Source organism: Phyllobates terribilis, unplaced genomic scaffold, assembly GCF_046119375.1.
Source record: "Phyllobates terribilis strain yellow unplaced genomic scaffold, ASM4611937v1 Scaffold_7__3_contigs__length_470593459, whole genome shotgun sequence".
Lineage (NCBI taxonomy): Eukaryota > Metazoa > Chordata > Amphibia > Anura > Dendrobatidae > Phyllobates > Phyllobates terribilis.
In genome coordinates, this window is record NW_027362767.1 from 262,240,702 (window position 1) to 262,362,597 (window position 121,896).

At 43.6% G+C, this 121,896-nt stretch overlaps 5 protein-coding genes across 15 annotated transcripts; 3 read left to right on the forward strand and 2 right to left on the reverse strand.

Annotated features, from left to right (window-relative positions):
• Positions 1–30,043: 30,043 nt before the first annotated feature.
• CUNH9orf43 (chromosome unknown C9orf43 homolog) lies at positions 30,044–53,586 on the reverse strand. Of its 5 annotated transcripts, none has more exons than XM_073640536.1 (13): positions 53,496–53,586; positions 52,254–52,420; positions 52,046–52,175; positions 51,299–51,398; positions 50,987–51,087; positions 50,778–50,865; positions 39,358–39,464; positions 39,038–39,245; positions 38,818–38,938; positions 34,018–34,152; positions 31,852–31,961; positions 31,560–31,674; positions 30,044–30,931 (listed from the first exon to the last, which is right to left on the reverse strand). In XM_073640536.1, exons 2-13 carry the CDS (start codon positions 52,390–52,392, stop codon positions 30,768–30,770), a joined length of 1,518 nt encoding a protein of 505 aa, XP_073496637.1. In that variant the 5' UTR covers positions 52,393–52,420; positions 53,496–53,586; the 3' UTR covers positions 30,044–30,767. The 5 variants fall into 5 exon arrangements, with proteins under 5 accessions (XP_073496637.1, XP_073496638.1, XP_073496639.1 ...); XM_073640537.1 differs by having other exon boundaries at positions 39,038–39,233; positions 53,416–53,503; XM_073640538.1 differs by having other exon boundaries at positions 31,581–31,674; positions 53,416–53,503.
• A 26-nt stretch (positions 53,587–53,612) lies between these two features.
• On the forward strand, positions 53,613–61,713 carry POLE3 (DNA polymerase epsilon 3, accessory subunit). 2 transcript variants are annotated; one of them, XM_073640541.1, is made up of 5 exons: positions 53,613–53,804; positions 55,698–55,778; positions 55,906–55,991; positions 57,220–57,338; positions 61,349–61,713. In XM_073640541.1, the coding sequence occupies exons 2-5, from the start codon at positions 55,713–55,715 to the stop codon at positions 61,516–61,518; spliced, it is 441 nt and encodes a 146-aa protein (XP_073496642.1). In that variant the 5' UTR covers positions 53,613–53,804; positions 55,698–55,712; the 3' UTR covers positions 61,519–61,713. The 2 variants fall into 2 exon arrangements, with proteins under 2 accessions (XP_073496642.1, XP_073496641.1); XM_073640540.1 differs by having other exon boundaries at positions 53,614–53,773.
• A 1,525-nt stretch (positions 61,714–63,238) lies between these two features.
• On the forward strand, positions 63,239–80,256 carry ALAD (aminolevulinate dehydratase). 6 transcript variants are annotated; one of them, XM_073640542.1, is made up of 12 exons: positions 63,239–63,359; positions 65,924–66,041; positions 66,117–66,167; positions 75,747–75,843; positions 76,086–76,221; positions 76,459–76,542; positions 76,625–76,713; positions 76,988–77,043; positions 77,603–77,690; positions 78,194–78,280; positions 78,824–78,953; positions 79,340–80,256. In XM_073640542.1, the coding sequence occupies exons 2-12, from the start codon at positions 65,929–65,931 to the stop codon at positions 79,399–79,401; spliced, it is 993 nt and encodes a 330-aa protein (XP_073496643.1). In that variant the 5' UTR covers positions 63,239–63,359; positions 65,924–65,928; the 3' UTR covers positions 79,402–80,256. The 6 variants fall into 6 exon arrangements, with proteins under 6 accessions (XP_073496643.1, XP_073496644.1, XP_073496645.1 ...); XM_073640543.1 differs by having other exon boundaries at positions 63,254–63,394; XM_073640544.1 differs by having other exon boundaries at positions 63,298–63,424.
• A 1,466-nt stretch (positions 80,257–81,722) lies between these two features.
• On the forward strand, positions 81,723–88,011 carry HDHD3 (haloacid dehalogenase like hydrolase domain containing 3). The gene is made up of 2 exons (XM_073637834.1): positions 81,723–82,454; positions 86,930–88,011. The coding sequence occupies exon 2, from the start codon at positions 86,945–86,947 to the stop codon at positions 87,653–87,655; it is 711 nt and encodes a 236-aa protein (XP_073493935.1). The 5' UTR covers positions 81,723–82,454; positions 86,930–86,944; the 3' UTR covers positions 87,656–88,011.
• Positions 88,012–90,524: 2,513 nt separating this feature from the next.
• On the reverse strand, positions 90,525–120,981 carry BSPRY (B-box and SPRY domain containing). The gene is made up of 6 exons (XM_073640548.1): positions 120,472–120,981; positions 116,714–116,812; positions 100,234–100,464; positions 100,001–100,026; positions 97,784–97,908; positions 90,525–92,313 (listed from the first exon to the last, which is right to left on the reverse strand). Exons 1-6 carry the CDS (start codon positions 120,862–120,864, stop codon positions 91,790–91,792), a joined length of 1,398 nt encoding a protein of 465 aa, XP_073496649.1. The 5' UTR covers positions 120,865–120,981; the 3' UTR covers positions 90,525–91,789.
• Positions 120,982–121,896: the final 915 nt, after the last annotated feature.

The window sequence follows — 121,896 nt, forward strand, 5'->3', positions numbered from 1 at the left end:
GATAGGACTGCATATACCTATGTGATAGGACTGCATGTACCTATGTGATAGGACTGCATATACCTATGTGATAGGACCGCATATAGCTATGTGATAGGACTGCATATACCTATGTGATAGGACTGCATATACCTATGTGATAGGACTGCATATAGCTATGTGATAGGACTGCATATACCTATGTGATAGGACTGCATATAGCTATGTGATAGGAGTGCATATACCTATGTGATAGGACTGCATATAGCTATGTGATAGGACTGCATATACCTATGTGATAGGACTGCATATACCTATGTGATAGGAGTGCATATACCTATGTGATAGGAGTGCATATACCTATGTGATAGGACTGCATATACCTATGTGATAGGACTGCATATACCTATGTGATAGGACCGCATATAGCTATGTGATAGGACCGCATATAGCTATGTGATAGGACCGCATGTACCTATGTGATAGGACTGCATATAGCTATGTGATAGGACTGCATATACCTATGTGATAGGACTGCATATACCTATGTGATAGGACTGCATATACCTATGTGATAGGACTGCATATACCTATGTGATAGGACTGCATATAGCTATGTGATAGGACTGCATATACCTATGTGATAGGACTGCATATAGCTATGTGATAGGACTGCATATACCTATGTGATAGGACTGCATATACCTATGTGATAGGACTGCATATACCTATGTGATAGGACTGCATGTACCTATGTGATAGGACTGCATGTACCTATGTGATAGGACTGCATATACGTATGTGATAGGACTGCATATACCTATGTGATAGGACTGCATATACCTATGTGATAGGAGTGCATATACCTATGTGATAGGACTGCATATACCTATGTGATAGGACTGTATATAGCTATGTGATAGGACTGCATATAGCTATGTGATAGGACTGCATATAGCTATGTGATAGGACTGCATATACATATGTGATAGGACTGCATATAGCTATGTGATAGGACTGCATATACCTATGTGATAGGACTGCATATACATATGTGATAGGACTGCATATAGCTATGTGATAGGACTGCATATACCTATGTGATAGGACTGCATATACATATGTGATAGGACTGCATATACCTATGTGATAGGACTGCATATACCTATGTGATAGGACTGCATATACATATGTGATAGGACTGCATATAGCTATGTGATAGGACTGCATATACCTATGTGATAGGACTGCATATACATATGTGATAGGACTGCATATAGCTATGTGATAGGACTGCATATACCTATGTGATAGGACTGCATATACCTATGTGATAGGACTGCATATACCTATGTGATAGGACTGCATATACCTATGTGATAGGACTGCATATACCTATGTGATAGGACTGCATATAGCTATGTGATAGGACTGCATATGCCTATGTGATAGGACTGCATATAGCTATGTGATAGGACTGCATGTACCTATGTGATAGGACTGCATATACCTATGTGATAGGACTGCATATACCTATGTGATAGGACTGCATATACCTATGTGATAGGACTGCATATACCTATGTGATAGGACTGCATATAGCTATGTGATAGGACTGCATATACCTATGTGATAGGACTGCATATACCTATGTGATAGGACTGCATATAGCTATGTGATAGGACTGCATATACCTATGTGATAGGACTGCATATAGCTATGTGATAGGACTGCATATACCTATGTGATAGGACTGCATATACCTATGTGATAGGACTGCATATACCTATGTGATAGGACTGCATATACCTATGTGATAGGACTGCATATACCTATGTGATAGGACTGCATATACCTATGTGATAGGACTGCATATACCTATGTGATAGGACTGCATATAGCTATGTGATAGGACTGCATATGCCTATGTGATAGGACTGCATATAGCTATTTAATAGGACTGCATATACCTATGTGATAGGACTGCATATACCTATGTGATAGGACTGCATATACCTATGTGATAGGACTGCATATACCTATGTGATAGGACTGCATATAGCTATGTGATAGGACTGCATATACCTATGTGATAGGACTGCATATAGCTATGTGATAGGACTGCATATAGCTATGTGATAGGAGTGCATATAGCTATGTGATAGGACTGCATGTACCTATGTGATAGGAGTGCATATACCTATGTGATAGGACCGCATATAGCTATGTGATAGGACTGCATATAGCTATGTGATAGGACTGCATATAGCTATGTGATAGGAGTGCATATAGCTATGTGATAGGACTGCATGTACCTATGTGATAGGAGTGCATATACCTATGTGATAGGACCGCATATAGCTATGTGATAGGACCGCATATAGCTATGTGATAGGAGTGCATATAGCTATGTGATAGGACTGCATGTACCTATGTGATAGGACTGCATATACCTATGTGATAGGACTGCATATACCTATGTGATAGGACTGCATATAGCTATGTGATAGGACTGCATATAGCTATGTGATAGGAGTGCATATAGCTATGTGATAGGACTGCATATACCTACGTGATAGGAGTGCATATACCTATGTGATAGGACTGCATATACCTATGTGATAGGACTGCATATACCTATGTGATAGGACTGCATATACCTATGTGATAGGACCGCATATAGCTATGTGATAGGACCGCATATAGCTATGTGATAGGACCGCATATAGCTATGTGATAGGACCGCATATAGCTATGTGATAGGACTGCATATACCTATGTGATAGGACTGCATATAGCTATGTGATAGGACCGCATATAGCTATGTGATAGGACCGCATATAGCTATGTGATAGGACCGCATATACCTATGTGATAGGACTGCATATACCTATGTGATAGGACTGCATATACCTATGTGATAGGACTGCATATACCTATGTGATAGGACTGCATATAGCTATGTGATAGGACCGCATATACCTATGTGATAGGACTGCATATACCTATGTGATAGGACTGCATATACCTATGTGATAGGACTGCATATACCTATGTGATAGGACCGCATATAGCTATGTGATAGGACCGCATGTACCTATGTGATAGGACTGCATATACCTATGTGATAGGACTGCATATACCTATGTGATAGGACTGCATATACCTATGTGATAGGACCGCATATAGCTATGTGATAGGACCGCATGTACCTATGTGATAGGACTCCATATACCTATGTGATAGGAGTGCATATAGCTATGTGATAGGACTGCATGTACCTATGTGATAGGACTGCATGTACCTATGTGATAGGACTGCATATACCTATGTGATAGGAGTGCATATACCTATGTGATAGGACCGCATATAGCTATGTGATAGGACTGCATGTACCTATGTGATAGGACTGCATATACCTATGTGATAGGACTGCATATACCTATGTGATAGGACTGCATATAGCTATGTGATAGGACTGCATATAGCTATGTGATAGGACTGCATATACCTATGTGATAGGACTGCATATACCTATGTGATAGGACCGCATATAGCTATGTGATAGGACTGCATGTACCTATGTGATAGGACTGCATATACCTATGTGATAGGAGTGCATATACCTATGTGATAGGACCGCATATAGCTATGTGATAGGACTGCATGTACCTATGTGATAGGACTGCATATACCTATGTGATAGGACTGCATGTACCTATGTGATAGGACGGCATGTACCTATGTGATAGGACTGCATATACCTATGTGATAGGACCGCATATAGCTATGTGATAGGACCGCATATAGCTATGTGATAGGACCGCATGTACCTATGTGATAGGACTGCATATAGCTATGTGATAGGACTGCATATACCTATGTGATAGGACTGCATATACCTATGTGATAGGACTGCATATACCTATGTGATAGGACTGCATATACCTATGTGATAGGACTGCATATAGCTATGTGATAGGACTGCATATACCTATGTGATAGGACTGCATATAGCTATGTGATAGGACTGCATATACCTATGTGATAGGACTGCATATACCTATGTGATAGGACTGCATATACCTATGTGATAGGACTGCATGTACCTATGTGATAGGACGGCATGTACCTATGTGATAGGACTGCATATACCTATGTGATAGGACCGCATATAGCTATGTGATAGGACCGCATATAGCTATGTGATAGGACCGCATGTACCTATGTGATAGGACTGCATATAGCTATGTGATAGGACTGCATATACCTATGTGATAGGACTGCATATACCTATGTGATAGGACTGCATATACCTATGTGATAGGACTGCATATACCTATGTGATAGGACTGCATATAGCTATGTGATAGGACTGCATATACCTATGTGATAGGACTGCATATAGCTATGTGATAGGACTGCATATACCTATGTGATAGGACTGCATATACCTATGTGATAGGACTGCATATACCTATGTGATAGGACTGCATATACGTATGTGATAGGACTGCATATACCTATGTGATAGGACTGCATATACCTATGTGATAGGACTGCATATAGCTATGTGATAGGACTGCATATAGCTATGTGATAGGACTGCATATACCTATGTGATAGGACTGCATATACATATGTGATAGGACTGCATATAGCTATGTGATAGGACTGCATATACCTATGTGATAGGACTGCATATACATATGTGATAGGACTGCATATACCTATGTGAAAGGACTGCATATACCTATGTGATAGGACTGCATATAGCTATGTGATAGGACTGCATATACCTATGTGATAGGACTGCATATACCTATGTGATAGGACTGCATATAGCTATGTGATAGGACTGCATATGCCTATGTGATAGGACTGCATATACCTATGTGATAGGACTGCATATAGCTATGTGATAGGACTGCATATACCTATGTGATAGGACTGCATATAGCTATGTGATAGGACTGCATATAGCTATGTGATAGGAGTGCATATAGCTATGTGATAGGACTGCATGTACCTATGTGATAGGAGTGCATATACCTATGTGATAGGAGTGCATATACCTATGTGATAGGAGTGCATATACCTATGTGATAGGACTGCATATACCTATGTGATAGGACTGCATATACCTATGTGATAGGACCGCATATAGCTATGTGATAGGACCGCATATAGCTATGTGATAGGACCGCATATAGCTATGTGATAGGACTGCATATAGCTATGTGATAGGACCGCATATAGCTATGTGATAGGACCGCATATACCTATGTGATAGGACTGCATATACCTATGTGATAGGACTGCATATACCTATGTGATAGGACTGCATATACCTATGTGATAGGACTGCATATAGCTATGTGATAGGACTGCATATAGCTATGTGATAGGACTGCATATACCTATGTGATAGGACTGCATATAGCTATGTGATAGGACCGCATATAGCTATGTGATAGGACTGCATATAGCTATGTGATAGGACCGCATGTACCTATGTGATAGGACTGCATATACCTATGTGATAGGAGTGCATATACCTATGTGATAGGACTGCATGTACCTATGTGATAGGACTGCATATAGCTATGTGATAGGACTGCATGTACCTATGTGATAGGACTGCATATACCTATGTGATAGGAGTGCATATACCTATGTGATAGGACTGCATGTACCTATGTGATAGGACTGCATATACCTATGTGATAGGAGTGCATATACCTATGTGATAGGACCGCATATAGCTATGTGATAGGACCGCATATAGCTATGTGATAGGACCGCATGTACCTATGTGATAGGACTGCATATAGCTATGTGATAGGACTGCATATACCTATGTGATAGGACTGCATATAGCTATGTGATAGGACTGCATATACCTATGTGATAGGACTGCATATAGCTATGTGATAGGACTGCATATACCTATGTGATAGGACTGCATATACCTATGTGATAGGACTGCATATACCTATGTGATAGGACTGCATGTACCTATGTGATAGGACTGCATGTACCTATGTGATAGGACTGCATATACGTATGTGATAGGACTGCATATACCTATGTGATAGGACTGCATATACCTATGTGATAGGACTGCATATAGCTATGTGATAGGACTGCATATACCTATGTGATAGGACTGCATATACCTATGTGATAGGACTGCATATAGCTATGTGATAGGACTGCATATGCCTATGTGATAGGACTGCATATACCTATGTGATAGGACTGCATATAGCTATGTGATAGGACTGCATATACCTATGTGATAGGACTGCATATAGCTATGTGATAGGACTGCATATACCTATGTGATAGGACTGCATATAGCTATGTGATAGGACTGCATATACCTATGTGATAGGACTGCACATACCTATGTGATAGGACAGCATATAGCTATGTGATAGGACTGCATATGCCTATGTGATAGGACTGCACATACCTATGTGATAGGACAGCATATAGCTATGTGATAGGACTGCATATAGCTATGTGATAGGACTGCATATACCTGTGATAGGACTGCATATACCTATGTGATAGGACTGCATATACCTATGTGATAGGACTGCATATACCTATGTGATAGGACTGCATATACCTATGTGATAGGACTGCATATAGCTATGTGATAGGACTGCATATACCTATGTGATAGGACTGCATATAGCTATGTGATAGGACTGCATATAGCTATGTGATAGGACTGCATATGCCTATGTGATAGGACTGCATATACCTATGTGATAGGACTGCATATACCTATGTGATAGGACTGCATATAGCTATGTGATAGGACTGCACATACCTATGTGATAGGACAGCATATAGCTATGTGATAGGACTGCATATACCTATGTGATAGGACTGCATATACCTATGTGATAGGACTGCATATACCTATGTGATAGGACTGCATATAGCTATGTGATAGGACTGCATATGCCTATGTGATAGGACTGCATATACCTATGTGATAGGACTGCATATACCTATGTGATAGGACTGCATATAGCTACGTGATAGGACTGCATATAGCTATGTGATAGGACTGCATATACCTATGTGATAGGACTGCATATACCTATGTGATAGGACTGCATATAGCTACGTGATAGGACTGCATATAGCTATGTGATAGGACTGCATATACCTATGTGATAGGACTGCATATACCTATGTGATAGGACTGCATATAGCTATGTGATAGGACTGCATATAGCTATGTGATAGGACTGCATATACCTATGTGATAGGACTGCATATAGCTATGTGATAGGACTGCATATGCCTATGTGATAGGACTGCACATACCTATGTGATAGGACAGCATATAGCTATGTGATAGGACTGCATATACCTATGTGATAGGACTGCATATACCTATGTGATAGGACTGCATATACCTATGTGATAGGACTGCATATAGCTATGTGATAGGACTGCATATAGCTATGTGATAGGACTGCATATACATATGTGATAGGACTGCATATACCTATGTGATAGGACTGCATATACCTATGTGATAGGACTGCATATAGCTATGTGATAGGACTGCATATACCTATGTGATAGGACTGCATATACCTATGTGATAGGACTGCATATAGCTATGTGATAGGACTGCATATGCCTATGTGATAGGACTGCATATACCTATGTGATAGGACTGCATATAGCTATGTGATAGGACTGCATATAGCTATGTGATAGGACTGCATATAGCTATTTAATAGGACTGCATATACCTATGTGATAGGACTGCATATACCTATGTGATAGGACTGCATATACCTATGTGATAGGACTGCATATACCTATGTGATAGGACTGCATATAGCTATGTGATAGGACTGCATATACCTATGTGATAGGAGTGCATATACCTATGTGATAGGACTGCATATAGCTATGTGATAGGACTGCATATACCTATGTGATAGGACTGCATATACCTATGTGATAGGACTGCATATACCTATGTGATAGGACTGCATATAGCTATGTGATAGGACTGCATATAGCTATGTGATAGGACTGCATATACCTATGTGATAGGACTGCATATAGCTATGTGATAGGACTGCATGTACCTATGTGATAGGAGTGCATATACCTATGTGATAGGAGTGCATATACCTATGTGATAGGAGTGCATATACCTATGTGATAGGACTGCATATACCTATGTGATAGGACTGCATATAGCTATGTGATAGGACTGCATATAGCTATGTGATAGGACTGCATATGCCTATGTGATAGGACTGCATATACCTATGTGATAGGACTGCATATAGCTATGTGATAGGACTGCATATAGCTATGTGATAGGACTGCATATACCTATGTGATAGGACTGCATATACCTATGTGATAGGACTGCATATACCTATGTGATAGGACTGCATATAGCTATGTGATAGGACTGCATATAGCTATGTGATAGGACTGCATATACCTATGTGATAGGACTGCATATACCTATGTGATAGGACTGCATATAGCTATGTGATAGGACTGCATATAGCTATGTGATAGGACTGCATATGCCTATGTGATAGGACTGCATATACCTATGTGATAGGACTGCATATGCCTATGTGATAGGACTGCATATACCTATGTGATAGGACTGCATATAGCTATGTGATAGGACTGCATGTACCTATGTGATAGGACTGCATATAGCTATGTGATAGGACTGCATATAGCTATTTAATAGGACTGCATATACCTATGTGATAGGACTGCATATACCTATGTGATAGGACTGCATATAGCTATGTGATAGGACTGCATATACCTATGTGATAGGAGTGCATATACCTATGTGATAGGAGTGCATATACCTATGTGATAGGACTGCATATACCTATGTGATAGGACTGCATATACATATGTGATAGGACTGCATATACCTATGTGATAGGACTGCATATACCTATGTGATAGGACTGCATATAGCTATGTGATAGGACTGCATATACCTATGTGATAGGACTGCATATACCTATGTGATAGGACTGCATATAGCTATGTGATAGGACTGCATATGCCTATGTGATAGGACTGCATATACCTATGTGATAGGACTGCATATAGCTATGTGATAGGACTGCATGTACCTATGTGATAGGACTGCATATAGCTATGTGATAGGACTGCATATAGCTATTTAATAGGACTGCATATACCTATGTGATAGGACTGCATATACCTATGTGATAGGACTGCATATACCTATGTGATAGGACTGCATATACCTATGTGATAGGACTGCATATAGCTATGTGATAGGACTGCATATACTTATGTGATAGGAGTGCATATACCTATGTGATAGGACTGCATATAGCTATGTGATAGGACTGCATATACCTATGTGATAGGACTGCATATAGCTATGTGATAGGACTGCATATAGCTATGTGATAGGAGTGCATATAGCTATGTGATAGGACTGCATGTACCTATGTGATAGGAGTGCATATACCTATGTGATAGGAGTGCATATACCTATGTGATAGGAGTGCATATACCTATGTGATAGGACTGCATATACCTATGTGATAGGACTGCATATACCTATGTGATAGGACTGCATATACCTATGTGATAGGACCGCATATAGCTATGTGATAGGACCGCATATAGCTATGTGATAGGACCGCATATAGCTATGTGATAGGACCGCATATAGCTATGTGATAGGACTGCATATACCTATGTGATAGGACTGCATATAGCTATGTGATAGGACCGCATATAGCTATGTGATAGGACCGCATATACCTATGTGATAGGACTGCATATACCTATGTGATAGGACTGCATATAGCTATGTGATAGGACTGCATATAGCTATGTGATAGGACTGCATATACCTATGTGATAGGACTGCATATAGCTATGTGATAGGACCGCATATAGCTATGTGATAGGACTGCATATAGCTATGTGATAGGACCGCATGTACCTATGTGATAGGACTGCATATACCTATGTGATAGGAGTGCATATACCTATGTGATAGGACCGCATGTACCTATGTGATAGGACTGCATATACCTATGTGATAGGAGTGCATATACCTATGTGATAGGACCGCATATAGCTATGTGATAGGACCGCATATAGCTATGTGATAGGACCGCATGTACCTATGTGATAGGACTGCATATAGCTATGTGATAGGACTGCATATACCTATGTGATAGGACTGCATATAGCTATGTGATAGGACTGCATATACCTATGTGATAGGACTGCATATAGCTATGTGATAGGACTGCATATACCTATGTGATAGGACTGCATATACCTATGTGATAGGACTGCATATACCTATGTGATAGGACTGCATGTACCTATGTGATAGGACTGCATGTACCTATGTGATAGGACTGCATATACGTATGTGATAGGACTGCATATACCTATGTGATAGGACTGCATATACCTATGTGATAGGACTGCATATAGCTATGTGATAGGACTGCATATACCTATGTGATAGGACTGCATATACCTATGTGATAGGACTGCATATAGCTATGTGATAGGACTGCATATGCCTATGTGATAGGACTGCATATACCTATGTGATAGGACTGCATATAGCTATGTGATAGGACTGCATATACCTATGTGATAGGACTGCATATAGCTATGTGATAGGACTGCATATAGCTATGTGATAGGACTGCATATACCTATGTGATAGGACTGCATATACCTATGTGATAGGACTGCATATAGCTATGTGATAGGACTGCATATACCTATGTGATAGGACTGCATATAGCTATGTGATAGGACTGCATATAGCTATGTGATAGGACTGCATATAGCTATGTGATAGGACTGCATATACCTATGTGATAGGACTGCATATAGCTATGTGATAGGACCGCATATAGCTATGTGATAGGACCGCATATAGCTATGTGATAGGACCGCATGTACCTATGTGATAGGACTGCATATACCTATGTGATAGGAGTGCATATACCTATGTGATAGGACTGCATGTACCTATGTGATAGGACTGCATATACCTATGTGATAGGAGTGCATATACCTATGTGATAGGACCGCATATAGCTATGTGATAGGACCGCATATAGCTATGTGATAGGACCGCATGTACCTATGTGATAGGACTGCATATAGCTATGTGATAGGACTGCATATACCTATGTGATAGGACTGCATATAGCTATGTGATAGGACTGCATATACCTATGTGATAGGACTGCATATAGCTATGTGATAGGACTGCATATACCTATGTGATAGGACTGCATATACCTATGTGATAGGACTGCATATACCTATGTGATAGGACTGCATGTACCTATGTGATAGGACTGCATGTACCTATGTGATAGGACTGCATATACGTATGTGATAGGACTGCATATACCTATGTGATAGGACTGCATATACCTATGTGATAGGACTGCATATAGCTATGTGATAGGACTGCATATACCTATGTGATAGGACTGCATATACCTATGTGATAGGACTGCATATAGCTATGTGATAGGACTGCATATGCCTATGTGATAGGACTGCATATACCTATGTGATAGGACTGCATATAGCTATGTGATAGGACTGCATATACCTATGTGATAGGACTGCATATAGCTATGTGATAGGACTGCATATAGCTATGTGATAGGACTGCATATACCTATGTGATAGGAGTGCATATACCTATGTGATAGGACTGCATATAGCTATGTGATAGGACTGCATATACCTATGTGATAGGACTGCATGTACCTATGTGATAGGAGTGCATATACCTATGTGATAGGACTGCATATAGCTATGTGATAGGACTGCATATACCTATGTGATAGGACTGCATATACCTATGTGATAGGACTGCATATACCTATGTGATAGGAATGCATATAGCTATGTGATAGGACTGCATATAGCTATGTGATAGGACTGCATATAGCTATGTGATAGGACTGCATATGCCTATGTGATAGGACTGCATATACCTATGTGATAGGACTGCATATGCCTATGTGATAGGACTGCATATACCTATGTGATAGGACTGCATATACCTATGTGATAGGACTGCATATACCTATGTGATAGGACTGCATATACCTATGTGATAGGACTGCATATAGCTATGTGATAGGACTGCATATGCCTATGTGATAGGACTGCATATACCTATGTGATAGGACTGCATATACCTATGTGATAGGACTGCATATACCTATGTGATAGGACTGCATATACCTATGTGATAGGACTGCATATACCTATGTGATAGGACTGCATATACCTATGTGATAGGCATATGCAGTCCTATGTGATAGGACTGCACATACCTATGTGATAGGACTGCATATACCTATGTGATAGGACTGCATATACCTATGTGATAGGACTGCATATACCTATGTGATAGGACTGCATATAGCTATGTGATAGTACTGCATATAGCTATGTGATAGTACTGCATATAGCTATGTGATAGGACTGCATATAGCTATGTGATAGGACTGCATATACCTATGTGATAGGACTGCATATAGCTATGTGATAGTACTGCATATACCTATGTGATAGGACTGCATATAGCTATGTGATAGGACTGCATATAGCTATGTGATAGGACTGCATATACCTATGTGATAGGACTGCATATACCTATGTGATAGGACTACATATAGCTATGTGATAGGACTGCATATACCTATGTGATAGGACTGCATATCGCTATGTGATAGGACTGCATATAGCTATGTGATAGGACTGCATATAGCTATGTGATAGGACTGCATATACCTATGTGATAGGACTGCACATACCTATGTGATAGGACTGCATATACCTATGTGATAGGAGTGCATATAGCTATGTGATAGGACTGCATATACCTATGTGATAGGACTGCATATACCTATGTGATAGGACTGCATATGCCTATGTGATAGGACTGCACATACCTATGTGATAGGACAGCATATAGCTATGTGATAGGACTGCATATAGCTATGTGATAGGACTGCATATACCTATGTGATAGGACTGCATATACCTATGTGATAGGACTGCATATACCTATGTGATAGGACTGCATGTACCTATGTGATAGGACTGCATATGCCTATGTGATAGGACTGCATATACCTATGTGATAGGACTGCATATAGCTATGTGATAGGACTGCATATAGCTATGTGATAGGACTGCATATAGCTATGTGATAGGACTGCATATACCTATGTGATAGGAGTGCATATACCTATGTGATAGGACTGCATATAGCTATGTGATAGGACTGCATATACCTATGTGATAGGAGTGCATATACCTATGTGATAGGACTTCATATAGCTATATGATAGGACTGCATATACCTATGTGATAGGAGTGCATATACCTATGTGATAGGACTTCATATAGCTATGTGATAGGACTGCATATACCTATGTGATAGGAGTGCATATACCTATGTGATAGGACTGCATATAGCTATGTGATAGGACTGCATATACCTATGTGATAGGACTGCATGTACCTATGTGATAGGAGTGCATATACCTATGTGATAGGACTGCATATAGCTATGTGATAGGACTGCATATACCTATGTGATAGGACTGCATATACCTATGTGATAGGACTGCATATACCTATGTGATAGGACTGCATATACCTATGTGATAGGAATGCATATAGCTATGTGATAGGACTGCATATAGCTATGTGATAGGACTGCATATAGCTATGTGATAGGACTGCATATGCCTATGTGATAGGACTGCATATACCTATGTGATAGGACTGCATATAGCTATGTGATAGGACTGCATATGCCTATGTGATAGGACTGCATATACCTATGTGATAGGACTGCATATACCTATGTGATAGGACTGCATATACCTATGTGATAGGACTGCATATAGCTATGTGATAGGACTGCATATAGCTATGTGATAGGCATATGCAGTCCTATGTGATAGGACTGCACATACCTATGTGATAGGACTGCATATACCTATGTGATAGGACTGCATATACCTATGTGATAGGACTGCATATACCTATGTGATAGGACTGCATATAGCTATGTGATAGTACTGCATATACCTATGTGATAGGACTGCATATAGCTATGTGATAGGACTGCATATAGCTATGTGATAGGACTGCATATACCTATGTGATAGGACTGCATATAGCTATGTGATAGTACTGCATATACCTATGTGATAGGACTGCATATAGCTATGTGATAGGACTGCATATAGCTATGTGATAGGACTGCATATACCTATGTGATAGGACTGCATATACCTATGTGATAGGACTGCATATAGCTATGTGATAGGACTGCATATACCTATGTGATAGGACTGCATATAGCTATGTGATAGGACTGCATATACCTATGTGATAGGACTGCATATAGCTATGTGATAGGACTGCATATAGCTATGTGATAGGACTGCATATACCTATGTGATAGGACTGCATATACCTATGTGATAGGACTGCACATACCTATGTGATAGGACAGCATATAGCTATGTGATAGGACTGCATATGCCTATGTGATAGGACTGCACATACCTATGTGATAGGACAGCATATAGCTATGTGATAGGACTGCATATAGCTATGTGATAGGACTGCATATAGCTATGTGATAGGACTGCATATACCTATGTGATAGGACTGCATATACCTATGTGATAGGACTGCATATACCTATGTGATAGGACTGCATATACCTATGTGATAGGACTGCATATAGCTATGTGATAGGACTGCATATACCTATGTGATAGGACTGCATATAGCTATGTGATAGGACTGCATATAGCTATGTGATAGGACTGCATATAGCTATGTGATAGGACTGCATATACCTATGTGATAGGACTGCATATAGCTATGTGATAGGACTGCATATACCTATGTGATAGGACTGCATATAGCTATGTGATAGGACTGCATATACCTATGTGATAGGACTGCATATACCTATGTGATAGGACTGCATATACCTATGTGATAGGACAGCATATACCTATGTGATAGGACTGCATGTACCTATGTGATAGGACTGCATGTACCTATGTGATAGGACTGCATATACCTATGTGATAGGACTGCATATAGCTATGTGATAGGACTGCATATACCTATGTGATAGGACTGCATATAGCTATGTGATAGGACTGCATATGCCTATGTGATAGGACTGCATATACCTATGTGATAGGACTGCATATACCTATGTGATAGGACTGCATATAGCTACGTGATAGGACTGCATATAGCTATGTGATAGGACTGCATATACCTATGTGATAGGACTGCATATGCCTATGTGATAGGACTGCACATACCTATGTGATAGGACTGCACATACCTATGTGATAGGACTGCATATACCTATGTGATAGGACTGCATATAGCTATGTGATAGGACTGCATATACCTATGTGATAGGACTGCATATAGCTATGTGATAGGACTGCATATGCCTATGTGATAGGACTGCATATACCTATGTGATAGGACTGCATATACCTATGTGATAGGACTGCATATAGCTATGTGATAGGACTGCATATAGCTATGTGATAGGACTGCATATAGCTATGTGATAGGACTGCATATACCTATGTGATAGGACTGCATATAGCTATGTGATAGGACTGCATATAGCTATGTGATAGGACTGCATATACCTATGTGATAGGACTGCATATACCTATGTGATAGGACTGCATATACCTATGTGATAGGACTGCATATAGCTATGTGATAGGACTGCATATACCTATGTGATAGGACTGCATATAGCTATGTGATAGGACCGCATATAGCTATGTGATAGGACCGCATATAGCTATGTGATAGGACCGCATGTACCTATGTGATAGGACTGCATATACCTATGTGATAGGAGTGCATATACCTATGTGATAGGACTGCATGTACCTATGTGATAGGACTGCATATACCTATGTGATAGGAGTGCATATACCTATGTGATAGGACCGCATATAGCTATGTGATAGGACCGCATATAGCTATGTGATAGGACCGCATGTACCTATGTGATAGGACTGCATATAGCTATGTGATAGGACTGCATATACCTATGTGATAGGACTGCATATAGCTATGTGATAGGACTGCATATACCTATGTGATAGGACTGCATATAGCTATGTGATAGGACTGCATATACCTATGTGATAGGACTGCATATACCTATGTGATAGGACTGCATATACCTATGTGATAGGACTGCATGTACCTATGTGATAGGACTGCATGTACCTATGTGATAGGACTGCATATACGTATGTGATAGGACTGCATATACCTATGTGATAGGACTGCATATACCTATGTGATAGGACTGCATATAGCTATGTGATAGGACTGCATATACCTATGTGATAGGACTGCATATACCTATGTGATAGGACTGCATATAGCTATGTGATAGGACTGCATATGCCTATGTGATAGGACTGCATATACCTATGTGATAGGACTGCATATAGCTATGTGATAGGACTGCATATACCTATGTGATAGGACTGCATATAGCTATGTGATAGGACTGCATATAGCTATGTGATAGGACTGCATATACCTATGTGATAGGAGTGCATATACCTATGTGATAGGACTGCATATAGCTATGTGATAGGACTGCATATACCTATGTGATAGGACTGCATGTACCTATGTGATAGGAGTGCATATACCTATGTGATAGGACTGCATATAGCTATGTGATAGGACTGCATATACCTATGTGATAGGACTGCATATACCTATGTGATAGGACTGCATATACCTATGTGATAGGACTGCATATAGCTATGTGATAGGACTGCATATGCCTATGTGATAGGACTGCATATACCTATGTGATAGGACTGCATATGCCTATGTGATAGGACTGCATATACCTATGTGATAGGACTGCATATACCTATGTGATAGGACTGCATATACCTATGTGATAGGACTGCATATACCTATGTGATAGGACTGCATATAGCTATGTGATAGGACTGCATATGCCTATGTGATAGGACTGCATATACCTATGTGATAGGACTGCATATACCTATGTGATAGGACTGCATATACCTATGTGATAGGACTGCATATACCTATGTGATAGGACTGCATATACCTATGTGATAGGACTGCATATACCTATGTGATAGGCATATGCAGTCCTATGTGATAGGACTGCACATACCTATGTGATAGGACTGCATATACCTATGTGATAGGACTGCATATACCTATGTGATAGGACTGCATATACCTATGTGATAGGACTGCATATAGCTATGTGATAGTACTGCATATAGCTATGTGATAGTACTGCATATAGCTATGTGATAGGACTGCATATAGCTATGTGATAGGACTGCATATACCTATGTGATAGGACTGCATATAGCTATGTGATAGTACTGCATATACCTATGTGATAGGACTGCATATAGCTATGTGATAGGACTGCATATAGCTATGTGATAGGACTGCATATACCTATGTGATAGGACTGCATATACCTATGTGATAGGACTACATATAGCTATGTGATAGGACTGCATATACCTATGTGATAGGACTGCATATCGCTATGTGATAGGACTGCATATAGCTATGTGATAGGACTGCATATAGCTATGTGATAGGACTGCATATACCTATGTGATAGGACTGCACATACCTATGTGATAGGACTGCATATACCTATGTGATAGGAGTGCATATAGCTATGTGATAGGACTGCATATACCTATGTGATAGGACTGCATATACCTATGTGATAGGACTGCATATGCCTATGTGATAGGACTGCACATACCTATGTGATAGGACAGCATATAGCTATGTGATAGGACTGCATATAGCTATGTGATAGGACTGCATATACCTATGTGATAGGACTGCATATACCTATGTGATAGGACTGCATATACCTATGTGATAGGACTGCATGTACCTATGTGATAGGACTGCATATGCCTATGTGATAGGACTGCATATACCTATGTGATAGGACTGCATATAGCTATGTGATAGGACTGCATATAGCTATGTGATAGGACTGCATATAGCTATGTGATAGGACTGCATATACCTATGTGATAGGAGTGCATATACCTATGTGATAGGACTGCATATAGCTATGTGATAGGACTGCATATACCTATGTGATAGGAGTGCATATACCTATGTGATAGGACTTCATATAGCTATATGATAGGACTGCATATACCTATGTGATAGGAGTGCATATACCTATGTGATAGGACTTCATATAGCTATGTGATAGGACTGCATATACCTATGTGATAGGAGTGCATATACCTATGTGATAGGACTGCATATAGCTATGTGATAGGACTGCATATACCTATGTGATAGGACTGCATGTACCTATGTGATAGGAGTGCATATACCTATGTGATAGGACTGCATATAGCTATGTGATAGGACTGCATATACCTATGTGATAGGACTGCATATACCTATGTGATAGGACTGCATATACCTATGTGATAGGACTGCATATACCTATGTGATAGGAATGCATATAGCTATGTGATAGGACTGCATATAGCTATGTGATAGGACTGCATATAGCTATGTGATAGGACTGCATATGCCTATGTGATAGGACTGCATATACCTATGTGATAGGACTGCATATAGCTATGTGATAGGACTGCATATGCCTATGTGATAGGACTGCATATACCTATGTGATAGGACTGCATATACCTATGTGATAGGACTGCATATACCTATGTGATAGGACTGCATATAGCTATGTGATAGGACTGCATATAGCTATGTGATAGGCATATGCAGTCCTATGTGATAGGACTGCACATACCTATGTGATAGGACTGCATATACCTATGTGATAGGACTGCATATACCTATGTGATAGGACTGCATATACCTATGTGATAGGACTGCATATAGCTATGTGATAGTACTGCATATACCTATGTGATAGGACTGCATATAGCTATGTGATAGGACTGCATATAGCTATGTGATAGGACTGCATATACCTATGTGATAGGACTGCATATAGCTATGTGATAGTACTGCATATACCTATGTGATAGGACTGCATATAGCTATGTGATAGGACTGCATATAGCTATGTGATAGGACTGCATATACCTATGTGATAGGACTGCATATACCTATGTGATAGGACTGCATATAGCTATGTGATAGGACTGCATATACCTATGTGATAGGACTGCATATAGCTATGTGATAGGACTGCATATACCTATGTGATAGGACTGCATATAGCTATGTGATAGGACTGCATATAGCTATGTGATAGGACTGCATATACCTATGTGATAGGACTGCATATACCTATGTGATAGGACTGCACATACCTATGTGATAGGACAGCATATAGCTATGTGATAGGACTGCATATGCCTATGTGATAGGACTGCACATACCTATGTGATAGGACAGCATATAGCTATGTGATAGGACTGCATATAGCTATGTGATAGGACTGCATATAGCTATGTGATAGGACTGCATATACCTATGTGATAGGACTGCATATACCTATGTGATAGGACTGCATATACCTATGTGATAGGACTGCATATACCTATGTGATAGGACTGCATATAGCTATGTGATAGGACTGCATATACCTATGTGATAGGACTGCATATAGCTATGTGATAGGACTGCATATAGCTATGTGATAGGACTGCATATAGCTATGTGATAGGACTGCATATACCTATGTGATAGGACTGCATATAGCTATGTGATAGGACTGCATATACCTATGTGATAGGACTGCATATAGCTATGTGATAGGACTGCATATACCTATGTGATAGGACTGCATATACCTATGTGATAGGACTGCATATACCTATGTGATAGGACAGCATATACCTATGTGATAGGACTGCATGTACCTATGTGATAGGACTGCATGTACCTATGTGATAGGACTGCATATACCTATGTGATAGGACTGCATATAGCTATGTGATAGGACTGCATATACCTATGTGATAGGACTGCATATAGCTATGTGATAGGACTGCATATGCCTATGTGATAGGACTGCATATACCTATGTGATAGGACTGCATATACCTATGTGATAGGACTGCATATAGCTACGTGATAGGACTGCATATAGCTATGTGATAGGACTGCATATACCTATGTGATAGGACTGCATATGCCTATGTGATAGGACTGCACATACCTATGTGATAGGACTGCACATACCTATGTGATAGGACTGCATATACCTATGTGATAGGACTGCATATAGCTATGTGATAGGACTGCATATACCTATGTGATAGGACTGCATATAGCTATGTGATAGGACTGCATATGCCTATGTGATAGGACTGCATATACCTATGTGATAGGACTGCATATACCTATGTGATAGGACTGCATATAGCTATGTGATAGGACTGCATATAGCTATGTGATAGGACTGCATATAGCTATGTGATAGGACTGCATATACCTATGTGATAGGACTGCATATAGCTATGTGATAGGACTGCATATAGCTATGTGATAGGACTGCATATACCTATGTGATAGGACTGCATATACCTATGTGATAGGACTGCATATACCTATGTGATAGGACTGCATATAGCTATGTGATAGGACTGCATATACCTATGTGATAGGACTGCATATAGCTATGTGATAGGACTGCATATGCCTATGTGATAGGACTGCATATACCTATGTGATAGGACGGCATATACCTATGTGATAGGACTGCATATAGCTATGTGATAGGACTGCACATACCTATGTGATAGGACGGCATATACCTATGTGATAGGACTGCATATACCTATGTGATAGAACTGCACATACCTATGTGATAGGACTGCATATACCTATGTGATAGGACTGCATGTACCTATGTGATAGGACTGCATATACCTATGTGATAGGACTGCATATACCTATGTGATAGGACTGCATATACCTATGTGATAGGACTGCATATAGCTATGTGATAGGACTGCATATACCTATGTGATAGGACTGCATATACCTATGTGATAGGACTGCATATACCTATGTGATAGGACTGCATATACCTATGTGATAGGACTGCATATACCTATGTGATAGGACTGCATATACCTATGTGATAGGACTGCATATAGCTATGTGATAGGACTGCATATAGCTATGTGATAGGACTGCATATACCTATGTGATAGGACTGCATATAGCTATGTGATAGGACTGCATATAGCTATGTGATAGGACTGCATATACCTATGTGATAGGACTGCATATAGCTATGTGATAGGACTGCATATGCCTATGTGATAGGACTGCATATACCTATGTGATAGGACTGCATATAGCTACGTGATAGGACTGCATATAGCTATGTGATAGGACTGCATATGCCTATGTGATAGGACTGCATATACCTATGTGATAGGACTGCATATAGCTACGTGATAGGACTGCATATAGCTACGTGATAGGACTGCATATACCTATGTGATAGGACTGCATATAGCTATGTGATAGGACTGCATATGCCTATGTGATAGGACTGCACATACCTATGTGATAGGACAGCATATAGCTATGTGATAGGACTGCATATACCTATGTGATAGGACTGCATATACCTATGTGATAGGACTGCATATACCTATGTGATAGGACTGCATATACCTATGTAATAGGACTGCATATACCTATGTGATAGGACTGCATATAGCTATGTGATAGGACTGCATATACCTATGTGATAGGACTGCATATAGCTATGTGATAGGACTGCATATACCTATGTGATAGGACTGCATATACCTATGTGATAGGACTGCATATACCTATGTGATAGGACTGCATATAGCTATGTGATAGGACTGCATATGCCTATGTGATAGGACTGCATATACCTATGTGATAGGACTGCATATACCTATGTGATAGGACTGCATATACCTATGTGATAGGACAGCATATACCTATGTGATAGGACTGCATGTACCTATGTGATAGGACAGCATATACCTATGTGATAGGACTGCATATACCTATGTGATAGGACTGCATATACCTATGTGATAGGACTGCATATACCTATGTGATAGGACTGCATATAGCTATGTGATAGGACTGCATATACCTATGTGATAGGACTGCATATAGCTATGTGATAGGACTGCATGTACCTATGTGATAGGACTGCATGTACCTATGTGATAGGACTGCATGTACCTATGTGATAGGACTGCATGTACCTATGTGATAGGACTGCATATACCTATGTGATAGGACTGCATATACCTATGTGATAGGACTGCATATAGCTATGTGATAGGACTGCATATACCTATGTGATAGGACTGCATATACCTATGTGATAGGACTGCATGTACCTATGTGATAGGACTGCATATAGCTATGTGATAGGACTGCATATAGCTATGTGATAGGACTGCATATAGCTATGTGATAGGACTGCATATAGCTATGTGATAGGACTGCATATAGCTATGTGATAGGACTGTATATAGCGATGTGATAGGACTGCATATACCTATGTGATAGGACTGCATATACCTATGTGATAGGACTGCATATACCTATGTGATAGGACTGCATGTACCTATGTGATAGGACTGCATATAGCTATGTGATAGGACTGCATATAGCTATGTGATAGGACTGCATATAGCTATGTGATAGGACTGCATATAGCTATGTGATAGGACTGTATATAGCGATGTGATAGGACTGCATATACCTATGTGATAGGACTGCATATACCTATGTGATAGGACTGCATATACCTATGTGATAGGACTGCATGTACCTATGTGATAGGACTGCATATAGCTATGTGATAGGACTGCATATAGCTATGTGATAGGACTGCATGTACCTATGTGATAGGACTGCATGTACCTATGTGATAGGACTGCATGTACCTATGTGATAGGACTGCATGTACCTATGTGATAGGACTGCATGTACCTATGTGATAGGACTGCATATAGCTATGTGATAGGACTGCATATAGCTATGTGATAGGACTGCATATAGCTATGTGATAGGACTGCATATAGCTATGTGATAGGACTGTATATAGCGATGTGATAGGACTGCATATACCTATGTGATAGGACTGCATATACCTATGTGATAGGACTGCATATACCTATGTGATAGGACTGCATGTACCTATGTGATAGGACTGCATATAGCTATGTGATAGGACTGCATATAGCTATGTGATAGGACTGCATATAGCTATGTGATAGGACTGCATATACCTATGTGATAGGACTGCATATAGCTATGTGATAGGACTGCATATAGCTATGTGATAGGACTGCATGTACCTATGTGATAGGACTGCATGTACCTATGTGATAGGACTGCATATACCTATGTGATAGGACTGCATGTACCTATGTGATAGGACTGCATATACCTATGTGATAGGACTGCATATAGCTATGTGATAGGACTGCATATACCTATGTGATAGGACTGCATATAGCTATGTGATAGGACTGCATGTACCTATGTGATAGGACTGCATATACCTATGTGATAGGACTGCATATAGCTATGTGATAGGACTGCATATACCTATGTGATAGGACTGCATATAGCTATGTGATAGGACTGCATATAGCTATGTGATAGGACTGCATATAGCTATGTGATAGGACTGCATATAGCTATGTGATAGGACTGCATATACCTATGTGATAGGACTGCATATAGCTATGTGATAGGACTGCATATAGCTATGTGATAGGACTGCATATACCTATGTGATAGGACTGCATATAGCTATGTGATAGGACTGCATATAGCTATGTGATAGGACCGCATATGCCTATGTGATAGGACTGCATATAGCTATGTGATAGGACTGCATATAGCTATGTGATAGGACTGCATGTACCTATGTGATAGGACTGCATATACCTATGTGATAGGACTGCATATAGCTATGTGATAGGACTGCATATACCTATGTGATAGGACTGCATATAGCTATGTGATAGGACTGCATGTACCTATGTGATAGGACTGCATATACCTATGTGATAGGACTGCATATACCTATGTGATAGGACTGCATATACCTATGTGATAGGACTGCATATACCTATGTGATAGGACTGCATATACCTATGTGATAGGACTGCATATAGCTATGTGATAGGACTGCATATACCTATGTGATAGGACTGCATATACCTATGTGATAGGACTGTATATAGCTATGTGATAGGACTGCATATGCCTATGTGATAGGACTGCACATACCTATGTGATAGGACAGCATATAGCTATGTGATAGGACTGCATATACCTATGTGATAGGACTGCATATACCTATGTGATAGGACTGCATATACCTATGTGATAGGACTGCATATACCTATGTAATAGGACTGCATATACCTATGTGATAGGACTGCATATAGCTATGTGATAGGACTGCATATACCTATGTGATAGGACTGCATATAGCTATGTGATAGGACTGCATATACCTATGTGATAGGACTGCATATACCTATGTGATAGGACTGCATATACCTATGTGATAGGACTGCATATAGCTATGTGATAGGACTGCATATGCCTATGTGATAGGACTGCATATACCTATGTGATAGGACTGCATATACCTATGTGATAGGACAGCATATACCTATGTGATAGGACTGCATGTACCTATGTGATAGGACAGCATATACCTATGTGATAGGAGTGCATATACCTATGTGATAGGACCGCATATAGCTATGTGATAGGACTGCATATACCTATGTGATAGGACTGCATATAGCTATGTGATAGGACTGCATATAGCTATGTGATAGGACTGCATGTACCTATGTGATAGGACTGCATGTACCTATGTGATAGGACTGCATATAGCTATGTGATAGGACTGCATATACCTATGTGATAGGACTGCATATAGCTATGTGATAGGACTGCATGTACCTATGTGATAGGACTGCATATACCTATGTGATAGGACTGCATATACCTATGTGATAGGACTGCATATACCTATGTGATAGGACTGCATATACCTATGTGATAGGACTGCATATAGCTATGTGATAGGACTGCATATAGCTATGTGATAGGACTGCATATACCTATGTGATAGGACTGCATATAGCTATGTGATAGGACTGCATGTACCTATGTGATAGGACTGCATGTATGTGATAGGACTGCAGTATACCTATGTGATAGGACTGCCTATAGCTATGTGATAGGACTGCAATATACCTATGTGATAGGACTGCATATACCTATGTGATAGGACTGCATGTACCTATGTGATAGGACTGCATATAGCTATGTGATAGGACTGCATATAGCTATGTGATAGGACTGCATATAGCTATGTGATAGGACTGCATATAGCTATGTGATAGGACTGTATATAGCGATGTGATAGGACTGCATATACCTATGTGATAGGACTGCATATACCTATGTGATAGGACTGCATATACCTATGTGATAGGACTGCATATACCTATGTGATAGGACTGCATGTACCTATGTGATAGGACTGCATATAGCTATGTGATAGGACTGCATATAGCTATGTGATAGGACTGCATATAGCTATGTGATAGGACTGCATATAGCTATGTGATAGGACTGTATATAGCGATGTGATAGGACTGCATATACCTATGTGATAGGACTGCATATACCTATGTGATAGGACTGCATAATAGCTATGTGATAGGACTGCATGTACCTATGTGATAGGACTGCATATACCTATGTGATAGGACTGCATATAGCTATGTGATAGGACTGCATATACCTATGTGATAGGACTGCATATACCTATGTGATAGGACTGCATATACCTATGTGATAGGACTGCATGTACCTATGTGATAGGACTGCATATACCTATGTGATAGGACTGCATATAGCTATGTGATAGGACTGCATGTACCTATGTGATAGGACTGCATATAGCTATGTGATAGGACTGCATGTACCTATGTGATAGGACTGCATATAGCTATGTGATAGGACTGCATGTACCTATGTGATAGGACTGCATATACCTATGTGATAGGACTGCATGTACCTATGTGATAGGACTGCATATACCTATGTGATAGGACTGCATATAGCTATGTGATAGGACTGCATATAGCCTATGTGATAGGACTGCATATACCTATGTGATAGGACTGCATGTACCTATGTGATAGGACTGCATATACCTATGTGATAGGACTGCATGTACCTATGTGATAGGACTGCATATACCTATGTGATAGGACTGCATATAGCTATGTGATAGGACTGCATATACCTATGTGATAGGACTGCATATAGCTATGTGATAGGACTGCATGTACCTATGTGATAGGACTGCATATACCTATGTGATAGGACTGCATATACCTATGTGATAGGACTGCATATACCTATGTGATAGGACTGCATATAGCTATGTGATAGGACTGCATATACCTATGTGATAGGACTGCATATAGCTATGTGATAGGACTGCATATAGCTATGTGATAGGACTGCATATAGCTATGTGATAGGACTGCATATAGCTATGTGATAGGACTGCATATACCTATGTGATAGGACTGCATATACCTATGTGATAGGACTGCATATACTTATGTGATAGGACTGCATATACCTATGTGATAGGACTGCATATGCCTATGTGATAGGACTGCATATGCCTATGTGATAGGACTGCATATAGCTATGTGATAGGACTGCATATACCTATGTGATAGGACTGCATATAGCTATGTGATAGGACTGCATATGCCTATGTGATAGGACTGCATATGCCTATGTGATAGGACTGCATATAGCTATGTGATAGGACTGCATATAGCTATGTGATAGGACTGCATGTACCTATGTGATAGGACTGCATATACCTATGTGATAGGACTGCATATACCTATGTGATAGGACTGCATATACCTATGTGATAGGACTGCATATACCTATGTGATAGGACTGCATGTACCTATGTGATAGGACTGCATATAGCTATGTGATAGGACTGCATATAGCTATGTGATAGGACTGCATATAGCTATGTGATAGGACTGCATATAGCTATGTGATAGGACTGTATATAGCGATGTGATAGGACTGCATATACCTATGTGATAGGACTGCATATACCTATGTGATAGGACTGCATGTACCTATGTGATAGGACTGCATATACCTATGTGATAGGACTGCATATAGCTATGTGATAGGACTGCATATACCTATGTGATAGGACTGCATATAGCTATGTGATAGGACTGCATATACCTATGTGATAGGACTGCATATACCTATGTGATAGGACTGCATGTACCTATGTGATAGGACTGCATATACCTATGTGATAGGACTGCATATAGCTATGTGATAGGACTGCATGTACCTATGTGATAGGACTGCATATACCTATGTGATAGGACTGCATGTACCTATGTGATAGGACTGCATATAGCTATGTGATAGGACTGCATATACCTATGTGATAGGACTGCATATACCTATGTGATAGGACTGCATATAGCTATGTGATAGGACTGCATATGCCTATGTGATAGGACTGCATATGCCTATGTGATAGGACTGCATATAGCTATGTGATAGGACTGCATATAGCTATGTGATAGGACTGCATGTACCTATGTGATAGGACTGCATATACCTATGTGATAGGACTGCATATACCTATGTGATAGGACTGCATATACCTATGTGATAGGACTGCATATACCTATGTGATAGGACTGCATGTACCTATGTGATAGGACTGCATATAGCTATGTGATAGGACTGCATATAGCTATGTGATAGGACTGCATATAGCTATGTGATAGGACTGCATATAGCTATGTGATAGGACTGTATATAGCGATGTGATAGGACTGCATATACCTATGTGATAGGACTGCATATACCTATGTGATAGGACTGCATGTACCTATGTGATAGGACTGCATATACCTATGTGATAGGACTGCATATAGCTATGTGATAGGACTGCATATACCTATGTGATAGGACTGCATATACCTATGTGATAGGACTGCATGTACCTATGTGATAGGACTGCATATACCTATGTGATAGGACTGCATATAGCTATGTGATAGGACTGCATGTACCTATGTGATAGGACTGCATATACCTATGTGATAGGACTGCATGTACCTATGTGATAGGACTGCATATAGCTATGTGATAGGACTGCATGTACCTATGTGATAGGACTGCATATACCTATGTGATAGGACTGCATGTACCTATGTGATAGGACTGCATATACCTATGTGATAGGACTGCATATAGCTATGTGATAGGACTGCATATAGCTATGTGATAGGACTGCATGTACCTATGTGATAGGACTGCATGTACCTATGTGATAGGACTGCATATACCTATGTGATAGGACTGCATGTACCTATGTGATAGGACTGCATATACCTATGTGATAGGACTGCATATACCTATGTGATAGGACTGCATATAGCTATGTGATAGGACTGCATATACCTATGTGATAGGACTGCATATAGCTATGTGATAGGACTGCATGTACCTATGTGATAGGACTGCATATACCTATGTGATAGGACTGCATATAGCTATGTGATAGGACTGCATGTACCTATGTGATAGGACTGCATATACCTATGTGATAGGACTGCATATACCTATGTGATAGGACTGCATATACCTATGTGATAGGACTGCATATAGCTATGTGATAGGACTGCATATAGCTATGTGATAGGACTGCATATAGCTATGTGATAGGACTGCATATAGCTATGTGATAGGACTGCATGTACCTATGTGATAGGACTGCATATACCTATGTGATAGGACTGCATATACCTATGTGATAGGACTGCATATACCTATGTGATAGGACTGCATGTACCTATGTGATAGGACTGCATATACCTATGTGATAGGACTGCATATACCTATGTGATAGGACTGCATATACCTATGTGATAGGACTGCATATAGCTATGTGATAGGACTGCATATAGCTATGTGATAGGACTGCATATATCTATGTGATAGGACTGCATATACCTATGTGATAGGACTGCATGTACCTATGTGATAGGACTGCATATACCTATGTGATAGGACTGCATATAGCTATGTGATAGGACTGCATATACCTATGTGATAGGACTGCATATAGCTATGTGATAGGACTGCATATAGCTATGTGATAGGACTGCATATAGCTATGTGATAGGACTGCATATACCTATGTGATAGGACTGCATATAGCTATGTGATAGGACTGCATATAGCTATGTGATAGGACCGCATATGCCTATGTGATAGGACTGCATATAGCTATGTGATAGGACTGCATATAGCTATGTGATAGGACTGCATGTACCTATGTGATAGGACTGCATATACCTATGTGATAGGACTGCATATACCTATGTGATAGGACTGCATATACCTATGTGATAGGACTGCATATAGCTATGTGATAGGACTGCATATACCTATGTGATAGGACTGCATATAGCTATGTGATAGGACTGCATATAGCTATGTGATAGGACTGCATATACCTATGTGATAGGACTGCATGTACCTATGTGATAGGACTGCATATAGCTATGTGATAGGACTGCATGTACCTATGTGATAGGACTGCATGTACCTATGTGATAGGACTGCATATACCTATGTGATAGGACTGCATGTACCTATGTGATAGGACTGCATATACCTATGTGATAGGACTGCATATACCTATGTGATAGGACTGCATATACCTATGTGATAGGACGTGGCCTGCAGGACCAAGAAGAAAGTCGGCCATACTGTCCAGCACTGGCGGAATCACTCATTTTATTTCATTCATTTAATATGACAGTCGGGGTAATAGACGGGTGTAATAATTACAGAAAGATGATGTGGAGTTCAGGAAAATCAGGATTTATTTCCGGTCTCCTAGACAAGAGTAATGTGACCAGTATGGCGGACGGTGCCCACATATAATGCCACCCAGCTTCCCTCTAGTCCTCATGGACAGGCGGCTATCTCCATTGCACGGCAGGGCCCCCAGGTCTTAGGATCGGTGGGGGCCCCCTTCCTTCCCACATATCAGCATGTTACTGACTTTCGTGTGGATAGGTGCTAACTTGGCACAGCCCCTTTAAGGGTGTATGCCTATCTGAGAGACATGTTGGCACCAAGGATGGCTTTGGGTTACTGGGGAAGTTATAATGGGCGGACCGCCTCTTCTGAATGGCACATGCTGTAATCTCATGCTGTGCTGCTCCCTGGTGTTCAACATGAGAAATGTCTATAAACCTAGCGTGTCATGGAACAGTGATCTGCAGCAGTGGCTTTTTAGCTGGTGCATAACTACAACTCCTAGCATGCTGGGGGTAATAGTTTCTGCAGCAGCAGACGACTGATATAGAGACTGCACATCAGTAATATCTGCTGTATATGTCGGCACTATATTCAGCGTTGTTGGGTATTGCGCCCTGCTGCGATGGCGGTATTACGCTGAGCCGGCACATGGCGTATGAGGGCGCTCCAGCAGCTTCTTAATACACTGGGGTGGGGGGAGGCGGATGGGGTTGTGGGGAGGACGCTCTCTGCCCTGGACCTTCATGCATATCAGTCCTTTCCGCTGTAGATTCGGCAGCGTCAGGGGATGTTTTGGCTCTTGTGGATTCATCGTTTCCGGGGACGTCTTTCTTTTCTTGATCTGTGTACAGAAAAACAAAGAAATTGTCCTATGGACCTAAGGACCCAGGGTATATGGAGAGAAATCACAGAGGACCAGCCGGGGTCACAGACAGTGGGGCCCCGGAGAGAGCCGAGCGCTGCTGCTCCTGGAGCCCCACCAGCTGATACTTCCATCTCAGTCATGAACAACTGAGATTGGACTAACCAAGGCACCGTATGGAAGTATTATGTGAGCACTGTATGGCAGTATTATGTGAGCACTATACGGCAGTAATATGTGAGCACTGTATGGCAGTATTATGTGAGAACTATGTGGCAGTATTATGTGAGCACTGTATGGCAGTATTATGTGAGCACTATGTGGCAGTATTATGTGAGCACTGTATGGCAGTATTATGTGAGCACTATGTGGCAGTATTATGTGAGCACTGTATGGCAGTATTATGTGAGAACTATGTGGCAGTATTATGTGAGCACTGTATGGCAGTATTATGTGAGCACTATACGGCAGTAATATGTGAGCACTGTATGGCAGTATTATGTGAGAACTATACGGCAGTAATATATGAGCAGTGTACTGCAGAATTATGTGATTTCAGTATGGCAGTATTATGAGGGTGATATTACTATTATAAATGTGGACTGAGCCGGGCATTCTGGAGCCATACCCGCGGCCTGTTGCTGCTCTGCTGACTGCGTCTCTTCCTTTCTCTCCCCCAGGATTTCCTGCTGGGCTCGCTTTCTGGCATTCATATCTACTGACTAGAAGAATGACAAGGTCAATGACAAATACAGAAGAATTCGAAAGCCCTTCAGAGATTCGCCACCTTTTAGAGAAGCCATGAACATCAGATAATCAGCAGATGCAAAGTAAATTTCCTGAATCTACCGCCGAATGCCTAAAGTCTATGGCCTACATCATCATGTCCGGCCACTCACGGCTTTAGAAGATTCTTCATCTGTCCAGGACCTCTGTGAAAATCCGGCTAGATAAGGAGAATTTCTGCTCTCGGAGTCCCGTGACCTTGTTGTGGCGCAAACCACAGACCCTGCAGAAGACATAACAGAAATGATCGCAACGTCTGGCTCATACACAGAGAACATGACAGCTAGTCAATGTGGTCATGGTGAAGGCCATTTGCATGGCAGTGTCATGTGACCACTGTATGGAGTTATTATTCAGACACCGAATGGCGGTATTATGAGGCCACCGGATAGAAGTATTGTGCTTGCACTAGATGGCACCGAATGATAGTGTGTTATGTGGACGCTGGATGGCAGTGGTATATGGTCACTAGATGGTAGTCTTATGTGGGCACTGGTCAGCAGTGGTATGTGGGCGCTGGATAGCAGTGGTATATGGTCACTAGATGGTAGTCTTATGTGGGCACTGGTCAGCAGTGGTATGTGGGCGCTGGATAGCAGTGGTATATGGTCACTAGATGGTAGTCTTATGTGGGCACTGGTCAGCAGTGGTATGTGGGCGCTGGATAGCAGTGGTATATGGTCACTAGATGGTAGTCTTATGTGGGCACTGGTCAGCAGTGGTATGTGGGCGCTGGATAGCAGTGGTATATGGTCACTAGATGGTAGTCTTATGTGGGCACTGGTCAGCAGTGGTATGTGGGCGCTGGATAGCACTGGTATATGGTCACTAGATGGTAGTCTTATGTGGGCCCTGGTCAGCAGTGGTATGTGGGCGCTGGATAGCAGTGGTATATGGTCACTAGATGGTAGTCTTATGTGGGCCCTGGTCAGCAGTGGTATGCGGGCGCTGGATAGCAGTGGTATATGGTCACTAGATGGTAGTCTTATGTGGGCCCTGGTCAGCAGTGGTATGCGGGCGCTGGATAGCAGTGGTATATGGTCACTAGATGGTAGTCTTATGTGGGCCCTGGTCAGCAGTGGTATGTGGGCGCTGGATAGCAGTGGTATATGGTCACTAGATGGTAGTCTTATGTGGGCACTGGTCAGCAGTGGTATGTGGGCGCTGGATAGCAGTGGTATATGGTCACTAGATGGTAGTCTTATGTGGGCACTGGTCAGCAGTGGTATGTGGGCGCTGGATAGCAGTGGTATATAGTCACTAGATGGTAGTCTTATGTGGGCACTGGTCAGCAGTGGTATGTGGGCGCTGGATAGCAGTGGTATATGGTCACTAGATGGTAGTCTTATGTGGGCACTGGTCAGCAGTGGTATGTGGGCGCTGGATAGCAGTGGTATATGGTCACTAGATGGTAGTCTTATGTGGGCACTGGTCAGCAGTGGTATGTGGGCGCTGGATAGCAGTGGTATATGGTCACTAGATGGTAGTCTTATGTGGGCCCTGGTCAGCAGTGGTATGCGGGCGCTGGATAGCAGTGGTATATGGTCACTAGATGGTAGTCTTATGTGGGCCCTGGTCAGCAGTGGTATGTGGGCGCTGGATAGCAGTGGTATATGGTCACTAGATGGTAGTCTTATGTGGGCACTGGTCAGCAGTGGTATGTGGGCGCTGGATAGCAGTGGTATATGGTCACTAGATGGTAGTCTTATGTGGGCACTGGTCAGCAGTGGTATGTGGGCGCTGGATAGCAGTGGTATATGGTCACTAGATGGTAGTCTTATGTGGGCAGCAGTGGTATGAGGGCGCTGGATAGCAGTGGTATATGGTCACTAGATGGTAGTCTTATGTGGGCACTGGTCAGCAGTGGTATGTGGGCGCTGGATAGCAGTGGTATATGGTCACTAGATGGTAGTCTTATGTGGGCACTGGTCAGCAGTGGTATGTGGGCGCTGGATAGCAGTGGTATATGGTCACTAGATGGTAGTCTTATGTGGGCAGCAGTGGTATGAGGGCGCTGGATAGCAGTGGTATATGGTCACTAGATGGTAGTCTTATGTGGGCACTGGTCAGCAGTGGTATGTGGGCGCTGGATAGCAGTGGTATATGGTCACTAGATGGTAGTGTTATGTGGGCACTAGTCAGCAGTGGTATGAAAGAGCTGGATAGCAGTGGTATATGGTCACTAGATGGTAGTCTTATGTGGGCACTGGTCAGCAGTGGTATGTGAGCATTGAATGACAATCTTATGTAGGCACTGGATGGCAATGTTATGTAATCACCTGTGGGGGTCTCTAAGGCTTGAGACTTGTAGTAACTGAGGGCAGAATCCGGGTCGTAGGGGAACAGTCCTATGTGGCTGAGCTGATCGGGAGCCACTGATTTGTACGATCTTCGTGTTTTGCTCATTCTGTGATCTGACAATGAAAAAATTACATAAATAATAAGTATCTGCTCTCCACAACTAATTAAAGTATCACAGCATATGGGGTGGTATAAAGGTCGTCTAACATTTGTATCTATGGGATCATTAATATGGAGTCACTAAGCAATAATAGCAGTTACCTTGGCACCCTACGGCAGTAATATGAGTGCTGGATTGAAGCAAGCTGGAAGACAGTAGTATGTAAGCACAGTATGGCAGTATTATGTGAGTTCTGGGTGACTGTACTTTGCGGATATTGGATGACAGCAGTATGTAAGCAATGTATAGATCTATTATGTAAGCACAGTATGGCAGTATTATGTGAGTTCTGGGTGACTGTACTTTGGGGATATTGTGTGACAGCAGTATGTAAGCAATGTATAGATCTATTATGTAAGCACAGTATGGCAGTATTATGTGAGCTCTGGGTGACTGTACTTTGTGGATATTGTGTGACAGCAGTATGTAAGCAATGTATAGATCTATTATGTAAGCACAGTATGGCAGTATTATGTGAGTTCTGGGTGACTGTACTTTGCGGATATTGGATGACAGCAGTATGTAAGCAATGTATAGATCTATTATGTAAGCACAGTATGGCAGTATTATGTGAGTTCTGGGTGACTGTACTTTGGGGATATTGTGTGACAGCAGTATGTAAGCAATGTATAGATCTATTATGTAAGCACAGTATGGCAGTATTATGTGAGCTCTGGGTGACTGTACTTTGTGGATATTGTGTGACAGCAGTATGTAAGCAATGTATAGATCTATTATGTAAGCACAGTATGGCAGTATTATGTGAGCTCTGGGTGACTGTACTTTGCGGATATTGTGTGACAGCAGTATGTAAGCGATGTATAGATCTATTATGTAAGCACAGTATGGCAGTATTATGTGAGCTCTGGGTGACTGTACTTTGTGGATATTGTGTGACAGCAGTATGTAAGCAATGTATAGATCTATTATGTAAGCACAGTATGGCAGTATTATGTGAGCTCTGGGTGACTGTACTTTGTGGATATTGTGTGACAGCAGTATGTAAGCAATGTATAGATCTATTATGTAAGCACAGTATGGCAGTATTATGTGAGTTCTGGGTGACTGTACTTTGCGGATATTGTATGACAGCAGTATGTAAGCAATGTATAGATCTATTATGTAAGCACAGCATGGCAGTATTATGTGAGCTCTGGGTGACTGTACTTTGTGGATATTGTGTGACAGCAGTATGTAAGCAATGTATAGATCTATTATGTAAGCACAGTATGGCAGTATTATGTGAGCTCTGGGTGACTGTACTTTGTGGATATTGTGTGACAGCAGTATGTAAGCAATGTATAGATCTATTATGTAAGCACAGTATGGCAGTATTATGTGAGCTCTGGGTGACTGTACTTTGTGGATATTGTGTGACAGCAGTATGTAAGCAATGTATAGATCTATTATGTAAGCACAGTATGGCAGTATTATGTGAGTTCTGGGTGACTGTACTTTGCGGATATTGTGTGACAGCAGTATGTAAGCGATGTATAGATCTATTATGTAAGCACAGTATGGCAGTATTATGTGAGCTCTGGGTGACTGTACTTTGTGGATATTGTGTGACAGCAGTATGTAAGCAATGTATAGATCTATTATGTAAGCACAGTATGGCAGTATTATGTGAGCTCTGGGTGACTGTACTTTGTGGATATTGTGTGACAGCAGTATGTAAGCAATGTATAGATCTATTATGTAAGCACAGTATGGCAGTATTATGTGAGTTCTGGGTGACTGTACTTTGCGGATATTGTGTGACAGCAGTATGTAAGCGATGTATAGATCTATTATGTAAGCACAGTATGGCAGTATTATGTGAGCTCTGGGTGACTGTACTTTGTGGATATTGTGTGACAGCAGTATGTAAGCAATGTATAGATCTATTATGTAAGCACAGCATGGCAGTATTGTGTGAGTTCTGGGTGACTGTACTTTGGGGATATTGTGTGACAGCAGTATGTAAGCAATGTATAGATCTATTATGTAAGCACAGTATGGCAGTATTATGTGAGCTCTGGGTGACTGTACTTTGTGGATATTGTGTGACAGCAGTATGTAAGCAATGTATAGATTTATTATGTAAGCACAGTATGGCAGTATTATGTGAGTTCTGGGTGACTGTACTTTGCGGATATTGTATGACAGCAGTATGTAAGCAATGTATAGATCTATTATGTAAGCACAGTATGGCAGTATTATGTGAGTTCTGGGTGACTGTACTTTGGGGATATTGGATGACAGCAGTATGTAAGCAATGTATAGATCTATTATGTAAGCACAGTATGGCAGTATTATCTGAGTTCTGGGTGACTGTACTTTGGGGATATTGGATGACAGCAGTATGTAAGCAATGTATAGATCTATTATGTAAGCACAGCATGGCAGTATTATGTGAGTTCTGGGTGACTGTACTTTGTGGATATTGTATGACAGCAGTATGTAAGCAATGTATAGATCTATTATGTAAGCACAGTATGGCAGTATTATGTGAGCTCTGGGTGACTGTACTTTGTGGATATTGTATGACAGCAGTATGTAAGCAATGTATAGATCTATTATGTAAGCACAGTATGGCAGTATTATGTGAGTTCTGGGTGACTGTACTTTGCGGATATTGGATGACAGCAGTATGTAAGCAATGTATAGATCTATTATGTAAGCACAGTATGGCAGTATTATGTGAGTTCTGGGTGACTGTACTTTGGGGATATTGGATGACAGCAGTATGTAAGCAATGTATAGATCTATTATGTAAGCACAGCATGGCAGTATTATGTGAGCTCTGGGTGACTGTACTTTGTGGATATTGTATGACAGCAGTATGTAAGCAATGTATAGATCTATTATGTAAGCACAGTATGGCAGTATTATGTGAGTTCTGGGTGACTGTACTTTGGGGATATTGGATGACAGCAGTATGTAAGCAATGTATAGATCTATTATGTAAGCACAGTATGGCAGTATTATGTGAGTTCTGGGTGACTGTACTTTGCGGATATTGTATGACAGCAGTATGTAAGCAATGTATAGATCTATTATGTAAGCACAGTATGGCAGTATTATGTGAGTTCTGGGTGACTGTACTTTGGGGATATTGGATGACAGCAGTATGTAAGCAATGTATAGATCTATTATGTAAGCACAGTATGGCAGTATTATGTGAGTTCTGGGTGACTGTACTTTGGGGATATTGGATGACAGCAGTATGTAAGCAATGTATAGATCTATTATGTAAGCACAGTATGGCAGTATTATGTGAGCTCTGGGTGACTGTACTTTGTGGATATTGTATGACAGCAGTATGTAAGCAATGTATAGATCTATTATGTAAGAACAGTATGGCAGTATTATGTGAGTTCTGGGTGACTGTACTTTGGGGATATTGGATGACAGCAGTATGTAAGCAATGTATAGATCTATTATGTAAGCACAGCATGGCAGTATTATGTGAGCTCTGGGTGACTGTACTTTGTGGATATTGTATGACAGCAGTATGTAAGCAATGTATAGATCTATTATGTAAGCACAGTATGGCAGTATTATGTGAGCTCTGGGTGACTGTACTTTGCGGATATTGTATGACAGCAGTATGTAAGCAATGTATAGATCTATTATGTAAGCACAGTATGGCAGTATTATGTGAGTTCTGGGTGACTGTACTTTGGGGATATTGGATGACAGCAGTATGTAAGCAATGTATAGATCTATTATGTAAGCACACTATGGCATTATCATATGGGCAAGCAGAAAAATCCAGCTCACAGATAGAATCCAAAAAAGTGCATTTTATTTTCCATGGTACATGAAGCAAACATTAAAATTGTGTATTCACAAAAAAGAGAATGCAGGCATCTTTCGACGCGTTTCGAGCGGCAAGCGCTCTTTGTCATGAGTCTATTGGATGTTGCGCCCTGCCCAGGTGCTATCCGTGCTCCAGAAGTGTGGAACTGCAGGTGGTGAGCTGGATTCACTTCTGTGACATTATCATATGGGCACCCTACGATGGTATTAAATGAGCGCTTGATAGCAGTGTTAAGTAGGCATCTTATAGGAGTATTATGCGGGTGCTAAATTGAAGCAAGTTGTTAGACAGTATTTTGTTGGTACTGGATGGCAATATTAAATGAGTTCTGGATAACTGCTTTGTATGGATATTGGATGACAGTATTATGTAAGTACAGTATGGCATTATTATATGGTCATTGAGTGACAGTACTGAATAAGCACTTGAAGGAATGTTACATAGGCACCATATGGTAGTAATATTTGGGAACTACATGGCAGTATTATGTAGACAGTATTATGTGGACTGTTTTAGGACAGTAATATTTGTGGAGTAAGTTTTGGATGTCTGTGTTATGTGTGATAGACGGGGGGTCTAACAGCTGTGCTTTCTGACTGGGAGGTGAGGAAACGTTCCATATCTCCCATTAATATAAATGAGTGACTGCAAACAAGAAGCCTGCTCTCCACCCCGAACGGCGACTGGCGTGCCCTAGTTCTCTGGGGTCCGACACCTCATTCATCACACATTTATTAGGTGTCACAATCACATATCAGACCGGTACCCTAGCAAATATTAGCCTCATAAACTAGGGAATAAATATCAATTTACCTGGAGGTTTGATCCGGCGGTTGGGACCAGCAAGGTGAATATACTTCTTCCACAGGTAGTACTGGTTCCTGATACGGTCTAAGTCTACCTCCATGTTACTCATGTTATTCAGTGCTGCCGACTGCCGAAAGAGTTCACATCAATGTGAAATGGCTGATAACAGGGAGCAAAGGATACAACTACAAAACCGAGGGTAGATTTATATAAATGTAAAACGTACCTGCTGGCCCATTCTGTACACTGGGCCCGTGTGGGTCATAACTTGGCATTTCTCTCTGGCATCATGCAGGACGACCCGCCGATTCTCCACTATCATCCCAGTAAGCGGTGGAGAAGGTGGAGAGTCCATGTCCAGCCATTGCTCGCGAGGTCTTCTCCAGCACTTTACAGCTTCCTCAGTCTGTTCTTGTGCATCCCTGAAAAGGCAACTATTAGATATTAAGGTAGAAAGGTAAAAAACAAGCAAATAATGACTCGGCAGCTCCTTCATCAGGAGAAAGGACTTGTCAATCAAAGAAGAAAGTAATGAAATACTCCTACTGTGCCGCCGTTAAGTTCTTTGTATGAGGCAAAGGTGAAGATCCAACCAGTGTGAGTTTGAGAGGACAACCACCAGTAGGGGACTTCTTCTTTTTTTTATTTATGGTCTGAAAAAATAAATATAAGTGTTATAATACTGTCCCTATGTACAAGAATATAACTACTATAATACTGCCGCCTATGTACAAGAATATAACTACTATAATACTGCTCCAATGTACAAGAAATATAACTACTATTATACTGCTCCCTATATATAAGAATATAACAACTATAATTCTGCCCCCTATGTACAAGAATATAACTACTATAATACTGCCCCTATGTACAAGAATATAACTACTATAATACTGCCCCTATGTACAAGAATAAAACTGCTATAATACTGCCTTATATATACAAGAATATAACTACAATACTGCCCCCTATGTAGAAGAATATAACTACTATAATACTGCCCCCTATGTAGAAGAATATAACTACTATAATTCTGCTCCTATGTACAAGAATATAACTACTATAATACTGCCCCTATGTACAAGAATATAACTAATATAATACTGCCCCCCTATGTACAAGAATATAACTACTATAATACTGCCCCTTATATACAAGAATATAACTACTATAATACTGCTCCCTATGTACAAGAATCTAACTACTATAATACTGCCCACTATGTACAAGAATATAACTACTATAATACTGCCCCCTATGTGCAAGAATATCGCTACTATAATTCTGCTCCTATGTACAAGAATATAACTACTATAATACTGCCCCCTACGTAGAAGAATATAACTACTATAATACTACCCCTATGTACAAGAATATAACTACTATAATTCTGCTCCTATGTACAAGAATATAACTACTATAATACTGCCCCTATGTACAAGAATATAACTAATATAATACTGCCCCCCTATGTACAAGAATATAACTACTATAATACTGCCCCTTATATACAAGAATATAACTACTATAATACTGCTCCCTATGTACAAGAATCTAACTACTATAATACTGCTCCCTATGTACAAGAATATAACTACTATAATACTGCCGCCTATGTACAAGAATATAACTACTATAATACTGCTCCAATGTACAAGAAATATAACTACTATTATACTGCTCCCTATATATAAGAATATAACAACTATAATTCTGCCCCCTATGTACAAGAATATAACTACTATAATACTGCCCCTATGTACAAGAATATAACTACTATAATACTGCCCCTATGTACAAGAATAAAACTGCTATAATACTGCCTTATATATACAAGAATATAACTACAATACTGCCCCCTATGTAGAAGAATATAACTACTATAATACTGCCCCCTATGTAGAAGAATATAACTACTATAATACTGCCCCCTACGTAGAAGAATATAACTACTATAATACTACCCCTATGTACAAGAATATAACTACTATAATTCTGCTCCTATGTACAAGAATATAACTACTATAATACTGCCCCTATGTACAAGAATATAACTAATATAATACTGCCCCCCTATGTACAAGAATATAACTACTATAATACTGCCCCTTATATACAAGAATATAACTACTATAATACTGCTCCCTATGTACAAGAATCTAACTACTATAATACTGCCCACTATGTACAAGAATATAACTACTATAATACTGCCCCCTATGTGCAAGAATATCGCTACTATAATACTGCCCCTATGTACAAGAATATAACTACTATAATTCTGCTCCTATGTACAAGAATATAACTACTATAATACTGCCCCTATGTACAAGAATATAATTACTATAATACTGCCCCCTATGTACAAGAATATAACTACTATGATACTACTCCTATGTACAATATAACTACTATAATACTGTCCCTATGTACAAGAAAATAAATACTATAATACTGCTCCTATGTACAATATAACTACTATAATACTGCCCCTATGTACAAGAAAATAAATACTATGATACTACTCCTATGTACAAGACTATAACTACTATAATACTGCCCCCTATGTACAAAAATATAACTACTATAATACTGCCCCTATGTACAAGAATATAACTGCTATAATACTGCCCTCTATGTACAAGAATATAACTACTATAATACTGCCCCTATGTACAAGATTATAACTACTATAATACTGCTCCTATGTACAAGAATATAACTACTATAATACTGCCCCTATGTACAAGAATATAACTACTATATTACTACCCTTACGTACAAGATTATAACTACTATAATACTGCTCCTATGTACAAGAATATAACTACTATAATTCTGCTCCTATGTACAAGAATATAACTACTATAATACTGCCCCTATGTACAAGAATATAACTACTATAATACTGCCCCTATGTACAAGAATATAACTACTATATTACTACCCTTATGTACAAGATTATAACTACTATAATACTGATCCTATGTACAAGAATATAACTACTATAATACTGCCCCTATGTACAAGAATATAACTACTATATTACTACCCTTATGTACAAAATTATAACTACTATAATACTGCTCCTATGTACAAGAATATAACTACTATAATACTGTCCCCAATGTTCAAGAATATAACTACTATAATTCTGCTCCTATGTACAAGAATATAACTACTATAATACTGCCCCTATGTACAAGAATATAACTACTATAATACTGCCCCCTATGTACAAGAATATAACTACCATAATTCTGCTCCTATGTACAAGAATGTAACTACTATAATACTGCTCCGATGTACAATATAACTACTATAATACTGCCCCTATGTACAAGAAAATAAATACTATGATACTACTCCTATGTACAAGACTATAACTACTATAATACTGTCCCCTATGTACAAGAATATAACTACTATAATACTGCCCTCTATGTACAAGAATATAACTACTATAATACTGCCCCCTATGTACAAGAATATAACTACCATAATTCTGCTCCTATGTACAAGAATGTAACTACTATAATACTGCTTCTATGTACAATATAACTGCTATAATACTGACCCTATGTAGAAGAATATAACTCCTATAATACTGCTCCTATATACAAGAATATAACTACTATAATACTGCCCCTTATGTACAAGAATATAACTACTATAATACTGCTCCTATGTACAATATAACTACTATAATACTGCCCCCTATGTACAAGAATATAACTACTATAATTCTGCTCCTATGTACAAGAATGTAACTACTATAATACTGCTCCTATGTACAAGAATATAACTAATATAATACTGCCCCATATGTACAAGAATATAACTACTATAATACTGCTCCTATGTACAATATAACTACTATAATACTGTCCCTATGTGCAAGAATATAACTACTATAATACTGCCCTCCATGTACAAGAATATAACTACTATAATACTGCCCCTTATGTACAAGAATATAACTACTATAATACTGCTCCTATGTACAATATAACTATCTATAATACTGCCCCCTATGTACAAGAATGTAACTACTATAATACTGCCCCCTATGTACAAGAATATAACTACTATAATACTGCTCCTATGTACAAGAATATAACTACTATAATACTGCCCCTATGTACAAGAGTATAACTACTATAATACTGCCCCTATGTACAAGAATATTAACTAATATAATACTGCCCCCCTATGTACAAGAATATAACTACTATAATACTGCCCCCTATGTGCAAAAATATAACTACTATAATACTGCCCCTATGTACAAGAATATAACAGCTATAATACCGCCTTATATATACAAGAATATAACTACTATAATACTGCCCCCTATGTACAAGAATATAACTACTATAATACTGCCCCCTATGTACAAGAATATAACTACTATAATACTGCCCCTATGTACAAGAATATAACAGCTATAATACTGCCTTATATATACAAGAATATAACTACTATAATACTGCCCCCTATGTACAAGAATATAACTACTATAATACTGCCCCCTATGTACAAGAATATAACTACCATAATTCTGCTCCTATGTACAAGAATGTAACTACTATAATACTGCTTCTATGTACAATATAACTGCTATAATACTGCCCCTATGTACAAGAATATAACTACTATAATACTGCCCCTTATGTACAAGAATATAACTACTATAATACTGCTCCTATGTCCAAGAATATAACTTCTATAATACTGCCCCCTATGTACAAGAATATAACTACTATAATACTGCCCCTTATGTACAAGAATCATAGAATCATAGAATGGTAGAGTTGGAAGGGACCTCCTGGGTCATCTGGTCCAACCCCCTGCTCAAAGCAGGATTCACTAGATCATCTCAGACAGATGTCTGTCCAGCCTCTGTTTGAAGACGTCCATTGAAGGGGAACTCACCACCTCTCGTGGCAGCCTGTTCCACTCATTAATCACCCTAACTGTCAAAAAGTTTTTTCTAATATCTAATCTGTGTCTCCTCCCATTTAGTTTCATCCCGTTGCTTCTAGTCTTTCCCTGTGCAAATGAGAATAAAGATGATCCTTCTACAATGTGACAGCCCTTGACATATTTGTAGACAGCTATTAAGTCTCCTCTCAGTCTTCTTTTTTGCAAGCTAAACATTCCCAAATCCTGCAACCGTTCCTCATAGGACATGGTTTGCAGACTAGTCACCATTCTGGTCGCTCTTCTCTGAACTTGTTCCAGTTTGTCTATGTCTTTTTTAAAATGTGGTGCCCAAAACTGTACACAGTATTCCAGATGAGGTCTGACCAAAGAGGAGTAAAGACCGATAATGACTTCACGTGATCTAGACTGTATGCTTCTGTTAATACATCCCAGAATTGTATTTGCCTTTTTTGCTGCTGCATCACACTGTTGACTCATGTTCAGTCTATGATCTATTAGTATACCCAAGTCTTTTTCACATGTACTGTTGCTTAGCTCTATTCCTCCCATTCTGTATATGCTTTTTTCATTTTTATTGCCCAGATGTAGTACTTTGCATTTTTCCCTGTTAAAAACCATTCTGTTGGTTGCTGCCCACTGCTCCAGTTTATTTAGGTCTTTTTGAATCCTCTCTCTCTCTTCTCTAGTATTAGCTATCCCTCCTAGCTTTGTGTCATCAGCAAATTTAATCAGTTTACCCTCAATTCCTTCATCTAAATCATTGATGAAGATGTTGAACAATACAGGTCCCAGGACAGAGCCCTGTGGTATCCCACTTGAGACATTCATCCAGCTGGATGTGAAGCCATTTACAACCACCCTTTGAGTCCGATCACTAAGCCAGTTATGAATCCACCTAACAGTTGCCTGGTCCATTGCATACTTGGTCATTTTTTCAATAAGGATGGTGTGAGATACTTTGTCAAATGCTTTGCTGAAGTCAAGATATACTATATCTACAGCATTTCCCTGATCCACCCAGTCAGTGATTCTGTCATAGAAGGAAATTAAGTTAGTCTGACATGACTTGTTAGTTACAAACCCATGCTGACTCTGGTTAATCACTTCATTCTTATCCAGGTACTTACATACATGATGTTTAATAATTTGTTCAAAGATCTTTCCTGGTATAGAAGTCAGACTCACCGGCCTATAGTTCCCTGGGTCCACCTTCTTCCCCTTTTTGAAGATAGGAACAACATTTGCTCTTCTCCAGTCTTCTGGGACTTCTCCTGTTCTCCAAGAATTTTCAAAGATTATGGAGAGTGGTTCTAAAATTTCTTCTACGATCTCCTTCAGTACTCTGGGGTGTAATTCATCTGGACCTGGAGACTTGAACTCATTTATGTTAGCTAAATATTCCCTCACAATCTTTCTGTTTACAGATAACTTGGATTCTTCTATTCCTTTAAAAGGACAGTGAAAATCAGTTGATGTTACATTTTCTTTCTGAGAGAAAACAGATGCAAAATAGGAATTAAAAAGTTCGGCCTTCTCAACATCCTCTCTTACCATTTCTCCATTTTCATCCTGTAAAAATCCTATAGCATCTTTGACTTTTCTTTTACTTTTGACATACCCCCAAAATCCTTTTTTATTGCTTTTGACATCTCTTGCAAGCCTTAATTCATTGTCAGCTTTAGCTAACCTGATACGTGCCCTACAGGATCTGCAGACTGCATTATAATCTTCTTTAGATATGCCTCCCTCTTTCCATTTAATAAACATTTCTTTCTTTCTTTTTAGCATGTGTTTAAGTTCTGTGTTCATCCATCCTGGTTTCCTTAAATGCTTCCCATTCTTCCTACTTTTCGGGATTGTTAACGATTGTGCTTTGAGAATCTCATTTTTAAAAATTTCCCATCCTTCCTGGACATTTTTGTCCTTAAGGACATCCAGCCATTGGATCCCTCCTATTCTCTTTCTGAGTCTCTTAAAATCTGCCTTTCTAAAATCTAACCTTGAAGTTTGAGTCTTCACATGTCTTCCTCCTCTAGTTATCCAAAATTCTATAATAGCATGATCGCTGCCTCCTAGGGTCCCAGCCACCTTTACCTCCTCAACCATTTCCTCCCTGTTTATAAGGATTAGATCCAAAGTAGCAGATCCCCTTGTTTTCTCCCCTACCTTTTGGAAGATAAAGTTGTCAGCAAGAGAGGATAAGAATTTGCTTGACCTGTTAGTTTTACTTGAGAGAGATTCCCAACAAATGTCTGGATAGTTGAAATCTCCCATGACCACTACATCATATTTTTTGGAGAACTTGGTCATTTGATACATAAAGAGTTCATCCATATCTTCAGCTTGCCCAGGTGGCCTGTAGTAAATGCCTACAATGGTGTCCTTTCCGTTGTTCTCTCCTTGTATTCTTACCCAAACAGTTTCCACAGAACTCCCAGTCTCTGAAGCTTCAATCTCTGTGCAGATATACGCTTTTCTAACATACAATGCGACACCTCCTCCTCGTTTATCAATTCTGTTTCTTGCAAATAAGTTGTATCCTTTTAGCCTTTTATTCCAATCATGTGTATCGTCCCACCAAGTCTCAGTGATTCCAATGACATCATATTCCTTTTCCTGCATTAGTAGTTCCAATTCTCCTTGTTTGTTGCCCATGCTTTGTGCATTTGTATAAAAACATTTTAGTTTGTGATTGGTTTCTCTTCCTCCCATATTTTTATTATTTAGATTTTTTTGTCTTTGTTCTTCCTTTCCACTTCCAGTAGCAGAGATCTCAATAGTATTTGTCAGCTGTATGGCTTTTTCTGGCCTTTTGCTTCCCTTCCCACATTGTTCTAGTTTAAAGCTCTCCTGATGAGTGTAGCAAGGCGACTTCCAAATACATGTTTTCCAGTCTTCGTAAGGTGCACCCCATCTCTAGCAAGTAGTCCATCGTATAGGTAATTCATCCCGTGATCCAGAAATCCAAATCCTTGTTGACGGCACCATCGACGTAGCCAGTTGTTCACCTGTAGAATCTTATTCCACCTCATTGTTCCATGGTCATCCACTGGGAGGATGGATGAGAAGACCACCTGCGCTCCCAATTCTTTCACTTTCTTGCCTAAGTCTTCAAAGTCACTGCAGATGGTTTCCAGGTCCTTTCTTGTGGTGTCATTTGTCCCCACATGTATTAGCAGGAATGGGTAGTGATCTGTAGGTCTGAAGAGTCTTGATATCCTGTCAGACACATCATTAATTTTTGCTCCTGGAAGACAGCACATTTCTCTTGAGGTTATGTCTGGTCTGCAGATAGCGGCCTCTGTTCCTCTTAACAGGGAATCCCCCATGACCACCACTCTTCGTTTTTTCTTCACAACATTCTTCTTTCTCCATCCAGGAGGATTCTGAGGGCTTACAAGGTTATTCATTGCTGGCAAAGTCTTATCTTGCTGTATTTCTTCAAGGTTCTCCTGCGTGAGAGCCTGGTACTGGTTCCTGAGCAGTATGGGTGCTGACTGCCTCTCGATCCTCCTGCTTCTGTGGGTCACATGCTTCCATTCCTCTGTTTCGTCAGGTGCAGTTCGAATTTCTTCTCTTTCTGAATCATGAAGAGATAATTCTGCTCTGTCTAAGAACTCTTCACCTTCCTTAATGATTTTCAAGGTAGTTAACCTCTCTTCTAGATTTCGCAACTTTTCCTCCAACAGGGACACAAGCTTGCATTTCTGGCATGTGAAGTTTGGCTTTTCCACTGGCAAGTCTGTGAACATGTAGCAGGATATGCAGCTCACCAAATGGCTCCTGGACTCTTCCATGTTCTTACTGTTAATGTTCTGAAAACAGTGAAAAAAGCTTAAAAAAAAAAGCTTCAACCGGCGCGCGGTTTACCAATGTCCTCTTTTCAGCTCCAACAGCCAAAATCCAGTGTTCTTTGAGCTCGCGGAGACTCTTCACTTACCCCAAAATGCAGTGGAAATATGCAAATTATCTCCTCAGGACTCCTCCCCTGGTTTACCGATGTCCTCTTTTCAGCTCCAACAGCCAAAATCCAGTGTTCTTTGAGCTCGCGGAGACTCTTCACTTACCCCAAAATGCAGTGGAAATATGCAAATTATCTCCTCAGGACTCCTCCCCTGCTCCTATGTACAAGAATATAACTACTAGAATACTGCCCCTTATACACAAGAATAAAACTACTATAATACTGCTCCCTATGTACAAGAATATAACTACTATAATACTGCCTCCTATGTACAAGAATATAACTACTATAATACTGCCCTCTATGTACAAGAATATAACTAATACTGCCCCCTATGTACAAGAATATAACTGCTATAATACTGCCCTCTGTGTACAAGAATATAACTACTATAATACTGCCCCCTATGTACAAGAATATAACTACTATAATACTGCCCTCTATGTACAAGAATATAACTAATACTGCCCCCTATGTACAAGAATATAACTACTATAATACTGCCCTCTATGTACAAGAATATAACTACTATAATACTGCCCATGTACAAGAATATAACGACTATAATTATGCTCCTATGTACAAGAATATAACTACTATAACACTGCCCCAATGTACAAGAATATAACTACTATAATACTGCCCCTATGTACATGAATATAACTACTATAATACTGCCCCCTGTGTACAAGAATATAACTACTATAATACTACACCTAAGTACAAGAATATAACTACTAGAATACTGCCCCTTATACACAAGAATAAAACTACTATAATACTGCCCCCTATGTACAAGAATATAACTACTATAATACTGCCTCCTATGTACAAGAATATAACTACTATAATACTGCCCTCTATGTACAAGAATATAACTAATACTGCCCCCTATGTACAAGAATATAACTGCTATAATACTGCCCTCTGTGTACAAGAATATAACTACTATAATACTGCCCCCTATGTACAAGAATATAACTACTATAATACTGCCCTCTATGTACAAGAATATAACTAATACTGCCCCCTATGTACAAGAATATAACTACTATAATACTGCCCTCTATGTACAAGAATATAACTACTATAATACTGCCCATGTACAAGAATATAACGACTATAATTATGCTCCTATGTACAAGAATATAACTACTATAACACTGCCCCAATGTACAAGAATATAACTACTATAATACTGCCCCTATGTACATGAATATAACTACTATAATACTGCCCCCTGTGTACAAGAATATAACTACTATGATACTACACCTAAGTACAAGAATATAACTACTATAATACTGCCCCCTATGTACAAGAATATAACTACTATAATACTGCCCCTATGTACAAGAATATAACGACTATAATTATGCTCCTATGTACAAGAATATAACTACTATAACACTGCCCCAATGTACAAGAATATAACTACTATAATACTGCCCCTATGTACATGAATATAACTACTATAATACTGCCCCCTATGTACAAGAATATAACTACTATGATACTACGCCTAAGTACAAGAATATAACTAGTATAATACTGCCCCCTATGTACAAGAATATAACTACTATAATACTGACCCTATGTACAAGAATATAACTACTATAATACTGCTCCTATGTACAATATAACTGCTATAATACTGCCCCGTATGTACAAGAATATAACTACTATAATACTGCCCCTATGTACAAGAATATAACTACTATAATACTGCTCCCTATGTACAAGAATATAACTACTATAATACTGCCCCCTATGTACAAGAATATAACTACTATAATACTGCCCCTATGTACAAGAATATAACTACTATAATACTGCCCCTATGTACAAGAATATAACTACTATAATACTGCCCCTATGTACAAGAATATAACTACTATAATACTGCTCCCTATGTACAAGAATATAACTACTATAATACTGCCCCTATGTACAAGAATATAACTACTATAATACTGCTCCCTATGTACAAGAATATAACTGCTATAATACTGCCCTCTATGTACAAGAATATAACTACTATAATACTGTCCCCTATGTACAAGAATATAACTACTATAATACTGCCCTCTATGTACAAGAATATAACTAATACTGCCCCCTATGTACAAGAATATAACTACTATAATACTGCCCTCTATGTACAAGAATATAACTACTATAATACTGCCCATGTACAAGAATATAACGACTATAATTATGCTCCTATGTACAAGAATATAACTACTATAACAATGCCCCAATGTACAAGAATATAACTACTATAATACTGCCCCTATGTACATGAATATAACTACTATAATACTGCCCCCTATGTACAAGAATATAACTACTATGATACTACGCCTAAGTACAAGAATATAACTAGTATAATACTGCCCCCTATGTACAAGAATATAACTACTATAATACTGCCCCTATGTACAAGAATATAACGACTATAATTATGCTCCTATGTACAAGAATATAACTACTATAACACTGCCCCAATGTACAAGAATATAACTACTATAATACTGCCCCTATGTACATGAATATAACTACTATAATACTGCCCCCTATGTACAAGAATATAACTACTATGATACTACGCCTAAGTACAAGAATATAACTAGTATAATACTGCCCCCTATGTACAAGAATATAACTACTATAATACTGACCCTATGTACAAGAATATAACTACTATAATACTGCTCCTATGTACAAGAAAATAACTACTATAATACTGCCCCTATGTACAAGAATATAACTACTATAATACTGCCCCCCTATGTACAAGAATATAACTACTATAATACTGCCCCCCTATGTACAAGAATATAACTACTATAATACTGCCCCTATGTACAAGAATATAACTACTATAATACTGCCCCCTATGTACAAGAATATAACTACTATAATACTGCCCCCTATGTACAAGAATATAACTACTATAATACTGCCCCTATGTACACTGTTCTCTCGCTGTTTTGCAGGATGCATGCTGTTGCAGTGTATGTATACCGCTTTATCACATGTGGTCACTCACCAGTGCTGGATTTCGCTTTTCTCTTTTCATCCCTCCCAGGTGGTCGGTAAGTGACAGGTCTTTGATCCAAACTTTAAGAGGTTTTTCTCTAAAAACAAAATGGACAAACACCTGATTCCATCGACCTGTATGCTGCTCAGATCCTGTTGATCTGGGGGTGACTGCGGGAAATTCCCATAGTGCTCTATAGCAGGGCACTGCATACTCACCTGTCTTCTGTTTTCGGGTGGTTATTCTGGGGATTCGGCACCCACACCATGGTCACGTCTCGGCTCCTTGTATCCTGAAAGCAGGGATGGAGGATATCCACCTAAGAAAACACAATACACTGTTGGTAGGGTTCACCACTTACTAGTAATTCCGGGAGAGCAGCAACCCCAGAATATGAACAGTTGGACGTAATATCCTGGTGCCCATGTTGTAGCTTGTAGTAGTAATCACTACCTAGATCCTGAATAACTACCAGATGGAAAGTCACAGCGTGGGGATGGTCAGAAGCAGAAGTGCCACCATCTTTTTACCTTCTGTAGCTTCCGGGAGGAGAGGGAGGATCCAGACCCCCGAGGAGGTGCTATGATCTCCTTGAAGGAGTTTACACCCGGAAAGAAGATCTTCTCCATACTGAGAACACAAAGATGGAAAACATAAAGTGACGCATACACTATGTGGAGAAAAGTCCTGGCCCGCACGTCATAATCACTGAATTCAAGTTCCTCTTTCAGCCTCGTTGTCCTCCCCAGGAGTTTCTTGGCCGAGCAGCTTCATGCAGCCGTACATCACCAAGCACAATGCTAAGCATCACATGGAGTGGTGTAAAGCCGCCAACACTGGACTCTGGAGGAGACGTTTTCTGTGCAGTGACTGATCTCACTTCTCTATCTGGTGTCTGATGGCCCTTTTCTGTTCCCCATGACTGTTCCCAGTGCACTAGCTCCATACAGACATGGAGGGGGAGTTTGGTGGAAGAACATGAGCCGGACCTCAACTTCACCCAACATGTACATTGGTGATTGTGAGCCTGACCTCCTACAACATCAGGGTCTGACCTCACAAATGCTCTTCTGGACGAAGAGGCAAAAATTCCCATAATCTTGTAGAAATCCTTCCCAGAAGAGCGGAGCCATTATATCTGCAGAGGGGACGACTCCTTATTATGTCTATGGATGTAGATGGTGGATAGAGAAGCCCCCGGAGGGGCAATGTGGAGGGGGCACATACTTTACTCCATATAGTGTAGACGGATGGAGGAGTACTGTTCTTGGACTCACCTGCAGGAGGCGGCGCTGGCATACAGGCTCAGTGTAATGGGGGCACCTCCTCTGTACCCCTCAATCACTCCCCCATCTTGCAGGGTCCGGCTGCTCGGCAGGGTGGTCACACTCAGAGTGGGGAGTCCGCCTGTGAAATAAACATTAGGAAGGAAAGACCACAGACAAATACAAAGAATGTAACTCCGGGTGTCAGTATGTACTGTACCGTCATCTCGGGGGTGATGTCTGGAGACAGACGGGGGCGGCCGGAGTCGTGGATTGCCCTGTTCTATCCTGCGCAGGGTCACCCAGCACTGTGGGTGCTGACACACCGCTCTGTTACACACAGTCTCATCCAGCTCCATGTGCAGCGCTCATTCTATCGCCTCCAGCCTGAAACACACACAGCGCCATCATCAGCACAGTGCCATCATCAGCATAGCGCCATCATCAGCACAGTGCCATCATCAGCATAGCACCATCATCAGCACAGTGCCATCATCAGCACAGCGCCATCATCAGCATAGCGCCATCATCAGCACAGAGTCATCATCAGCACAGCGCCATCATCAGCACAGCGTCATCATCAGCATAGCGCCATCATCAGCACAGCGCCATCATCAGCATAGCGCCATCATCAGCATAGCGCCATCATCTTCACAGCGCCATCATCAGCATAGCTCCATCATAAGCACAGTGGCATCATCAGCATAGCGCCATCATCAGCACAGTGCCAACATCAGCACAGCGCCATCATCAGCACAGTGCCATCATCAGCAGAGCGCCATCATCAGCACAGTGCCATCATCAGCATAGCGCCATCATCAGCACAGCGCCATCATCAGCATAGCGCCATCATCAGCATAGCGCCATCATCTTCACAGCGCGATCATCAGCATAGCTCCATCATAAGCACAGTGGCATCATCAGCATAGCGCCATCATCAGCACAGTGCCAACATCAGCACAGCGCCATCATCAGCACAGTGCCATCATCAGCAGAGCGCCATCATCAGCACAGTGCCATCATCAGCATAGCGCCATCATCAGCGCAGCGCCATCATCAGCATAGCGCCATCATCAGCATAGCGCCATCATCAGCACAGTGCCCTCATCAGCTCAGTGCCCTCATCAGTGCAGTGCAACGAACTGCGCCCACACCGCACCTGCAGTGTCCCCTGTGCCATGTAGAGAATGGCAGATTATGGAAAAAAATATAGCTGCTTGTTGTCCAACCAATGAGAAAGCAGCTTTCATTTTGCCAGAGCAGGTAACATGAAAGCTGAATGTTGATTGGTTACTTTGGTAACATAAGGTTTCTCCTTTCTGAAAGCAGCTTTATTGATATATAACACACGCGATTTAATGTATGTTATTAGGACTACAAACCCCAGCAAGCTCTGGACAGATGATGCCCCCTCACTCTCCTGAGGATCCCACCAGAATCTCGATAATCATTAACAACTTACCGAGCCCTGAGCACCATGGCAACACAAGACGCCACCACGCCTTCTTTTCTCTGTAAACTCATGTTGATTGGCTGTTCTTTCCCGAGGCGTGAAATGCACAACGTGACCAAGGAGACGCAGAGGTGGAACGCATTTTTCGACCTCAAGGAGGCGTGGCCTGCAGAGCACGTGGCGTACGGAAGCTGCTTTGCATCTCTTGGCGGGAACCGAATTATAACGCCACTGTGGTGATTGCTCGTCAGGAACTACAACTCCCAGCATATCTTCTTCTGTGCATGGTGAGACTTGTAGCAGCATTGCGTAATCTGAGTAAGTGTGGAGATAATAATGACAATATGTCGGTCATTGTATGGATGTTTACAGTATAAGGGTGAAAATGGAAGGTTGTGCGGTGAATAAACATTGTACAAGACAATCACAAGAAAACGTGTAAGATAAGTCCAGTGCTGTGCAAATTAATTGGGACAAAGCATTTTTTAAGTAAAATCGTAAGTTGGTTACCAGTCAGTGATTCAAGCCGGTTTTGCTTTGGACAGCTGTGAGTGTACAACCTTCAGGCTATGTGCGCACCATGCAGAAATGCTGCAGATTTTTTCCACATCTCCCTGGCAGGAAAAACACATGCGGATTTTACATGCGTTTTTCCTGCCAGGTAGAAGCGTTTGTCAAGCGTTCTTCACTTGCATTCCTGCATGCGGGTTATCAAGAGCTGTTCCAAGAGATTTTAGCATCACTTGGAAAGTGCTTGACAACTTGGTCACACTATATAAATCCATGCAACCGACATATATAGTGTGACCAAGTAATAGTTGAAAAAGAAGAATGAGAATGGTAAAAAATAAAGATTATACTTACCTTCCGACGTCCTCCCGGTGTTTTCTCCGCTGCGTCCGGTGTCTTGGGCGGCTCGCGGTGGTGTGAAGGACCTGTGGTGATGTCATTGAGTCATGTGACAGGTCACATGACTCAGTGACGTCATGGCAGGTCCTTCACAACACCGCGACCCATACAGCAGACCAGATGGAGGGGAGAAAACACCGGGAGGACATCAGAAGGTAAGTATAATCTTTATTTTAAATTCTTTTTTTAACAGGTTCTATGGTTCCCAGGTCTGGAAGAGAGTCTCCTCTTCTCCAAACCTGGGTACCATCCGCACATTGAACCGTGTGATATCCGCATGTGCAGATGCAGTGATGCAGATATTAAGCGATTCAATGCAAGTCAATGGCGGCGATTACGCTGCGTGTCTGCAAAATTAATGGACATTGCTGAGTATTTTTTCGCAATCATAATCCGCAGTGGAAATTTCTGCAGCATGTGCACAGCACATGCAGATTATCATTGGGGACCATGGGGCATGCGTTTTTTAAGCGCTTTTGCTGCAGAAATTCCGCGGCAAAAATGCTTGGAAAAACGCATAGTGGCCACGCAGCCTGAGTAACAAAATGTGGTTTGACTGGTTTTAGTCAGAAAATAACAGCTAGCTGTCCCCTCAGCTTCAGTTGAGAGCTTGTTTCTGTGAGGAGTGGTTTTGTGTACTTTTTCTCTGTGTGATTCGTGCCTGTAAAAATGGATGTTACTCCACGGAAGAGGTCTGAAATTATTACTCTTAATGAACATACAAGTGTGACTGTAAGAGAAATCGCTTCCACCGTTGGTATTGGAAAATCTACCGGTTCAAGACTAATTCACAGACACAATGAAACTGGATCGTTTTCTCCAAAACGAAAAGGCAAATGTGGAAGAAAAAGGAAAACGACACCAAGAACTGATAAAACACTTATCAGAAATAGTAAAATTAATGCAAGAAAAACAAGTAAAGACCTCCAAAGAGACTTGTTCGCTGCAGGTATTGATATTAGCGATTCGACTGTACGGCGTAGGCTTCTGGAAGTTGGTCAGAGGGCAACAAAGCCACTAAAGAAACAACTTCTGATATCTCCAGTGAAGGCAAAACGACTCGCATGGGCAAAAAAATATAAATCTTGGACAACTAGCCAGTGGAAAAAGGTAATTTTCAGTGATGAAACCCATCTTTTTGTTCAAGGGTACAGAGCAAGTGTTGTTAGAAGAAGCAAAAATGAACCATTGCGAGCTGATCATATTCAACAAACTGTAAAATACCCTCAAAAACAGATGTTTTGGGGCTTTTTTTACAGCTGATGGTACAGGGAGCTTACTGTAACTTGTGTGTGCCTGCAGATAGCTTCGGACAAGATGGCGGAGAGACCGGAGGACCTGAACCTGCCCAACGCCGTCATCACGCGGATCATTAAAGAAGCCGTAAGTCTTACCGCCATCTCCTTGCACAACTCTTCCCCTCCCTGCGCCCCGCGTCTCCCTTCCCTGCCCCTCACTGCGCCATGTGTTCCCCATCACTTATATATATTTTTTCTTTTTCTCTCTTCAGCTTCCAGAAGGAGTGAATGTGTCTAAGGAAGCACGCAGTGCGATCTCCCGGGCCGCCAGTGTCTTTGTGTTGTACGCCACGTCCTGGTGAGTGCGGCCTGTGTGATGATCATTAGGCTATGTGCAGACGATCCGCAGCGTTTCCTGACTGTGTGCTCATACCCTCATAGTTCGTTAATTCCGCCAGCACAATGTACATCCATGAAGCTGCTGCAGGTGATATCAGCGGCTGCCTCCTGTGGAACTGCAGCGGTTGGGATTAGAGATCACTCTGATCACGATTGTTTAACCGCTGAGATGCTGTAGTCTATGGCGACCATGGCATCTACATAGATGCTTGCTGTGCAAGTATAGGTGCTACACAGCAGACGTCTGAAAGTTACCGCAGGTTAACCTCCTAAATGCTGCACTGAAACACGACAGCAGCATTTAATAGGTACCAAACTGGGCAGTCATTCATTGTCAGCTATTGACCCTTTGGGCAGAGCAGTCGCGAGGTGCCAATGTGTTGCCATGGCTGCTGGAAGCCCCTGTGTCTGCCATGTTAGTACATGAGATAGATGCTGGGAAAGGAAGTTGTTTCTGCGCTCTATGGAGTCACGACAAACCGTTAGTATGGATAAAAATGTAGCTTTTTATCCATATTAATTGTTTGTTGTGACTCCATAGAGCGCAGAAACAACTTCCTTTCCCAGCTTCTATCTCTGACATATCCATAGGAGGCTGCAGCATCTGGATTCCAAGCTTTATAGGTGTTGTGTCCCACACAACCCTACTAGGTGAGCAGTTTTAATACTCCTGTACCAATTATTTACATTGGATAAGACCCTATTGCTCTTGCATCTTTTCATGTTAGTTACATGAAGCTGACACACATTGGATCTTGGCAGGTTCAAGTCCCATAAAGAAACTAATTGCAAAAATATTTAAACTAAAAAAAGTAAATGTTTGACGTCTCGCTTCCACACTGCATAAACACTACTTTTTTCCTGCTTTTTAATAGTTCAAGCAAAGTGGATGCGATTTTGTGAAATCTCATGACCATGAAATAATCATGAAAGTGCAGAATTGCAACGCAAATACACTAAAGTAAATGCATCGTTATATCTGCGCCATAAACGCAATAGTCAGATCAGATTGCTAATATGTATCTTGGTGTGGACACTTGAAGAAAAAAAAAAAACGCAGTATTTTCCCCAGTAAGAACATAAACTAAATCTTCCCCTTTTTCCCAAACCTAAATAGTACAATGAACAATAGTGTACTTGGTATCAGCACATGCTCAATTTTCGAAACTTTTTTTTTTTTTCTACAGCGCCAATAATTTTGCAATGAAGGGGAAGAGAAAGACCCTGAACGTCACTGACGTGATGGCCGCCGTGGAGGAGATGGAATTTCAGCGTTTCCTCGCACCATTAAAAGAGTCTCTGGAAGGTGAGAGTCACTGATTCCATCAATCTCCTTTACTTACCAATCCCTCACTGTTTCTTGTGACCGATGTTTTTATGCCCCTCCCCCCACCACCAATCTGTCTATTGAGCTGCAGGTATCATTTGTGACCGCTGCCGCTGATCACTGGTTCCAGAGATACAGTGGGTACGGAAAGTATTCAGACCCCTTTAAATGTTTCACTCTTTGTTTCATTGCAGCCATTTGGAAAATTCTAAAAAGTTCATTTGTTTTTCTCATTAATGTACACTGTGCACCCCATCTTGACTGAAAAAAAACAGAACTGTAGAAATTTTTGCAAAATTTATTAAAAAAGAAAAACTGAAACATCACATGGTCATAAGTATTCAGACCCTTTGCTCAGACACTCATATTTAAGTCACATGCTGTCCATTTCCTTGTGATCCTCCTTGAGATGGTTCTACTCCTTCTTTGGAGTCCAGCTGTGTTTAATTAAACTGATAGGACTTGATTTGGAAAGGCACACACCTGTCTATATAAGACCTCACAGCTCACAGCGCATGTCAGACCAAATGAGAATCATGAGCTCAAAGGAACTGCCCAAGGAGCTCAGAGACAGAATTGTGGCAAGGCACAGATCTGGCCAAGGTTATAAGAGAATTTCTGCATTACTCAAGGTTCCTAAGAGCACAGTGGCCTCCATAATCCTTAAATGGAAAAAGTTTGGGACCACCAGAAGTCTTCCTACACCTGGCCGTCCAGCCAAACTGAGGAATCGTGGGAGAAGAGCCTTAGTGAGAGAGGTAAAGAAGAAACCCAAGATCACTGTGGCTGAGCTCCAGAGATGCAGTAGGGAGATGGGAGAAAGTTCCACAAAGTCAACTATCACTGTAGCCCTCCACCAGTCAAGCCTTTATGGCAGAGTGGCCCAACGGAAGTCTCTCCTCATTGCAAGACATATGAAAGCCTGCATAGAGTTTGCTCAAAAACACATGAAGGACTCCCAGACTATGAGAAATAAGATTCTCTGGTCTGATGAGACGAAGATAGAATTATTACCAAAAAGTTCTAAGTGGTATGTGTGGAGAAAACCAGGCACAGCTCATCACCTGCTCAATACAATCCCAACAGTGAAACATGGTGGTGGCAGCATCATGCTATGGGGGTGTTTTTCTGCTGCAGGGACAGGACGACTGGTTGCACTTGAAGGAAACATGAATGTGGCCAAGTACAGAGATATCCTGGATGAAAACCTCTTCCAGAGTGCTCTGGACCTCATGCTTGGCCAAAGGTTCACCTTCCAACAAGACAATGACCCTAAGCACACAGCTAAAATAACAAAGGAGTGGCTTGAAAACAACTGTGACCATTCTTGACTGGCCCAGTCAGAGCCCTGACCTAAACCCAATTGAGCATCTCTGGAGAGACCTGAAAATGGCTGTCCACCAACGTTCCAACCTGATGGAACTGGAGAGGATCTGCAAGGAAGAATGGCAGAGGATCCCCAAATCCAGGTGTGATAAACTTTTTGCATCATTCCCAAGAAGGCTCATGGCTGTACTAGCTCAAAAGGGGCTTCTACTCAATACTGAGCAAAGGGTCTGAATACTTATGACCATGTGATATTTCAGGTGGTTTTTATTAATAAATTTGCAAAAATGTCTACATTTCTGTTTTTTTTCAGTTAAGATGGGGTGCAGAGTGTACATCAATGAGAAAAGAAATGAACTTTTTAGAATTTACCAAATGGCTGCAATGAAACAAAGAGTGAAAAATTTAAAGGGGTCTGAATACTTTCTGTACCCACTGTATCTACAGGTAAGTTCTACAACTTATGATTGGCTGCAGCGGTCACATGTTATGTTGCCAAGTCATTGTTGGAGTCAGTGAACAGAGACTAGTCGGACTAGGAAAGCTCCTTCACAGGAGCAGCGAGGGCCTGCTGAGGTGAGTATCACTATCTATGGCAATGTCAGGCCAGTAATGAGCGCCGTTCAAATATATTAAAGTAGTTCTTTGCTCATTTACATGGGCCGACAAGCAGTGATGGGGTCAGAACGATGGCTAATATGGTGTTCTGCCCCCATACAGCATCATGTTAGCAGCACATGTCCTGTCTACACCAGGCGCTGCGCCGCTGATGACCATGTTTATTATGCATGTCTAAGAATCAAATCCCCTGATGAGTGCTGCGATCCTTTGTTCGGAAATTGCAGGCATGTTTACTCCGGCGGATGTAGGAGTCTGGATCAGGGTCACACAACCGATTTCTCTCCACTGGAGAAAAACGTTCATAATAATTCGATGAGAGTGTAATCTGATTTTCTTGGAGGTGGGGAGAAAAAAAAAATTCTCCGCCTTTTCCATTATGTCAGTCCATGAAAATCGGACCGCACTCAGATGTCATCCGAGTTCAGTCTGTTTTTTTTTTTTTTTTTCCACTGACCCATAGACATGAATGGGTGAATGCCACCCAATTCTTGTTAAATTATGCATACTGCTATTTTTTTTTTTTTTTACCTTTGACATGTGCACCGCCCCACAGAATAACATGGGTCAGAACCACATATAGCACTTGTTCGATGTAACTGGCCGTGTGCATGAGCCCTTACAGTCAGAAATGTGATCAGCTGATTGTTGGCCTCAGGGGGACGACCCCATGTCTATGGTCACATGCAGTTTTGCAACATCATTTGAAGACTCTTTCTATTTTTTTCTTGTGGGAAATCCTATATGCAGTTCACATGAGGACTTTTTTTGTTTTGGAAGGGTTTCTTTGGGGATGGTGTTTTATCAAGTTTTTTTTTGAGGGGGGGGGATTTTTTTCTTTTTTTTTTTTTTTTTTTTTTTAAGTTTTGAAATACTTTTTGGGTGGAAAAAGCACATGTCACTTCTCGGAAGCATTTCCTGATGGAATCCTTACTAGGCACTGTTCAATGAAAAGGCTTCAAGAAATAAAAAAGTCTTCTAAAATGGGAGAATTTTCTGTTTGAAAAAACTTTTTTTTCTTTTTTGAAATGCTTTAAACAACTCTTATTTTATTTAGAGCTCGCTCACACTGGTGAATAAATCTGACAAGTGCAATACGAGAAAAATCGGACTGCACTCGGACCAATGTTATTCAATGAGACCGTGCAGATCTGCGGATTTTTTTTCTCAGATGTAATCGGTGTGCTGTGATTTCACTCCGAAATCTGATGGGTGTGAGAGAAAAATCCATATTGACCATGAGAGTGGCGTCCGATATTTACGGATACATTACAGTTCTTTAACATAGGAAACTGTAACTGGTCCTGTAAAAGATTCATAGCTGCTGAGTAAAAAAATGGATTGCACACGGATGACAAATGAGGAAAAATCGTTCCACTTTTCTGGATGAGAATGTTTTTTTTTTTTTTTTTTTTTTTTTTTACACGCTAGCTTGAGAGAACCCTTATGGAGAGTCGGGCACCGTTCAATCTGTTATTGTCCCGGAATAGTGAAACGGTCACACATTCAGTATTCGATCAGTATTTGTAAGCCAAAATCAGGAGAGGAACAATCAGAGGAAAAGTATAATAGAAACACGTCACCACTTCTGTATTTATCATCCACTCCTGGTTTTGGCTTACAAATACTGATGTAAAATACTGACCGGATACTGAACGTGGCCTAAAGGGTTTGTCTAAGATTTTCTGATTAATATCAAATTGGTGGTCCGGCACCCCTACTGATCATTTGTCTGCAGCTCCATACATAGTGTTGTTGCCATTCTGCGCTCCTATTGAAGTGAATGGGAGCGGCAATACCTAAGAATGACCACTAGAGGGTGTCACACAGCTGATATGTGCGGAGGCGAAGATTACAAAAAAGGATCGATTTCTGCTAAGCCCTCCTCTTACTGTGTCTGTTCATAGATGTGGCTGATCTGCACCACCAGGCACTGCCCATAGATAAGTGGCGCTGCTTCTGGGGGCAGTCTCTCCCCTTTAATACTATACTGTTGCTGTCTTGTTGAGATGGGGTATTTTACAGTCTCTTGTTTTTCCCCTCAGCTTACAGACGGGAGCAGAAAGGAAAGAAAGAAGCCACCGAGATGAAAAAGAAAGACAATAAAGACAAGAAGCTGGATGGAGATGAGCAGGACAAGAGCCGAGAAGAGGAGGACGAGGAGGAGAAAATGGAGGAGGATGAGGTGGTAGAGGACGAAGAGGTGGAGAACTGAGATGAGGCTTCTCCTGTTTGTAGAGGACATTTCGGGTACTGGCTCTGTGCCCGCTGAAGCCCCCTCACCCGTCAGACCCATCTTCACAGGTCGCTCTGGTCGGAGCCACAAAGGACAAGAGACTGAGTGGTGAGAGCGGCTGAGGACCAGATGGGACATGAGCTTGTTAATAATAAACCTGGAGTTTGTTTTCTATATTGTCTCCTCCGATCCCATTCTATTACATCTGCAACCTGTGGCGGCTCCTGCTGGGAGGAGTTGTTCTACAAGAGGTGGAGGTGCTGCTGTTTGCAGACCTGCAATGAATACCGCTGTGACGACCCTCGTGTAAACACTCAATTCCCTTATGTTCTCACTGAAACACAATTGATACCACGGCCGTGTGCCATGAGCAGGGTCGTAGTAGTAGGATATCCACAGTATTAATGTGTAGTTGGGTTAATGGTGTCTTGTCAGCATGGCGTGACAATCCAGGCACTTTATTCAATTTATAAACCTCAACGTGATTCTTTCTATTCACTGTCAGGAAGCAGAGATCTTGGAAAGTGTCATAACTTTACATCAGGTGGTCTTCCAGTGTGTGCCGCTGCTCGTGTATAATGTGATCACGCGCTCGCCCTGATCCCGTGTGACAGCACCGCCGGGGGCCGCGCCCAACTCCCATCATTCACATCCAGTCATCTGAGCCAACTCCGGCCTGATTAGTGTCAGAATCCCAGACCTGTCAGCAAATTCCTCATGTTCTCCATTAAGTCTGAGGCCGTCAAGAGGGAAGAAGCATTTAATGAGCGGAGAACGCCGGCGAGTGATGATGAGCGTGGTTGTTGCAGTCACTTGGCTTTCCCAGACTCCTGAGAGGCAAATCTGCTGACTTGTGCCATGTCGTATCCTGTATTGTGTATGAGCCTTGCAGGACGCTAGGAAAGTTGGGTGACCACCAATATGGTGGCCGATGGGAGTCACATCAATCACCGTCATGTGTTTATCCGTGTATGGTTGGATTTGCCATGATAACTACCACTCCCATCATTCTCTCCAGCAATAAATCGCAGATTATACCATAGAATGGAAAAACTGGTTCTTGTTTTCTGGCAGCTCGGTAGATTTGTCACCACACCCGAGCGATTAGCTTTTGGGGCTGGTTAACCCTTCCTGACGCAGACCATTTCTGATTTATTTATTTTTCCACACAGCCATAATGTTTTTATTTTTCTGCTTAATAACCATAGGAGATCTTGTTATTTGCGGGACAAGTTGTTGCTTTGAGTGACGCCATTCATTTTAACACTGACAAATGGGGAGAAAAGTGCTGTACAAAAATAAACTCCGGCAGTTTTTTGGGTTTTGTTTTTGCAGCGTTCATTTTGCAGGAAACAGGATGATGAACTTTTATAGTTTTTTTTTTCGCTATGCAATTTTTATGATGGTATTTTCACTGTATTAACCCAAACCATAGGACTACAGGAGCCAGGAAGAGGTCTCCACGCTGCCGCCCATTCAGAACGGTGATGCCAGAAATGATGATGCCCAGCAATAGGGACACATCACATGTAGGAATAACCCATGAAGCACATTATAGATATGTCAGACAGCCACAAATAACACAATAACCCCATAGCTGCTGCTGCTGCTCTTTAATTACAGCATTTTCCTTCCATTGATTATTTTTTTTTCTGCATAATTATTACTGAGCTGTAGTACCTACATTTGGTCACTGGGTGTCATCAGCGGTAGAGGGGCGTGGTAATGAGGGGGCGGGCTATAGGCCGGTTTCAGTATACATGTGCGGGGTGACACGTGAGTGAGGTCACAGGACGGAGCTGCGCTGCGGGGATCGGTCGGTGAGTGGCCGGCGCTGCGCTGCGGGGATCGGTCGGTGAGTGGCCGGTTCTGCGGGGATCGGTCGGTGAGTGGCCGGCGCTGCGCTGCGGGGATCGGTCGGTGAGTGGCCGGCGCTGCGGGGATCGGTCGGTGAGTGTCTGGCGCTGCGCTGCGGGGATCGGTCGGTGAGTGGCCGGCGCTGCGGGGATCGGTCGGTGAGTGGCCGGCGCTGCGGGGATCGGTCGGTGAGTGTCTGGCGCTGCGCTGCGGGGATCGGTCGGTGAGTGGCCGGCGCTGCGCTGCGGTGATCGGTCGGTGAGTGGCCGGCGCTGCGGGGATCGGTCGGTGAGTGGCCGGTGCTGCGCTGCGGGGATCGGTCGGTGAGTGGCCGGCGCTGCGGGGATCGGTCGGTGAGTGGCCGGCGCTGTGCTGCGGGGATCGGTCGGTGAGTGGCCGGCGCTGTGCTGCGGGGATCGGTCGGTGAGTGGCCGGCGCTGTGCTGCGGGGATCGGTCGGTGAGTGGCCGGCGCTGTGCTGCGGGGATCGGTCGGTGAGTGGCCGGCGCTGCGGGGATCGGTCGGTGAGTGGCCGGCGCTGTGCTGCGGGGATCGGTCGGTGAGTGGCCGGCGCTGTGCTGCGGGGATCGGTCGGTGAGTGGCCGGCGCTGCGGGGATCGGTCGGTGAGTGGCCGGCGCTGCGGGGATCAGTCGGTGAGTGGCCGGTGCTGTGCTGCGGGGATCGGTCGGTGAGTGGCCGGCGCTGCGGGGATCAGTCGGTGAGTGGCCGGCGCTGTGCTGCGGGGATCGGTCGGTGAGTGGCCGGCGCTGCGCTGCGGGGATCGGTCGGTGAGTGTCTGGCGCTGCGCTGCGGGGATCGGTCGGTGAGTGGCCGGCGCTGCGGGGATCGGTCGGTGAGTGGCCGGCGCTGCGGGGATCGGTCGGTGAGTGGCCGGCGCTGTGCTGCGGGGATCGGTCGGTGAGTGGCCGGCGCTGTGCTGCGGGGATCGGTCGGTGAGTGGCCGGCGCTGTGCTGCGGGGATCGGTCGGTGAGTGGCCGGCGCTGTGCTGCGGGGATCGGTCGGTGAGTGGCCGGCGCTGTGCTGCGGGGATCGGTCGGTGAGTGGCCGGCGCTGTGCTGCGGGGATCGGTCGGTGAGTGGCCGGCGCTGTGCTGCGGGGATCGGTCGGTGAGTGTCTGGCGCTGCGCTGCGGGGATCGGTCGGTGAGTGTCTGGCTCTGCGCTGCGGGGATCGGTCGGTGAGTGGCCGGCGCTGCGGGGATCGGTCGGTGAGTGGCCGGCGTTGCGCTGCGGGGATCGGTCGGTGAGTGGCCGGCGCTGCGGGGATCGGTCGGTGAGTGGCCGGCGCTGCGGGCCGGTGTGTCCGTGCTCTCTGCTTGTGTCACCCTGTATAATGAGTGCAGGACACTGCGGGGCCGCTGCTGGGGCTGTGACTTTATCTGCAGGGTCATTACCCGGACGCCCCATAATCCCCCCCCACACACTTCTTATACTGGGACCCTCGTACATTACGGCCACTTATTAAAACCAGTTCTCTACAATGGACACCCCCTTTAAGTCCTGTTCCCATGGCAGCGACTTTTCGCTATCAGTCTATATAATTCCTGCCTCCGCTCCCATCAGATGGCGCAGAAGCCTTGTGTGATTCCTGTAATCCGGCATGCTCCTGTGCAGAATATTCTGGATTACCGGACGTGGAGATGCACAGAACGCCGGAATCGTCCAATTCTACTTTTGCAGAAATACCCTCTTTTTTCTTTCAGCTTTATCAGATGAGTTATGCCGTTACTTTATTATGAGTAGTTTTTCCAATTTAAACAGGGGCGTGTAAACTTTTAAACTAAAGCCCCCGATGTCAGCGCCATTGTCATCTATCTTCCCCATGTTTCCCCCCTCCCCCGGCCATTACCGCAGTTCTCCACGGTCAGCGTTTCTCTTATCTGAGCCCTCCAGATCCTAACCTCTGTTGGCAAAACTATTGATGAGCCCACCACACCCGGCCCACCCCACCATCTCTCAGAATCTGCAGGTTTTGAGGAGTGGGTGGTGTCTGCCCAGTATCGAGGGGTGGGGGGCTCCTATCCATCACACTGCAGCGGATTAACCAGTGCAGCCGGGTTTATAACCATTACCCTTGTTCTGTAATTGGGACGCTGCAGCCAACTTGCTGGTGATGGAGATGGGAGTATAGTGTCCTTATGTGACAAATGGGAGGAGCCAAGTATACATGAGGGAGTCTCCAATAACAGCTCCATCACTGCTTTTCTCCCCTCCGCTTCTTCCAGAAGCCATGACTGATATCGTTCATTTCACCACCCTGGCTGGGCACAAGTTCTGACTGTTGGCTGCCACTGTAACCTATCGGCGCCCCACGATCATGTCTCACAGGGGTATCAATAAAGTTTATTGAAGAAAGGATAGGTTGCACTGGCGCCTTGTAATCTCCTCAGGGAGAAACTTTGAAGCAGTTGCCTAGAGCGGCAAATGTGGCTTAAATTTTCTGAACTTTATTTGTACAGCTCTGGTGAACAATGAACAATGTTTTTTGTTTGATTTTTCCTTCACAGACAGAATGCAGGCAGAAGCCATACTGCACAGCGGCTACTTTCACCCCGTCCTCCGCTCCTGGCAGTCCACAGCGACCAGCCTCCATGCCTCCAATCTCATGTACCCCATCTTCATCACGTGAGTGACGCTGCAGATCTGTAACTTGTGTTATGTTCTACTGTACATTTTATTATATATGTTTATATGTTGCAGAGATAATCACGATGGAATAGAACCGATCAACAGTCTGCCGGGGCAAGCCAGGTGAGGAATGTGATGTGTACACAGCGAGCGCAGCTCTGGAGGATAATACAGAGTGTATGTACACAGTGAGAGTAGGGAGCGCTGGAGGATAATACAGTAGGTAACTCAGGATCAGTACAGGATAAGTAATGTAATGTATGTACAAAGTGACTGCACCAGCAGAATAGTGAGTGCAGCTCTGGAGTATAATCCAGGATGTAACTCAGGATCAGCACAGGATAAGTAATGTAATGTATGTACACAGTGACTGCACCAGCAGCATAGAGAGTGCAGCTCTGGAGTATAATACAGGATGTAACTCAGGATCAGCACAGGATAAGTAATGTAATGTATGTACACAGTGACTGCACCAGCAGAATAGTGACTGCAGCTCTGGAGTATAATACAGGATGTAACTCAGGATCAGTACAGGATAAGTAATGTAATGTATGTACACAGTGACTGTACCAGCAGAATAGTGAGTGCAGCTCTGGAGTATAATACAGGATGTAACTCAGGATCAGTAATGTAATGTATGTACACAGTGACTGCACCAGCAGAATAGTGACTGCAGCTCTGGAGTATAATACAGGATGTAACTCAGGATCAGTAATGTAATGTATGTACACAGTGAGTGCAGCTCTGGAGTATAATACAGGATGTAACTCAGGATCAGTACAGGATAAGTAATGTAATGTATGTACACAGTGACTGCACCAGCAGAATAGTGAGTGCAGCTCTGGAGTATAATACAGGATGTAACTCAGGATCAGTACAGGATAAGTAATGTAATGTGTGTACACAGTGACTGCACCAGCAGAATAGTGAGTGCAGCTCTGGAGTATAATACAGGATGTAACTCAGGATCAGTACAGGATAAGTAATGTAATGTGTGTACACAGTGACTGCACCAGCAGAATAGTGAGTGCAGCTCTGGAGTATAATACAGGATGTAACGCAGGATCATAGTAACATAGTTTGTAAAGCCGAATAAAGACTTGCGTCCATCAAGTTCGACCTGTTAGTTCTGTAATTGCTAAAGTTGATCCAGAGGAGGGCAAAAACCCCAAATGATTTGGCCAATCTTCACCTGAGGAAAAATTCCCTCCCGACTCTGAAACCAGCAGTCAGAATAAATCCCTGTATCAACCTACTATTTTATTTTATTTTTAAGTATATGCTGAAATCTGCCTGGTATCTAGAAATGCATCCAGTCCCCGCTTGAACTGGTGTAGTGAATCCGACATTACCGTCTCCTCACTCAGTGAATTCCATATTCTCACTGCTCTTACCGTAAAGAACCCCTTCCTATGCTGGTGCTGAAACCTTTTCTCTTCCAGTCTTAGTGAATGCCCTCTTGTTACCGTAATATCCCTCCTTTTGAACAAATCCCTGGCAAGATCTCTATACTGTCCCCTAACATATTTGTACACATTTATTATGTCCCCCCTCAACCTTCTCTTTTCCAGGCTGAATAGTCCTAGTTTTGCCAACCTCTCTGGGTATTGCAGTCCCTCCATTCCCTTTATTAATTTTGTTGCCCTCCTTTGTACCTTTTCAAGCTCATTTATATCCTTTCTATATATTGGGGCCCATAACTGAGCACAGTATTCCAAGTGTGGTCTGACCAGTGCTTTGTACAGTGGAAGAACAATGTTCTCCTCCTTTGCAGCTATACCTCTTCTGATACATCCCATTACCCTGTTTGCCCTTACAGCAGCGGCCTGACTTTGGGCACTCCAATTTAGTTTGCTATCAATCAAGATGCCCAAGTCCTTCTCCATCTCTGAATTCCCCAATGATTTCCCATTCAGTGAGTACTGGTGACTTCCATTTTTCCTTCCCATATGTATGACCTTACATTTCTCCTCGTTAAACCTCATTTGCCATTTAATGCTCCACCTACCCAGCTTATCCAAATCCCTCTGTAGGTCTGCACTGTCCTCTTTTGTATTAATTGTTTTACATAACTTTGTGTCATCTGCAAATATTGATATTTTACTATTTATCCCGTTGACTATGTCGTTAATAAAGATATTAAATAACATTGGGCCTAGTACAGACCCCTGTGGTACCCCACTAGTGACGCTTACCCAATCTGAGTATATTCCATTTATAACCACCCTCTGCCTTCTATCCCTTAGCCAGTTAGCTACCCACTTGCAGACATTTTCCCCCAGCCCCATCATTCTCATTTTGTATACCAACCTATTATGTGGCACGCTATCGAACGCTTTTGAGAAGTCGAGATACACGACATCCACTGGTTCCCCCTGATCTACTCGAGAGCTAACCTCCTCATACAAGTCAATCAGGTTTGTTTGGCAGGAGCGATTCCTCATGAATCCATGTTGGTTCGGGGTTAAAAGATTATTAGCATCAAGATGCTCCGTAATTGCCTCTTTAATGAAGCTTTCAAAAATTTTGCCCACAACGGATGTCAGACTCACCGGCCGATAGTTTCCGGCGTCACTTTTTGCTCCCTTTTTGAATATTGGCACTACATTCGCCTGTCGCCAATCAAGTGGCACAGACCCAGTCTCAACAGAGTCCTTAAATACAGTGCTGGCCAAAAGTATTGGCACCCCTGCAATTCTGTCAGATAATACTCAGTTTCTTCCTGAAAATGATTGCAATCACAAATTCTTTGGTCTTATTCTCTTCATTTAATTAGCTTGCAAGGAAAAAACACAAAAGAGAATGAAGCAAAAATCAAATCTTTGATCATTTCACACAAAACTCCAAAAAAGGGCCGGACAAAAGTATTGGCACCCTCAGCCTAATACTTGGTTGCACAACCTTTAGCCAAAATAACTGCGAACAACCGCTTCCGGTAACCATCAATGAGTTTCTTACAATGCTCTGCTGGAATTGTAGACCATTCTTCTTTGGCAAACTGCTCCAGGTCCCTGATATTTGAAGGGTGCCTTCTCCAAACTGCCATTTTGAGATCTCTCCACAGGTGTTCTATGGGATTCAGGTCTGGACTCATTGCTGGCCACCTTAGAAGTCTCCAGTGTTTTCTCTCAAACCATTTTATAGTGCTTTTGGAAGTGTGTTTTGGGTCATTGTCCTGCTGGAAGACCCATGACCTCTGAGGGAGACCCAGCTTTCTCACACTGGGCCCTACATTATGCTGCAAAATTTGTTGGTAGTCTTCAGACTTCATAATGCCATGCACACGGTCAAGCAGTCCAGTGCCAGAGGCAGCAAAGCAACCCCAAAACATCAGGGAACATCCGCCATGTTTGACTGTAGGGACCGTGTTCTTTTCTTTGAATGCCTCTTTTTTTTTTTCCTGTACACTCTATGTTGATGCTTTTTGCCAAAAAGCTCTACTTTTGTCTCATCTGACCAGAGAACATTCTTCCAAAACGTTTTAGGCTTTCTCAGGAAAGTTTTGGCAAACTCCAGCCTGGCTTTTTTATGTCTCGGGGTAAGAAGTGGGGTCTTCCTGGGTATCCTACCATACAGTCCCTTTTCATTCAGACGCCGACGGATAGTACGGGTTGAAACTGTTGTGCCCTCGGACTGCAGGGCAGCTTGAACTTGTTTGGATGTTAGTCGAGGTTCTTTATCCACCATCCGCACAATCTTGCGTTGAAATCTCTCGTCAATTTTTCTTTTCCGTTCACATCTAGGGAGGTTAGCCACAGTGCCATGGGCTTTAAACTTCTTGATGACACTGCGCACGGAAGACACAGGAACATTCAGGTCTTTGGAGATGGACTTGTAGCCTTGAGATTGCTCATGCTTCCTCACAATTTGGTTTCTCAAGTCCTCAGACAGTTCTTTGGTCTTCTTTCTTTTCTCCATGCTCAATGTGGTACACACAAGGACACAGGACAGAGGTTGAGTCAACTTTAATCCATGTTAACTGGCTGCAAGTGTGATTTAGTTATTACCAACACCTGTTAGGTGCCACAGGTAAGTTACAGGTGCTGTTAATTACACGAATTAGAGAAGCATCACATGATTTTTCAATGGGTGCCAATACTTTTGTCCACCCCCTTTTTTAGGTTTGGTTTGGAATTATATCCAATTTGGCTTTAGGACAATTCTTTTTGTGTTTTTTTCATTGAAGACAAATTAAATGATAATAATACCAAAGAATTTGTGATTGCAATCATTTTCAGGAAGAAACTGAGTATTATCTGACAGAACTGCAGGGGTGCCAATACTTTTGGCCAGCACTGTATAAGATATAACGGTCTGTCTATCACATTACTTAGTTCCCTTAGTACCCGTGGGTGTATGCCATCAGGTCCTGGTGATTTGTTTATTTTAATCTTACTGAGGCGTTTCTGTACCCCAGCTTGGGTTAGATTTGTCATACTTAGTGGAGGATTAAGCTTGTCACTTCTCATTTCTCCTGTTAGTTCTATTTCCTTTGTGAAAGTTGTCGAAAAAAAATTATTTTATAGATTAGCTTTATCCTCATCTTTCTCTATGATTTTGCCTTCCTCACTTTTTATCGGTCCAATATTATTCGATTTAATCCTTTTACTATTTATATACGTAAAGAACAGTTTGGGATTTGATCTACTTTCCCTAGCAATACGTCTCTCTGTTTCCTCCTTCGCTATTTTTATTTGTTTTTTTACAGGTTCTCGTTTTTTCCTTGTAACACATTAGTGCCTCCTTACTGTTTTCCTGTTTTAATCTCTTGAATGCCTCTTTTTTGCTATTTAACGCCCCTTTTACGTTCTTGTTCAACCATATTGGTTTCCTCTTATTTCGGGCCCTTTTATTCCCATACGGTATATACCTCTCGCACTGAGTATTCAGAATTCTTTTGAAGGTTTCCCATTTACTATTCGTATTCCTTTGATTAAGTACTTTGTCCCAGTCAATAAGTTGAAGGTTTTCTTTCAGCTGATCAAACTTCGCCCTCCTAAAGTTTAATGTTTTTGTTGTTCCCTTATTGATAACCCTACTGAAGGGCATTTTGAAGTCGATAATATTATGATCGCTATTACCTAGGTGCCCCCCTATCTGTACCTCAGTTATTCTATCAGGCCTATTAGTCAATATTAAGTCCAACACGGCCTTCCCTCTCGTTGGTCCCTGCACTAGTTGGGAGAGATAATTATCCTTAATATTTGTCAAGAACCTTTTTCCTTTCTGAGATCTACAGGTTTCTGTTTCCCAGTCAATATCCGGGTAGTTGAAATCCCCCATTACAATCACTTCATTATGTTTTGCTACTTTGTCTATTTGTCCTAATAGCAGATTCTCATTCTCCTCTGTTATATCTGGTGGCTTATAGCAGACCCCCAGTAATATTTTATTATTATTTTTAGTTCCCTCTATCTCTACCCACATGGACTCGACCCCTTCTTCTCCCTCTCCTATATCTTCCCTTAGTCTGGGCTTTAGACATGACTTTACATATAAGCAGACTCCTCCGCCTTTCCCCTGTTTCCGGTCCCTTCTAAATAAACTATAATCTAATAAATTTACCGCCCAGTCGTAGCTATCGTCTAGCCAAGTCTCTGTTATACCTACGATGTCATACCTCTCCTCCGATATAAGCGCCCGCAGCTCATCCGCCTTATTGGTCAGGCTTCTTGCGTTGGTCTGCATGCAAGATAAAACTTTGGGGTTATTTAGCATCCTATTCTTCTCTAACGATCTAGCTGTACTATCCCCACCCCCCTCTCCACCCTCATTATATTCACTTCTCCCCTTCCCCCTTGCTTGCCTCACATCCCACCTATTTCCTTGGTTCCCCCCCCCCCCCCCCGTCTCTAGTTTAAAAACTCCTCCAACCCATTAGCCATCTTCTTCCCCAGCACCGCTGCACCCTCCCCATTGAGGTGCAGCCCGTCCCTACGGTAGAGCCTGTAGCCGACCGCGAAGTCGGCCCAGTTCTCCATGAACCCAAACCCTTCTGCCTTGCACCAACTCTTTAGCCACTTATTCACCTCCCTAACCTCCTGTTGGCGCTCCTGTGTGGCTCGCGGGATTGGTAGTATTTCTGAGAAAACTACCTTGGAGGTCCTTGCCCTAAGCTTCCTACCTAGGTCCCTGAAATCATTTTAAGGACCCTCCATCTACCACTCACGTTGTCATTGGTGCCGATGTGGACCATGACCGCTGGGTCTTCGCCAGCCCCACCCAGTAACCTGTCAACCCGATCCGCGATGTGCCGGACTCGAGCGCCAGGGAGGCAGCACACCGTTCGGCGATCCCGGTCTTTGTGACAGATTGCCCTGTCTGTCCCCCTAATAATAGAGTCACCCACTACCAGAACCTGTCTTGCCTGCCCTACACTTCCCCCCTCCCCCTCAGTACTGGAGCATACACTCCCCCGGCGGTCAGAGGATCTGTCGTGCTCCAATAATGCCGGTTCTGAACCAGCCTTCCTATACTTCTTCCCTCTATCCCTCCTAACTGTTATCCAGCTCCCTGCCTGTTCAGCCTGCACTTCCCCACTAAGCTCCACCCCCAGTGTTGACCCATTGAGTGTCTGCTCGGTGAGCTGGAAACTCCGTTCCATGTTGTCGATGCTCCTCAGTATCGCTATCTGAGCACTTAGATCCAGAATTTGGGCTTCCAAGTGCACGATATGCTCACATCTCTCGCAGCAGTATGGATCCTCGAAGCGGGTGCTCACGGAATGCATACATTGCGCAAGATGTACACTGCACAGCTCCGGCCAACATGGACGTCATTCTAAATATGGGGATACAGTCAGTATATATATACAAGTACAAAACACAATTATTTATATATAGGTGTATGGACGGGGATCAATTAGGGATGTGCAAGTGTATCAATTAGATATCGGCGGGGGATCAGTTAAGTATGGACGGGGGATCAATTAAGTATCAAGTATGGACGGGGGAATCAGCTAAGTAAAAAGTAAAGTAAAGAAAGAATGAAATACAGTGAGCAATTCAGTCCTAAGTCCTCCCTTCCAAACTCCCTGAATCCAAAGTCACTGAAAAACAAGTCACACACTTACTTTCGTTCGCACTTATGCTCCGGACACACGCAGCTCGTTCACACTCGCAAACGAAGAGATTTAAAGAGGTTTTTTTTGTTTTGTTTTTTCCTTTTCCAGCAATGTACCCTTCACCTCAATGCACTTCTAAAGGACTTGATGCCCAACCAGCTGCCCCTTATAAACCCTTAATTATGACCCTTTCCCCTTAATTAACCCCTTGTGAGTAAATCTACACCTCAGGATTTTAGTGCAATGTAGTTAACCCTTAAATTCACAGGTAGTAAACTAAGAAACTAAAACTGTAGTGAGAAAATAGATTTTAAAAAGCCCAATAAATCTAAATCAGTACATAAGTAATGTAATGTATGTACACAGTGACTGCACCAGCAGAATAGTGAGTGCAGCTCTGGAGTATAATGCAGGATGTAACTCAGGATCAGTACAGGATAAGTAATGTAATGTATGTACACAGTGACTGCACCAGCAGAATAGTGAGTACAGCTCTGGAGTATAATACAGGATGTAACTCAGGGTCAGTACAGGATCAGTAATGTAATGTATGTACACAGTGACTGCACCAGCAGAATAGTGAGTGCAGCTGTGGAGTATAATACAGGAGGTAACTCAGGATCAGTAATGTAATGTATGTACACAGTGACTGCACCAGCAGAATAGTGAGTGCAGCTCTGGAGTATAATACAGGATGTAACTCAGGATCAGTACAGGATAAGTAATGTAATGTATGTACACAGTGACTGCACCAGCAGAATAGTGAGTGCAGCTGTGGAGTATAATACAGGATGTAACTCAGTATTAGTACAGGATAAGTAATGTAATGTATGTACACAGTGACTGCACCAGCAGAATAGTGAGTGCTGCTCTGGAGTATAATACAGGATGTAACTCAGTATTAGTACAGGATAAGTAATGTAATGTATGTACACAGTGACTCCACCAGCAGAATAGTGAGTGCAGCTCTGGAGTATAATACAGGATGTAACTCAGTATTAGTATAGGATAAGTAATGTAATGTATGTACACAGTGACTGCACCAGCAGAATAGTGAGTGCAGCTCTGGAGTATAATACAGGATGTAACTCAGGATCAGTACAGGATAAGTAATGTAATGTATGTACACAGTGACTGCACCAGCAGAATAGTGAGTACAGCTGTGGAGTATAATACAGGAGGTAACTCAGGATCAGTAATGTAATGTATGTACACAGTGACTGCACCAGCAGAATAGTGAGTGCAGCTCTGGAGTATAATACAGGATGTAACTCAGGATCAGTACAGGATAAGTAATGTAATGTATGTACACAGTGACTGCACCAGCAGAATAGTGAGTGCAGCTCTGGAGTATAATACAGGATGTAACTCAGGATCAGTACAGGATAAGTAATGTAATGTATGTACACAGTGACTGCACCAGCAGAATAGTGAGTACAGCTGTGGAGTATAATACAGGAGGTAACTCAGGATCAGTAATGTAATGTATGTACACAGTGACTGCACCAGCAGAATAGGGAGTGCAGCTCTGGAGTATAATCCAGGATGTAACTCAGGATCAGTACAGGATCAGTAATGTATGTACACAGTGACTGCACCAGCAGAATAGTGAGTGCAGCTGTGGAGTATAATACAGGATGTAACTCAGGATCGGTACAGGATAAGGAATGTAATGTATGTACACAGTGACTGCACCAGCAGAATAGTGAGTGCAGCTCTGGAGGATAACACAGGATGTACCTCAGGATCAGTACAGGATAAGTAATGTAATGTATGTACACAGTGGCTGCAGCAGCAGAATAGTGAGTGCAGCTCTGGAGTATAATACAGGATGTAACTCAGGATCAGTACAGGATAAGTAATGTAATGTATGTACACAGTGACTGCACCAGCAGAATAGTGAGTGCTGCTCTGGAGTATAATACAGGATGTAACTCAGTATTAGTACAGGATAAGTAATGTAATGTATGTACACAGTGACTCCACCAGCAGACTAGTGAATGCAGCTCTGGAGTATAATACAGGATGTAACTCAGGATCAGTACAGGATAAGTAATGTAATGTATGTACACAGTGACTGCACCAGCAGAATAGTGAGTGCTGCTCTGGAGTATAATACAGGATGTAACTCAGTATTAGTACAGGATAAGTAATGTAATGTATGTACACAGTGACTCCACCAGCAGAATAGTAGAATAGTGAGTGCAGCTCTGGGGTATAATAAAGGATGTAACTCAGGATCAGTAATGTAATCTACGTACACAGTGACTGCACCAGCAGAATAACGAGTTCAGCTCTGGAGTGTAATATAGAATGTAACTTGGGATTATTCGAACAGTGAATATTGTCATTGTATTGGACTATAAACTCTGATCGGAATCCGAGACATTATAAATCTTGCTCCAGTTGACAACTGGGTCAATTTTGGCATTGCCATGATGTCTGCTGCGCGTGCCGGCTTCTCTACTCCCTCTTCCATATGAGACGTCTGGAGCCAGGAGTTGGTCTGTTTGGCTGTGATATCCTGGCTTTGCTCAGTACCATGCAGTAAAGCTAATGCCCTCCCTTGTGTATACAGTGGGACGTGTTGCGGTATACAGCTTGTATGAATATACTGTTCTTTATTTTCGCCTTTGCAGATATGGAGTGAACAAGCTGGAGGAGATGCTACGCCCCCTGGTGGAAGATGGACTGAAGTGCGTGCTGATCTTTGGCGTCCCGAGCAAAGTCATAAAGGTAATGGAGATCATAGTCCTTGTTAGGCAGTTATTCAACAATCTCGCTGACAACTGCTTTTGTTATGATGCGCATATTGTTTGTTAGGTTTCCATGAACACCTATTATAGAAGCTGGACCCTATTCAGTGTTTTGGGGAGGGTGGTACCATGTTTTGCTGCGACCATTGTACCCATAATGAAAAGGCCCCTTTGTTATTGTCAGGCCTCCATCAATCACAGATTATTCTTCTCCATACTCAGGATGAACGGGGATCGGCGGCTGATGCAGAGGACACGCCAGCAATCTTGGCCATCAGGAAGATCCGCAGTCTCTTTCCCCAGCTTCTTATTGCGTGTGATGTGTGCCTGTGTCCCTACACATCACATGGGCACTGCGGTGAGTCTGCGCCTTCCAGGGTTTTACTAACTTAGGAAAATATGGCTGCTTTCTTCTCAAAACAGGTTGCGAGTGGTATTGCAGCTGTGCCTCAGCAAACACAATACACAGGAGCTGTACTACCAACCACAACCTGCACTACCAGACACAACCTGTGGTGACTTGTGGCGCTGTTTAATGCAGCCTTGCTTTTCTGTATTGGTGGGATTACATCGGTTACCCTGTTCTGTGTTCTAGGAATCCTACGAGAAGATGGCAGCATCCAGAATGAGAGCAGCTGTCAGCGACTAGCAGAGGTGGCTGTGGCGTATGCCCGTGCAGGTAGAATATAGCATATTCTTTTTCTGGCCCAACCTCCAGCCATGCGACATTTCCACACACAGTGCATTGATCTGTACCATAGGGTGTCACGTGATCGCGCCCTCCGACATGATGGACGGGAGAATCGGGGCTATTAAGAAAGCTTTAATATCACATGACTTCGGGAACAGAGTAAGTAAAGTTTCATCAGCTTCTATGGGACCTTACTGGGGTCTTACAAGATAAGAAGGAAGGCGCTGCGGTGGGTTTTTTCTATTTTATAGAAACCACGCCACTCTTGTCTACAGGTTGTGACTGGTAATGCAATTCAGAGCCAGCCTGAAATGATATAATGTGACACTGCCTGGTGCTGTATTGCAGAGAGCAGTCTTCTGTCTTATCTTGTGCTTAATTTTATATATCTATCGCATATTATATGGGTTTAAATAATATTTTTTATACCTAGGTTTCAGTTTTGAGTTACAGTGCAAAGTTTGCCTCCTGCTTCTATGGTCCATTCAGGTAAGTGTTAAACGGTCAGCTCTGGAGATGGGGTCACGTGCCATTGGCTCTGCGACTCTTTGTGGGATCATCTTTAGGGTTGTCCTTGAAGCTGGATTCATTTTGCATTGTGTGATTTGGCCACTCCGTTGACTATAGGGTTAATGGTGTGGATGGCGTCCTAGCCGTGCCCCCTGCACTTTGTACCAGAGTAGTTGAGCTGTTGGAAACAGTCAGTGACACTGGTGAATGGTGATCACACTACATATAGGTGCTGCAATCATCCCAAGATTCCCGATAACATGCCGATCTAATTAGAGAAAGGCGCAGTCTACGGCAGCGGGCCTGCCAGAGAGGGCACCGATGTGCGCCACAGAAAAGTGCTCCCATGTAGAGATGAGCAAAAATGCTTGCACTGAAATCCGTATACTTCAGAGAATACATGTAGGGCAACCATGATGAAGACACAAAGGCTCCACTTCCGTGCCCCTACCCCCTGCAGAGTAACTCTAAGGGCAGAGATGACCAGAGTTGTTATGGGGTCGGGTATTCGTACTCATCTGTTTCCTCTCTATTACAGAGACGCTGCTCAGTCCAAACCTGCATTCGGTGACCGGAAGTGTTATCAGTTACCTCCCGGGGCCAGAGGACTAGCCAGCAGAGCGGTGGTAAGGAGGCTGACATTACACCTTACAGGTCTCCTTTAAGAGCTAGTCACATGATCCAGAGTGATATCCATCTGGTTACATTGCAATTCATTATACATGATTTGTTTTAAAGGGATTTTCTACTACTTGGATACTGTTGGCCTCTCCCTTGATATAAATCATCAATATCAGATCATGGGAGTCCAGACCCGGCCCCCCGCCAATCAGCTGTTTGCAATTTTTGGAAGTAATCAGTGTATGGAATCGATGTAGCACCTGTCTGTACACCGCATTGTGGCCACTATTGGGTACTGCAGCTCACATTCACTTAAATAGGATCTGAGCTGCAGTGCAAAGAACACCATACATTGCTTAGAATGAGGAGCTGCAGACAGCTGATTGATTGGGGGTGTCAAGTCCAAAATCCCACTGATCTAGTATTGATGACTGATCAGCATCTAAATACTGGGCAACCACTTTAAGACACCTACTACTCCTCTCATCGTGTTTTCTTATTTTGATAGGACCGTGATGTACATGAAGGTGCAGACATGCTGATGGTGAAGCCCGGGATGCCGTATTTGGACCTTGTTAGAGAAGTGAAGGATAAGGTAATGCTCAATGGGGGGCAGTAATGATAAAGTCTGTAAATAGGAATAGTATGACCCTATATAAATGAGTAAAATGAATAAAGAAGGGGTGGGCTCACTGAGTGCACATTGCATTTTATATTAACAGTATGCAGGGAGCTGCAGACCGAATCTTACCCTAGTGGTGGCTGCAGGCAGGGTCTTGTGTATCTCTGTATACAGGGAGCTCCCCCTAGTGGTGGCTGCAGGCGGAATCTTATCATGTATCTCTGTATACAGGGAGATTCTCCTAGTAATGTCTGCAGACCGAATCTTATCCTGCATCTCTATATACAGGGAGCTTCCCCCTAGTAGTGGCTGGAGACAGACAGTATTTTATCTCTATGCAGAGGTTTTGGAGCTCTGTATCAGCATAGGATGCTGGACATAACAATTAAAAACTCCTGATATAAGGCGGAGAATTGCATAGATGACAGATATTTGTCTTCCCTTCCTGCTTCCTTATTTTCAGTTATGACCGCAGCGGCAGCTTTCATGTAACTAATGTTCCCCTCCATATTTCAGCACCCTGACCTTCCACTAGCCGTGTACCATGTGTCGGGGGAGTATGCAATGCTGTGGCATGGAGCAAAGGCCGGAGCTTTTGACTTGAAGGTAGCGGTATTAGAAGCCATGACTGGATTCAGGAGAGCGGGTGAGTGTAATATTTAAGGTAAAGCTGGGTGATGGCCAGAAATGGTCGCTGTACTATCAGGGTTGTCACCCATCTTACCTAGACTCCTGATTATTGTGTGATATTAGCGCAGGGAAATGAACTATAACATTTGTAAGCAGATTTTCTCTGAGAGTTATCATGGCAGCACTGCTGGTGTTGGCCCAGAAACAGCGCCACACCTGTCTAAGGGTCATGTCTGGTATTGCAGCTCAGCTACATTGGAGTGAATGTGGTTGGGCTGCAGTACCACACACAACCTGCAGGCAAATGTGGCGCTGTTTTTTATTTTGTGTTAGAAGAAAGCGGCCATGTACTTCTCCTTTTAAGGACTTTTGCTCGGTTCCATAATTCTTTTTCTCTTGCAGGCGCTGACATCATCATCACTTACTATGTCCCACAACTCCTCAAATGGGTGAAGGAAGTGTAAGGCGACCCTGGAGTCAGCACCAACGTCTCCAGAGCCATGTGCAGCGCTAATATCAGCGCAGACTTCCCGATTATAACTCCGATCGGTTCATTATAATAGTCTTGTGCTGGGAGTATTAGTAACCCCTTCAGGCTGGGGGCAAATCGCCTAAAAATAATCAATATGAATAGATTTTAGCTCCTGCCATCAAGGGGAGCAGTGTATGTGCCACTAGATGGAACTGGGTCTCAAGTAGAACATTGGTATAATGCACAGCCTTACATTTTCCTTTTCTCCCGCATTAACCTTCCCTCTTCCTTCACCTCAACCAGAAAATAGGGGGCAATCCAAAGTTAAAGGGGCCCTTGGATATGTGACAACTGTTAAATCTGTAGAGGGACCTATTCAGTTCCTTCTGGATAGGGGACTATGGGAAAAATGCGAGCCCCCTCCCCTGTTCTGGTGATCATTAGACGTCCCACTACGTGTTTAGGGTGGAATACCCCTTAAAAGTCTTTTGTTGTAATTTTGTTTTAATAAAGTTTTAATTTTAAATGGGTTGTCAAGCGCAGCTCTCTTCTAATGAAAAGGAGACGCTCATGATGTCTGCCCAGTGGTGCTCGTATCATAGGAGGTAGGTGGGAAGACGACAATGGCACCCGATGCGGAAGTGAATGGTGCTGGACAACCCCTTTAAGATTTGTTTTATACCTGCTTTTAGAGTATTCATACATTGTATTGTGCAGTCATTTCACAGCATTACGTTTTAGTCTTCTGTTTTCGGCTAATGTGTGAGGAGGACATTGTACGTGATACAAATATTTTAACGACAAAGTGTTATTCCTTCTATAAAATAAAAAAAAAGTATTATTAAAATTGTGATACCTTCTTATTTTTTATTATTAAACCTGTTTTTAAATGTCACCTGAACCTGCCCGGGTCCTGACTCTTTCCCGTCAGATGATTGGTGAGAAAGTAGGGTTGGGCTTGTTGAATTTCAATATGCCCGATCCCTTTCGTTCTCTGTGGAAATAAGCAGCTGCCTGAGGGGTGTGTGTGTGGCAGCAGCTTATTCTTTTCTCCCCTCTGAGAACACATGTACCGAAGCTGATCTGAGCGAACATGTGTATTGGGGAGATTAGAAGTGTAGAGCGATCTGTAGCCCCAGCCTTATAGACTATGGTGCTGTTCACAGCCATCACTTTTTTTATTATTACTGGATAGAATTTCTACAATAAAATGGAGGAATGTTTGATTTTGATCTGCAGATCGCACCTTTCTTTGTCACAATCCCTCCCTCATTCCTACTTCTGCATCCAAGCCTGATGTTGCAGGATCCCTGTACCACACTCAGAAAACATTCAGGGAGTGCAGGTCACTCTGGTGGTCTGCGCCAGGACTGCAAGTGATGATATCCCATCCTTCAGTCCCGACGGGTTTGATTGGCTGCAGCGGACTGGACCAGGACATCAGAGGCAGATCACATGACTGTCTCAGCCACTCAGCCCTCACGGGACGTCATCGCTTCCTGTCCTGCTGCTGTTCACCCAGGAGAACAATACTCGATCCATGTTTTAAAACTATCTGTGTGCAATTTCCAACATCCTTTTAAATGTCGTACAACCTCCAGGGGAGAATGGTAAATTAGAGAGATCTGTCACTTGCCATAAATAAGTAATTTTTGACTTTGATTATTTGCCGCTGTTCTAAATCTGTTTTTCTTTTCTTCCTGCCCTCTTCGTTCCGGAGATATGGCCTCATCTTCCTTGTACGTATATCAAGCCTAATTAGCCAAGTGGGCTTGACCATCAACTATTCTGTGGCTGTGTTCTTCAGGATCACTCCCACTGAGCTAATAAGACTACATGTATGTACAGAGAAGATGGAGCCATATCTCAGGAATGGAGAGGAATAAAAGAAAAACATTGGCAGATTCAGGAGAACAGCGACATTTACACCAGGTAAGGTATTTCAAATTTCTAGCAACAGACATTGCTGTTTTCCTGCAGATAAAAGGTCAATGCTGCCTCACTGAAACTAAATCTGCAGGGAAAAAATGAACTTGTTTCTTCCCAGGAGCTGCTGACTTTCAGTCATGGTGGTGTGGCTGAGCGGCTAGTCATCGTTCATGTAAGCACGCCCTTTGAGTGACAGCCACTGCTGCACCGTGAGCTGCCAGAGTAACGGCGTGCTGACATCTACCACTCCCACTATAGTGAGCTTTGACGGTAGCCGCTCAGTGCACACACCATGACTGAAAGCCGGCGGCTCCTGGGAGGAAATCGCTTCATTATCTCCCTGTAGCTGCGCTGTCAGTAAAGTGCCAGGCTGCATTGACCTGAAGATTGCCGGCACATCTGCAGGTACAGAGCATCAGCCGAGGTGACAGATTCCCCTAAGGTGACTTTCCGGTCTGAGAAGGTGATGTTATGTCACTATCTGATCAGGGGAGATAAACACAGGCTCCAGTCTCGGCTTCGGATAATGGAGGGCCCCGTTTCCCTGCGCAGCTCCACGGTTCCTCATTTATTAGAAGAGGTCAGACCCCGAGTCCAGCTCACAGGGGATTGTCTAGGCTAGATGCAGTTGGAACAAACCCTCAGCTGTGAGAGGCATTACTACAGGACTGGATATAGTGATGTCATTGAGTGACAGCAGCAGAGATGTTAGTACATGGACATAAACTGATCGGAAACCACTATGTGACTATGGAGGGAATTAAACAAGTCCTCCCTAGAGCCACTGTGTAGGTGAACGGCTCCCTGACATGCTGCAATCCGTAGTCTGCCGGGGTTATCTCTGCTCGTTATGTTATGGAGTTTCTATTTAAGCATTTCTCTAATAAATGCTGCTACTTTTCTCCACATCAAGGTCAATTTAAGAGCCAAATATAATTAAAGTGATGAGAGCAGAAGCAGAGAGCCGAGATAAGTGACGGACTGAACCGACGGTTTCCCTCCGTGTGTGTGAAAACGGGAACCATAATTACCTGCTCTTGTTTCCCCTGAGCGGGTGGGGAGAGATTTTACTGCCGGACCGTAGTCTTCTCATCAAGGTTCCAAGCGCAGCTTCCGGTAAGTGAGGTCGGGGAACAGGGAGATCATGTGACCGGGCTTACACTCCTAGGAGGGGGGCGTCTTTACCAATCAGAACGCGGCTTGTATGAGCTGCACCACCTGAAAAAGAGCAGTGATTTGATTGGTTCCTATTAGTAAGAAGGACTTTATTATTTCCTGTGTTTCAGTGGCTGAATCCCAGTTGGTAGATACCTAGCAGTGATGAGTGAGGAGGGACAGCGCTGTGCACTCAGTGTGATACACAGCCATGACACCAAGAAGGCACCAAGCATGGTGGGATGAGGCTGGACAAAAGCCTCGCTGTGAAGGGCTTGTCCACTACTCTAATACTGGCCTATGTTTAGGATAATAGTATAGAAAATTGGGTGCTCAGCGATATGGTGATGCTCTGGAGTACAATGGCCAAAATCCGTAATAGATAGAAACTCCAGCACTCCAAATCATAGAATGCCAATTGTTTATTAACAACGAAGTAGCAGAAGCTAGATAATCAGACCCAAAATGAAGTCAGGTAGAGGACTGAACGTTTCGGCCTGGCATGGCCTTTGTGTCAAGGTATATGGTGTCTGAAGGGTCCCAATGTGCAGAAGCACGGTCTCTGTGGAATCACGGCATTCACAGATGCCATGGGTTATTTAAAAAGAAATTAAGTTATCTCATACCCAAAGAACAGGTGATCGCTGGGGGTCCGACCAATGGGACCACCAGCGATCCTGAGAATGGGGCTCTGGAATGCCATCCTGAATGGAGTTGCATTGCTCTCACTCGACCTCCGCTCTATTCACTATCTATGGGGATGCCAGAGAAAGAGGTGTTCACCGCTCCGTTATTTTCCCAGTCCCATAGACAACGAATGTGCGCCTCCCTTCCATTCAGCTGAATATCCCCTATCCTTTGTGTAGGGATTAACCCTATAAAATCATATTTCCCCACACCCTGCATAAATAAACAGCCTCTAAACCTGACTTCTGCCCTAGTACAGACTGTGCAGTCTGGCTTTCTGTGTAGCCTATAGCTGGCCATACACATAAGATAGCCATCTCTCCTGACTCTCCCATACACAGGAGCTCTCTGCTCAACTGACCGCTCCTGGGCTCTGTATGAGAGAGCCACTGGCTTATCTTCAGGAGAACAAAAGGATCGGGGAATTTATTCCATCTGCCCATTCCTTATGTCCCCCGATATAATCTGTAAGGGAAGAGTCAGGAGGCCCCTTACACATTAGATGGTCGGCCGATCCTTCAGGAGTCAGTGAGTTCGGATGACTTTTATTTAAAGTGTATTGGGGCCTTAAAGGGAACCTGTTATTTTGAAAATTGTGTCTGATCCGCAGGCAGGATGTTCTAGTGCTGGAGGATGTGATCAGCATAATATACATTTTTGTGGGAAAGGTTTCTGTATAGCTTGTATTTTATTCATTGAAGTATGCAGTAGTCCAGTGGGCGGTCCCTGTGGGACTCTGCATGCAGAGATTGTCGTCAGTCACTGAATAGGACCACCCACTCAACTCCTGCATACAAACACCAGGAAAGTCAATGAATAAAATACAAGTGATATTGAATAATTCCCCAGAATTCTACATATTATACAACACAGCTTCTCCTCCTCTATACTATGGTATTCACAGATCACACCTCGTGTACAACCTGACAGGTTCCAATCCGGTTAAGGCTGTGTGCCCACGATGCGTTTTTTAAGCGTTTCCGCAGCGGCAATTCCGCTGCAGAAACGCTTAAAAAACGCATGGTAGAAGGTCTGCCATGTTCCCCAATGATAATCCGCATGTGCTGTGCACATGCTGTTGAAATTTCCGCTGCGGATTATCAGTACGGAAAAATATGCAGTACTACCAATTATTTTGCGGAAGCGCTGCGTTTTCACCGCCATTGACTTTCATTGGAACGCATGGATTACGCATCACTGCATCTGTACATGCAGAATCCATGCGTTTCAATGTGCGGATGGTACCCGGGTTTGGAGAAGAGGAGACTCTCCTCCGGACCCGGGTACCATAGAATCTGTAAAAAAAAATACTAAAATAAAAAATAACCATTATACTTACCTTCTGATGGCCCCCGGTCTCCTTGTCTTCGCTTGCCGGCAGATCGCGGTGGACTGAAGGACCTGCGCTGACATCATTTAGTCATATGACGGCTGGTCCTTCAGTGTACCGCGAGCTGCCGGCAAGCCGAGACGCATCGAATAAAGACACCGCGGGCCATCAGAAGGTAAGTATAATTTTTATATTTTACCATTCTTTAAGGTCACACTATATAAATCCATACCGGTTGCATGGATTTATATAGTGTGACCAAGTTGTCAAGCACTTTCCAAGTGATGCTTGGAAAGCGCTTGTCAACCCGCATGTGGAAATGCAAGTGAAGAACGCTTCACATCCGTATGTCCCTGGCAGGAAAACGCATGTACAATCCGCATGCGTTTTTTCTGCCAGGGACATGCAGAAACGCTCAAAAAAAATCCGGAGCATTTCCGCATCGTGGGCACATAGCCTAAGACAACAGCTCTCACGTGACCATGACTCCCTTTATTGCGTTACACCAACACCCTGGTGTGATTTTTAGGTCTGTACGCCCTGCTATTTTGAACAGGTTAGCTTAAGGCTATGCTCCCACGTAGCAGATTTGATGCAGAGCATTTTTGCCTCTCTCTGGCAGAAAAAAACACATACAGATTTACATGCTTTTTTTTCTGCCAGAGAGAAGCTTTTTTTCAGCATTTTTACATGCGTTTTCGCATGCGTTTTTTCAAGCACTTTTCCAAGCGATTTTAAGCGTCACTTGGAAAAGTGCTTGACAAGTTGGTCACACAATATAAATCCATGCAACCGGCATGGATTTATATTGTGTGACCAACTTAGATGCTTTAAATGCTGCATCTATAGTAAAAAAAAAAAAAAACATCAGCTGACTAAATGACGTCACCGCGGGTCCTGCAAGTACACCACGGGACGCCGAGGAGAGAGGATCGGCACCGGGAGGAGACTGGAGAGGTGAGTATACAGTTTTTTTTTATTTTTTACTTTTTTATTTCTTTTTTTCACCGCGTGGTAGCCGGGATGAAGAGGAGTTGTAGTCTCTTCTTCATCCTGGGTACCACACGCACCGCGATTACGCTGCAAATTCGCGGTCATTGAATTTAATTGAAACGCTGCATTTCAATGTTCCTCAATGGCCGCAAATTTGCAGCGTAATCGCGGTAGAAATGGTCATGCTGCGTTTTGCAACGCAATGCGAATTTGGCTCGCTAATTAGCGCATCATGCACACAGCACATCCGAATTCACATTTCTTTGCATGGCAGACAGTTTTACAAGCGTTTTTGCGGACGCATGGCCTAAAATTTCACGTTATGGCATAAAATAACAGGGAAATGGTGCAAGAATTAAACATGGATGACCTATATCATGGTGGTTTAGGTTAAGGCATGCCCAGTCTCATCCAAAACAGACATCACATCTGTCCTCCCAGTTATACAGGGGAGAGAGCGTCGTATCATACACAACACTGCATACAGGGTATTCACAGTATAGTGGCCAGTAGGTGGCGCTGTAAATCTCACGTTTAGCGGTTCTTGCCTGCTCAGACTTTTAGTTTCACGAATCACAGCATTCAATATTACCTGTGCATTTTATTTTTTTTTCAGCCAGTGACCGCTTCATGGCTGTTTGGTAAAATAAGCCCCGTTTCCAGGCTCTGATAGGGAAGATGTTGGGGCTTGCACCTAAGACAATAATGTTCTCGAACAGTTAATCCCCTGGGTACACATGTGCCAGCGCACAGTGACTGTGGCTCTATGTGTTTGCTTAAATTCTTACCCAAGATATTTATTGTGCCCATCATAATGTGGGAGAGGTTATAAGATTTCTGATATGTGTCAAGATGGAGTCATGTGCTCTTTGTGGAGGGAGGAGGGGTATGCAGCTGATGAATAATATGGGGGAAACATTTGGACATAAAGGAGAAGTACCTGTTCTATGACTAATGGGAATGTTGGGTGGAGTGTAAATTCCAGAGTATAGTTGTAATTTAGGAAAAAATGAGTGCTCCATCTTCTCTTGTCAGCGAGAAAATGGACCCCCAATTCAAAACATAGAGTAGAATATGCCAATGGTTCTCTATCAGCCATTTCTGGTTGGAGATAGAGGCTTAGGCTTGGGCCCCACTATCAGTATTTGGTCAGTATTCGGTCAGTATTTTTTCTCAGGAGTGGGAGCCAAAACCAGGAGTGGGTAATAAATGCAGAATTGGTGACTTGTTTCTATTATACCTTTTCTCTGATTGTTCCTCATCTGGTTTTGGCTCCCACTCCTGAGAAAAAATACTGACAGAATACTGATAGTGGGGCTGTGGCCTTACACTAGTGTCCGTCCATGGGATTAGGTGACAATTGGGTTAGTTGCCCTTTAAATAGTAACTCTGCTATACTGCAACTAACGGTTGTCTCCTTTTTCAGAAAAGTTGTTGAAAAATGAAACTCAAGCTTCTAACATGGGATGTGAAGGACACCCTGCTTCGGATGCGGCTTCCCGTCGGCCAACAGTACCAGGCGGAGGCCAGGAGCAGAGGCCTTCAGGTGGAGTCTGCCGCCCTGGAGTCTTCCTTTCAGCAGGTGTACGGCAACTATTGTCGTCTGTTCCCCAATTATGGCCGCTCCCAGGGCATGACTTCTCAGCAGTGGTGGCTGGACGTGGTGTCCCAAACATTTCGTCTCACAGGCGTCCAAGATGAGAAGTTCCTCCAACCCCTGTCTGAGAAACTCTACCAGGACTTCTCTACCGCCAAGTACTGGGAGGTCTTACCCGGCGCCCGAGAGGCACTTATAGGATGCAGTGAACTGGGGCTTAAGATGGCGGTGATCTCCAACTTTGACCGGAGGTTGGAGGACATCCTCAGGCAGGTTGAATTAGACGGACATTTTGATTTTGTGCTCACTTCGGAGAGCGCCGGTGTTGCTAAACCAGATCTGGGTATTTTTCATAAGGCCCTGAAGCTGGGGGACGTGGCTCCGCATCACGTCGCTCATGTCGGAGATGATTTTGTGAATGATTATAAGGCTGCTAGAGAAGCCGGGATGTTCAGCTTCCTCCTCCAGAGGGGTCTCAGGGATGACATCCCTTCAGATCACTTTATCCAGTCACTAGATCAGCTTGTCCCCCAACTACAAGAGCTCATGAAATAACAGGGGACTCCTGACTGATCTCATCTTAAAGGGGATTTCCAGCTCAAAAAACATGAAGGAGTAAAAGGGCAGACATGACTTTAAGCGTTGCTAGGGATGTGCCCTAGCAACAACCATAGCAAACAAAACTATTAAAAAGTCTGGTTGCTAGGCAAAGTACCCATAGCAACAGCACTCAGAGACAAACGTGAACTGTTGCTGAGCTGTTGTATATTTGGGAGTTTTTTTGCAAGATTTCAGGAAGAGAATCCGATAAATGCATCTTTTCTAAAATTGTGTGAAAATTTTAAAAATACAGTACAGACCAAAAGTTTGGACACACCTTCTCATTTAAAGATTTTTCTGTATTTTCATGACTATGAAAATTGTACATTCACACTGAAGGCATCAAAACTATGAATTAACACATGTGGAATTATATACTTAACAAAAAAGTGTGAAACAACTGAAAATATGTCTTATGTTCTAGGTTCTTCAAAGTAGCCACCTTTTGCTTTGATGACTGGTTTGCACACTCTTGGCATTCTCTTGATGAGCTACAAGTGGTAGTCACCGGAAATGGTCTTCCAACAATCTTGAAGGAGTTCCCAGAGATGCTTAGCATTTGTTGGCCCTTTTGCCTTCACTCTGCGGTCCAGCTCACCCCAAACCATCTCGATTGGGTTCAGGTCTGGTGACTGTGGAGGCGAGGTCATCTGGCGTAGCACCCCATCACTCTTCTTCTTGGTCAAATAGCCCTTACACAGCCTGGAGGTGTGTTTGGGGTCATTGTCCTGTTGAAAAATAAATGATGGTCCAACTAAACGCAAACCAGATGGAATAGCATGCCGCTGCAAGATGCTGTGGTAGCCATGCTGGTTTAGTATGCCTTCAATTTTGAATAAATCCCCAACAGTGTCACCAGCAAAGCACCCCCACACCATCACACCTCCTCCTCCATGTTTCACGGTGGGAACCCGGCATGTAGAGTCCATCCGTTCACCTTTTCTGCGTCACACAAAGACACGGTGCTTGGAACCAAAGATCTCAAATTTGGACTCATCAGACCAAAGCACAGATTTCCACTGGTCTAATGTCCATTCCTTGTGTTCTTTAGCCCAAACAAGTCTCTTCTGCTTGTTGCCTGTCCTTAGCAGTGGTTTCCTAGCAGCTATTTTACCATGAAGGCCTGCTGCACAAAGTCTCCTCTTAACAGTTGTTGTAGAGATGTGTCTGCTGCTAGAACTCTGTGTGGCATTGACCTGGTCTCTAATCTGAGCTGCTGTTAACCTGTGATTTCTGAGGCTGGTGACTCGGATAAACTTATCCTCAGAAGCAGAGGTGACTCTTGGTCTTCCTTTTCTGGGGCGGTCCTCATGTGAGCCAGTTTCTTTGTAGCGCTTGATGGTTTTTGCAACTGCACTTGGGGACACTTTCAAAGTTTGCCCAATTTTTTGGACTGACTGACCTTCATTTCTTAAAGTAATGATGGCCACTCGTTTTTCTTTACTTAGCTGCTTTTTTCTTGCCATAATACAAATTCTAACAGTCTATTCAGTAGGACTATCAGCTGTGTATCCACCTGACTTCTGCACAACACAACTGATGGTCCCAAGCCCATTTATAAGGCAAGAAATCCCAGTTATTAAACCTGACAGGGCACACCTATGAAGTGAAAACCATTTCCGGTGACTACCTCTTGAAGCTCATCAAGAGAATGCCAAGAGTGTGCAAAGCAGTCATCAAAGCAAAAGGTGGCTACTTTGAAGAACCTAGAATATAAGACATATTTTCAGTTGTTTCACACTTTTTTGTTAAGTATATAATTCCACATGTGTTAATTCATAGTTTTGATGCCTTCAGTGTGAATGTACAATTTTCAAAGTCATGAAAATACAGAAAAATCTTTAAATGAGAAGATGTGTCCAAACTTTTGGTCTGTACTGTATCTCATTTAATAAAATGTGAGTTACCACTTATTTCGCCGCCGTTATGGGGATGGTCGCCCAGTAATGGCGGCCACATAGGTTGTCATCTAGAAACGCTGCCCACTGCTGTAGGAGTAGTTTATTACTAGGCATATTTGCCCTCCAGGAAACTGCATGAGCCGTGGCATTCACGTCTTGTCACCCGGGGAGGTCCCTTTAAATGTGCCACTTGCTGTTTTCTGTACCAAGCGGGCAAAGTCCACTTCCTTCTCCATGCACAGTTGACAGCGGGTGAGATAAATCTGAGGTCTATTTGCGATCAGCGGCTTATCTGAGTGAAGAGGGGACATAACAGGAGCGTGGGAGCTGTGTACACAAAACTGTATACAGGGTCCTGGCTCTTAGCCCCTGACGGGTACAGCGTGCATTACGGAAATTAAAGGGAAATTCAGAAAAAATCCTACCCTGGGTGATCATCCTTGGTCACATTTTTCCAGGTGACAGTACGATGCTGCATCATATCTTTGACCAAATAAACAGTACACCCTCAATTCCAAAGGCCTCCACCTCCTTTCACATGGTAATCCTCTAGTTTGCCAGTTTATGGGCTCCCAAAATTTTTTAAATTGTGTTGCCAAAATGTAATGTGTAATGTTATAATAGACCAAAGACACATAAATGTTATAACAATATAATATTTTAATAGTGAAGGTGACCTGTCACTTTCATAAATATGTAGTTTTTTTAACCCAGTGTAAATGCTACCATTCTCCTGAATCTGGTGATGTTTTTATTTTCTTCCTGCGCCTCTCCATTCTTGAGATATGGCCTCCACTTCCCTGTATATAACTCTGGTCTTGTTAGCCAAGTGGGTGTAGTCCTCACGGTATTCCACGGGTGTGTTCTTTTTAGGACCACACCCACTTGGCTAATAAGACTAGAATTATATACAGGGAAGAGGAGGCCATATCTCAGGAACGGAGCTGCGCAGGAAGAAAAGAAAAACATCACTAGATTCAGGAGAACAGCGGCATTTACACCAGCTTAAAAAATTACAAATTTATGACAAGTTTCAGGTTCTATTTAATACAACATTATAACTTCTATTAGATTAGAACAATTTTTATAGATTTTTGTGCAAATATATTTAGAATTTCTGGAATTCTACATCTGAATCTTCACACAATCATGTCTTCCAGAATATCTATATTTTACAGGATTCACAGTCTTAAATTTTCCAAGGCAAAAGTGGAATGCAAAAATAGTCATGTATATAAGAGAGAGGGGCAAAAACTTTGTAATTCAACATGCAAATGAGCTTGACCAGTATTCTAATTAGGAAAAAAAGTATCCGCCCACATGTCTCTGGCTCCACCTCCTTGAGGTCAGAAGCAGAAGTGGCGGACAGACCGCCCTCCACGGCTTCAGTGGATGCAAAAATTGCAAAAATATTACATTGCCATCTACTGACGAGGTTTGGATTTATCGCTCTGTTCCCCATGCCACCCTGGATGTAGGAGGAATGGTGCGCCAAAGTAAGCATGGCCACTACTAATACTACATTGCTGGCCAGACAAGGTGGCCCATGGAGAAATCATGGGTGGCAGGAGCTGGACATACAACCTGTTCATCACCTCACCAGCTATATTAGAGATCAGTTAGGGTTATTTTCTGTTGGATCATTAATAATGTTTTCACTTTAACTCAATAGCACCACCCTTGTCCTTGGGTTGGGTCTGGTATTGCAGCTCAGCCCGATTCATTTGGTTGCGCTGCTGTAGTATCAGACACAAGCTGTGGACATGAATGGTGCTGTTTCTGGAAAATAAAAAGTAGGGTCTTGGGACTTCTGGAACATTTTTGCAGGACTTCCAAGAAGTCAGTGTTACATAACATAGTATGACCTGGTCCTAGGGAGTCACACATTGATTTCTCAGTGATAACATGCCACCTGGTGTCCATCATGGTCTTACTGCATTCTGCTTGTGGGACCTCAAGTTCGGATCCCACGTATCATTCTGTAGACCTAACATAGGCAAGGAAGGCACCGTAGGACCATAATCGGCCACCTATCTCCAACCTGGTAAGGGCCAGCTTCCTGAGAAGCAACCAAACTTTAGGTGGAGTTCATCTTTACATATGTAACAACATCACAGAGATTGTATAAAAATCTTCAGTCACTTCTATACAAATCCCTTTATAAATAAGGAGGACGCATCCATCATCATCACTTCTCAAGACTAATGCTCTCATCGGCCACTGCAAACACTGGGCTGATCGGAGCGGAGAACCTCGTCTGGTGGCTATGCAAGATGATGCAAGAAGAAGGGTCGAAGAAGATCAGCTCTCCGGCGTCCATGTCCACCAGGATACCGACTTGTTTGGGACTCTTGAGAAGTTCTACGGGGTGATGCTGAGAGTCGTGGGAAAAGCGGAAGTCTTTGTCGTAGCGAGAGAAGATCCAGGACACGGGGTTGTAGCCGAGCCTGGCATCATTGCCCGAGCCTTTTCGTGCGATAGATCTGTAGGTGATGCCAAGCTTGTAGGCACCGCAAGTCTCCACGTTCACCTTCCACATATGGATGCCCTTCTGGAAGGACTCTACTGCCAAGCAGTTGGGCCAGTGGTCGAATCTTTCAGGTCCGTCTGGATAGTCCTTTGCTTTCTTTAGGAAGAACTTAAGGCTGTTATCGTCTGATAAGGCAAGTAAGGGGCTCATGGTCTTCTCATCAAATGTGAGGCTTTCACAAGCTGAAAAGTAAGAAGACGTTATGTCCCATCATCCTGAGAGGTTAGGTGATACTAACTGGTATACTGACCAGAGGTGTAGGAGAGGACAGGAGAGTAATATATATGAAGATGTATTGTGTTATACTGACCAGAGGTGTAGGAGAGGACAGGAGAGTAATATATATGAAGATGTATTGTGTTATACTGACCAGAGATGTAAGAGAGGACAGAAGAGTAAGATATATGAAGATGTATTGTGTTATACTGACCAGAGGTGTAGGAGAGGACAGGAGAGTAATATATATGAAGATGTATTGTGTTATACTGACCAGAGGTGTAAGAGAGGACAGAAGAGTAAGATATATGAAGATGTATTGTGTTATACTGACCAGAGGTGTAGGATAGGACAGAAGAGTAAGATATATGAAGATGTATTGTGTTATACTGACCAGAGGTGTAGGAGAGGACAGAAGAGTAAGATATATGAAGATGTATTGTGTTATACTGACCAGAGGTGTAGGAGAGGACAGAAGAGTAAGATATATGAAGATGTATTGTGTTATACTGACCAGAGGTGTAGGAGAGGACAGAAGAGTAAGATATATGAAGATGTATTGTGTTATACTGACCAGAGGTGTAGGAGAGGACAGAAGAGTAAGATATATGAAGATGTATTGTGTTATACTGACCAGAGGTGTAAGAGAGGACAGAAGAGTAAGATATATGAAGATGTATTGTGTTATACTGACCAGAGGTGTAAGAGAGGACAGAAGAGTAAGATATATGAAGATGTATTGTGTTATACTGACCAGAGGTGTAAGAGAGGACAGAAGAGTAAGATATATGAAGATGTATTGTGTTATACTGACCAGAGGTGTAGGAGAGGACAGAAGAGTAAGATATATGAAGATGTATTGTGTTATACTGACCAGAGGTGTAAGAGAGGACAGAAGAGTAAGATATATGAAGATGTATTGTGTTATACTGACCAGAGGTGTAAGAGAGGACAGAAGAGTAAGATATATGAAGATGTATTGTGTTATACTGACCAGAGGTGTAGGAGAGGACAGAAGAGTAAGATATATGAAGATGTATTGTGTTATACTGACCAGAGATGTAAGAGAGGACAGAAGAGTAAGATATATGAAGATGTATTGTGTTATACTGACCAGAGGTGTAAGAGAGGACAGAAGAGTAAGATATATGAAGATGTATTGTGTTATACTGACCAGAGGTGTAGGATAGGACAGAAGAGTAAGATATATGAAGATGTATTGTGTTATACTGACCAGAGGTGTAAGAGAGGACAGAAGAGAAAGATATATGAAGATGTATTGTGTTATACTGACCAGAGGTGTAAGAGAGGACAGAAGAGTAAGATATATGAAGATGTATTGTGTTATACTGACCAGAGGTGTAAGAGAGGACAGAAGAGTAAGATATATGAAGATGTATTGTGTTATACTGACCAGAGGTGTAGGAGAGGACAGAAGAGTAAGATATATGAAGATGTATTGTGTTATACTGACCAGAGGTGTAAGAGAGGACAGAAGAGAAAGATATATGAAGATGTATTGTGTTATACTGACAGAGGTGTAAGAGAGGACAGAAGAGTAAGATATATGAAGATGTATTGTGTTATACTGACAGAGGTGTAAGAGAGGACAGAAGAGTAAGATATATGAAGATGTATTGTGTTATACTGACCAGAGGTGTAAGAGAGGACAGAAGAGTAAGATATATGAAGATGTATTGTGTTATACTGACCAGAGGTGTAAGAGAGGACAGAAGAGTAAGATATATGAAGATGTATTGTGTTATACTGACAGAGGTGTAAGAGAGGACAGAAGAGTAAGATATATGAAGATGTATTGTGTTATACTGACCAGAGGTGTAAGAGAGGACAGAAGAGTAAGATATATGAAGATGTATTGTGTTATACTGACCAGAGGTGTAAGAGAGGACAGAAGAGTAAGATATATGAAGATGTATTGTGTTATACTGACCAGAGGTGTAAGAGAGGACAGAAGAGAAAGATATATGAAGATGTATTGTGTTATACTGACCAGAGGTGTAGGAGAGGACAGGAGAGTAATATATATGAAGATGTATTGTGTTATACTGACCAGAGATGTAAGAGAGGACAGAAGAGTAAGATATATGAAGATGTATTGTGTTATACTGACCAGAGGTGTAGGAGAGGACAGAAGAGTAAGATATATGAAGATGTATTGTGTTATACTGACCAGAGGTGTAAGAGAGGACAGAAGAGTAAGATATATGAAGATGTATTGTGTTATACTGACCAGAGGTGTAAGAGAGGACAGAAGAGAAAGATATATGAAGATGTATTGTGTTATACTGACCAGAGGTGTAGGAGAGGACAGAAGAGTAAGATATATGAAGATGTATTGTGTTATACTGACAGAGGTGTAAGAGAGGACAGAAGAGTAAGATATATGAAGATGTATTGTGTTATACTGACCAGAGGTGTAAGAGAGGACAGAAGAGTAAGATATATGAAGATGTATTGTGTTATACTGACCAGAGGTGTAAGAGAGGACAGAAGAGAAAGATATATGAAGATGTATTGTGTTATACTGACCAGAGGTGTAGGAGAGGACAGAAGAGTAAGATATATGAAGATGTATTGTGTTATACTGACCAGAGGTGTAAGAGAGGACAGAAGAGAAAGATATATGAAGATGTATTGTGTTATACTGACCAGAGGTGTAGGAGAGGACAGAAGAGTAAGATATATGAAGATGTATTGTGTTATACTGACCAGAGGTGTAAGAGAGGACAGAAGAGTAAGATATATGAAGATGTATTGTGTTATACTGACCAGAGGTGTAGGATAGGACAGAAGAGAAAGATATATGAAGATGTATTGTGTTATACTGACCAGAGGTGTAAGAGAGGACAGAAGAGTAAGATATATGAAGATGTATTGTGTTATACTGACCAGAGGTGTAAGAGAGGACAGAAGAGTAAGATACAGGGAAAAATAATATATTAGATGAAGAGTCTTTTTAATGACCGGAGGTGTTGAAGAAGACAGAAGAATGCCTTATATTTACCAGAGGTGTTGGAGAGGACAGAGATAAATAATATGTGAAGATGTAGGGATTTATACTCTCCAGAGGTGTAGGAGAAGACAAAGGAAGAAGATTTATGAAGGTGTAGTGTCTTATATTGATCAGAGGTGTTGAAGAATACAAAAGAAGAAAAAGTGGACTCTTCATCTGACCAGAGGTGTGCAAGAGGACAGAGGAAGAAGATATATGATCTTGCAGTTTCTTATACTGACTGGAGGTGTAGCAGAATATATACTATGAAGATATATAAATGCTTATTGTCCTATACTGCCCGGTGGTGTAAAAGGAGGACAGAGGAAGAATGTACTGTATATAAATGTGTAGTGTCTTAAACTGACTGGAGGAGTAGCAGAGGACCGACTAAGAAGATACAGGTGCTTAACACAAAATTAGAATATCATCAAAAAGTTAATTTATTTCAGTTCTTCAATACAAAAAGTGAAACTCCTATATTATATAGAGTCATTAAAAACAGAGTGATCTATTTCAAGTGTTTATTTCTGTTAATGTTGATGATTATGGATTACAGCCAATGAAAACACAAAAGTCATTATCTCAGTAAATTAGAATACTTTATAACAACCGCTTGAAAAATGTTTTTAAAATCCGTAATGTTGTCCTACTGAAATGTATGTTCAGTAAATGCCTCAATACTTGGTCGGCTCCTTTTGCATCAATTACTGCATCAATGCGGCAATGTGGCATGGAGGCGATCAGCCTGTGGCACTGCTGAGGTGTTATGGAAGCCCAGGTTGCTTTGATAGCAGCCTTCAGCTCGTCTGCATTGTTGGGTCTGGGGTCTCTCATCTTCCTCTTGACAATACCCCATAGATTCTCTATAATAGATTCTCTATGGGGTTAAGGTCAGGCGAGTTTGCAGCCAATCAAGCACAGTGATACTGTTGTGTGTAAACCAGGTATTGGTACTTTTGGCAGTGTGGACAGGGGCCAAGTCCTGCTGGAGAATGACATTTCCATCTCCAAAAAGCTTGTCGGCAGAGGGAAGCATGAAGTGCTGTAAAATGTCCTGGTAGACGGCTGCGCTGACTTTGGTCTTGATAAAACACAGTGGACCTACACCAGCAGATGACATGGCTCCCCAAACCATCACTGATTGTGGAAACTTCACACTAGACCTCCAGCAGCTTGGATTGTGGCCTCTCCACTCTTCCTCCAGACTCTGGGACCTTGATTTCCAAATGAAATGCAAAATTTACTTTCATCTGAAAACAACACCTTGGACCACTGAGCAACAGTCCAGGTCTTTTCTCCTTGGCCCAGGTAAGACGCTTCTGGCGTTGTCTATTGGTCATGAGTGGCTTGACACAAGGTATGGGACACTTGTAGCCCATGTCCTGGATACGTCTGTGTGTGTGGCGGCTCTTGAAGCAATGACTCCAGCAGCAGTCCACTCCTTGTGAATCTCCTCCAAATGTTTGAATGGCCTTTTCTTAACAATCCTTTCAAGGCTGCAGTTATCCCGGTTACTTGTGCACCTTTTTCTACCACACTTTTTCCTTCCACTCAACTTTCCATTAATATGCTTGGATACAGCACTCTGTGAACAGCCATCTTCTTTAGCAATGACCTTTTGTGGCTTACCCTCCTTGTGGAGTGTGTCAGTGACTGCCTTCTGGACATCTGTCAAGTCAGCAGTCTTCTCCATGATTGTGGAGCCTACTGAAACAGACTAAGGGACCTTTTTAAATGCTTAGGAAGCCTTTGCAGGTGTTTTTTTGTTAATTATTCTAATTTACTGAGATAATGACTTTTGTGTTTTCATTGGCCGTAAGCCATAATCATCAACATTAACAGAAATAAACACGTGAAATAGATCACTCTGTTTGTAATGACTCTATATAATATATGGGTTTCACTTTTTGTATTGAAGAACTGAAATAAATTAACTTTTTGATGATATTCTAATTTTGTGAGAAGCACCTGTATATAAATGTTTAGTGTCCTATACTGACCGGAGGTGTAGCAGAGGACAGGGGAAAAGTATATAAGATGGTGTAGTGTCTTATACTGACCGGAGGTGTAGCAGAGGAGAGGGGAAGAGTATATAAAATGGTGTAGTGTCTTATACTGACCGGAGGTGTAGCAGAGGACAGGGGAAGAGTATATAAGGTGGTGTAGTGTCTTATACTGACTGGAGGTGTAGCAGAGGACAGGGGAAGGGTATATAAGATGGTGTAGTGTCTTATACAGACTGGAGGTGTAGCAGAGGACAGGGGAAGAGTATATGAGATGGTGTAGTGTCTTATATTGACTGGAGGTGTAGCAGAGGACAGGGGAAGGGTATATAAGATGGTGCAGTGTCTTATACTGACCGGAGGTGTAGCAGAGGACAGGGGAAGAGTATATGAGATGGTGTAATGTCTTATACTGACCGGAGGTGTAGCAGAGGACAGACAGGGCCCACAGTCTGTTCAGTAATGGACTCTGACAACAATTCATGTTAAAGTTTAACTTCTCAGACTCCTGAGGTTCCAGAATTCCTTCAGCTTCTTCTGTTCTACAATGAGAAGACACACACACGATAAGACGTATACCTGCCATCTACTGCTAATAAAGGCGACATCCACATCATGTATCAAATGGACATCAGCTCGGCAATGCAGACCTACATATCTCCATGGTAACAGACCACCAACAGCTCCCAAGGTCAGACCCCGTAGTCACACTCCCTCCTATCTGCAGACCACCAACAGCTCCCGAGGTTGGACCCTGTAGTCACACTCCCTCCTATCTGCAGACCACCAACAGCTCCCGAGGTCAGACCCTGTAGTCACACTCCCTCCTATCTGCAGACCACCAACAGCTCCCGAGGTCGGACCCTGTAGTCACACTCCCTCCTATCTGCAGACCACCAACAGCTCCCGAGGTCGGACCCTGTAGTCACACTCCCTCCTATCTGCAGACCACCAACAGCTCCCGAGGTCAGACCCTGTAGTCACACTCCCTCCTATCTGCAGACCACCAACAGCTCCCGAGGTCGGACCCTGTAGTCACACTCCCTCCTATCTGCAGACCACCAACAGCTCCCGAGGTCGGACCCTGTAGTCACACTCCCTCCTATCTGCAGACCACCAACAGCTCCCGAGGTTGGACCCTGTAGTCACACTCCCTCCTATCTGCAGACCACCAACAGCTCCCGAGGTTGGACCCTGTAGTCACACTCCCTCCTATCTGCAGACCACCAACAGCTCCCGAGGTTGGACCCTGTAGTCACACTCCCTCCTATCTGCAGACCACCAACAGCTCCCGAGGTCAGACCCTGTAGTCACACTCCCTCCTATTCGCAGACCGCCAACAGCTCCCGAGGTCGGACCCTGTAGTCACACTCCCTCCTATCTGCAGACCGCCAACAGCTCCCGAGGTCAGACCCTGTAGTCACACTCCCTCCTATCTGCAGACCGCCAACAGCTCCCGAGGTCAGACCCTGTAGTCACACTCCCTCCTATCTGCAGACCGCCAACAGCTCCCGAGGTCGGACCCTGTAGTCACACTCCCTCCTATCCGCAGACCGCCAACAGCTCCCGAGGTCGGACCCTGTAGTCACACTCCCTCCTATCTGCAGACCGCCAACAGCTCCCGAGGTCAGACCCTGTAGACACACTCCCTCCTATCTGCAGACCGCCAACAGCTCCCGAGGTCAGACCCTGTAGTCACACTCCCTCCTATCCGCAGACCACCAACAGCTCCCGAGGTCGGACCCTGTAGTCACACTCCCTCCTATCTGCAGACCGCCAACAGCTCCCGAGGTCAGACCCTGTAGTCACACTCCCTCCTATCTGCAGACCGCCAACAGCTCCCGAGGTCAGACCCTGTAGTCACACTCCCTCCTATCTGCAGACCACCAACAGCTCCCGAGGTCGGACCCTGTAGTCACACTCCCTCCTATCTGCAGACCACCAACAGCTCCCGAGGTTGGACCCTGTAGTCACACTCCCTCCTATCTGCAGACCACCAACAGCTCCCGAGGTTGGACCCTGTAGTCACACTCCCTCCTATCTGCAGACCACCAACAGCTCCCGAGGTCGAACCCTGTAGTCACACTCCCTCCTATCTGCAGACCGCCAACAGCTCCCGAGGTCAGACCCTGTAGTCACACTCCCTCCTATCTGCAGACCGCCAACAGCTCCCGAGGTCAGACCCTGTAGTCACACTCCCTCCTATCTGCAGACCACCAACAGCTCCCGAGGTCGGACCCTATAGTCACACTCCCTCCTATCTGTCCCTCACATTTTTCCTAAGGGACCAAATGTTAGCAGAGCATCGCTAGGGAAGATCAGACTACATGGGGGATTATTTGTAGTCTGTTACCATATGTTCTCCCTGTGTTTGTGTGAGTTTCCTCCGGGCTCTCCGGTTTCTTTCCATACTCCAAAGACATAATGATAGGGAATCTAGATTGTGAGTCCCAATGGGGACAGTAATGATAATTTCTGTAAAGTGCTGTGGAATATGTTGGCGCTATATAAAAAATAAAGATTATTATTATTATGGAGACACATAAATCTGCAGAGCAGCTGTCGAGGAGGATTGCTACAGTTACTGTGCAGGCGTCTCCGCTTACAATATTAGAGTTTCGTACAAGCACTGACCTGTCCTCCATTTTATTTTCAGAAACCTGAGAGGAGAAAGAAAACAGAATTACAATACAATTCATTTAATCCAGAATCCAATAGTCCAAAAATTCTGATAAAACAGAATCAACATAACCTGGGGTCTCCTAACACCAGGAGGGTCTCTATCCTGTTATATCACTTATAATCCAGAACATTTCAGAGTCTAATTCCGGACAAAAGAAATCTGCATAGTACAGATTGTTACATACAATGAGGTTGAGGTCGTCCATGTTGGTCAGCATGTCCACCAGATAGCTCCTGATACCAGACAGCTTCTTGGTGGACTCGGTCCAGTGGGCTCTCTGGGTGAGGATCCCCTGCTGGGCCCGCTCCTCCTCCGCGTGGATCTCCTCCAGGAGGCGCTGCTCCTCATTGTCACACACCGTGCGGATGAAGTTCAGCCGCTGGATGATCATCTCACGAGCTTTTCTTGCCGTGCTCTGTAACAGAGGTGCAGGGCTCATTACACTCTATCAGATGTACATGGAGGATAACATGAATACAGAGCTGCGTTCACAATTCTACAGGATTCAGAGCTAAAATCTCCCTTCTGCATCGTACACAAAGGTAACCGCAGTTTGGGAAGTGTCAGCCTCTGTACAGTGATCTGAGATAGGAAGAACTAACTGTCCTCCAGCATTGTGGGAGCTGATCTTGATAAACCACCTGACAACAGCACCAGCAGAATAGTGAGTGCAGCTCTGGAGTATAACATAGGATGTAGTTCAGGATCAGTACAGGATAAGTAATGTAATGTATGTACAGAGTGACTGCACCAGCAGAATAGTGAGTGCAGCTCTGGAGTATAATACAGGATGTAACTCAGGATCAGTAATGTAATGTATGTACACAGTGACTACACCAGCAGAATAGTGAGTGCAGCTATGGAGTATAATACAGGATGTAACTCAGGATCAGTACAGGATAAGTAATGTAATGTAAGTACACAGTGACTCCACCAGCAGAATAGTGAATGCAGCTCTGGGGTATAATACAGGATGTAACTCAGGATTAGTACAGGATCAGTAATGTAATGTATGTACACAGTGACTCCACCAGCAGAATAGGGAGTGCAGCTCTGGAGGATAATACAGTGTAAGTCAGGATCAGTATGTGGCACCCCAGGGGTCTGGTTCCCACAGTGATAGCAATATTACGTCTGTGAGCAGGTGGGAGGTTTCCTGGTCAGACATCCTATGCATGCCACACCTCCTGCCCAGTCCTGGGAGGGGAAGAACTTCCCCTATATAAAGCTGGGGCTGAGGCAGGGTTAGTGTGTAGAGAAAGAGCAGAGAACACAGACAGAGACACAGTCTGGTCTGTAGTGGAGCAGCTATAGGAAAGAAAGATCAGGAGCTCTGTGGGAGCTGTGCTAAAAGAGGTCAGGGCTGGAAGCTGTAGAGCTCGCCCTGATTGAAGAGTTCTTACCGGACCCGGAGTCCGAGGCTGTGGGGACTAATCCTTACCCCGCAGCAGAAACCGCCCGGCAGGGGATTTCAGGTTCTCTGGCCAAGAAACCCGAAGGCACGGTCACACGCAAGGGACCAGCACCGCGACGTGGAGCGGAAGCTACCAAAAGGCCCCGAGTCACCGGCCATACGGGTGAGCACCACACGGTACACTCAGGGACGTGGGCTACTTTTACCCGCCTCTAGCAAGGTAGCCAGAAGAGTACGATTAGTTGGGGAGGCCTACAACTCCGCCTGGCCAGGGGAGATCCCATCAGCTCACGGACTGACCAGGCCCCGATCGCTAGCCAGTACTCCGGGAGGGTCTACCTTGTCACCAGTAAAGACCCAGAACTACACCGCACCGTCTCTGAGTGGTTCCTGCTACCCCCCTTCAAACACGTCGGTTGCCCTGAGGCCATACCCCTCCCGTTGGGGGTTCTACCAGCTACGCTGCACAACCTTACCACCGGCCTCAGCGGTCTGCCCTGCAGCGGCGGCTTCATAGCCGCATTCAACGGGTGGCGTAGTCGAACACCGTACCATCTTCTGCTAAACTCTGCCGCTCAGTTTGACTCCCTGGGCACGGACCGGGTCACCGCCACGAGACTACTACCCCTATCAGATCCGGCTCCGGGTAGGCTCCCGCGTGCGCAACGCTACTCAGCACAGGCCCAGGGGCGCGTCAACTTTTGGCGTAGTCGGCAGGATTCCGTGCCCGCAACCACCGGGTACTGCGTGCCTGAAAAAGAGACTTTTAAACTTACCTGTGGTGAAGATTCCCGCCATCCGACGCCATCTTCTACCTTCTTCCCGCCATCCATGGAGTTTTCCCACCGTTGGACGCCATCTTCTGTCTTCTTCCCGCCATCCGTGGAGTTTTCCCGCCGTTGGACGCCATCTTGAAGACGCCGCGCGGGAAGAAGAGGGGCGTGGACTCCGAAAAGCCCGCGAGAACTGAAGCCCCGCCTCACGTCCGGACGTTGCGTAAGGTCCTGGAAGGAGCCCAGCAGACGCCGACGTCACAGGAGCGCGACGGAAGGTCCTCGACCCTGACGATCCACTGCGGAGCCGCGGCCTACGGAAGAGGATCATCTCAAGGTAGGCCACGGTCCACTAGGGGGGAGGAAGATGTCGGATACGGAGGAGAGCTTCACTGCCACAGCCACCGCCAGCGCCACCGCTGCAGCGGTCATGCCTTTCACGATGCCCTATATCCCGGGGGCAGCCTGGCTACCCCAGTACTCAGGGGAGTCACATACCCTGAATGACTTTAGAGAAAAGCTGGATAGCCTCTTCCAGGTGTACCCCCTCACAGAAGAGCAAAAAGTGAGCATCCTGGTGGCCCAACTAACCGGGGCAGCCCAAAGGGAGGTAAAGTCCTGGCCACCTGGGAGGAGGACTGTCGCAGGGATATTAACCCGGCTGAAGGACACCTTTGATACCCGCACCTCAGCTGAGATTTATCTTAGATTCTACGGGTGCAAACAGCAAGCACATGAGAGTATAAGAGACTATGCTTTAAACCTACAAGAGGCCCTGAGAGCCATTAAGCAGACCGACCCTGACGGCGTGGGAAACGAGGACAGGCTGTTGACCGAACAATTTATAGAGGGACTATATTGCAATGCCCACCGAACCCAGTTGCGGGCAATGGCCTTACAGGATCCTCATCTGGACTTTGCACAGTTCAAGGACAGAGCCATCCGGGTGCTCCGAGAACCGGCACCGGGTGGCGTTGTGACCCACAGGCGCCCTACTACCGCTTACCACCAGGAGGCGGCGCCCTTGTCGGCAGGGCCTGTGGGAGCTGATGCGCAGGCTTTGAACAATGACCCGGCTCCAGACCTGCACCATCAGGTCCAAGAGCTAGCTAAAAGCGTTGCCGCGCTAACCCGAACTGTGCAGTCGTTACAGGTTTCTGCTCCAGGGAAGATCCAGCTGGCATCCGGACCGGAGGACATCCCGTGGCGTCGACCAAGGAGGACCCCACCGGCCAGAGGAAGACCCAGCGACCGATACAACGAGGACGGACAACCCATCTGCCGCCGCTGCAATCAACCCGGACATATGGCAAGGTACTGTCCTTTAAACTGGCACAACCTGGGGTAGAGGGCCAACCCCCAGGAATAAGATCACCAGGCCCATCAAACTGGCGTGACAAATATGTGGGAGGACGTCCAGTCTTGCCTGTGGTACTGGATGGCATTCCTATGAGTGCCCTACTTGACACCGGGTCACAGGTCACCACCATCCCGTACGTGCTCTTTAAGCAGTACTGGAATGACTCGGATATAACCCGCTACCCTGACGACGACTTGAGTATCATCGCCAGTAATGGTCAACCCGTGCCACAGATCGGATTCAAAGAGATGACCATTAAAATCGGTAGAGTCGAACTGGCAGCACAGGGACTGATCATTGTAGACATTGACAAGCGCGAGAGTCACCCAAAGATAACGCTAGGAACTAATGTGATTGAAAATTGTCTTGCAGAGGTGATTTTCATTTTACAGCAGGTTGCCAAGAACGCCAGCTCCGGCCAGCAGCGAGTGCTCCAAAAAGAGATCCGGGCACTGATGCGACGGCAACAGGTGGAACTCTCCGGTGGTGAGATTGGTAGCGTGAGAATGTGTGACCCTTTCCCTATTGCCATGCCCCCAAAAAGTGAAATGATGATTTGGTGCCGGGCAGCTATTGGTCTAAGAGGTAGAGACTACCAAGCAATGGTAGAACCCGTCTACTCAGACAGTAGGCCCACCATTTTGACAGCACGGGGGGTGGTTGACGTACGCCATGGGAGGGTGCCCGTTCGCATAATAAACATCGGGAAGAGAGAAGTACACCTGCCCCGGTATGCCACGCTAGCTAAATTGTTCACCATAAACCAGAATGCTGTACAGGCCGTGGAACCCTTGCCTCCATCTCAACCAGAGGAAGGTAACGGCTCTAACAAACCAATGGAGGACTGGTGTCAGCAACTACATCTGGGTACTGACTCCACTCCCTCACACCAAAAGCAGGGAGTCTATCGGGTGGTTCAAGAGTACGAGAGAGTGTTTAGTAAACACCCGTTAGACTTCGGGCGAGTAAAGGGGGTAGAACACCACATCCCCACGGGAGACCATCCTCCCATAAAGGAGAGATACCGACCCGTACCCCCTGCACACTACCAACACGCCAAGGGGATGCTTAGAGACATGAAGGAGGCTGGGGTAATCAGGGATAGCTGTAGCCCCTGGGCAGCTCCACTAGTCTTGGTTAAAAAGAAAGACAACACCATGAGGATGTGTGTAGATTACCGGAAAATCAACCGTATCACACACAAAGATGCGTACCCCTTACCAAGGATAGAGGAGTCTTTGGCTGCTTTAAGATCTGCTAACTTCTTCTCTACTTTGGATCTCAATGGCGGGTACTGGCAGGTTCCTGTAGCAGAGGCGGACCGGGAGAAGACCGCATTCACCACCCCGATGGGACTTAGCGAGTTTACCTGCATGCCGTTCGGACTCTGCAACGCACCAGGAACCTTCCAACGGTTGATGGAATGCTGTCTGGGACACCGAAACTTCGAGACGGTCCTGTTATACCTGGACGATGTCATCGTCTACTCCAAGACCTACGAGGACCACCTGAAACACCTGGCAGAAGTGTTCGAAGCCCTGGCAAACTACGGCCTAAAGGTGAAACCCTCCAAGTGTCACCTCCTGAAACCAAAGGTGCAGTACCTGGGACACGTGGTGAGTGCTGACGGAGTGGCTCCCGACCCTGATAAGATCACCGCAATTAAGGAATGGCCAAGCCCCTCCAGCGTAAAGGAGGTGCGGCAGTTCCTCGGGTAGGCTACTACCGAAGATTCATTCCCGGTTTCACCAAAAAGGCAGCTCCTATGCAGGACCTCCTGATAGGCCAGTCCAGGAAGGCCAAGAACCAGAAGCCACCCTTCAGATGGGAGAAGCTGGAAGAAGAGTCCTTCCGCCAGCTGAAGATGGCCCTGTCACGGGTGTGTTGCCACGAAGATCGTCACGAGTACACAGCCTGACTTCTCGCAGCTGACTTGTTGGTGCTTTGTGTTTCTCGGCAGTGAGGGAGTTAATTCTCTCTCTCTCTCTGGGCTAGATGAGGTCCAGCCTCGCCCAGCTGCAATCAATACTTCTGTAGTGAGACTCCTTCATATACCTGCTGGTCTGTTTGGGAGGTGTCGGTGAAAGCATTTCATTCAGACTGACAGAGCAGATCGTGGTGTTTGGAGTTGCTGAGATAAGTGTATTTGGAAGTGTTTTTTCCCTTTCCTCGCTTTATCATTTATCTCCTTTCCCGTTGGTTTTCCCTCTGTTGTAGTTGAGAAGTTGTTTGTATGCAAGGTGGTTTTGGTTTTTCCCTTGTACTGTCTCGTTCGTCTAAATACTGTGTTTGGGCATATTATTTCTTGTTCCCTTTGGTAGTGATCGGGGTCCTTCTCAGGACTAGATTACTGAGGTGCAGGGATCTTCAGGAGGTAGGGGTTACGCTGGCGGCCTGGACCTCTGTACCTTTAACAGTACCTCCAGGTTGAGGGATTAGTCAGGGCCCCAGCTTAGGGTCAGCTTAGGCCTCCTACCTCCAGTATACAGAGACAGCGTGACAGGCCCTCACGGGGGATGAAATCCTGGCGTACCCTGATTACAGCCAGCCCTTTATCCTCTACACCGACGCAAGTAACATCGGGCTAGGAGCCGTACTGTCCCAGATCCAGCAGGGGAAAGAACGAGTAATTGCTTACGCCAGCCGAAAACTGCGACCCACCGAAAGAAACCCTGAGAATTACAGCTCATTCAAGTTAGAATTCTTGGCAGTGGTGTGGGCAGTCACCGAACGCTTTAAGCACTACCTCGCCTCTTCCCGGTTCACCGTGTACACGGATAACAACCCGTTGACACACCTGGATACAGCAAGACTCGGTGCCCTGGAGCAGAGATGGATGGCCCGCCTGTCCAACTTTGAGTTCACAATCAAATACCGGGCAGGACGCTCCAATACCAACGTGGATGCCTTGTCCAGAATGCCAAACCTACCGGACGTGGGGGAAGATCCAGAGGAACTGGAAGAGGTTGAACTTCCCGCGTTCCACCATCATGGGACTATCCAGTATTCCCACCGTGTAAGGAGTAAGCAATCCGCTACGTTCAATCCCTTACCTCATTACAACTGGGCGGAAACGCAAGACAGTGACCCCGCCGTCCGACTGGTGAAGGAGATGCTGACTCAGCCAGATGCCCGCCTTGACCCAGACGCTCCGGAGGAGGCCAAGCAACTGTGGATTGAGAAGAGTCGACTGTTCCTTTACAAGGGGAAGTTGTGCCGCAGAATGGTTAACTCCCGGACGCATGAACTGATCTGGCAAGTAGTGGTGCCAAGAAGAGACGCGGCTATGGTACTGGAGGCATACCACGACAGAGCTGGGCACTTCGGATGGAAGAAGCTGGAGTTCCTGCTGCGCGGGCGGTTCCACTGGGTAGGCATGAGAGGAACCATCGAGAGGTGGTGCAGGGACTGTGGACCGTGCCACCTAAGAAGGAAGGACCGAGCCAGCCAGAAGACTCCCTTGCAGCCCATCATCACCCGACAGCCACTGGAACTGGTAGCCCTGGACCATGTGAAACTGGCTCCAAGCAGATCTGGGTATGTCTACGCCCTCACAATCGTAGATCATTACTCCCGGTTCCTGGTGGTGGTCCCGGTCAAGGACTTAACGGCTCAAACAGCAGCTAGAGCCTTCCAGCAGCACTTCTGCCGTCCACACGGATACCCGGAGCAGGTGCTGACGGACCAGGGACCTGCCTTTGAAGCGGAAGTCTTCCAGGAGTTCTGCACTCTGTATGGCTGCCGGAAGATAAGAACAACACCCTATCATCCGCAAACCAATGGGCTCTGCGAGAAAATGAACCAGGTGGTGATAGATCTTCTGAAAACATTGCCCCTGGAGGAACGCAGTCTGTGGCCTGAGAAACTGCCTGATCTGGTGGACCTATACAACCACATCCCGGTAGGTTCTACCAACTGTACCCCGGCTTACCTAATGAGAGCAAGAACTGGTAAGCTTCCTGTTGATCTGGAGATGGGAGTCCTGACACCCGAGGACACTTCACCAGAAGCAGACTGGGACACAGAAAGGCAGCAGCAGTACCGGAAAGTACAGGAGAGCGTGGAGCGAAGTCTCTGTCAAGCTAGAGAAAGACAGGAGAAGACTTACAACCAGTATGCTCCCGCTGTTCCCCTGGTACCTGGAGAGCAGGTCTTGAAGAGGAAGAGACGCCTCCACAAGTTGGACGACCAGTGGCAGAAGGACCCGTACACCGTACTGCCCTCAAGCCATGAGAACCCGAAAGTCTGCATAATCAGTAAGGATGGAGGAGAAACCACAGCCATTGTATCCCGAGATCACCTGAAGAAGTGTCCCGAACAGCTACGAAGCCCTGAAGAAGAACAAGAAGACCCTCAACCCGCAGAGGAAAGGGAAGATATGGTTAGTACTGTGCTCGGAGACTTCCCTCGGTCTTGGACTCAAGTCAATGGCGCAGTTGTGGTACCCGTCCTCACCTTCCTCCAACCAGCATCTCAAGTACCTACGGAGAAACAGGTAGAGCTGGAAGAGCAGCCGGTCCAGGAGGCAGAAGACCCCACACAAGCAGACCAGGAGGATCAACCCTCTGCTTATAGTGAGCCTGCCGTACCCCTAGTGAGCCAAAGAGCCCGTAGACAGCTGCCCAGTTTACCTTTGACAGCTCCTACACCTGGTAGCTCAGGACCAGTCAGTCAGCTCTGTAGGTCCACTAGAGGCCAGTTACCCGTACGTTGGAGGATCTAAGTGTTTAGACTGTTTATTTGTATTTACCTGTTTTCTGTTACCTGTAAATAATTGTGTATTTTTAGTTATTTTATAGGTGTCGTTTATGGATTATCCGGAATCCTTTGTACATATGTTGGAGCGTAACCCAGGAAAGGACTAAAGACTGTTAAGGACTCGGGGTAGGACAGACCCCTACCTGGTTACGGCTCCCGGTCTCTTGGTGAAATGGACACCTTTGTTTTCTTCAAAGACTGCACCCGGTTGCGGACATGCCGTGACCATCCTAATGTGTTTTTCTTTATTATGCTGTTTCTGTTTATAACTTGTTTTGTTTACAAAAATATGTTTAGTCCCGGAGTACTAAATTTCACTAGGGGGGAATGTGGCACCCCAGGGGTCTGGTTCCCACAGTGATAGCAATATTACGTCTGTGAGCAGGTGGGAGGTTTCCTGGTCAGACATCCTATGCATGCCACACCTCCTGCCCAGTCCTGGGAGGGGAAGAACTTCCCCTATATAAAGCTGGGGCTGAGGCAGGGTTAGTGTGTAGAGAAAGAGCAGAGAACACAGACAGAGACACAGTCTGGTCTGTAGTGGAGCAGCTATAGGAAAGAAAGATCAGGAGCTCTGTGGGAGCTGTGCTAAAAGAGGTCAGGGCTGGAAGCTGTAGAGCTCGCCCTGATTGAAGAGTTCTTACCGGACCCGGAGTCCGAGGCTGTGGGGACTAATCCTTACCCCGCAGCAGAAACCGCCCGGCAGGGGATTTCAGGTCCTCTGGCCAAGAAACCCGAAGGCACGGTCACACGCAAGGGACCAGCACCGCGACGTGGAGCGGAAGCTACCAAAAGGCCCCGAGTCACCGGCCATACGGGTGAGCACCACACGGTACACTCAGGGACGTGGGCTACTTTTACCCGCCTCTAGCAAGGTAGCCAGAAGAGTACGATTAGTTGGGGAGGCCTACAACTCCGCCTGGCCAGGGGAGATCCCATCAGCTCACGGACTGACCAGGCCCCGATCGCTAGCCAGTACTCCGGGAGGGTCTACCTTGTCACCAGTAAAGACCCAGAACTACACCGCACCGTCTCTGAGTGGTTCCTGCTACCCCCCTTCAAACACGTCGGTTGCCCTGAGGCCATACCCCTCCCGTTGGGGGTTCTACCAGCTACGCTGCACAACCTTACCACCGGCCTCAGCGGTCTGCCCTGCAGCGGCGGCTTCATAGCCGCATTCAACGGGTGGCGTAGTCGAACACCGTACCATCTTCTGCTAAACTCTGCCGCTCAGTTTGACTCCCTGGGCACGGACCGGGTCACCGCCACGAGACTACTACCCCTATCAGATCCGGCTCCGGGTAGGCTCCCGCGTGCGCAACGCTACTCAGCACAGGCCCAGGGGCGCGTCAAGTACAGGATAAGTAATGTAATGTATGTATACAGTGACTGCACCAGCAGAATAGTGAGTGCAGCTCTGGAGTATACTACAGAATGAACTCAGGATCAGTACAGGATAAGTAATTTAATGTATGTACACAGTGACTGCACCAGCAGAATAGTGAGTGCAGCTCTGGAGTATAATACATGATGTAACTCAGGATAAGTAATGTAATGTATGTACACAGTGACTCCACCAGCAGAATAGTGAGTGCAGCTCTGGAGTATAATACATGATGTAACTCAGGATCAGTACAGGATAAGTAATGTAATGTATGTACACAATGGCTGCACCAGCAGAATAGTGAGTGCAGCTCTGGAGTATAATACAGGATGTAACTCAGGATCAGTACATGATAAGTAATGTAATGTATGTGCACAGTGACTCCACCTGCAGAATAGTGAGTGCAGCTCTGAAGTATAATACAGGATGTAACTCAAGATCAGTACAGGATAAGTAATGTATGTACACAGTGACTACACCAGCAGAATAGTGAGTGCAGCTCTGGAGTATAATACAGGATGTAACTCAGGATAAGTACAGGATAAGTAATGTAATGTATGTACACAGTGACTGCACCAGCAGAATAGTGAGTGCAGGTCTGGAGTATAATACAGGAGGTAACTCAGGATCAGTACAGGATAAGTAATGTAATGTATGTACACAGTGGCCGCACCAGGAGAATAGTGAGTGCAGCTCTGGAGTATAATACAGGATGTAACTCAGGATCAGTACATGATAAGTAATGTAATGTATGTGCACAGTGACTCCACCAGCAGAATAGTGAGTGCAGCTCTGGAGTATAATAGAGGGTGTAACTCAGGATCAGTACAGATAACTAATGTAATGTATGTACACAGTGACTGCACCAGCAGAATAGTGAGTGCAGCTCTGGAGTATAATACAGGATGTAACTCAGGATCAGTACAGGATCAGTAATGTAACGTATGTACACAGTGACTACACCAGCAGAATAGTGAGTGCAGCTCTGGGGTATAATACAGGATGTAACTCAGGATCAGTACAGGATCAGTAATGTAATGTATGTATACAGTGACTGCACCAACAGAATAGTGAGTGCAGCTCTGGAGTATAATACAGGATGTAACTCAGGATCAGTACAGGATACACTACCATTCAAAAGTTTGGGGTCATTTAGAAATTTCATTATTTGTGAAAGAAAAGCACATTTTTTTTCAGTGAAGCTAATATTAAATGAATCAGAAATACACTCTATACATTGTTAATGTGGTAAATGACTGTTCTAGCTGCAAACGTCTTGTTTTTATTGCAATATCTACATAGGTGTATAGAGGCCCATTTCCAACAACCGCCACTCCTGTGTTTTAATGGTACATTGTGTTTGCTAACTGTGTAAGAAGGCTAATGGGTGTTTAGAAAACCCTTGCGCAAGTATGTTAGCCCAGCTGAAAACGGTTTGGCTGATTTGAGAAGCTATAAAATTGACCTTCCTTTGAGCTAGTTGAGAATCTGGAGCATTACACTTTTTTGTTCTATGAAACTCTCAAAATGGCCAGAAAAAGAGAACTTTCATGTGAAACTCGACAGTCTATTCTTCTTCTTAGAAATGAAGTCTATTCCATGCGAGAAGTTGCCAAGAAACTGAAGATTTCCTACAACGGTGTGTACTACTCCCTTCAGAGGAGAGCACAAACAGGCTCTAACCAGAGTAGAAAGAGAAGTGGGAGGCCCCACTGCACAACTGAGCAACAAGACAAGGACATTAGAGTCTCTAGTTTGAGAAATTGATGCCTCACAGTTCCTCAACTGGCAACTTCATTAAATAGTACATGCAAAACGCCAGTATCTACGTCTACAGTGAAGAGGTGACTCCGGGATGCTGGCCTTCAGGGCAAAGTGGCAAAGAAAAAAACATATCTGAGACTGGCTAATAAAAGGAAAAGATTAATATGGGCAAAAGAACACAGACATTGGACAGAGGAAGATTGGAAAAACGTTTTATGGACAGACGAATCAAAGTTTGAGGTGTTTGGACCACACAGAAGAACATTTGTGAGACGCAGAACAACTGAAAAGATGCTGGAAGAGTACCTGACGCCATCTGTCAAGCATGGTGGAGGTAATGTGATGGTCTGGGGTTGCTAGCCTTTGATGCTGGTAAAGTGGGAGATTTGTACAAGGTAAATCGGATTTTGAATAAGGAAGGCTATCACTCCATTTTGCAACACCATGCCATACCCTGTGGACAGCGCTTGATTGGAGCCAATTTCATCCTACAACAGGACAATGACCCAAAGCACACCTCCAAATTATGCATGAAGTATTTAGGGAAGAAGCAGGCAGCTGGTATTCTATCTGTAATGGAGTGGCCAGCGCAGTCACCAGATCTCAACCCCATTGAGCTGTTGTGGGAGCAGCTTGACCGTATGGTGCGCAAAAAGTGCCCATCAAGCCAATCCAACTTGTGGAGGGGCTTCAGGAAGCACGGGGGGAAATGTCTCAAGATGACCTCAGCAAATTAACAGCTAGAATGCAAAGATCTGCAATGCTGGAATTGCTGCAAAGGAACATTCTGAAACGAAAGCAAAGTTTGAAGGAGAAAATTATTCTTTCTAATAAAAATCATTATTTCTAACCTTGTCAATGTCTGGACTATATTTTCTAATCATTTTGCAACTCATTTGATAAATAAAAGCATGAGTTTTCATGGAAAACACAAAATTGTCTGGGTGACCCCAAACTTTTGAACGGTAGTGTAAGTCATGTAATGTATGTACACAGTGACTGCACCAGCAGAATAGTGAGTGCAGCTCTGGAGTATAATACAGGATGTAACTCAGGATCAGTACAGGATCAGTAATGTAATGTATGTACACAGTGACTGCACCAGCAGAATAGTGAGTGCAGCTCTGGAGTATAATACAGGATGTAACTCAGGATCAGTACAGGATCAGTAATGTATGTATACAGTGACTGCACCAGCAGAATAGTGAGTGCAGCTCTGGAGTATAATACAGGATGTAACTCAGGATCAGTACAGGATCAGTAATGTATGTACACAGTGACTGCACCAGCAGAATAGTGAGTGCAGCTCTGGAGTATAATACAGGATGTAACTCAGGATCAGTACAGGATAAGTAATGTATGTATGTACACAGTGACTGCACCAGCAGAATAGTGAGTGCAGCTCTGGAGTATAATACAGGATGTAACTCAGGATCAGTACACGATCAGTAATGTATGTATACAGTGACTGCACCAGCAGAATAGTGAGTGCAGCTCTGGAGTATAATACAGGATGTAACTCAGGATCAGTACAGGATACACTACCATTCAAAAGTTTGGGGTCATTTAGAAATTTCATTATTTGTGAAAGAAAAGCACATTTTTTTTCAATGAAGCTAATATTAAATGAATCAGAAATACACTCTATACATTGTTAATGTGGTAAATGACTGTTCTAGCTGCAAACGTCTTGTTTTTATTGCAATATCTACATAGGTGTATAGAGGCCCATTTCCAACAACCGCTACTCCAGTTTTTAATGGTACATTGTGTTTGCTAACTGTGTAAGAAGGCTAATGGGTGTTTAGAAAACCCTTGCGCAAGTATGTTAGCCCAGCTGAAAACGGTTTGGCTGATTTGAGAAGCTATAAAATTGACCTTCCTTTGAGCTAGTTGAGAATCTGGAGCATTACACTTTTTTGTTCTATGAAACTCTCAAAATGGCTAGAAAAAGAGAACTTTCATGTGAAACTCGACAGTCTATTCTTCTTCTTAGAAATGAAGTCTATTCCATGCGAGAAGTTGCCAAGAAACTGAAGATTTCCTACAACGGTGTGTACTACTCCCTTCAGAGGAGAGCACAAACAGGCTCTAACCAGAGTAGAAAGAGAAGTGGGAGGCCCCGCTGCACAACTGAGCAACAAGACAAGGACATTAGAGTCTCTAGTTTGAGAAATTGATGCCTCACAGCTCCTCAACTGGCAACTTCATTAAATAGTACATGCAAAACGCCAGTATCTACGTCTACAGTGAAGAGGCGACTCCGGGATGCTGGCCTTCAGGGCAAAGTGGCAAAGAAAAAAACATATCTGAGACTGGCTAATAAAAGGAAAAGATTAATATGGGCAAAAGAACACAGACATTGGACAGAGGAAGATTGGAAAAACGATTTATGGACAGACGAATCAAAGTTTGAGGTGTTTGGACCACACAGAAGAACATTTGTGAGACGCAGAACAACTGAAAAGATGCTGGAAGAGTACCTGACGCCATCTGTCAAGCATGGTGGAGGTAATGTGATGGTCTGGGGTTGCTAGCCTTTGATGCTGGTAAAGTGGGAGATTTGTACAAGGTAAATCGGATTTTGAATAAGGAAGGCTATCACTCCATTTTGCAACGCCATGCCATACCCTGTGGACAGCGCTTGATTGGAGCCAATTTCATCCTACAACAGGACAATGACCCAAAGCACACCTCCAAATTATGCATGAAGTATTTAGGGAAGAAGCAGGCAGCTGGTATTCTATCTGTAATGGAGTGGCCAGCGCAGTCACCAGATCTCAACCCCATTGAGCTGTTGTGGGAGCAGCTTGACCGTATGGTACGCAAAAAGTGCCCATCAAGCCAATCCAACTTGTGGAGGGGCTTCAGGAAGCATGGGGGGAAATGTCTCAAGATGACCTCAGCAAATTAACAGCTAGAATGCAAAGATCTGCAATGCTGGAATTGCTGCAAAGGAGCATTCTGAGGCGAAAGCAAAGTTTGAAGGAGAAAATTATTCTTTCTAATAAAAATCATTATTTCTAACCTTGTCAATGTCTGGACTATATTTTCTAATCATTTTGCAACTCATTTGATAAATAAAAGCATGAGTTTTCCTGGAAAACACAAAATTGTCTGGGTGACCCCAAACATTTGAACGGTAGTGTAAGTCATGTAATGTATGTACACAGTGACTGCACCAGCAGAATAGTGAGTGCAGCTCTGGAGTATAATACAGGATGTAACTCAGGATCAGTACAGGATCAGTAATGTAATGTATGTACACAGTGACTGCACCAGCAGAATAGTGAGTGCAGCTCTGTAGTATAATACAGGATGTAACTCAGGATCAGTACAGGATAAGTAATGTAATGTATGTACACAGTGACTGCACCAGCAGAATAGTGAGTGCAGCTCTGGAGTATAATACAGGATGTAACTCAGGATCAGTACAGGATCAGTAATGTATGTATACAGTGACTGCACCAGCAGAATAGTGAGTACTGCTCTGGAGTATAATACAGAATGTAACTCAGGATCAGTACAGGATCAGTAATGTAATGTATGTACACAGTGACTGCACCAGCAGAATAGTGAGTGCAGCTCTGGAATATAATACAGGATGTAACTCAGGATCAGTACAGGATAAGTAATGTATGTATGTACACAGTGACTGCACCAGCAGAATAGTGAGTGCAGCTCTGGAGTATAATACAGGATGTAAGTCAGGATCAGTACAGGATCAGTAATGTATGTATACAGTGACTGCACCAGCAGAATAGTGAGTGCAGCTCTGGAGTATAATAAAGGATGTAACTCAGGATCAGTACAGGATAATAATGTAATGTATGTACACAGTGACTGCACAAGCAGAATAGTGAGTGCAGCTCTGGAGTATAATACAGGATGTAACTCAGGATCAGTACAGGATAAGTAATGTAATGTATGTACACAGTGACTGCAACAACAGAATAGTGAGTACAGCTCTGGGGTATAATACATGATGTAACTCAGGATCAGTACAGGATAAGTAATGTAATGTATGTACACAGTGACTGCACCAGCAGAATAGTGAATGCAGCTCTGGAGTATAATACAGGACGTAACTCAGGATCAGTAATGTAATGTATGTACACAGTGACTCCACCAGCAGAATAGGGAGTGCAGCTCTGGAGTATAATACAGTGTAAGTCAGGATCAGTACAGGATAAGTAATGTAATGTATATATACAGTGACTGCACCAGCAGAATAGTGAGTGCAGCTCTGGAGTATAATACATGATGTAACTCAGGATCAGTACAGGATAAGTAATTTAATGTATGTACACAGTGACTGCACCAGCAGAATAGTGAGTGCTGCTCTGGAGTATAATACAGGATGTAACTCAGGATCAGTACAGGATATGTAATGTAATGTATGTGCACAATGACTCCACCAGCAGAATAGTGAGTGTAGCTCTGGAGTATAATACAGGATGTAACTCAGGATCAGTACGGGATCAGTAATGTAATGTATGTACACAGTGACTCCTCCAGCAGAATAGTGAATGCAGCTCTGGAGTATAATACATGATGTAACTCAGGATCGGTACAGGATAAGTAATGTAATGTATGTACACAGTGACTCCACCAGCAGAATAGTGAGTGCAGCTCTGGAGTATAATACATGATGTAACTCAGGATCAGTACAGGATAAGTAATGTAATGTATGTACACAGTGACTGCACCAGCAGCATAGAGAGTGCAGCTCTGGAGTATGATACAGGATGTAACTCAGGATCAGTACAGGATAAGTAATTTAATGTATGTACACAGTGACTGCACCAGCAGAATAGTGAGTGCTGCTCTGTAGTATAATACAGGATGTAACTCAGGATCAGTACAGGATCAGTAATGTAATGTATGTACACAGTGACTGCACCAGCAGAATAGTGAGTGCAGCTCTGGGGTATAATACAGGATGTAACTCAGGATCAGAACAGGATAAGTAATGTAATGTATGTACACAGTGACTGCACCAGCAGAATAGTGAGTACAGCTCTGGAGCATAATACAGATTTAGCTATGGATGAAAGTGAATCACACATTGTTATTTCAGGTCTATGGTATTTTCAAAGTTGAAAATATTGGAAATTGTGATAAGGAGCCTTCACCTCCATGCTGGCAGTTATCGTCCTGTATATGGCATATATCTCGGGGTTACACGCTGTGCACAGAGGATATAATTACCGCCACTCGTGGGATCTTGGCCGGCAGCGCGTCGCCGAGATACTTCTCTATTCCTGCTGTTTGTAGCTGCAGTTTTTCACACTGATCGACGATCTTGTTCTGAGAAGAAAACGTTTCATTAGTGACTTCTGTGATGACAGCGGTGGGATCAATAAGGACATCTCCGCCGAGCACAGACCTGACAGATCACTGCTGCTTGCTGTCAGTGAATGGATAAGAATACCCCTTCTATTAGCGTAAAGGATAACTCCGCTTCAGGGATGGCAGCAGTTGTCCTGACAGAGAAGCTGAGATATAAGGTGCTGTCTGTAGAGCTGCTGATCCCTATGGAGAAGTGATACCCACATGTCGGCCGGTAACCCAACTCCTGAGGTGTTCTCTGCCCTGAACTCCAGGAGCCAAGGAATCAGGCCAGGAATAAAGGCGTCCATTGTGTGCGGGCCAGATGTAGAGAATGCAGCATTCTTGTCATAGGCGACCATGATGAGAGCGGCCACAGATCTGTCTCCGGATGGAGATAACTGAGCAGATTATTCTATTTAAAGGGGAACTCCTGTTGGATTTTACTTTAAAGTAGGGATCCACCTTAATTCATTTCTGCTTTAATTTCATTACTAATGTGCACCAGAGAGATCTGTGATGGGGCAGCGAAACTAACCAGCCTCTACCAATCCTGGAGTGGCTGATACCAGGGAACAATAGATTGCACCCAGCTAGGAGGCACACTAGGAGGCTGACTCTAGAAGTCCTACGAGAACGTGAAATCTCCCCTAGTCAGTTCTTCATCTCAAGGCAGCGCCATGGTGACCGCTGCATGGGGCGAGGGGTCTGACAACCCAGGAATTCCCCAGTTCCTCCCTGTTGTCAAGACACTCAGCATTGTTATGGGGACACAGGCTATTCTTGTTTTGGTGATATGATGGCTGTCACTGCTATGAGGGAACTGTAACAGAGCACTGAGGATGTCATCGTTATGGGGGCACTGTTGTCACAGTTATGGGGGCATTGTGAAAATCATTGTTATGGAGGGCACTGACTGTCACTGTTATAAGGACGCGGTGGATGTCACTTTTATGGGAGGCACAGGCAGTCACCATTTTGTTGGCCTATTGGCGGATACTTTTTTTGTGGGGAATTTGGTTGTCACTGTTATAGAGGCAATATTGTCACTGTTATGAAGGCACTAGTAAAGTCACCATTATGGGGGGCACTGCGGCTGTAATTATTATAGGTTATAATATGCCTGCGTCCTTCTCAGCCCTTATTCACATTACGTCACTTGACATATGGTAAGGTTTTAATACTAGATGTAAGGACCGTCTCTAATAGGGTCATCTTGACGTGGTGGGATGGCTTTTATGTTTATTTGATCAAAATTATATTAACTAAGTACCCGATATTATTTTCATCCACTATTGCTATTTATTTACTTGCTGCAGAGTATTTGCGTATTTTGTTTTTATCTTATGTTTTGTAGGTTATTATATGGCTGTCACTGTTATGGGGGAGATTATGGAGGTCACTGTTGTGGGGCTATTATGACAGGCACTGTGGAGAAATTTGTGGCTGTCACTATTATGAGGAGACTTTGGTTATGGTGATTTTGAGGTCAGGCACTGTTATGGGGGCACAGTTGTCTCTGTATTGGGACCTCTGTAGCTGTTACTGTTATGGGGACTATTAGGACAGGCACTGTTATGGGGGAACAGTTTTCTCTTTATGGAGACCTCTGTGAATGTCACTGTTATGTTGGCTATTAGGGCAGGCACTGTTATGGGGGCACAGTTGTCTGTGTATTGTGGGTTTTGTAGCTGTCACTGTTATGGGGCACAGCTGTCTTTGTATTGGAGCCTTTTTGGGGCTGTCACTATTATGGGAGCACAGCTGTCTCTGTATTGGGGGCTTTGTGGCTGTCACTATTATAAGGGCACAGTTGTCTCTGTATCGGGAGTTTTGTGTCTGTCACTGTTATGGGGGCATAGCTGTCTCTGTAGTGGGGGCTTTGTGACTGTAACTGTTATGGGGGCACAGCTGTCTGTATCCGGGGCTTTGTGGCTGTCACTGTTATGGGGACACATCTGTCTCTATATCAGTTGCCTTGTGGCTGTCACTGTTATGGGGCACAGCTGGCTCGGTATCGGGGGCTTTGTGGCAGTCTCTTATGGGGGCACAGCTGTCTCTGTATTGGGGGCTATTAGGGCACTGTTATGGGGCACAGCTGTCTGTATCGGGACTTCTGTGGCTGTCACTGTTATGGGGGCACAGCTGCCTCTGTATCGGGGGCTTTGTGGCTGTCACTATTATGGGGCTTTGTGGCTGTCACTGTTATGGGGCACAGCAGTCTCTGTATCGGGGGCTTTGTGGCTGTCACTGTTATGGGGACACAGCTGTCTCTGTTATAGGACTTTGTGGCTGTCACTGTTATGGGGCTTTGTGGCTGTCACTGTTATGGGGCACAGCTGTCTCTGTATTGGGGGCTTTGTGGCTGTCTCTTATGGGGGCACAGCTGTCTCTGTATTGGGGGCTATTAGGGCAGGCACTGTTATGGGGCACAGCTGTCTGTATCGGGACTTCTGTGGCTGTCACTGTTATGGGGGCACAGCTGCCTCTGTATCGGGGGCTTTGTGGCTGTCACTGTTATGGAGCTTTGTGGCTGTCACTGTTATGGGGCACAGCTGTCTCTGTATCGGGGGCTTTGTGGCTGTCACTGTTATGGGGCACAGCTGTCAATGTATTGGGGGCTTTGTGGCTGTCTCTGTTATGGGAACACAGCTGTCTCTGTATGGGGGGCTTTGTGGCTGTCACTGTTATAGGGCACAGCTGTTTCTGTATTGGGGGCTTTGTGGCTGTCACTGTTATGGGGCACAGCGATCTCTGTATCGGGGGCTTTGTGGCTGTCACTGTTATAGGGCACAGCTGTTTCTGTATTGGGGGCTTTGTGGCTGTCACTGTTATAGGGCACAGCTGTTTCTGTATTGGGGGCTTTGTGGCTGTCACTGTTATGGGGCACAGCTGTCTCTGTATCGGGGGCTTTGTGGCTGTCTCTGTATCGGGGGCTTTGTGGCTGTCTCTGTTGTGGGGGCACAGTGATAATAGTATTATAGCTGCCTATATCTATGGCAGGTGGGTTTCATCCCTGGTTCCCAGCTCTCTCCGGTATGTGTAGAGCGTGTAGGGCGCAGTGAGTCAGCGTCGTGCGCGGCTCGTGTCACCGCGGTGTCACCCAGGAAATGGCAGATATGAGGGAAAACCCGCGACATTCCTCTCCTTCCTCTCCCACTATGGTCTATAGGTGATCCGTCATCAGACTTTTTAGGGTATGCTCACATGTTTAGGATCTGGTGCGGATTTCAGCGCTTTCCTGGACTCTAGAAGGGCACGCCTGGGAAAGCTGGAACCATATCAGAAAAGTATAATGCATGTCACCCAGCTTACCAAGGGACAGAAAAAGCGAAACTTAGAAAACCTGCAAAACATCCCCCTGAGCCCACGCGCAGTGTCGCCCCCTCCTGCTGGCACGGGCACGGCCTGGCAGGTGTGATTGGCTTGCTTGGCACAGAAGAAATCATCTGTACACAATTCTTCCTTCTGCTGCAATGAGTCAGGTCTCTGCTGCAACACACTCCCCTCCTCCTGCTGCACACAAGGGTGCTCCAGCGTTAACCCTAGGATGGCCAACCGCACTGCAGGGTGGCATCGGAGGGGCACAGCTCTGCAATGCAGGGGGGAGAGGGGGATTTGGCATGAGGACTACTCACCCGTATCTGGGATGCCCTTTCTTCTGCTGGCTTGGTCCGGTGAGCTTGGCAGGTGCCCAGGGATTTGCACTGGGCACAGATGAGCTTGTATTCCTGATAACAGAAGAGGGTAAGCTGGTGCCCATGGTCCCTGCAGGTGTCGGGCACTGATAAATCTACAGGTCCCTGTTGCACTTCAATCTGTCCAGGTGATAGATGGTCTTCAAGATCAATGGTCTCCTCCTTGGAGCTGTCCAGGGATAAGGTGGCCAGGGAACCATCAGGGATCCACTCCACAGCGAAGGGAGACGTCCTGTCCATGTCCAGCTTCCCAGATCCATCCCAGGAATGAGAGCCAGTGATCACCCAGAGAGCAGGCTGGGGGTCTCCAGGAGCAGAGCCTGGGTGGGACATGCTGGGGGTGAGCAGGACCCTGGAGAGAGGAGGTCTGGGGCTGCCAGCAGCCTGCGCTCCTGCACCTGTCTCCAGGTAGAGAGAGACAGAGACAGCCCCAGGGAGGAGCCAGTGACACAAAGTCACCAAGGAGAGACTGTGACAGATCCTCTGATCTGGACCCCGACCAATCGCTGAGGGCAGGAAGAGCAATGATGGGACTTGTAGTTCCACAACTGCTGCAGGATACAAGGACACGACTGGATGATCACACGGGGGTCTCACAGATCAATAGAAATAGCACATCTGGCACCAGGTCACCGGATAGATCCTGGAGAATTCTGCCCGATCCTAGTGACTTATTATGGGGTCTGAGATTGTGCGATTCTCACCTAGCAAATATGTCAGGGGTCCTGAAAGTTGTAAGATAGCCAGACATTCATCCATCCATTCATTCATCCATCCATTCAATCATTCATTGATCCATTCATTCATTCCTGGACAGTCAGTAAATTTTGGACACTTATTTCCTGTTTAAGAAATTGATGCGTCCGTGATTATTTCGAATTATTGTGAGTGTAATTCTCATTATTTTACAGCTCACAGTGACTGTGGCTGATGTTTTATATCAGAATTATGGGCTGGAGGCATGGATTAAGTAATACCTTAGAGTCACTGTGGTTTTAAGTCTTATTTCACAAGTCAATAATACACAAGAAAATAAACAACGTTATATCTTATCAGAGAAATCTGCTTCTTCCTCCTGGACTGATCTTTACTCTCAATTCATCTGTATTCAGTGATGACCAATGTTCCCATTACTGAGATAGGAGATGACAGCTGGTGCTTATAAGATTCTATGGAGAGAAAAGGGGCTAGAGGCAGACACCGACATTGTGCTGTGGGTGTACATTGGGTGTCGCACCGGGGGCTGTGGTATGACATTGGGTGTCCCACTGCGTACTTTGGGCACTGTGGGTGTTCCGCTTCATACTCTGGGTGCCCCACTGCGTGCTCTGGGTGCTGTGGGTGTCCCGCTCTGTGTTCTGGTTC

Excerpts from the sequence above, each read along its gene's own strand:
- CUNH9orf43 (XM_073640536.1), bottom strand. The coding sequence starts at position 52,392 with ATGGAGCTGGATGAGACTGTGTGTAACAGAGCGGTGTGTCAGCACCCA. Across the intron at positions 51,399-52,045 it reads GCCAGCGCCGCCTCCTGCAG|TATGGAGAAGATCTTCTTTC; the intron begins GTGAGTCCAAGA and ends TTGTGTTCTCAG. Across the intron at positions 39,246-39,357 it reads AAGAACTTAACGGCGGCACA|TTGCCTTTTCAGGGATGCAC; the intron begins GTAGGAGTATTT and ends AATATCTAATAG.
- POLE3 (XM_073640540.1), top strand. Across the intron at positions 55,779-55,905 it reads CGCGGATCATTAAAGAAGCC|CTTCCAGAAGGAGTGAATGT; the intron begins GTAAGTCTTACC and ends TTCTCTCTTCAG. Across the intron at positions 55,992-57,219 it reads GTGTTGTACGCCACGTCCTG|CGCCAATAATTTTGCAATGA; the intron begins GTGAGTGCGGCC and ends TTTTTTCTACAG.
- ALAD (XM_073640542.1), top strand. The coding sequence starts at position 65,929 with ATGCAGGCAGAAGCCATACTGCACAGCGGCTACTTTCACCCCGTCCTC. Across the intron at positions 76,714-76,987 it reads CACATGACTTCGGGAACAGA|GTTTCAGTTTTGAGTTACAG; the intron begins GTAAGTAAAGTT and ends TTTTATACCTAG. Across the intron at positions 78,281-78,823 it reads TTAGAGAAGTGAAGGATAAG|CACCCTGACCTTCCACTAGC; the intron begins GTAATGCTCAAT and ends TCCATATTTCAG.
- HDHD3 (XM_073637834.1), top strand. The coding sequence starts at position 86,945 with ATGAAACTCAAGCTTCTAACATGGGATGTGAAGGACACCCTGCTTCGG.
- BSPRY (XM_073640548.1), bottom strand. The coding sequence starts at position 120,864 with ATGTCCCACCCAGGCTCTGCTCCTGGAGACCCCCAGCCTGCTCTCTGG. Across the intron at positions 100,027-100,233 it reads TGGACGACCTCAACCTCATT|GTTTCTGAAAATAAAATGGA; the intron begins GTATGTAACAAT and ends TTCTCCTCTCAG. Across the intron at positions 92,314-97,783 it reads TGTCCTCTGCTACACCTCCG|CTTGTGAAAGCCTCACATTT; the intron begins GTCAGTATAAGA and ends CTTACTTTTCAG.